The sequence below is a fragment of the Protopterus annectens genome, chromosome 2.part0 (assembly GCF_019279795.1).
Source record: "Protopterus annectens isolate FY-2018-M chromosome 2.part0, PAN1.0, whole genome shotgun sequence".
Classification (NCBI taxonomy): domain Eukaryota; kingdom Metazoa; phylum Chordata; order Ceratodontiformes; family Protopteridae; genus Protopterus; species Protopterus annectens.
In genome coordinates this window covers 1,864,379,286-1,864,523,464 of record NC_056728.1, presented here as the reverse complement: position 1 = coordinate 1,864,523,464, position 144,179 = coordinate 1,864,379,286, and the positions used below count along the sequence as shown (strand labels likewise).

The 144,179-nt window shown below is 37.5% G+C and overlaps 1 protein-coding gene across 1 annotated transcript; it reads left to right on the top strand.

Annotated features, from left to right (window-relative positions):
* Window positions 1-56,288: 56,288 nt before the first annotated feature.
* On the top strand, window positions 56,289-129,537 carry LOC122792898 (claudin-16-like). Its single transcript, XM_044060456.1, has 5 exons — window positions 56,289-56,357; window positions 80,200-80,312; window positions 123,670-123,725; window positions 125,043-125,186; window positions 129,461-129,537. Exons 1-5 carry the CDS (start codon window positions 56,289-56,291, stop codon window positions 129,535-129,537), a joined length of 459 nt encoding a protein of 152 aa, XP_043916391.1.
* The last annotated feature ends 14,642 nt before the right edge of the window (window positions 129,538-144,179 follow it).

Genomic DNA, 144,179 nt, shown 5'->3' with positions numbered 1-144,179 from the left:
AACAGGAACTGATTTTTTATCCAGTTTTCATTGGGCAAATTTTGTCTTTGAAACACTACTAGTAAACTGTTTTTGACACGTACATTTAATAAGTTGTATGAATGTTTTGCTGTGAGAGCTCATTTGTCAGGGCATGGGGTTCCTTGTTGTACCAAGATTAAATTATAGTACCAGTTTCACAAAAAGCAGACGTCTTTTTGCTGTCCAGGAACTTGTCTGATGGCTACTCTACCCAGTTCTACCTATACCCAATTGTCCCATTCATTTTAGGAAGAGGAAAGCCAGGGATTTCTGAGATAGGTAACAGCCATGTGGCCCATTCATTCTTGCTTCAGAAACCACATAAAGTTTCTGTTCCCCGGTGAAAGTTCGGTGTTTAATACTGGGCCAGCTTGCTGATCCTGGGGATGGCCTATCCTTTCCCTGTAGGAGAATCTTTTATTAACTTTCCAGAGTGCAACTGTACTGACAGTAGAGGTCAAGCAGGCACAAACTTCACTGAGTGGAACACCGCCAGCAGTGACTACTCTCTCCCATCCCATCCAGTTCTTACAGGCCCCTAGTCACTAATCAGACTTGGACCTTATCCCACTACAGCACAGGGACAGCTCACAAAGAACAGAAGTATCCCACTACAGCACAGGGCCAGCTCAGAAAGAGCAGAAGTCCTGAGAGAAATCTACAAGTGATATCAAGGGAGAACTAAGTGCAAAGGGAGAATGAAAGTATTTTTTTGGTGGCTGAATGTCAATGCTGACGTAAGCGAACTTGTGTCTAAGTGTTAATTCTGTATCAAGCCCACATTCAAAGGAGAATATTCCTGATTGCATCTCCATTCCCAAAATATCCTGGCAAAGAATTATGACAGACTTAAGTGAACACAATAGAAAAAAATCATTAGTAGTTGTGGACTATTATTTGAGAGACACTGAGCTAGTCAGTCTGACAACAGTAATTGGTCAGGTCATATCCTGAGTTTAGGCAATGTTTTTCAGATGAGAATATGCTTACTGAACTGGTTGTTGCCAGTGAAATTCACTTTCAGTCTTCAGAGTTTCAACAGTTTGCAAAGGAGTATGGGTTTCCTCATTCAGTGTCATGTCCACATTATCCACAAGCAAATGACATTGATGCCAGAGCTGTACAAAGGGCAAAATAAATTCTTAATCAGCCAGATCAGTACCTGCCACATAATCCAGCTGGAGTGAGTCCAGCGCAACTAATAATGGACAGACAAATTCAAACCACCATAATGCTGCTTAAGAATAAATGGTTGCCCAAGAACATCCCATATGAAACTGTGATACAAAATAATCATAAAGTGTAATCTGCATAAAAATTCTTTAATTCTAAAATGTATTTAGGTCATTTCTCACCTGACATGAATCCAGGTCAGATTATCTATCTCAAGTTAAGATGAGGAAAAGAAAGGGAGATAGCAGATGTGATTGTAGTCAAATCTGTGGGACTGTGATCACAGATAATCCAAACCAACAAGGAAGGTGTAGTAAGGAGAAATAAGAGGCACATCCAGGCCACTCCTCAGATGTCTGAATAGACAATCAATGGTCCCAATCTGATGAGCAGTTGTTATGACCAGGAGAATCCAAAGATGTAAGAGAATCTGACCCATTGTCCTCAGAGTCTAGTGAATGGACTAGTCATGCTGCACCCAGACATATTGTCTAAAAGTGACTTATTACCCAAAAGAGACATTTTGCCAAAAAAGACATATCAACAGAGACATATCAATCAGACATGATTTCTCAAGACCTTCACATTCACAGCTTGTGAGTGCTACTTCACAAGGACATAAGATAAGGTTTCCAGTGAGATGCTGAGATAGCTGACGGTTCCAGAATAGGTAAGTAATAAAACTGCTCACTGAGTGGATGACAACTATTAGGAAAGTATGCACAGAAACTGTAAAAGTCTAAATACTTTTAGTGTTACTGAAAAAGTTAATGGTTATAAAGTAATGTCAAATGATTTATACTGCAAAATGGAAATGTACAAATTTATACAGTTTTAAAAGAAAATGTCATATTCGGGTGGTGATATTAGATTACTGTGATAATCTGTGCAATCACTAATTGACTGCTCATGCCTGTATAAAACCTAAAGGGGTTTTACTCATAAAACATGGGGTAGTGCTGAGGCTAGTAGCTATGCCTAAGTTGACTGCAACCGATTTGGATGAAGTCTTCTATGTGAAAGATGAAAGCGCTTAATCTTGGTGTGTTTTTACTGCAATAAACAGGGTTCGTGTACAGGCTTGTTTGGTGCATTTTCCATTTGGTTAATGATTAATAATGTCCCATTTCAAAGACCTATCTAAAACATGTACTACTGAACCTGTACTAGCTAAGGTAAGTCTTAAGAATTAGTGCGTTTGCTTAATTCACCTCAGAATAAATCACAATCATTTAAACTATCTTTCATAATAAAAAACAAATCATCTACAAACCTTTTGAAAAACAAAATTTTCCTTAAGCAGGTGTTGCAAGGTAAAAAAATCACTCTCCCACCAGCCCAAAACCAAACCGGCAAAGGCTGGTGCTACCACTGAACCCGTTGCAACACTCTTAATTTGTTAACCAAATAAAAAGATGGCAAATAGAAAACTAAAACCAGTTAATGGATACAGCAACAAAACAATAACAGTGAGTGCTTTTGTCTTTAAATTCAGACTTCTTCAGACTGAATAATGCTCTTCATACACCAAATTTAAATAACACAACCTAGTCACATGGCCAAAAGTTAAAACACATGATACCTTAAAATTACAAATATAATAAAATCAATGCTTCAATCCTTTTCTCCTTAGATAAGGTACAAAATCTTCCCTATCATTAAGGTTGGGTGGGTAACAGGCATTTAATCTCACCTGCTACAAATGATCCCACCAATCAGCTCTTCTTCTGCATCAAAACATCTATCAAAATTAATTATTTCTTCAAGAACTAAAAATCTGGAACAAACCTTGCATGTACCTGACTTGTAATGTTTAGCTAAAGCATTTCTTTCATCTCCTCTTTCAACAGCATGCTTGTGTTTGTAAATACATTTATATAACTCCCTTACACTATGACCCACATAAAAAGAGGGACAGGACTTGCACATAACCAAATAAACTACACGCTTAGTTTTACCATTTACTCTAATCCTGTAATTATTTATGGTGATTTCATTTGAATCTACATTTAAATAATCACATAAATTACAATTAAAACATTTAAACATACCCATCTTTTTCCTAGATTCCTTAGGTTAACTAAGCTTGGCTTGAAAAAAAAATGCAAAGCTTTTCCCCTTTTGTGCACAAAAATTGGGTAATCTCCTACTCTTTCCTTAATGTCAGGGTAGCTTTGAATGATCTTCCAGTTATTTCTGATAATGCCTTTAATAACTGCAGTGTCTACGCTATTACTGATGTTCAGAATTTTTTCCTTTACTCTTATTCTGAACATCAGTGTTCTGTTTTCTCTTATCATAAATAGCATTAAAATAATTACTAATAACCTTTTCAGGATGCCCTCTACTAAGGAATTTGTTGCAAAGTCCTATACTTTTACTTTTTTTCGCTTTTGAGACTTTGTGTCCTTGAGCCTTTGTTTGTTTCCTGAGTTGCAGTTTGGATTTGTTTGTTTGGATTAAACCATTCTTCTATGATAGAATCAATAAGTGAGAAAGCTTTCCTAACTTCCAAAAAAAGATACCTTTTATAAAACTTAAAATCAGTTAACTCTTAATTTGTTGATAATATTTTTCATTTAATAAAAAGTAGTTTTAAAGTGCATTTTATAAGGTATTGGTTCATATTTAGTCTTCTTTTGGAGTATTTTAACAGATAGCTATTGTGATTTTAGCTTTAACTTATTTATACATTTTTTCATATCTTTTTTCATTACTGTGTTCTTAATTGTTTTATCAATCAAATTAATTGAATGAGCTTTTGTATTTAAATTATGAGCAATATGTCTAAGTGTTTTTTTTTCTGAAGTATTTTGTGAACGAGAAGCAGAAACTTTAAAGTTTAGTACACTTAAATACTTTTTGCAGTTTTATTTCTGATACTCCAGTGTGTTTTTATGTTTTGAGTCGGATTTTGCCACATATTTTTTCTCCTTTTGTTTAAGTATCTGTGGTTTAAAAGTAACCGTTAGCTTCCAGAGTTGGAGATGAACTGCTTGATCTTACCATGCATACTATTCCAGATACTCAGGAACATAATATTATAGGCCTGCAAACTGCTCTGAATAATTTACAGAAGTCTTTTAATCTGCTTGCAGGGCAAGTTGAATGTTTGAAATATTATTGTTGAAACATACTGTCAGCTTCTAACAAGCCAATATAGGGTGTAAACGAGTTTGTTGTAAATTCTTCTGACATTGAGCCAATGGACATTTGAGGTGGTGGCAGTTTGTTTAAAGATGTTTCTTTTTTGCTAACTACTAGGTATAATCCTTTTGGTGAGACTTCTTTCAAAGATACTTCTATCACTGAGAAGCAAGAACTAAGGAATACATTATGAAATTTGGAAAAACTTTTTAAAAAATTCAGATCTCTGTCCTTAGAAAATATGTACTTTGAGTAATGTATCCTGCTGAATGTCATTCCTAAGGGTCTTAGGTTTTATAAGTTCTCCAGTGGCATTACTAATGATACTTCCCTCTATTATGGGTTGGTTGACTTTTTTTTTAATAAATCAGGAACTGATTTATAAAAATTTTAGTTAAAAACAACAAGAGACTCATACGATCTGAAGGAGAACATTATAAAGAAAGGTGAGCAGGTGTTAAAAATGTTACAGTCGGGAGCCTAGATGGTCAACTGAGAGCAGTGAATTTTCAGAGCTCCATAAAGTAGTATAATAATATAGGACAATTTTATTATTTTCAAGTTTAAAATGTCAGAAATCTATAGATAAACTACTAAACTACATAAATATCAATTTTGGTGGAGACATACAACAATTTTCCTGTCAAGTAACTTGGAGATATATTTAATCACTGAAAATGAACAACTCAAAGAATTCTCACCCAGATGCTGCTTTGAAAAAAGAACTGCAACTGATAACAACTACCTTACAGGAACTATCTTTGAAGATGGATGTCTTTAAAAATGATTTAGAAAACTTCAAATTAAGTTCTCAAAAGCAGACTGACTCTCTCAAGGAACTATTACAGCAACACCAGACAAAAATAACAACTATAGAAACTTCTCTAAATGACATTGAAGGGAGACTCAGAGAAGAAGAATCCCAAAAAGAATCTCTTCTTAAACAGAATAATTGGCTGTTTAACAAAATAGATGACTTAGAAAGCAGGGAAAGGAGAAACAACATAAGGATCTTTGGTCTGCGTGAAAACACTGAAGGTGAAGACATTATTTAATTTTTAACAAACTGGATTCCTGAATTTTTATTTCCTCAAAAAAAAAATATTTTCAATTAAAATAACATTTACATAATATTTTAAATATCATTATAAACAACTATATACAATATTTACAATAGCCTGACTTTCAATAATATATACTTTATGTTATCAAATATAGAATTAACAGATTAGTTATCAGAGATACAATATTGATTATTGCAGTGTGTCCAACAAAGATATAACTTTCTTCCAAGGATTATTTACCAATGGCCTGGGATAGATTCGTAGTTCTTTGATTTTTATTTCCATTGATGCAGTTGTCTTCAGTAAAGTGTAGAATTCTTCCAAGGTCGGGGGTGTATTTGAATTCCACCTTTTGGTTACACATTTCCTAGATATAGCAAGTATTGTCCATAACAAATACATATTTGTCTTATTCAGGTAGGGACCTTCATTTACATTTAGTATAATTAATGCTTTAGTTAAGCTAAAGGATTCATTAAATGAAGCTTGAAAATGATTGATTCCATTCCAATATGATTTAATTTTATTACATTCATAAAAAATATGAATCCAGTCTGCTTTATTTGACTTTTCACACCTCCAGCAAAAAACATCTCTAGTAGTACTGATCTTTTTAACTCTATTTGGTGTTAAAAAATGCTCTATGTAAGTATTTCCAGTTAAATATTTTCCAGTACTGTGCTAGAGGTGTAATTAACTGATAGTAAGATGTTAGTTTTAATTTCTTTTGTTAACTGCAATGACTGACCTTTTGTTAAGAACTGCCAGTATGATGGTTTGGGAATTGCTTTATATGTTATTAACTCTTTATATAGATTTGAAATGGAATTTTTATTTTCACAACTATTATATAATTCCTGAATTTTTAGACTTGAAAGAGGGACTTTCATTTGGAATTGAAAGGGCACATAGAGCACTGAGGAAACCTGCCTCTAATTCAGCAAATACTCCACCCAGATCCGTAGTTATAAAATTTCTTTCTTTTCTGGACAAGGAACTAATATTAAAATTTGCTTGGAGAAAATCACTCTTAAAATACAATCAAAGCCTGATAATTATCCTTCTAGAATACTGCAACAAAGGAAAAAAGTCTGGCCAATAATAAAACCGTTGAAATAAAACAACATTAAAGCACAGCTTGCCTTTCCAGCCAAGATAAAAATATTTTTTGCCAATGAAATGAGAATCTTTAATGACTTAGAAGAAGCTACTATATTCATCAAAAACAACAACATAGTGCCTATTCCAGAAGAAATGGAATGGATGGTCCCTACTCTTAAAAGAATAAAAGAAACAAATGCTTGGACTGATGCTAGAAAGAAGAAACAAAAAACTGATTCCAAGATAGCTGTCTCAAAAAAATAATTCTTACAACTACATCTCTCAAAGTATCAACTGATATGGTACATCAATTGTCATCTGTTTTTATTTTAAAAAGTTTTTTTTAAACAACTGAGAAACAGTAATGATTTATTCAGAATATTCAAAAGTCCAATAATTCTTCAAAAACAAAGGCCAAGATGGGTTACTGTTTATATTATGTATTAGCCAAACAAAGCAACATATAATAGCAGTAACAGTAGAGTGTTTAAAAAAATGCTGTCATGGAGACTAATGCCTTCTTCAGTTAAAGGATGATATAGAAATGTCATGTATATCCTGGTTAATAATAGTAGCAAGCTCTTACTACAAATGTCATCATTATTCTGATTAACTATGGTTAGTGTTAATTATGGCGGGTATTATGGTTACAAGTGCGGTTTAATCAATCCTGAAATGGTGTGCATGGATACAGCTGTGTTTGGCAGCTAGTACAAATGCCATTATTATTCTGTATATATATGGTTGATGGCATTTGTGGCGGGTGTCATGGCTTTGTGTGCTGCTTGGACGATCCTGGTGTGGTGTGCATGGATGCAGCCGTGTCTGGTCGCTGGTGCAGATGTCATTGTGATTATCATTTTTTTTTTGTTTTTTGTTTTTGCTGTTCGTTGTTTTTGCTGATTTGTTTGCTTTCAGCTCTTTCCCATCTGTTGCTGGGCTGGGAGGGAGGGAATTCAGTCTTGGGGTTGCTAGTGAAGTGAAACTTTGCTTCAGGTGCATCGAGCGCCTTTGGTAAATAGTTCATAGACTCATTAACAGTATCAGATGCTCCTAGGTTGCTATGGTAACGGTAACAGAGTGACAATAAAGCTTAACAGCTTGTGATCATTACATTATGAGAAGTTATTTATTTGTATTAATTTGAATTGTAGTTTTTGTAGCCTGTCTTGACCATGGGTAGTACAGTTACCAAGATAACCAGTGTTTTTGTACATGACATCAAACTGACTGAGTTAGAGAGACAGTGGAAGCCTGAACTTGAAATTTCACAGAATGCAATAATTATATTCTGAACAACTAGTATTAAATTCACAATAGACATTCAGTTTAATGACACAGGCTTGAGTTTAATAACATTGCCATTTTGGCTTGTCATGAATGGCATACATTGTATTGAACGTCGAGGGGAAGCATGGTGGTTTTCCTGTATAGGTAAATGTGTGTGGTGGGTCATGTAATTGCTTATTACTGTTTTCGCTGACTTGTTTGCTTTCTGTTCTTTTCCTGGCTGTTGCCGGACTGGGAGGGAAGGAGTTTTGGCTTGGGTTGCTGGTAAGGTAAGGCTTTGCTTGGGGTGCATTGCACACCTCGGGTGAGTGGTTCGTAGACACTGGCGGTGCTCAGATGTTCCCAGGTTGCTATGGTAACAGGAACACAGTGATGATAATGTTTAACAGCTTGTGTCAAATAACTAAGCTACAGCAGGGAAGAAAAATAAAAAAAACTGTTACAGTCTGTTAAAGAAATGAAAGCCAAGTATAATATTTTTATCTCTTTAGAGAGATTTGAGAAAACTGTTGCTGTTCACAAGAGGAAGAAAATCTTAAGAGATAGGGAGGCTTATTAACTCAAAAAGGCTTTCCATTTGACTGATTCCTTTGTTAAAAATAAATATAATAATGCAGCAGCAGTCAGTTCTGGTGTTGTTACAGTGTGAGCGGTGCAGGCTCCTTTATGAGAAGAGTTTGATGCAATTAGGGATAAGCAGGAGAATCCAGAAATAGAAATAAATAGCCATCTAGTTGGGGTGGCTAACCTTTTTGAAAAATGAGAGTTTGTGGATACAGTTGAGGAGCTTTCCTTATATCCCACAGAAGATAAAGGAGATAATTGTTGTGCTTCCACTTCAAAAAAACTTGCTTCCAGCCAAGGAGCCACCACTTGCATCTCAGAATCAAGTGAGATGCAAGAACCAGCACAAAAGGGACTAAGTATTGGACATATAGTGAGTTTTAGTCATAAATTGTTTAACTTAATGGACACTCACTTCACTTCAGTTCAGAACAAGTTGTTAGGTCTTGGGTTGAATTTTGTACCTTCCTGAAAAGCCAACCTTACTGATATACTTTTGGAATTAAAGTATTATACTAGGAACCTTATTTTGCAGTATATATTTCAATATATAAGTACTAATAGCCATTATTTAACCTTCTACTTATACCTCTAAATTACACAATACTCTCAAAGTTTTTGAAAAGAGTTGTGAGTGTGATATTAGGAAGTTACTTAGCAGTAAAAACAACAGTTGCTTTTATTGTTGAAATGCTTTGGTTGAACTTAAAAATATGAAACATTTGCAAGCCATAAAGGCAGATAAGGGAGGGGGACTGATCATAATGTACCAGCAAGATTATATTAAAGCCACTGAAGGAATGTTATTGAATATTGAGGATTATAAAGGAGTTACGTAAGATTATATACATCATGATTACAATTAAGGCATTCCTGTATGATATATTAATGGATGGCCAGATAGATTGTAGGTTGTATAATTTTATGTCCACTGATAACCCCAAAATAGGACTTCTCTTCGGTATACCTAAAATACATGAGTGCAACAAATCCCTCCTTCAGACCTATTGTGTCTGCCCCCAACTGCATTACTGTGGGCATTTCCCTATATATGGACAACATTTTAAATCCACTTGTAGAAAGACTACCTACCTATTTGTGTTATTCTTGGGATTTCCTGGATTATATAAGGAAATTTAACACAGTTTATAAATATGAAGGAGAAGGGATGATCATGTTTACTGTGGATATAACCTACTTGTTTGCCAGGATACCATGGGATACAGGAATAGATTATGTTAGATCATATTTGTCACTAAAACGTCTTAATCTAATGACAAAATTAATTTCTCTTGTTCCCTTTTGGAGGTATTGTTTGACCATAATTACTTTTTGTTTAATGAAAAATATTATCAACAAATTAAGGGTATTGCAATGGGTTCAACGGTAGCACCAGCCTTTGACAATTTGGTTTTGGAGTGGTGGGAGAGGGAATTTTTACCTTGCAACACCTGCTTTGGGAAAACTGTTTTTCAAAAGGTTTGTAGATGATTTGTTTTTTTATTATGAAAAGAAGTTTAAATGATTATGAATTATTCATAGATGAATTAAACAAAAGTACTGATTTCTTAAGATTTACCTTAGCTAATGCAGGCTCAGTAGTACATTTTTAGATATTTTTTTGAAATGGGACATTATTAATCATTCTTTTGATAGTATTTATAGAAAAGACACTTTTCAAATTACTATTTGCATTACAGTAGTAATCACCCTGAATTTATAAAGAAAAGCATACTTAGAGGGCAATTTATTCAGGCATCTAGATTAATTACAGATGATACAGTTTTTGAAGAGGAGATTAATTTTATTTCCTTCCTGTTTTTAGATAGAGGTTATAAGGAATCATTATTATCATCTGTCGCTACTGAAGTAGTTAATAAGAGATCAACTTTTTTTTTTTTGCGGCCATGTTATGCCAGTCTTTAAACAAAGTTAAATCTGATAACAAATCAATAAACAACAGTTTAGTTTGCAGTTTAGATATGTCAGTAGACAACCATGTGATTTGGAATATCATACATAATAACTGGCGTATTTTAAAGGGGAATGCAGATTTATATAGGGTTGTAGGTGATAAACCTTTTTTTGTATATAAGAAAAACTTGTGTTTAAAAAGGTTATTCCAGCATAACACTTTGGCAAAATTAGCTACCTCTGATAAATCAAGGGCACCTATAAGTGCGGATTTTGTAGTGCTTGTAGGTTTATTAATGAAGGTACTTTTATTATATTACGCCCTGCAGAAAAGACCATTACTGTTTTGGGAAGGTTTATGTGTACCACTACAGGGGTTGTTTATGTCAGTGTGTGCACAGGGTGTGAGGCTGTCTATGCAGGAATGACTACTGGAGCTTTGCATAAAAGAACAAAAGGACATCTGTATGCTATTAAATGTAAGGACACTGACAATGCCCTATGTAAGCACAATACAGTCTGCAGAAATTTTAAAAAGTTTTTGTTCCTTGTATTAGAACAGGTACTCATTGACTTGACAAAAGGGATGGAGATTACAAGAACCATATAGAAAAGTGCATTTTCTATGGTAATGGTTCATATTTGGAGCATGTTAACCGATTGCTATTATGATTTTTAACTTAAAACATGTTTATACATTTTCTCACATCTTTTTTCATTACTATGTTCTTAATTGTTTTATTGATCAAGTTAATCGAAGGTATTTTTTGATTGGAGCTTTTGTTTGTAAATTATGAGCAATATGTCTACATATTTTTTTCTGTTGAACTGTTTTGTGAACAAAAAGCAGAGACACTAAGGTTTTAGTATGCTTAAATACTTCTTGCAGTTTTATTTCCAATACCCCATTGTGTTTATTTATGTTTTAAAGAATACACTGTGGCTGTCCTTTTATCATACTGACACTGTGTACTTCAGCGTACAACTTGAGATTGTGTATTTGACAGAATGCTGCTGAGGCAGATTCAGAAACAGAAGGATATATGTTTCTATAATAAATATACAGAGACTGGCATTTCTTGAAATCAGCTTGCCATATTTCAGAATATATATATACCTCTATATATTTGCAAGTGGACATAGCAACCAAAAAGCATGCTATGCTATCTGTAACCCTAGCGATAATGATGTAGAAGTAATTAAATGTTACTAGTAGACACTAGTTTTTGCAGTTCCAGCCATTCTAACTTTAACAATATTTCAAAAAACAATTGTTTAATTTTAATGTTAATGCAAAATCAGTCGACTAGCAAATTGCTCAGGAAAGCTATTTTAGGCATGTTTTTTTCTAATGTTATGCACACAAAGGCTGCTTTCTTGATGTAAATCCAAATACATTTTTTAAGTTTTGTACCATGACAAGTCATAACATATTGACCTTATGTTTTTTTTAGAATAATATTTATTATTGCATTATTCATACAGTTCAGAATGAATAACTCTTATTTAACTGCAGTATATGCCAATTCAGCTAGTGTGAGAGCATAAATCTGCTGTTTTACTTTTTGTTGTCCTGCAGCCAATGTGAGTCATTTCACGTTTTGTCCTTAAGTCATCTTCTCTTCCTTACACAACTAGTTAACTGCAAGTATTAACTGAGGACTAAGTTATTATGTCTTTAGCAAAATATGTCTCTCTCTCTTCTCTCTCTCTCTCTCTCTCTATATATATATATATATATATATATATATAATGCAAATACATAAAATGTAGCCTTTGGATTAGGGCATGCTCAGATAAGGACATTTATAAAACAGAGAGACATGGGTTAAATAAAAAGGAACATCAGATAAAATTAATTACATTTTCTTTTCTTGACTGTGGTAACACAGCTGGGTGTAGCCCATTTTGGAAGAAGCCTTGGAAAAAGTTCCATTACTCAAATGCTAATTACAGACAATAGACAATAATTATAGTTTCAATCAGAATATAAAGTGTAAGCTTCAGAGTGCAAAGATTAGGTTAGGGCACATACAGTAAAACATTACATTTGGGTGGTACAGTATTTACATACAAGTGGGTAGAACAGTACATGGATACATTCATGTCAGAAGAACATATAGCATCAGTTGCAAGATGACCTTCATGGCATATAATAATATATTGCAAATGTAGTTTTCAGCTGTACAAAAATAACACACTACAGTTGGGGCATAGTGGATGATGAATCTTCTCTTACATTTTATATACTGACTTTCCAAGAGGAGTATTTAGGTAGCAAGGTATGGAACACACACAGGATTCTTTACTGCATCGTTGGCTTAGAACACCTTGTTTAAAGGTGTTCCTATATGAAATGTTGTAGATGGGTAAATGAGGTTTGGAACAGGCCATTTTGTCCAGGGACATCTTCATGGTGGGGGGTTAGTTAGAGCAGTAGGATTTGGGAGGATAGGGTTAAATAGGAAGGGATGAGGTTTGGGAGGAAGTGAGGTAGGGGAGGTATGGACGCTGCTTACTGATTAGGATGAGTAGGTTTACGTAGTCCTGTCCTAAGATAATTTTACATGGATGTTATTTCACCTGTATCATGTTAGTTTGAAATTAATGAATATTGATTAACATTTATGTTTATGGAAATGTAATAAAGGTTGTCAAATGTCATTCGGTGTAATGTGTTTCTTGAAGGGGACCTGGACAAATGGAGGTTGTTTCAAACCATACCTCTTAACATTTTAGCACAAGAAATCTGGACAAAACCAAAAGTAATGAGGAGACAGAGGACCAAAACTAAGGACAGATTTTACATTTTACTGCTCTTATAAACTTAGAAGATTACTAGAATAACAAAATTTACATTGTCATGCATTTTCTGAATGACATGAAGTCTGAAACTCAAATGTATGTCATTATTTAGGTACTTTAGTCTACTTCTGTCCTCAGTGCTTGGCCAGAAAACTACAAACTTCATGAGAAACAGACCAAAAATATGTGTAAACATCTGGACATTCTGCAAAAAATCTGGACAGTTGAGAGGTGTGTTTCAAACAGAGACACTGAATGTACAGTTCCCATGCTGATTGTGAGAGTTTTGCTTCACTGTTAGTTTCTAGTTACTGGATTTCAGCTTTCAATCCAGGATATACCAGGTCATTACTGGTACCAGAGATGGACATTTGTTTAGAAAGTATAGCAGGCTATGTATTATGATTGTCTGTCTGTTAAGAGTTGAGTGACAAACTCTAGCCATTGATTTGTACTTGAGGAATGGCAGTGGTGTGTCTAAATGCTGCATCCAGCACAATGTCTTGCTGCTATGTAATAGGCCTACTGTAGTCTGGTAAGCAGGTTGAGTTTAGGTTGGTAAACAGGAAGAATATGTACACGAGGTTTGTATTCAGCAGAGATGCAGTAGTAGTTACATGAGTGCAGTAGTCATGAAAGGGCTATCACAGTAAAGCTGCTAAAGCGTTGGTTGGATTTTAGAACCACTATTGCTACTTTTACCAGATTTAGCTTCTTCTATGAGAAAGCTGCTAGTACAGTAAATTTTGATTCAGTGAATATCACTAGCTGTGGGATAAAAGCATGGCATTTGTTTTATTTATATTAGAGTGGAGGGTAGAGCTTTGCAGCCACTGTTTAAGTATGGAGAAGCTGATTTAGACTGTTGAGTGACTATGTTTTGTGATTTTTTGACCCCCCCCCCCACTGTCTGCCAGTCATCAGATCCTTCCCTACAAATTGGCCTATTCATTCCCCATCACTGGGGTAAAGGTAATTTAGAAGAGGCCATCATTTAAGCAGGCATCAGGGGTCATTCATCTTTTTTACTATTGCACCCTAACCTCCATGCATCCACCCAGCAAAGCTCTGGGGAGGGACATGCAGAGGGCTGACTGTAAAGGCCATCACCCCATTTCCACAAGGGGTGTTCCCTCCAAGTAGTGCTACCTCTCCACAGGAAACACAAGTGGTGGTATTCCCAGTCACAATCAAAGAAATTGCACTGACTCCATGTGCCGTCCCGGAGCATACATGACCCTTTCCACCTTCATAAGAGAAGAGCAGGCCACACCCCTTTACTCCACCCCTTCTCTGCCTGAGTCCTCCAGTGTCTAGGCCACTAAATGAACCCTGGTCATCTGGGTCTCAATCAGGGCTCCAGCTTCAGCCTTCTGCACCATAGAACCAGGCTTGAGTGACTTTTTTGATCTCTGTGTCTGAAAACAGAACAGAAGAATAGAATCATCGACTTATTTTTATTAGTGTGACAGGAAACCAAATACATGTCAATAACAAATATAGTAACTAGGACAGGGCCAAGGATGAATCTTGTATGATATAGCAATAAATAGAGCAGGATTTAACATAAATGGGATGTATGTCATGTGAATGCCATACTCAGATCACTTACAAATAAAGGTCTTGATGTGAATATACCTCATGCCTCTTGCCTATTTTACTCTTTTGTGAGCTAAAGTCCAGAATGGGAGTAAACAAAAATGGCTCTCTTGATAATAAATAAAAGACAAAACTTTTATTCAGGTACAAACTAGTGAGCGCTTTCGTGCCTCCTAGCACTTCTTCAGACAATACAAACACTGCAAAAATCTCAATAAAAAGGGTTGCCTCACCCACATTATTTCACAGCAACCAATCATATATTTTCTGCAATTAAAATTCACCTGCTGACAATTGTCAACAAATGTAATGTGAAGTCAAAGGCTTCACATATCAACTAGCTTAAAAATCCTTACATACAAAATAGAAAGTCTGAAACTACACATAAAAAATAAAATAAAATAAAATGAAAACATTAATTCTCACTTTCACTACTATCAACTATATAACCATAATTAGACGTGGCTGCAGCAAACACCAGTAATAAACTTTTTACTTTCTCACACATAAAACTACTCTGTATGGTTATATTGTAGCTATGCTGTTGTTACATCCCATGCATTTATCTATGGGGCATTGCTGGAAACAATGGAAATGCTGTGTCTTTTTGAAGTGATCTGGTAGCTTTTGCAGAGGATTAAGGCCAGCTCCTGTGGTACAGGGCTCAATTCTCAAACTCCTCATCTGCCTTCTAAGTGACCATGAGCAAGTCACTTTACCAGATAGATAGTGCTTGGAATGTCTGGGAATTCTGGGCTAGGCTCCTCAATGTTCTCTTGGGCTACAAGCTTAATAACTCCTATTATCAGCATGTAATTGATTGAAACATATAGACTTCCTGTATGTAAATATTAAATACATTTGTAAGAAACTTTTAACTTACTGTAAAGTATTTGAGAATTAGATTGTAATATAAGATTTTTATATTTTCTTTCTTTTTTAAGAGTTATTTCGCACATCTGAAGAATGGGAAAGCAGTCATTAGAAATCTTATTAGTTATTGTGGGCCTCTTCTCCATTGTATTTCTCATCCTGTCTAACATCACTGGCTGCTGGAGGGTAAGAGTTTTGCCATTTTGTGATTTTTCACAGCCACACTGCTACCCTAGGAGCTGTACAACTAATATTAATATTATTTATGATAAAAAAAACATTTTTTTAGTTATGGCAACCTTGCTTAAATGCCAAATACTGTGAAACTATGAAAGCAGAAGCTTGTGTTTGAGTCACTGGCAAATAATGTCATGCTAACTGTAAAACACAGTTTTCAAAATCAATTGATTTGATATCATCTTTTCATATATTTTTAATTTTTAGTGGATTAACCATTACAATAACAATATTTCTAATATAATATCAATATGAACTTATATAATGTGCTATGTGGAAAAAGCAAAATATGAGGAAAAGATTCAGTAATAAACAATTATCACTGTGCAGAATATCAATTCCTGAACATGTATGGCTTTATTCTGTGAATGTAATAATTTAATTCTTTCTGTTTATTGTAATGTGTTTAGTAACTGTCAGTGGCAGCTCAGGGGTACTTTACTTATCCAGGCAAAATATGGGTAAAGTAGTTAGCTGGAGGGGCACAAGGATAAACGAAATATGTGTGAAAGATACATAAGTATTATGCACTTCTATACTATTTAAGTCTGCCTTTATGCCTTTCTTCACTGGAATGTGACTTTCTCACCATCATGACCTTCAGCTGCTACAGAATGTACTTAGCTGGTGATTATAGTCTGTCTTACTAGACTGTTTAGAAAGACTTTCAGAATCTTATACTTGGAATTTATTGATCTAGATCTACACATGCAAATAACATTCATGGTTAGAATTTCTAAAACTGTCCCGATGCTTCACAATCAGATCACTGATAACCATAATAAAGCCTTCCCTTATCATCAGACAGAGGCAAACCAACAGGCATAGGTTTTGATTGCGTAAAAAGGATCTTTGTCCCTTTAAATTACTTACTTCTCACAGATCAGTTTCACTTATTTGACATCCTCATGACAGCCTATTACAAGGCATCAGATTATCTAAACAGAACCTTTAACATTATCATTTACAAGGTAATCTTTATAGAAGTACACAACCAGTAGGAGGTCCTGAAGGCTTACAGTTTACAATATCATAATTTCTGATCAAACAATAAATAACTTGTTATCACCAGTGTAAAACTATTTTACATTCAGATTACCTGGCCTTCTTAAGAAATGGGCCCTCACTTTTCAGCATATACAGCATAAGGTTTCACTGAGAATTCAATAAGACTTGTACATTTAGATCTTTTAATCTTCCACCAGCTACTTCAGGGTGTACAGAGGTGTTCCATGGTATTCCAAGATGATAAAAACATTTGCAGAAGATATAAATGTGGCTGGTACTCTTGGCTCTGATACCACTACTAAACTACTCCCATAAATTAGAGCTGCAGTGGATGGAAGGACTGGGTTAAGGGGTACAAGATTCTAATATGACAGGTGCACTCTGGCATTCATACCAGGCCGCGTTGGTGCAGCAGTTAGCGTTGTTACCTCACAGTAAGAGGTTCTCTCAATCAATTCTCAGCTGGACCACCTTCTGTGTGGAGTCTGCATGTCCTCTCCGCAGTCGAGTGACATTTAAAGACATGCAGGTGGGTGCGTGCGTGAATGGGTGTACCTTCTTGGAAGGTTGGATGTCGGGGTGGCAACTCAGCACCATAAAAATCCACTGCCGATCATTAGCGGACCAGAGTTCCACTGTGGTGACCCCTAACCGGGAAAAGCCAAAAGACTTTTTACTCTGGCATTCATACCAGCATCAGGAAACACATGCATACCATTTTCGTTGGAGTTCTGCCCTAATCTAGATTTATTTTATTTGTTTACTTAGTGTGTGTTAAACTTAGACAAGTCCAAACTGCCACTTTAAGGTATGACCTGAACTTACCCCAAACTTCAAATGACAATATCCCTGTACTGCTGGATATTCCTAAAAAAAAATTTTATTAAATTATCACTTAAGACATAGATGTACATTTATTAACAGAAACAACTTGTACTATGGGGAGGATCAACTTACTCCACTTAACATTCGCCCTCTTTCCCTCCCAAATAAATTCCTTCAAGTCTTTATTAATTATTATCCACAATTTCTCCTCTGGTTAATAGAAATATGCCTGACCTGTATATAAAACTAAATGGTCTGGAATATTTTCACTGTTTGTATCCTACTATGTTGTGTCTTTTGGCTTTTCCCAGTTAGTATCCATAAACCAGAGCTCCCAGTTTCTTACTTTTTGTGCTATGTTTTGGCTAGTCTCTTCCTACATATCCTTAGATGCCATAACAGAACCCTTTTTTAATCCATACATCTAAATACTTCATCATATCACGTCCCCATAAATATGGATATTGCTGAACCAATTCATGTATAGGTACATAATTTACCATTACAGCCTCAAGGTAGGAGGAGATGCTCCCACAGGTAGAGGGTAGGCCAGACCCAGGACCAGCAAGCTGGCCTACTGCTGAAAAAATGTGAAAAAATGATCCATAACACAAAAATTGGATTTATCACTTACAAAATAATATCATCCATAAACATTGCCAACTTTTCTTGATTGCTATAACAGTTATAGCCTTGAATTTCTGAGTCCCTTATTTTCTTTGCCAATAGCTCTAAATATAAAACAAATGACAAAGGGGAAATAGGACACCACTGCCTGCTTCCTCTGTTCCAACACAGCTTATCACAGAGTTGCCCTCATTGTACCAGGTAATGCAAATGCTTCCATTGCCCTATTCATAAAAATCCCAGCTTACTCTATTGAATGCTTTCTCTATATCAAGACCCACCACCCATGGCAGTATTTTCTTAAAATTTGCTTCCCTCTGGTTCATTATTGCTCTACTCATGTAGTCAAATATTTGAAACCCCTCCCTCCACAAAACTACACTGATCCATATCTGTCAGGTTTGGGAACACCTCTGCCATTCACTTAGCTAGTACAGAAATAAAACCGTTATTCTTTTTCTTGTTACAGACTCTTCAAGTTTGGCAAAACCCCTTACTACTTTCTTTTGCTTATGACATTGTGGTAAAAGTTTTTTTTTGTTCTGGAGTTGTTGTCAAATATAGTTGCTTAACAACAATCTTTCTAAATTATATTATTCAAATACTCTGTTATTTTCACTTTCACTCTCTGCAGTTGCTCCTATTCTTGTTCAGTCATATTCCCCTTATTCTGCTAAGTGGGAGTGGGGAGCCTTGAGCAGCCTGCCTGTCCCTGTAGGAAGTGACCTCAGCACAAGAGCTGTAGTAATTGGTTGTTTTGGACCATTACTAGCTCTTTTGAAGTTCCCTGTTTAAAATCTGCCTCTGGGCATTTTTTTCTGGCTATACTACTCAGACAAGCTCCTCGTGGTCCTGCAGAGTGGTCCTAGCTACAGAGAACTCAGAAAAGTGACTACTTTCTGGATTTAAGAATCTTTGCTGTTTTTTTACTTGAAATACCTTCTCTAGCTTACCCTAAACAAGCTTAAACTGCTTTTTTAGCTGTTTGCTGCATTATTTTATATCTGTACTTAAAGTTACATTTTAGTCGAAATTGATCGAACGTTTGTTTGTTTGTTTGTTTGTAACTGTTGAGGCTGCCCACTAAAGTGTGCTACCCTGTGAACTGATTTATTACTGTTTCTGCATTTTCTGTGCGTTTTCTATCTAAAAACAAAAAAAACAAAAAAATAATCCTTGTTTTCCCGTCTCTCCTCAACTAGTTTAGACCAGTTTACAGGCTTTGCTGTATTCTGGGCTGTGGTGTAGTTCCTGTGTTGTCCATTAACTTACTTGGATAGAAGGAAGTTTCTTTGCTCACCAGTGGGAGTGGGGAGCCTTGAGCAGCCTACCTGTCCCTGTAGGAGGTGACCTCAGCACAAGAGCTGTAGTAATTGGTTGTTTTGGACCATTTCTAGCTCTTTTGAAGTTCCCTGTTTAAAATCCACGTTTGCGCAGCTTTGCGTGATTGTGTGCATAGCGCAGCGCCGGTTAAACAAGGTTAGACTTCTTCTAGCTCCGCCAAGTCTGCTCTTCAATTTTTCCCTTAAGGAAGCTCTACTCTTAGTATAATCAGACTACTCGCTATATTATAAGCCTAGCACTTGTTCTCAAACTTCTCTACTAAGTAAGCACTCTCATACTAAGTAAGCACTACAGCCACCTACCACCCCTGTGAATATCCACTTCCCTTAAAGGCACAGCACTCCCTTATACTGTTCTAGCATGTCAAGTGGTAGATTACTGGCATCATCTCCAGTTTAGCTGGTTAATCTGGGTATCTTGAGACAATGCTACAATTGTCTCATGTACACAGACAACCCCCTCCTCCTCCCAACAAACACAAATACATGTGAGAGGTGCAACTATATAGCCAAACTGGAGGCTGAACTCTCTCAACTCAGGGCTGGCATGACCAGACAGGAGGAGATGGTAACCACACACACAACAAACCCAGTCCCACATAGATCTACCACAACTGCAAACCAAACACATAAAAACACAAAGACATACTCGGAGGCTGTAATAAAAAAACTTACCAAAGCAACAGAGGCTCCCAAAGCAGACATCCAAAAATCCACCACCTCAAAACAAAACACATGCAACACATACTTCAATAAATCAGTGTGTCAATCAATCACAGCCCTTAAGGCCAAACACCATGCCTGATACACTAGTAATAGGTGACTCTATAGTCAGACACACTGATGTCCCGATTACCAGGCTGAACAAGGAGAGGGTGACTGTGAGCTGCCTATTGGGAGATAGGATCCGCCACATAACACACGCACTCAGGTCACTCCAAAGCAAGTACAAATATGACTCCGTCATTGTCCATGCTGGCGTGAATGACCTGAGATATACCTCCCTGGACTACATGAAAAGAGACATAGAGGAACTCTCTGATTATGTAGCCCAGGCTGGTATGACCCTGACCCTGAGCAGCATCTTGCCCTCACCAAGAATGATGCCACAATACAAAGACAAGATGATCAGCTTTAATAATTGGCTCAAGTACTGGTGTCATTCTAAGGGGATCCAATGTCTGTCTGCTTGGGATGACATGTTGGACAAGCCACGCTGCTTCACAAGTGACGGCTTGCACCTGTCACCACTGGGCTTCCGGATATTGGCTAAGGCTCTTGCCACCCCCATAGTGCCTTTTTTAGGCAAGGCTCAAAAGACAAACCACCTCCTTAGAAAACAAAAATGGAAAAAAAAAATAAGGGTAATGCTGCTTAATGCCAGAAGTCTAAATCTCAAGATGCAGGCACTCAATGCACTCCTCAGTATGGAGAACATTGATGTCTGTGCAGTAACTGAAACCTGGTTCAAGGCTCCTGAGAGCACCCCAGCGCTACCAGGCTATACCTTGTATTATGCTTTTCGGCCCCAAAACCCGGGCCGAACCACAAAGGGAGGGGGAGTGTCCATATTCATCAAGGACACCCACACCTCCAGGTTAGTAGCAACACATGAAGAATCGGAGACCATACAGATGCAACTAACCATAGGCAAAACTGCTATACAACTGGTAGCATGTTACAGACCACCCTCCCATTCTCAGGAACCTCACTTAGCCTTCCTGAAGACATTGGAGGATATGAATGTATCACAAAATACCATCATACTAGGAGACTTCAACTACCCTAACATAGATTGGGAACATTATTCGAGCCCTAACACCCTAGCCCAAAGGTTCCTGGAATTCATAAATTCAAATGCACTGGACCAACTAGTCACCTCTCCCACTAGGGGAGATAATATTCTAGACCTGATCATCACAAACATGGGGACAAAATGCTCCACACCGGAGGTATACCCCTCACTGGTGAGATCTGACCACAAACTAATCACCCTGGATATACATATCCCACCTCCACCCCCAGCACAAAAGACCACAGTGAAAAACTTCTCAAAAGCAGACTTCACTCTTCTTATGACTGAGATGGTATCCTTTAAGCACACTGGGCCAGTGGATACCACATCCCACAATGCTGAATCCTTCACAAATGCTTTCTATGGACATCTCCAAGAATGCATGGATCATGCAATCCCAAATAAATCCATGTCCCTCTCCACCAAAGGCAAGTGTCCTGTCTGGTGGACCTCAGCCATTAACAAATTGTATAACAAAAGAAGGAAGCTACTGCACGACAAAGCAAAATCCCATAAAGGGAAGACATCTCTGATCAACACTAGCAGAAAACTACGTTCTCTCATAAAAACATCCAAGGCCAACTTTGAGAGAAAAATCACTAAGGACACTAAAGATAACCACAAAGCCTTCTTCAGCTATGTTAGAAACCTGGGTGGAAACCCTCAGATATGCTCAGAGTTAGTTCATAACAACAAAAAATACACTGAACCCACAGATATTGTCAACATTCTGTCTGACAGGTTCAGTGCAAGTTTCTCCCCTCCCTCACCCCCAAAAGAAGAAATACTTATCCCAGCTGAATGTAATCTCCCTGTCATCTCAGATGTCCAGGTGAGAGCCGCCCTCAGCAAAGCTAAAAACACAGCATCAATGGGACCTGACGGTATCCCGGGTTGCGTGCTATGTGAACTCCAAGAGAAGCTAAACCTGCACATAAAAATGCTATTTAACCTTAGCCTTACTACAGGATATGTACCTGAACACTGGCGTACAGCAACAGTGGTCCCACTCCACAAAGGGGGTACCTCTACAGACCCTGGGAACTACCGCCCCATAATCTTAACCAGCCTGGTCTGCAAAGCTTTGGAAAGAATCATTATGGAACTCATAAACAGAGACATTGGGGACCTACAGACACTTGATCCCACCCAGTTCAGCTTTGTAAAGGGCAGATCCTGCCTTTTGAACCTGGTTGACTTTTTTGAAACAGTCACTAGAGCCATTGATGAGGGCAAAGCAGTCCATACAGCCTACCTGGAATTGGCTAAGGCCTTCAACACAATACCCCACTCAGGCATCATAGGTAAGCTCAACAGCTTAAATGTAAACCCTTATGTCACTAGATGGGTTGCAAACTGGCTAGAGGACAGAACCCATAAAGTTAAAATCGCTGGATCAATGTCAGATGCAAAGCCAGTCACAAGTGGTGTCCCACAGGGATCTGTCCTGGGACCCCTCTTGTTCGGCATTTATTTCTGAGATATTAAAGCAAACATGGGAGGGTTGTGGCTGACAAAGTTCGCAGATGACTGCAAACTAGGCGCCATAGTCGATACACCAGCGGACACATACATCCTACAAAAAGGCCTCACAGAAACGGACAACTGGTGCCGGAGTCATGGCCTTAAACTAAATGCCAAAAAATGTATAGTCATCCCCTTTGGGAAAAACAAAGTACCCACAAATTATCACATAGACAGCAACCCACTGAGTACGGAAAAAGTAATCAGAGACCTAGGAACCCAAGTCGACAGCGACCTCTCATTTGACACCCACGTTGCCAAAGTGGTTAGAAAGACATTCTACCATGCACACCTTATCATGAAGGGATTCACATCCAGATCAAAGGATGTCATTGTACCCCTATTCTCCTCCCTCATCAGACCCATGATTGAGTACAATGCCCCATTTGGTATGTACCTCACCCAGCATTTGCAACAGCTGGAGGGACCACAAAAGTACCTCACCAAGAGGATCAAGGGTCTCCAACATATGTCTTATTCTGCCAGACTAAAGAAACTCCAGCTCTATTCAGTAGCATACCGCCTGCTCAGAGGTGATCTGTGCCTGATGTACAAGGCCATGTCCAATCAGGAACTGATGGACATGCTCCACCTCAAAAAATCCAAATCCATCAGAACCATGAGAGCTAAAGACTTAAACCTCGGCACAAGTATGAATAGGACATGCTGGAGGGATAGATTCATAACCCAGAGGCTTCCCATGCTCTGGAACAGAATCCCAGTTCATGTTAGGCAGAGCCCCTCACTGACTCTCTTCAAGAGAAATCTTGATGAGTGGATGGGAGATCGTAAGTTTACCCCAGGGGTCACATCTGTATCACTACTAAACAGGGGCACAGTAAACTAATTCTATTATATAAGGGGACCTTCACTGTGTCACTACTAGACAGAGGCACAGTATTTTTAAATCTATTCTGTGCATTTTTGTACCATTTCATGGGGTGGCGAAAGCCACATCACTATGGCTAGGCTTACAAATGCCCCAGGGCAGATAGCCTAGTACTAAACTATGAAACTATGAAACTATGAAACTATACTCTAACCTTTGTCAACCCCTCTAAGTAGTTCCTTTCACTTCTTAATCATATCACTTTCTGTTTTATTTCTAATCTATTTTTAAACTCCATTTTCATTTTATCCCACTCAGTAGCTATCCCTTCTGAAGAAATGGCTAGCTTTGCCAGTGACTCTCAAATAATTTCCTCTACCCATTCCTTAAATTCATCTTTTTTAATGAGTAGGTAGGAAAACACAAGTGTCTTATTTTATTTCACTAACCTGTATTTTTTCTTAGTTATTATTGAAGAATGATCTGAAATAGTTACTGCATGTGTGTCTAAGCTTTGAATCAAATGCACACACTCTTATGACATATAATTTCTGTCAAGTCTAGCACAGGTATTGTAACTTGGGGATTAATATGAAAATTCTGTCAGAGTTCCTAATACTAAATTCACATATTCCAAAACACATATTTTAATACAGTTCTTCTGAAACCTATCCTCTTTGTTATATTTTCCTTCTAGGTCTCACTATTGCAAATCATATTCCAGTCCCCTTTGTATATAATATTCTCTGCTGAAAGCTGATTATTTCTCTCCACATTTTCTTAAGGTCAATAATAACAATTTTTGGTAAAATATATAGAAAGCATACATATATGCATACATATAGGCAGAAGACTGGTATCACACAAATATAATTCACATTGTTACATAACTGTTACAATAATATAACATGTTGTTTAAATATAATACATTGCATATCTGTGAAATGATTATTTTACATTGTATTTTAAGTAACTTGCACCTTTAAGCATTTTGAACAATTGTTATGTGATTTTGCTTGGTATTTAAAGGTTAACCAGAAGAAGCTGTGTTAAACTCAGAGAAAATTATATTTTCTCTTTTTTGCTTCTGTACCTGCAATAAAGTTTCAATTTTCATGCTGTACAATACTAACATGTTATTTGGATTTATCTTAGTTGGGCTGTGCCTGCTGTTTCATCCATTGTTTTGAATTTGAAATATAAATACACCCAACTGTAATCCTCTTCCTTTGCCAACAGCTCCTTACCACAGACCTACCATTATTGTCTTTGCCCCTCTTCTATCATTATTGGACCCCAATTAGCAATTGGTATTATTACTTTCCTTTCCCTTTGTTCATGATATTCTGCTAAATCCAGGAAATCAGTTTTTTCTACTCACTTTCCTCACTTGTCTAAAGGAAAATAGTTTTTTATTCAGGCATGTCCAAGGGTCAGCTCCCAGTGTTTTCTCCTGTCTATCTGATGAATCTGGGCATCTTGGGGCAATGTAGCAATTGTCTCATGTACACAGACAACACTCTCCTCCTCCCATCCAACACTATGTGAGAGATGCACTTATCTAGCCAAACTGGAGGTAAAGCTCTCTCCAACCAAGACTGAACTTGACAGTCAAGAGAAGGTAAACACTTGTACCACACCACACTCATCACATAGTCTCACTAAACCTACACCACCAAAATCCACACATAGAAATACAAAAACATTTGCAGAGGCTCTCAATAATAATCTGCTCAAGCAATGGAGATCTCCAAAGCAGAAACGCAAGCAACCTCCACCCCCCCCAACACAACCCAAATGACACATAGCCCTCAGACTCAGTCGACCACAGTCCATAACGCAAAAGAATGTACCCAACACACATCATAGGTTACTCTATAGTCAGACACACTGATGTCCCACTCACCAGGCTAAACAAGGAGAAGGCTACTGTCAGCTGCCTCTTGGATGCCAGGATCCGCCACATAACCCATGCACTCAGTTCACTCCACAACATGTACAAATATGACTCTGTCATTGTCCATGTTGGTGTGAATGACCTGAGATGTACCTCCCTGGACTACATGAAAAGAGACATGGAAGAGCTCTTTGATCTTGTAGCCCAGGGGGGTATGACCCTAGCCTTGAGTAGCATCCTGCCATTGCCCAGAATGATACCGCAGTACAAGGGCAAAATGATTGACTTCAACAATTGGCTAAGCTTCTGGTGTCATTCTAAGGGGATCCAGTATCTGTCTGCCTGGAATGACATGGTCGACAGACCATGATGGTTTGCCAGAGATGGCCTGCACCTGTCACCCCTGGGATTCTGGATACTGGCTAAGGCTCTTACCACCCCTATAGTGCCTTTTTTAGGCAAGGTTCAAATGACAAATTCACCACCGTAACAGGAACAGGCAAGGAAAAACTGAGGGTAATACTACTCAATGCTCGAAGTCTAAATCTCAAAATGCACTCCCTCGAGTTCTCCTCACCAAATGCCTTCAGGTGCAGAATGTATGTCTCCTAATGAGAGTATTTGCTATGGGAAAAAAAAAAAACAAGCTAATAAATTTACAGATTCAAGAACCTCAGCATTTCTATGCCTTTCATTTGATCTTATCTTTCAAGCCAATTTGTTAAATCAAATGTCCGCAGCTCATGCTAAGGACATCAATCCAGATGATCACCCATGTAAAGAAAAAGAAAATTATTCCCCCAGATTTAATAAAATCCATGAAGGCATAGTGTAGAGCCTACACAAAATGTCACCATGTCCATATACCCAGTTCCCCCTCGGCAGTGTGCTATGCATATTAATCAAGGCACATTGCCGAGTGAGAGCTGGAACATGGTTATTTAATCAGTGTAGGGAGTGTGGTGCTAACTCTGTCTGTAGATGAGTAACACACTCCCTGCATTGTCCAATTGTATTATAGCAATGTAATTTAATTATTTTTTTATTTTTTTTAAAAAGCATGTTTGCATGGCATGGTGAGGAGAGCAGCAGTGCTAAGCAGTGCTGAGACATCTGCCAGACAACTAAAAATAGAAACCAGATGTATTTAATTATTTATTTAAAGGTCAAGTTTAAGCATAGCTGAGCAGGTCTGTGTGGTGTGGCATGGTGCTCAGCACTGCTTAAAGGTAGCTCAGAGGTATATGCAAAGGTATAGCACAATTCCACATATCCATGTAGCTAAATGGGTAGAGTTACAGCCTCATGTGCAGTAGGTGTAGGGTTTGAATACATGGAAGAACAAATAAGCATTTATTTTTCAAATACAAATTATGCAAATTATTTTTAAATTCTGGCCTGCTGCACTCAGATAATCTCTGCTAAGACCTGCTAAGATGTGCTAAGCACTACTTAAACAAAATAACAGCTGATAATGTTTATGCACTGCTTGGCATCACTTGGCTGGTTTGTGCACCATGAAGCACTGGTACTAAGCTACACACCGCAATTGTAAATGTTGCTCAATGGCATTTAAGGGTGAGAAAACAGGCTATATTAAGCTCACTTGGTGGGAATACAGCATAATCTGTTGGAGTTCTACCTGTGTAGTGACTATGGCTGGCATTGTAGGGAGTGCACGCTTCCAGGCACAGTGGTGGGGTATTCCAGAGTCCAGGATCATGGTTGGACTCCTGGTGAACAACCATGATGACCAGCTGCTGCGGGGAGGTTTCCAGGACTCAGAGTGCAAGGTGGAGGCCTAGAACTTGCTGGCACATGAACTCATCAGTGTGACAGGTATCTCCCACACAGGTGAGCAGGTTCATCACCACCATGACAACTTGAAGCATAGAAAGGGGGATCTCTTGAACACCTGGGTCCAAGAAGCTCAGGCAGGGAATCCCCCACAAGTTTGTAAGTAATTTTACCTTTGTTTCACGAATACCTAATCTGAATGTCTGATAAACTGGTATGCATAATGGTGTGCTTCTCTCCCAACAGCTGCACTGGAAAGGGCTCTTAATATTGAGGCACATGTTGGGCACTTGGCAAGGTTGCATTGTGAGTGTGGTGAGTACAGATGTATTTTTCTATCTATAGTCAAATAAGCAAGAAAGAGTAAAACATTAACTGCGATTATATACAGTAAAGATTGAATTGCAATGAATGTGGACTTACAGCTGTACTGCAATAAGTACATACTGCCAACTGTAGTGCAATAAGCAGGGAAGACTAAACCATTAACCATAATAAAGTATATGCAATAAAGTTTGTAGTGCAATAACTGTGAAATTACAGCTGTATTGCCACACCTGCATGATGGCAACTGTTGTGCAATAAAAACTTGAAACTATACCAGTACTTGCATGAAAGTATCTCTAATAAAGTCTGTTGTGCAATAAGTGTGGAATTGGGGCTGTTTTGCAAGAAATCAATTATGACAACTGTTCTGCAATAAAAACACAAAACAATACCAGTACCTGCATGAATGTATATCCAATAAAGTCTGTTGTGCAATGAGTGTGGATTCAAAGCTGTGTTGTAAGAAATGAATTATGACAACTGCTCTGCAATAACACATGAACCGATACCAATAACACCAAGGTAAATTGTGTGTATCAAGGTTGTCTTGTTTTCACCATTGCATTTCAGCTATATGCATTCAGGCTGTGATATAAGGTGCTGCTGTCAAGTATAACAGTGTAAGTAATAGCTGTAGACTGCAAATAATAACCCATAATCTGATATTGTTTGTTGACTTCACAGATATTTCAACCCACTAACAATATATTGTGTACATCTGTATTCTATGTATATATATATATATATATATATATATAGGTTACCTAGTATCTCTGTCATGCTTGAATTTCATGTATGTGTGTTCAACTGTCACCGCAGTCTAGTATAGAACTGTACTACGATTACCAGGTCATATTTTGGTTCCAGGTGAGATCTAGGCAAATATCAGTCAGTAATCAGCAGTGACTCAGTAGCTCAGTTTGTTAAATGCTCTGTATGAAGTACATTTTGCCAGACAGAGGCCAGGGTTTGAATTCAGTGCTATGTAGCACTAAATATTACAGTATCAATTACTCAGTGATTACAGATTTTATCTCCACAGGAATTACAGGTAAATGGGTGAGGTAGCCCATATTATGTGTAAATAATTGTATGTTTAGATGCCACAGACTGTTACAATCATTACCAGGAATATAAAAATACAGCATAAAATAAAGGAAATAATTATAGCAATAATAAAATAAAATAAATAAAATGTGCAATCTTTGGTATGGCTGTATGCCAGGAGTGTCTGTTAAAGGTTGCTGCAATCAATTAATACATTCGATGCAGATGTCCTCTCCAGTCATTGCTATTTGGTTCTATCCCCATGCCTACCAAGCAAGACATGATAGTTGTTTCCGTACTGTACACATACGTGTCTCAAGTGTCACTCTGTCACACAATGTAATTAGCAGTGCGTAATCCCTCTGTCACAGATTTATCATCGACATGATTATGTAAATAGCAAAGTATCAATACATCAGCCCACAGTACACCTTGGTAGTTATATAGGTCTGCCTGATGTGCAAGTGTTCTGTGTAGTTGTGTACCTGCAGTTGTCACTGCTTGGCTCATACTGTCCCATGTGGATAGCTTGCGAGGTATGTACTTGCTACAGCAGCTATAGACCACTTTTACATATAAAGAAAGAACAGACCTGTAGGGTAGATAGCAGTACTGTTGTCAACTATATAGCCTATAATGGTATTACTGGACTGTATCTCTCTCTCTTCCCACCCCTTATCCTCATTTATTTATTACTGTTATTCATTTGTTACGGTCTACTATTAACATATGTTGTTACCTTAAACTTTATTTTTGGGCATGTGTTTTATTATTATGTATTAAAATGGTTGCATATTAACATATCTTGTTGCATTACCTATTTTGGCCTTATGCCATAACTGTTACTGGTATGCTGTTAATATACTGATTGTTCTGTTATTTATTGTTGTGTTTCTCATACTATGCATTGAAATGTAATGAGGTTATTTCCAATGTTCTGGCATGCTGTTATTACTAACAGTGGTTTTGTTCATAACTAGTCTATAGCTATTGCTATACATCCATCACCACAGCACGACAGGATAGGCTGGTTCCTGGTGATCCTTCTACCCTACCTCATCTGGCCATGGCACTGGGTCCTAGCACATCTGGGGCCCAGGCCAATGGTGCCCGCCCTGCAGCCCCTGCACCACCTTCGGGTGGAACCACCTTAGTGGACAGGGCCCAGACTCCTCCTGGTAATGCTGGTGGAGGGGCTGTAGTCACCCAACAGCAACTACCAGCCATGGTGTGCAGGATCATTCTTCAGAGCTATGAACTTTGCGTTCACCAGATTGAGGGCATACTGGCCAACCTGATGGGACAGTCTGGCCCTGGAGCCCAGCCTCCAGCATGGCCACCTTTGGAGCAGTGAAGGAACAGTGTCAAATGCCCATGGGTGGGGATGTTAGTCACACTGCTGCTGTCAGAAGGCACATTAGTCTTGGATTCCACAACACCCTCCCCATCCAAGGTGTTTACCTCCTCATGTGTCACACACCACCCCTGTCTGCTGTCTTGTCTGTCTGCAATTGCATCCTCTCCTACCCAACTTACCTCCCCACATGTACCTATATCCCTTCCCCAACATTCCAATCTCTCCATAAAAAAGGGCACCTGTCCCATAAAAAAAAAAAAAAAAATCTCCCCCTACATGGCTCTCCATTTCACATACGTGTTCACTGGACACAACTAATTTGGTCCAATTGGCTTGACAACACATTTACATTGCCCTCACATTTCTCTCTGTGGTTTAGGATTCCAAATTCATTCACAAAATCTGTCAAAATGTACAGCTGTTGCTGTACAAGAAATGGAAAGCTATAGTTCTTTCCTACACCCTTCCTGCACAACCCTACCTGCCTTTCACTATGTTTCCCCCCACTTGTCCCCATTTCACCACTGTCCTATCACACCCTTTTTCTTTTCTTTTTAATTTTTTAGCACGGATTTGTGTGGAGCTAAGCAAAGCGTCGCAATGTGGTGTAATGTGCTGAACCACAGAAATCTGCATAAATGAGCTTTAATGAGCCTTAATGATCTTATGTGCTTCTCACATTATTAGGCACATGTACAAAAGAATCACCTTTGCCATGTTTTGAACTCAGGCTCCTGTTAACTACAGCCTACTAATTAACCGACTACACCACACATATCTTAATTAAAATAGCTGTTTCCAGCAAAACTTATCGATTACCACTGACAGACTGAAATTAAGCCTAATGGGAAAATGGGAGTGTACCTGGAACCCTGATGCAAAAATACACTAGTAGACAGCCAAATAAATAATACTGGTAGTAAGTGATGCCTGGGATAGCAGGCTAATGCTCCCTTTTATCAGCAACATCTTTAAACACACCTGCTAAGGCATCAATGGAGAAGTACATATGTTCAACTGGGACCCTGTTGCAGAAAAACTGCCTGTGAAAGCTATGGACATACTGATGGATGCAGACAATATGTGTCACAGCCTGTCTATCTGCACATATATCTTGCAAATACACCTGCTGCAGCCCTGACACAGTAGCTCAGTCTGTTAAATACCTTGCATGCAGTACATTTTGCCACACACAGTCCTTAGTTCGCATACAGTGTGCTGCACTTCAATTGCATTGTTGTGAAGACAGCAAATAATGACTGAGTCATGCAATTTTAATCCCCATAGGTTACTGCTACCCAGTTTTGCAAGTCAAAGGCCTGAAGGTAGGGACACAGTGCATATATTCATAAAGCCTAACTATATGTTGCCTACTACTTTGCTATTGGCACTGTTGCATAACAGATGTACCTTAAGCACATGCCTCAATTGGACTGTAAAGTGTACCCTTACACTGGGTCTGCAGTAATAACAGGGCTGAGACTGCTGCCACAGTTACATGTACAGCTTGCTGCCCTCCAAAGTGTTCACACTCTCCCCTATGTATCCTAGGCTGCAGCAGCACCTGCAGCCTGCAGCACATATAGCTGTATGTTAAGGTAGTTGCTGCAGACCAGCCATACCTCACAACCCCCTATAACAAGGGATCCAGACACAACTGTACATAAAAGGGGGGGTAAAGGCCTTCAGATATGGAAATGTTTAATAGTTTGCCCCTACAAAGATAGTAAATTGATAGAATAGCAGCTACTCCATTAGCATGAATATTCTGATGGGTATGAAGTGTGACACTCACATGTCTCGCTCCCCTTACTGATCTCAACCAACAATGATTGCCAGTTAACTGCCAGATGACTACAATGTCATGGGACACTGATCAAAATTATGAGGTAAAACTGTGGACATATTTTGTACATTTCTACAGTAGACAGTATTTGTACCTACCCTTTGCGATACTGTAGTCTTGACACCTCAGTAATGTCCATCTCAAAAACTAAGAGAGGCCAAGGCCTACATGAAGGTTTTATATATTGCACTGTAGTGCCATGTCATTGGCTAATGATGGTGCAATTCAGCTGTTTTGGATGCAATTAGCAATTCTGAGCCACAGATTTGAGCAGAGGCAATTACATATTAATGAGCATTACTTACAAAAGGCAAGCATCTGCTTAAGGGGAACAGGTCTTTATGTGGTTTTACTCACACAGACAGTGTATGTGCAAAGCATTTGCAGAGGAACACTTAAAAAAAAAAAAGAATACATCACTCTACCAGGTATGTACTAGATTTCCCCATAAAACGGGATGCAGATGGGAGGGTGGAGGTATGGGGAATAGGGATTACAACAGTAGGCTAGTATTAGATCTATGATATTGACATGTCAGTGATACTCTGCTGTCTAACACCTACAGGCCTGTCTCTCAACTGTCCCTGCTTTGAATCACATCTCTGCTCTGTCCCTGTCAATCCCTCCTACAATGGTCGGCTGTTGTAGTAAAGATAGTGGATTACATGTAAGACATAATGACACTAAGTAAGAGTGTACACTCCTGTAACATCAAACAATGTACTGTAATTCATCTCCTCTTAGTCTGTCAATGTCATACATAAGTAGTTCTAACATTGTAAAGGTGTCCCTGAATTTAACTGATGTACTCTGGCTAAGTCCCTGTTTCGTGGACATTCGTTCCTGTTTGGTTGAGAGCTATTGCCTAACATATCTCTCAACCTCCTACAGTACGAAATCATGACAAAGCCATAATTACTAGGGGTACAAAGGCCCAAAGTCAGTGACAGAGTATACATATTGGCCATACAAAGTAAGTATGTGGATAGACTAACAGATATTACTGTAGCATAATGGTTTTCTGAGGGGTCTGATGTGTGACAGCCAGATTCTGTTTTAATTTTCTGACAGCAACCATCAATGACTGGACAACCATTTTTCAGACAGCCACAAGTTTGCGCAAAAAGGACCACATCTATGAGGCAAACATGTTGATTTCTGTAAACGTCTGTATAGTTGAGAGGTATGCCTACAGGGAACAGATATTACAGCAGGTTTGCATTGCTTTCTGTCATTGTGGCACACTGGTGTTGCTGGACTGTCCCCATACAGCTGTAATAGCACACTGCTACTTGTCCATCAGTGTCCATATGACATATTAGTGGGTATTTGCCCATAGGGGACTCACCACAGTAGACTGCAGTGATGGGTGTAGTGACATACAGCAGAATCTGTCATTGTACACAGAGACATTACCCAGTATTGCTACTATCTTGGTGAGAGCCACACATATGGTGTGTTGCCAGACTGTGGGGTATGACGCGTGAGGGAGCAGTGGATAGTGCAGGTTATTATGGGTGTGTAGGGTCTGTATATAGTGGACATCCATGTATCTGGTCCTGTAATGTGTTCCCCTCTTGTTGTCTTGCAGGAACAATGTACCAGCGGAGACATCCACCATTTTCATCTGCGGAGAATGATGCTATACTGGATGCCCTCTGACTCCATCATCACATCCTGCTTTCCAGGGGTCACCACAATCATGAACAGTGGACAGTATTGTGGGACAACCTTGTGAGGGCTGTTAATCAGATTGGGCAAGAGGACAGAACCTATGAGGAGGTCCGACACCAGACCATGGATATGGTCAATGGTGCATGTCAAAGGGCAGCTATTGTTGCCAGGGATCCTGCTGCCACCGGTGGAGGACCTGCAACAGAACAACCACTCTCAGACACAGAGAAATTCCTGGAGATCCTAGGATCAACCAACATCTTCCAGGCATCCATCACATCATACATCCTGGAGGTAGGTGCCACAGCATCTACATCAGAGGAGCATCCAGGTAAGCTTACTGTATTCACCAGTACAATACTATATCAGTCATTGTGGGAGACTCTGCATACCAGTACATGGGTGTCAGGTCTATCTGCATTGGGGGTTGGCTTTTACGCATAGTTGTGGACACATACTCAGAATGTCAGCAGTATAGCCAGTATCACATTAGCTACTGTACATGTGGATATATGCACATATTACTTTGTAACACTGCAACATTTGGTGTTGCTGACAATACCTCTCCCTCACCTTTTCATAGGTCCAACAGGTGTAGCCAGAGTCCGTGGTCCTGAACCTGGTATGTGTGATACTATTATTTTGCAGATCATATATACCCTGTGAAAGTTAAGGGCTGCCATTTTGCCTTATGTACAACTGTTGTGCTTAGCCAGAGTAGAATAGTTGTATGTTCCATTTTGGAGCAGTTAGCTACAGTGCATAGCCAAGGGAATGGCAGGTGTGTATTTGTACAAACATTAACATGTTTGTAGTTATAGTTATGAGCAACTACACAGCCTGCTATATATGAGGCAGTTACTCCAAGATGCTCATTAAAACACAATACAGAGATGGTACATACCTGAGGCAGTGATACTACAACTGGCTTATCATTCTCAAGACAGGTGTACTGGATTTTATGTGTAGTTCTATGACATACACTGTCATATTGCATACCTCACAGGTGTATTGTATTGGCAACATTAACTGGATGTAGTTGACATGCATGTTATACAGAGCCTGACTTGTTTGTGTATGTTGTGCATTTGTGTGTTGTGCATGGGATCAGAGATGAGAACATGTGGAACACGTAATGCAGTTGTGGATCCTCATCTGTATGAGTCCATGTGGATTACCATACATAATAGTGCAGGTGAATAATAAGGAAGAACTGCAAGGAACCACCACAATGTAAAATCCACAATTTAATTGATATCACAAAAAGAAAGAACAAGCGCTTTCACGCACCATCCCGGTGCGCTTCATCAGGTTACAATCAGTAGCAAAACTTCACCCTTTAAAATACAAAAACTAACATCAATTATTCAATTATGTACATCAATTAATGTAAACTATTGAAAAATTTTTAAAAGGGGGGATGACATCCTGTATTCCTATATATTATTCAAAGACATATGCATTCAGTAAAAGTTCCTATCTAAATCAAAACTATTCATCTTCTAAGGAAAACATTTTAATTATAAATAGACCCATTTGACTTCTCCTAATCCCTAAAATAAGAAGTTATATTAAAATAGTGTTTATATTTGATCTAAAACATCCACATTATTGCCCCTTTTTTAAAATTCAAGTATCAAAACCATGATCAAAGTAAACATTGTTTAAATGATGATAATAAACAATATTTGACATGTATTATTATAATGTAATTTAGATACACTGTTTGAATCAATAAAACTAAGCTAAATAAGCTAAATAAATGTGCCCATAATAAATGGGCCCAATGCCTATTCTAAATACATAGAAAGGACTATAAAATGTATTATAGTCTAGACATAATTTAATTTATGTAAAATATGTGTATATAATAGCCATTTGATAATCTGAGGTATAAAATACAATGTGTAATCCGTCAAGTCAATATTAAAACAGTACATCCCAATAACAAATAACATCAATTAAAAACATATATAGATATGGGTAGATAAATATAATAAATAATAACTTGTACAAGTGGCATCACATAGATCCTAAAAGGGCCGGTCGAATACTGAGAGTAGAGTTTAGACCTGGTTCTATGTGGGCTCTTAGATTTAATATCCATCTAAGCTCATATAATTCAAGTGTACCTATATGGTCTCCTTCTCTTTTGTTCTGATTCACTACTTGAACCACCCTAAATCTAAATGCATGCTGAGGAAATAGTAGACAGTGCTTGGCCAAGACATTAGTGAGGTTCCCCTTCCTAATATCATACACGTGATTATATACACGATCTTTAAACCTACGTGAGGTCATACCTACGTAGTATGCTTCACATAAATCACATGTGGCTAAGTAAATAATGTTTCGGGTATCACAGGTGGCATAAAACGTCGGTTTAAAAGCCATATTTATGCCTGGAACTTCAAATGTCTGAGCTGTTGATATATAATTGCATACACAACATTTTTTTACAGGGATATGTACCCTTTTTATATCTTGCTCTAATGTCCAACTGCTGAGAATTCATTTTCTCTTTACATAATAATCTCTTAAGGTTTAGACTATTGCTAAACCTAAAGACAGGCTTGTCACCCACTATTCGTGACAACGCAGAATCAAGAAGCAAAACTTTCCAGTTATTCTTTATGATTTGCATAATATGATCCACGTCATTTGTGTATTTAAGTCCAAAAGCTAATTGTGTCCTATTCCTTCCAAAATAATGGTTGTGACTTCCTGTTCTCCTATGAACAGGAGTTTCCAATGCTGTCACTGGTAGATTATTCACTATATTTGAGGGATAGCCCCTATCCTTAAAACAATTCTTCTGAAAATCTATTAGTCTCAATGCATCACTCTCACTACTGCAAAGCCTGGATATTCTGACCATTTGGCCTTTTATGATGTTTCGAAAGATGTAGCGTGGGTGCATGCTGTCAAAATGTAAAATACTATTTCTCCAGCATGGCTTCCTGTACAATGAAGTAATGATTCTGTTATTAACATCTTTAGTGATGGTAATGTCTAAAAAGTTCGCACTAGAGACATAAAATTCATAGGTGAAGCTCAAAAAAGAAGTGGTGGATTCCATGTATGCTACAAATTCATGTAGTGAATCTTCATCACTATTCCAAAACAACAGGATGTCATCCACAAAATGCCTGTACAAAACGATGTTATTGAACCTTACATCATTAAAGATAAATTCCTTCTCCCAATGATGGATAGCCAAGTTTGCATATGCATTAGCACAGGGAGTGCCCATGGCCACTCCCCATGTTTGTGCATATATATGGTCATTAAATAGAAAGATGTTATTATTCAATACTAAATCCAGTAAACCACAGATCACCATTTGGTCATTATTATCCATGGTGCCATATTCAAGTAAACATGTTCTTATGGCATCAAGGCCAAAATCATTGGGAATGCTTGTAAATAGATTTTTAATGTCTAATGTTACCATCAAGGTTTCATTCCGCAAGTTTTTACTTACTGTATTGTGTTTTAGGTCTAGCAGTAGCCCATATGTATTTTTTAAGATGGTAGGGATTGAGTTTACCAGGGGGCCTAGTTTAGACTGTATGTAAATGGACGCATTTTCTGTCACCCAGTGTCTGCCAGACACTATAGGGCGTAGGGGGGGTGGATCTTCCCCTTTATGCATTTTTGGAAGCCCTTTAATCAAGGGAATCAAAGGGGAATCTATTATTAAAAAGTCATATAAAGATTTATCAATACATCTGGTCATTAACATATCATAAATAGTGTCATGTACATATCTTATTAAAGATTCCACTTTTGATTTGTCTATCAATTTATATGCTGAGTCATTGCTTAGCATTCTCTGCATTAACTCCACATACAAACAGGTGTCCATGGCAACCACCCCTCCACCTTTATCTGCTGGTTTAAACACATCATCCTCACAGAGGCTATCAAGACAACATTTCTGTGCATAATTCAAATTTACATAAATACCTCTATGTTTTTTCTCTTTATAATAAGAGTAAAAATCATGTTCACATGAGCGTATAAAACATTCAACCAAATTGGGCATTGGTGGCATAAAGCAACTTTTTCTTTTACAAGCCTGCGATTCATAAGCTAAATCATTATTAATAGAGTCAGTAAACAGTACCTTGAGTGATAGCTTCCTCGCAAAGAGTCGCAATGCTATCAAAGTGTCAGGAAGTTCACTTCCTCTGGAAGGGATAAAAGACAGCCCTTTATTTAGAATAAATTGTTCATCAATGGTAAATCCTCTGGACGTTAAGTTGAAAAACAGAATGTTCAATTCCTTGCCTATGACATACACTCTCATATTGCATACCTAACAGGTGTATTGTATTGGCAACATTAACTGGATGTAGTTGACATGCATGTTATACAGAGCCTGACTTGTTTGTGTATGTTGTGCATTTGTGTGTTGTGCATGGGATCAGAGATGAGAACATGTGGAACACGTAATGCAGTTGTGGATCCTCATCTGTATGAGTCTATGTGGATTACCATACATAATAGTGCAGGTGGTAATGTACTGCTTTTGTCTTGCTTCTCACAGGTGAACAGGGGCGCTGGAGTCTGTCACCCTCACAACCTGATGTCAGTGTCTCATCAGACTGTGATGATGATGGTGGCCATAGTGAGGTACAGGTGGGGTTGTTGAGGGCTGAATCTGTCCCAGAGGTTGTCGACACTCTTCTGCTCCCATTGTCCCCGCACACAGTCAGTATGCCCACACATACCCAATCACCAGAGGCTACAGATATTGGACAGTCACAGGGTGGCGACATAGTACAGGACAGTTTGAGAACTATGGCATCAGTAAGTGTAGACACTGGCCATAGCCAGACAGCTGGTGAGGTCCCACACAGGCAGATTGAAAGGAGTTCTCAAAGAAGGACTGCTGCCCATCCACCTCCTGTTGCAGGTGACACATCACGGATCACTCACTGCATGTTTTGGTCTGTCAGGGAGGCACAAGCACATTTTGAACGCAACACCAGCTGGATGCTTAGGGTTATGAATACAGCACATTGTGACATCTGTGACTGCCTCCATTGCATTGGTGACATTTTGGATTGTTTCACTGATAAAGTGGACAGATGGTGGGCTGTGACAGTGTCTGTCTTTGATTACACTTTGTGCTGGAACATCTGGTTAGAGATGGGCATTGGACACGTGGATGTAGGCCAGCAACACCATCTGCTGAGAGTCCACGTGGCTGTGCACATGCATGCTTCCATAGTGGCAGTACCCCCAGCACTACAGAGAGAAGTGTGCTGTCCACACCATGATGTGGCAGGCCATGGGCATGTATCCTGGGCAGTCTTGTGTGGGACACAGGCCCAGCAGGCAGCAGTCACCATTAGGTATTAGCACCGCATCTGACCTTGGGCAAGGTGGTGCCCATGCTACTTCTGGTGATGCTAGTTCCCATGTTTGTGGCCAGACACGGTGAACGGTCCACTCTCCCATGTGCAGTCCACAGCTGTCCACCATACATATGTGTAGGGCTAGCACTGGGGTTGACTGTGTACACACACACACTCCAACATCACTGCAACATGCAGGTCACCAACAGACACACATGGCAACTCTCCATGGCCCATCTAACCAGCACCCCTTTCTGACTCATACACATGCTGTCAACTGTTTGGCACAGCCTAGGCCTCTGACACCCCAACACCACACCCTGTGCATGTGATGATATCTGTGCCACATCCATGCCATCCATGCCATTGATGCAGGGACCTGTAAAAATGTGTCTGATGCACTGGGTGACTATATTACTTTACATGGGTTTGTGTAGTGCAGTAGTGTTATGCCATGGCACTTGTTGTGGGCCATGACAGGTACTGCATGCTAGCATGGGTAATGACTACACATCAAACTTTGTGTATCTTTGTGCACTGATGGTAGTGTTACAGAATGACAGGTGTGTCATGGACCTGTATATGTTTTTGTCCCAAGAATCTGAGTGGTTCAGCTATGGACACATAGCAGCAATACAGCAGAACAAGATGGAAAGGCAGCACAGCAGAAATATGATATCAGCAAGGTATGCCAGTATATGTGCATGGTTTCTTAGGTGCATATGTGCAGAACTGTGTGTCAGGGACAATGGGGACAGTCCGTGCCATCATGCTTTCATACCCTGTGACAAGGTCTTCTACCCTTGATATGTGTCACCTGGGTATTCACACAGACACACACACACACACACACACACACACACACACACACACACACACACACACATATACACACACGTTGTGAGATTAGCATCCCTACCTATCTATTAATATACACTATAGCTTACAGTATTTATTGCATGTGCCACAGGGTTTATCTGATACAAAAGTGTCAGCCAGCACTCTTAAGGTGCATGACATCAGCAGGCCTTGTAAAGGAGGCCAATGTTGAGGCCAGCAGCTAGTCACAGGGCCTTAGAATGCACAACCATTGCACAGAGATAAACCAGAGGGGTATGCCTGCAGTACCACAAGGGGATATATGTACATACACATACACACACACACACACACACACACACACACACACACACACACACACACACACACACACACACACACACACACACACACACACACACACACACACACACACACACACACACACACACACACACACACACACACACATACACAGACATTGGCTAATCTGATATTAGAACCTCTACCTATCTACTGTTACACACTACAGCTTGCAATACTTATTGCATGCACCACAGTGTTTATCTGATATTAGACTGTCAGCCAGTGCTCTTATGGTGGATGACATCAGCAGGCTTTGTATAGGATGGAACATAGATGCCAGCAGCCAGTCACAGGGGCATAAACTGCATGCCATTGCACAGAAATAGTCTGTGTGGGTATATCCATAGTGCTGTGAGGGGATATATTGCTATACAAACACACACACACACACACACACACACACACACACACACACACACACACACACACACACACACACACACACACACACACACACACACACACACAGAGTATGTGAGATTAGAACCCCTACCTATCTAGGAATACACACTGTAGCTTGCAGTACTTATTGCATGCACCACAAAATTTATCTATCATTAGATTCTCATCCAATGCTCTTAAGGTGGATGACATCAGCAGGCCTTGTAGAGGAGGGAATTTAGAGGCAGGCCTTGTAGAGAAGAGAATTTAGAGGTCAGTGACCAGTCACAAGGCCATAAAATACATACCATTGCACAGAGATAGCACATATGGGCATGCCCATAATGCTGTGAGAGGTTATATTGATACACACACACACACACACACACACACACACACACACACACACACACACACACACACACACACACAGTTGGATGATGTGAGATTAGAACTTCTACCTATCTAGGTGTTACACACTACAGGTCACAGTACTTATTGCACACAACACGGGTTATTTCTGTTGTATATGTTGATGCAGGCACAGTACTCATGGAGTAAGCAAAGTGGCCTTGTGTTACACAGCATGTGTGGCTTGCAAAGAGTGATACTGCTTGGCACTGTTACTGTATGTAGTGTAGCAAGGGTGGAATACCTGGTAATATCCCTGCTATGTGTGCACACTTACCAGTCTGGCCATATGTGGCTGTCTGTAGTTTGATAGGTGGACATGTGACTAGGGACAATACGGGCTATCCAAGGCATACATTGCACCCATTGTACATTACATCACCTGTGTACCTGTGTTTGTCTACAGGGTGACAGTCTGCAGGCACAGGGGTCTGTGAGTGAGTGGATTATGTACTGTTGTGGCCTTGGTCTGGTTCCATTGGACAACTGTTGTGATGTGTAAGTGCAGATAACCCCAGAATTCCATGGTATGTGGGGACATTCATACATCCTCACCCATATCTATATAAATATGTATAACAGGGATGTCTCCTTAAATGTTGTTGTGTGTGCACTTTATGTAAATGTGTTATGTAGATATATGTGGAGAGTCCATGTATCATTGTACTTTATATAGCTATATATACATCTTGTTATCATTTATATATATATATATATATATATATATATATATATATATATGCCACACACTGATAGATACACTAATCAAGCATGAGAGGAATAAGGAGAGACAGATATGTATACATAGCTGTATGTATGTACAGACATATTTCCACATAGCAGATCTTTGGTAGGTAAAGGCAACAGATTTAGGCTCAAGGTAACTAAGTGTAGGAGCATGCTCAGTGTGACTTCCAGTACTTACAAGGTGACTCCAGGCCAGATCTACATGTACTCCAGTCTGGAATTATGTGTGTTGCAGGCCATTGGCTGCTGCACCTGTTACCACTTCCTGATATTGTCCAAGGCATTCCTGGCTGTTTGCTGACATTAATATGTGACTCATACCTCACAACTGTATAGAGCTTCACAGACTGTCCAGAATTGTGGTTCATATCTTTGGTTCATTTTACATAAATTGTATTTTTCTGGCAAATCAATGGCAAATTATTGCAGACTGAAGTGAATAAATAATGGTAGGCATTAGAGTTTCATACTGCATACACATCAGGAGATTCATGCTAATGCAAGACCTGTTATTCTATTGACATTCTATGCTTGTAAGAGCTAATATTTAATACCTGTCCCAATTTGTGGGCATTGGTCCCACTTTTATTCATGTCTTTGGCCAGATTTCCTGCTGTAAGAAGTTGAAAGGTATGATGTGACTGGGGTACATGATGTAACACCACACACAGGGTGACAATCTGCATACCTCTCCCTGTGCATGTTTTTGCAAAATGCCCAGCATTTTGCCCCATATGTCTGCTCTGTTCCTTATACATTTGTGGTTTTCCTGTACTATTCTATAAACAGCAGTGACTGACTTGTTCTAACTACTGACACATTTCAGTGATGGCCTTTACATCCTGCAGCTAATTTGACCTGTTGCAGCCTGCTATTATACTAGCTACCTGCTAGGTTACTCAGAACATGTATAATGTCTGTCTGTAGGTATGGCCCTTTGTCCCCTATTCACTCTGTCTTTGTCTGGCTTTGTTGCAGTAACAGATTGAGAGGTTATGACAGTCTGTGGGAATACCATCATATGAGTACCTCACATGCAAAAGATGTTGGATGCTGCCAGATTCAAACCATCAACACCATCAGCCAGGCTACTGTCCCTGGCCCAGTGAGCTACACCAGCCACCAGAAAGAGAGGTTTTATTCCTCACACTATCAACAACAAACAGGAATTGTCTGGTCTGCTGGTATATCATTTCAGACTTACTGTTACAGCAGTTGTATGGGAGCACTGATGTATTTGAGGTGGGGGACGACCAGACAATGCTCTGCTGGCACAGCCAGTCATGCGGCTGTCCTGTGACCTCACTGTTTGACATCTCTCTTTAATAAGGTTGTGTAGTTTCCAGCCATGTGGCCTAGTGGATATTATGGTGGACATACTAGTGAAACGAGTACCTGTTGTCCCAAGTGGCTGTTAGATCTGTACAAGTAGCCCAGTAGCCCAATATTGATCTCTGCAAGTAACCCAGTATCACACTACATATAGCCTACTATATTCCCTTGCATACATGCTGCAGGTCAATACATATGGTACCATATTGTAGTACCCCTTACAAGTGGTGTATAGGAGACTGACTTACTTTTCGAATGCAGCATTTGACAGACTTGTATTTTGGGGCTAACTCTGTCTAATCCATGCAGTCCACAGCCAATACACAGTGGGGTACAGGTTGTGTGGTCTGGCTGGCATCATTTTTACTAATATGTATGTGAGTCAGAGTAAGGTGTCAGTCTCTAGGGCCCTAGGTTGTCAGTGCATGTGCTATGCTTTGTCTACCACAAAACGACAGACCAGCTCTCTAAGTTGGAACAGAAGTGTTTAATCCGCCAGTGACACCGGAAAGTGCCAAAAACAAAAAGTTCATACAAATTCTTAAAAGACATTTAAGCGCTTTTCGTCTGTCGTCAGACAAACTTCCTCAGAAAGTAAAAAGTAAACTCAGTAGCCAGACTTTTAAATAAAAAAATGTGGGAAAACCAAACAGGTTTTAAAGGTATACACACATACAAAATAAAACTAACAAACATTAAATGAAACATCTTTTTAAAAAACCTTATTTGAGTTGTAAACCGTGTAAATAGATCATAAGTAAATAGAGAAATCTATTCACCCTTAATAACCTATATAACAAGGAATATACTATATTGAGCAGAAAAATATGTATATATAAGAAATTAATTTATGTATATGTTAAAAATTATTAAATTATTATCTATGTAAACTGTTCAATTTAAGCATGCAAGAGATGGAACAAGCCTCGTTCAAACCCGGAAAATTGAAAGCGTTCAATTTGATCTGCCACAACAGTTCCAATTCCTCCATTTTGAATGAAGCAGGGCCACCTCTTACATCCTGGGTGTATTGATCTATGACCAAAAATTTAAATTTATGTCCAGGAAATGAGTGGAGATGTTTAGCCAAAGCGTTGTCAAGTTTATTGTGAGACATTGCATATTGATGCTCATAGACTCTGTCCCTGAGCCGACGCTCAGTTTTGCCTACATAGAATGCAAAACAATCAGAGCATTTGGCTAGGTAGACTAAATATTTACTGTTACAGTTGAATTTTGATTTCAACTTGTAACGGATACCATTAATAGTAAATTGATTAGTACAATCTATATGTCTACAATAATTACAGTTCTCACATTTAAGCATTCCCGTTGTTCTAGGGACAGGCTTATTACCACTCTCAATAAAGTTTTTAATATTTTTGCCCTTACTAAAAACGAAATGTGGTTTTGAACCCAAAAAAAACAAAAATTGATGGGTTACTCCTAAACAGTTCCCAGTTTTTTAATAAGATTCCAATAATAGATTTTGATGGAGAATTGAATGTTGTTATAAATGAACGCTGGAAGGTTTGTTCAGTATCCAAACTAGAAACCTCGTGAAGGGTAGTACCTTGTTCAACAAAAGGTACTTCATCCACCAACAACTGATTTGAGTTTAACAGTGGTTGAAATTGATTAGACAGTCTTTTAAGTTTAACTTCTTCAATAAGTGAATCGACTAACAGCTCCAGGTAGCCACGATGTAGAAACATGTGTTTCAAAAGATTGCATTCATTAATAAAGTCGTGTTGTAAACTACAAATACGTGAAGCCCTCACTAATTGACCCTTTACGACCAATCTTTTTTGGTGGAATGGGTGGCAACTCAAAAAATGTAAGAAAGAGTTGGAGTAAGTTGGTTTTCTATAAACCTGAGCAGTAAAACAACACAAACTCAAATTTTTAACTAACAAAATATCCAAATATGCAATAGAATTGACATTGAATGTAAAAGTAAAGTGTAAAAAGTTAGTGGAAGAATTTAAATAGTTAACAATTTCCGTGGCCAAACATTCATCGCCATTCAAAAGGATAAAGATGTCGTCAAGAAATCGGGTGTAATAAATGATAACATCCGATCTATAAGTCGATGAAAAAACAAACTGGGACTCCCATTGGGCCATAACCAAATTTGCCACACTGGCACCACATGGAGAGCCCATAGCTAAACCAATTTTCTGAAGAAAAAACTTGCTATCATACATAAAATAATTATTAGTTAAAATTAGGTCAAGCATTTCAGAAATTAAAGAAATATCAGATGATGGAGCTCCATGCTTTTTCATTAAGTCAGCCACCCAATCCATAGCAATGTCGTGAGGGATACAGGTATAGAGATCTTTGACATCGATTGTCAAAAAATTGAGATCACTGTTAAAAGTTAGCTCATTGATCTTGGATAAGAAAGACCAAGAGTCTTTACATATCTGAGACTCAAGGGCCACGTATTTTTGCAGGATAACATCCACTACTTTTGAAATGGCATAAGTGGGGGAACCACGCCCATCAATAAGAGGTCTCATAGGGGGATTTTTTTCATCTTTGTGGATTTTAGGTATCCCAAACAACGTTGGGTACCTAGGAAAAATGGCACACGTAGTTGTACATAGATTGATCAATACGACCATCTATGAAAAAGTCATAAATACATGATTTTATAAGATTATAGGCCCTATTCACTTCAGACCTAGAAATGACCTGATATGTCTCGTTGTCAAGGAGAGCTAACATATGAACTGTGTAGTCGAGATTGTCAAATACCACAAAGCCACCCCCTTTGTCGGGTTTACAGATTCTAATATCTTGAGATTGTATATAACTCAAGAAATCCCTTTCTAGACCTGAGAAATTCCCTTTGATACCCCTTTTACTAGTAGCTAGGTCCCTCAAGTCGAGTTCACATATTTGTTCAAAAATTTGAAGAAGTGGATGAAGAGGTGGATTGAAGGTGCTAGGTACATGAAACTAACTTTTCACTACAGGATCATTATTATTCATGAAAAATAAACCTAGATTGAGCTTCCTAGTAAAAACTTTTAGCACCAAAATGGTCCTACTAATGTCCATATTAGACCAAGGGACATAAGTATACCCCTTTTATAAAAAATCAACAAGTTCTGTGGTTAAAACACTGTCAGAAAAATTATAAACTTTAAAGTCGTTGTCCTTGTTGAGTATTATAACTTGACGCTCAATAACAGACTCATTAACAAGTGGTTCAACAATGTCAGTGGTGTAATCACTTCCAGTTTGTGAACCGTTAGCTTCCAGGACAATACTATCAGACATAAAACAAGTAGTCAATGACACAGGTGATGAAGCTAGTAACTCACAAGGAAGCAAAAAGCGTATCTCAGACGAAGAGGAGGAAAACCCCTCTTCTTCTATCGGAACCAACACTTCTTCACCAGGAAGAACATTGTTCACCTTGGTGGTTTCTGTCCCTTCTGTTGCTTCGGCCTGGCACCCATTGAGTTGTAATTGCGAAAATCCTGTTGGTACCTGTTATATTTATCAACAGGATCACGCTGCTGTTGGCCACCTTGGTTATACTGCCTGGAGTTGTAGTTATAATTAACTCTAGAAGAGTTCATGAGTCTTTCACTCCTTCGAGGAAGTTCTTGACAGGGTTCATCAGATGATGTTACTGGACTAGTAGGACATAAATCATTATCAGATTGGTGTCTAGGTTGCCTGATTTTTTGAGTTACAACTTGAGCAGAAGGTGTAACTTCTGCCCCAAAGTTTAAATGTAAATCATTAGGAGACATTTCAAACAGTGAATATCCCAGTTGCCAAATCTGTGCTGGTGGAGGAGGTGGATAAGCGAGACCTTTCTTATAGGCTAAACTGTCTCGCTCAAGTTTTTTAACCTTGCTGTTATTTAACTTTGAGAGATGTTGGTTAATACTTGAAAAGATTCTATTATAATCAAATTTATATCTCTCAAACTGCACATCTTTTAACACTTTAGCATCCACATCTTTAATGAAGGTTAAAATTTTATCCGCCATTAGAGAATAATGTTTGATCATTACTTCTAATAGCTCGAACCCTTGCCGATCAAACAGGTTGATCAGTTCCAAATGGAAGGAAGAATCTTTGATAAGACCCGTCGGATACTGCACTCTACGTAACCCTTTTGGGATGATTTTCTGCTGAAGGCACTCTTTACAATATGAAACTTCAAGTTGCGTTTTCTTATATTTAAGTAACAAATTATCTAACAGTTTTAAATTAGTGACAATGTCAGTCTCAGAAATGTTCTCTTCAGATGCATGGTTAAGTGAAACATGAGATCTTTGTTCAGATCCAAAATGAAAACTATTATTCAACCATGCCGTAAGTGAAAAAGCATTCTCGTCGTTAATCTGAAAACTGTTAGATGTTAACCCTTTTCTTTGAGAATGGGTAATGTCAAGAGTCGGGTTACTTACATGAGCTGACGTAGGTTGAAAAATAGCAGGTAAACCATCAAAGGAAGCTGTTGGTACAATAACGTTCGATGATGGGGCAGGATTCGTTGTCTGCTGAGCCTGGGCAGTGACATTTGAAGTTGAAACAATACTCCCTGGCCGCTGTGCTAGAGTAGGTGTACCCACATCAATGACGCATACGACTTGCTGCTCATCTTGTTGGTCAGGATGATGGTTAGTTGACAAAAGTTGCTGATTTTGATTAACAAGTATGCCATTAGTTCTTGGTATAGCATTAATTTCTGTAAGTTCGTTAACTTGATCAAAGCTTGAAATTGTAACATTGGTTCCCCGCATCTCCAAGTCTTTCTCCAGCCGGAGCGAAAAGTCGTTCACTAGAAAAGTGTGTTTCACATCTAGCTGGTCCAAACGTCTACTGATTAGTTAAATTTTATTTAACAATGCTGATAATAAATTATTAACAGAGTCACCATCAGATATCTTCAAGCTACCAGACAGGTCAGATTGAACGTTGGTCACAGAAGCAGTACGAAGCTCGTTGTTAATGCCCGACAAAGGCTGTGCTGGTTGAGCGTCCAAAACAGGGAGAGCCGGAGAGTCAGACGCCATAACAAACAACAAAAAAAGCCGGCACTAAAACTAATAAGTATACCACAAAATGACAGACCAGCTCTCTAAGTTGGAAAAGAAGTGTTTAATCTGCCAGTGACACCGGAAAGTGCCAAAAACAAAAATTTCATACAAATTCTTAAAAGACTTTTAAGCGCTTTTCGTCTGTCGTCAGACAAACTTCCACAGAAAGTAAAAAGTAAACTCAGTAGCCAGACTTTTAAATAAAAAATGCGGGAAAACAAAACAGGTTTTAAAGGTATACACACATACAAAATAAAACTAACAAACATTAAATTAAACATCGTTTTAAAAAACCTTATTTGAGTTGTAAACCGTGTAAATAGATCATAAGTAAATAGAGAAATCTATTCACCCTTAATAACCTATATAACAAGGAACATACTATATTGAGCAGAAAAATATGTATATATAAGAAATTAATTTATGTATATGTTAAAAATTATTAAATTATTATCTATGTAAACTGTTCAATTTAAGTATGCAAGAGATGGAACAAGCCTCGTTCAAACCCGGAAAATTGAAAGCGTTCAATTTGATCTGCCACAACAGTTCCAATTCCTCCAGTTTGAACGAAGCAGGGCCACCTCTTACATCCTGGGTGTATTGATCTATGACCAAAAATTTAAATTTATGTCCAGGAAATGAGTACAGCACACAGTGGGGTACAGGTTGTGTGGTCTGGCTGGCATCATTTTTACTAATATGTATGTGAGTCAGAGTAAGGTGTCAGTCTCTAGGGCCCTAGGTTGTCAGTGCATGTGCTATGCTTTGTCTGTTGGCCAAGGCCACATTTGCCTATAGGGATAGCCTCAGGGGGTTCCTCCTCTGAGTCCCCTGGAGGTGCAGCTGTGGTGACATTGTTACTGGTGGGAGCTGTGTATCCCTTCCCTTTGCTGATCCTACTGCAGCTGTTTCCACAGGATCATATTGTGTAGCTTGGCACATACTGTGAACATCTGTGCACATGTGGCTGGAGCGTTCTGCAGAGCTCCACCAGATATATTAAGGTACTGGAACTGTGACTTCAACAGCCCAAACACACACTCTCTGTGATGTTCCTAATGTGTGTGTGCCTCAATATGGCATTCTTCGGTGGGTGTGTGTGCATTTCTGATATGTCAACATCCACAGATCCAGTGCATAGCTAGCATCCCCCAGTAAATGGCCATGTGGGATGTCTCCCTTAGCAAACATCTAGTACAGCTGTGATGCGTGCCAGATATAGGAGTCATGATAACTGCCAGGGCTGCCAGCACACACATTCAGGATAATGCCCTGGGCATTGCACATGACCTGGCAGTTGATAGAGTGGTACCTCTTGCAGTTGACATAGATTCTACCCTCCTCATTGGGTGGTTCTTTGATGTGTACATGACTGCAATCTATGGCACCCAGTACCTCAGGGTACTGTGCTACATGGTAGAAGAGTTGCATACTGCTGGCCCTCTCCTCAGGAGTGTGGGGAAAATAAATGTGCTCACTGGCATATGGTAGCATGGCATCCAGGAACTGGTGGAGTACCCTGGAAGCAGATGCCTGTGAGACCCCCATCATATCCCCAGTTGGTCTTTGGAAAGTACCTGTAACTATTATCCTAAGGGCTACACATACCTTTGTTTTCACTGGGATGAGCTACCCTCTGTTAGCTCTGGGTCTGAGTTGAGGTCGGCAGAGCTCAGTGAGTTTTTGTAGTATGTCCCTGCCCACCCTGTAGCACTCTACAGTCTACAGCTCATGTAGCTCCTGGTAGGTTACCCTGGGCCTGAACAGTTTTCTCCTTCTCAGTCTAGGCCTATGATCAGCATCAGCAGGAGCTGCATTGACCTTAGCATCTAGCACATGCATGTGTGGCATACCTGCAGCAGCCCCTAGCATTCTCTCAGTTAAAATTCCCAAGTCTGTACTCCAATGATACAGGGTATGGGGGAAAAATCAGATTGTAGGGTATATGCATACTTTATAGTGCTCTGCTGTAGGTGTAGCCTGTGTGATTGGCTACCTATGATGCCTTCCACCTGCCAAATACATCATTAAGGGGGTTATAATGGCCCTGGTTTAAGTGAAACAGGACTCATCAGTAATTTATATATCACTGGCTGTCTCAGCCAATTTATTTTCTTTTCACAGCCTTCCTTGCTGAGCACTGCAGCATGCTGCTCAAGCCCACTCTGCAAAGATAAACAGAGCTTAGCAGTCCACAGACACACCCTGTAGAAGGTCACTCTGAGCATGGCAGCTCACTGTGCAAACATACACAAACACGATGAAACATGCGCCTCAGAGGTAAACACATCTTAGCGGTCAGTGTACACACCCTTGCTCAGCTCAGCAGTGTGCCATGCAAACAGGTGCCACTGAGCTCCAATGAGCTTACAAGCAGTCTGACATACCCCCCTTTGATGTCAGCTACCTCTTCTGTGGACACCAACATGGTTCTGTGCCTACACAGATGGGATCTGCGGACACAGATACCCATTTCTGCTATTCAGTAACCCCCAGCTCATTTGCATACAGATCCATGCACAGAATCTGGAAACTACACTGTTATAGGCCCTGCCTCCTTAGCAACCACAGCTGTGTAACATTGTACATACACCACACAGGGTCCTATAATGCATTACTGTTACATACTCACAAATTCTGTTTTTTACACTCTTTTTATATTTTCTTCCATAAAGGCATGTTTGCGCACTGTGGCATGCCATGCAAACATACCTAGGGTATTTAAAAAAATAAAATTATTTTAGATTATTTTCCATATGGTTTTGGACACAAGGTGGATAGTTTTTCACATATCTGTGTCCACTATTCTATTTCTGACACTCTAAGTACACCTTTACAGCCCCTGGTGTCATTTACGCATCCTGTGCACGTAATTCTTCTGTGTACATTATGGACACCAACATGGGGTCTGCAGGACTGCCTATCTGCTTGCTGGATCACTCTACCACCCTCATTTGCATGCATTTCACCTGCTTATGAGGTGATTTGCATGCCACGGACAATTCCATGTTTGCACACTCGTGCATGCCCCTCAGCTCCGTCTACTGGATTGCACATCTGCTTACTTCCATGTAAGCACCATGCCACTATGCCTACATGGAATATAAGTCCATGCAGGCTTTACTGAATTCCCCCCATTATCTTAACTCTACATATAATAAAATCGGTACACCTTTACACTTCACCCCCACTCCCAACCCAACAGCTCAAGATCACATTATATTGACTTAAACTTGCTTTTGTCAAGCTTTCCTTATCTTGATACAATGTAAAGCCTATACATCCTATAACTATGAAAACGTGCTTGCTTAGTTTAATATTTTTAATATATACAGCTCTCACTGAAAGGTCCCCCTTCCCTCAAACATATGCACATTTAAAATACTCTGGCTGCACACTATACAAAACTGCTTTACAATATAACATGCAATTTACATCATGACATGCTTTATACAGATATTTATGCAAACATTTTGTTTGCTTACAGTGTTCCCTTTAGTATCCTTCTAAAGATTAATGGCATATAGTGGGATATATGCTTTACATTTCAGTCAAAAGTGTAGCAAAGTCAACCAAATTCCAGACTTTCTCAGCAACTTTTTCTTGCAAAGCCATATTTCACAAATGTGGTTGCTGCTTCGTAGTCTTCCATGTATTCACTAATTTCAGTGTTGCTGCTCTTCTTCCTTATCATCACCGTCACCTAACTCTGGTTTAAATCCAAGGTACTCCTAATTTTTTAATTTCCCCTTCTGAGTTTTTTGTGTATTTCAAACATTTTCCTTTGAGACACTGGAAAAGTTTCACTGGCAATGTCTCTCTAAACTTTGTTGTCAGAAGAATGAGAAGCAGAGTACCCTTCTGCTTATTGTCTCACTCTTTGTTGAACAAACATTTGCATGTTCTAAATCAAAAGTGTCTTTGATCCTCCAGGAAAAAAAATATATCCCAAAGAATGCCAGATAGTATAGCTTGTATCTCACACCTGCCTCTTGACACTCTGTGATTGTTTGAATAAACTTGCTTCTCTTCAGTCTTATTTGATAATGAGTAATCATTTTCCACAAATGCACTGTTGTCACCAGTTTTTAACACTTTTCCTTTCTGTCATAGGTTTGTCAGGATCAACTGTTTCTGGTGTGACTGCATCTTTAGTAATATAGGTCTTGGCTGTTTTCTCATGGTCAGGTTTGAAGCATAAACATGATGTGCCCTTTCAATAAACAAATCTTGCTATGGAATATCAGTCTAGTTGCTTATTTGTACCGTCATAAAATTAGTATGCTCTGTTCCTTCCAGTTTATCTAGTACAACTGTCTCTACTTTAACTTTGCTATATTTTGAAACAGCTCTTTCTTCATTTCATCCTCATAGTTTTGCAGTTTTATCATTTCATCTGACTCCATGGCATATGGAGAAAGTGGTAGAGTCTGACTGTGACCCAGATGACTCATTAGTGCTCAAGTGCTGCAAAAGGCAGTGGGGAAGGGTGGGTGGGCATTAAGGAATGACTTATTTTGCTGTCTCACCCACTCCAGGATGGAGGGAGGGAAATCCTTCTGTCTGAGATGTTACAAATCTCCAGTGATGGCACCCATACTGTAATGTTACAACATATTTTTGTTAGGGATTCAGTACTGAAGGAGAGTCTAGAGCTAACTAACACACTGCATGCAGTCATGTGTGTGATACCAGCAGGTCTTCCCAGTTAAGGTATACAAAAAGTACCTTAGCATGCAGGACAGTATATGTGATGCTACTATCTGCTCTGCTCAAAATCATGTCCCATTTCCAATAATGTGATCTCAGGTCAGGTCAGGTGGGGCTAGTATCATGGACATAGAAATAAAAAGGATCTATGGGGACAACTTCAGGAAGTCAATGAAAAACTGGTGGGCATACAAAGAATTCCATAAAAAATACAAGTTAAAAATGTAACCTATTAAGACTGACTAGAGGATTCTTATATTTTTCTATGGCATGTAGTCTCCTGATGGCAGTTTCCGCAAAGCATTACATTATTCAGTCCTGTTTGAAGGTGTCTTGAAAATTTTATACGTAATACAAACATAAAAAGGAACATCAATATTATTAAAAGAAGGGACAAATATAAATGCACAAGGACTGGCCAGACTTTGGAATAAACTGTATACTAGCCTTAAAGAAAGCAGTTCATTAACCAATTAAAATAGCATTGATATAGGTGCTAACAAATTCACAGACACACTGGAAAAATGGCTGCCAAACTTCCTGTAGGGCAGCATACTGTATGCTAAGTAAAAAAATTAGTCCTTCTGTGATTCTATGAGAAGAATAAAAGGCAAATACAATATTTACGACTGCAAAACTGCCTGAGATCTTGCCAGAACTGTATGACAATAACATGTTATTGCTGTTGAAGAAGAGAAAATACTAATCTCGAGAGATGCAATACAAGAGTGTGGAATAAAGATGGAGATGCCATGTGGACACTGGCTGTAAATGGTGATGATGAATCACAGCTGATGATAAGTATAGGTAACACCATGGAACAGTGGCTAAATCAGATTCTAGTAATTTCAAAGGAACACAACTGTCAGGAAGGAAATAAATCAGGAGCCCCATCCAAGGAATGTCGGGGGTTAATGAAAGCTGAGGATAGTGGAGAAAGCTGATATAGTTAAAGGAAATGCTGGATCCCAGGGCAGTGTGGTAAAAGCTGAGACAGTATGGATGGAATAATCGATTTTGTCACTGGGAAAAGAGTGACAGGGTGATGGAGATGATAGCTATATTACTAACAGCAGGCAGAATGAAAGAGTAGGGCAAGCAAGAGATGGGGGAATGGGCAAGGGCAGTGAGAGGTAGGAAGAGATGTTAGAGGGAGTTAAAAGATAGTGTAATGACATTTAAGAGTGCGGCATAGGCTTGAAGAAGGAAAATGAATAGTGTGTCATTGATAATCTGCCATGACAGGGGTGGATAATCCAGGTAGGAAAGAGAAATTAAAGGAGCATGAGGAAGCAGTGCCAAGAGAATGGGGATCCTAGAGGGAGGAAGAAACCTAGCATACTAGCATAAATGTACCTTATATGACAAGTGATAGATGGAAGAGAGGAATTATTAGATTTGAGCAGAAATGTCACTGAGATGGACTTTGGAAGGAATAGGGCAGTCTCCATGAAGGTTGTCAGAGAAGGAAATAGAGCCTGCAATTATTTGTAAATGGAACAAATGACATGGCAGGACTGCCAGTGGAGGAACCAAAGCAAATAACAAAGGATTTTGGAAATTATGCAGAAAAGTGGAAAGTACAATGTTTCTCATAGGTATTGTTAGTATCTAATAAAACAAGTTTTAAGGGAAAAAAGATAATGCTGTTTAACCCTATGTCTGCAATGACTATAATATGATTTATGGAAGCATTCCAGAAACTGAAATTCATGCTGGGATGACAGTACACCAACGTATTAATAGGGGATCACATTTTGAAGATAAGGCAGCAACTTTATATTAAAACAAATGTCAGAGATTTATCATGTGGGTACTGCCAAGTTCCAGTCAGGTTACAGCCCTTCCAGCATATATAAGTAGATGGCAGCTCAGTGGATGCTTTTGAGCACTGAAGAAACATTTTTCCTTAACTATTGTCTTCTGCTTCCTGTGTTTGGTATGAATATACACACTTTGCTAAGGGGTATATTATACCATATCAATAATCCAAGATGAAAACAAAAAACAAAGTATGTTAGAATAGGTTAGACTGGAACCCTGAAAATTCATTTGCATGGAAGCAAATATAGCATTACCCCAAATCAAGAGTGTGTGGTGTGTTTGCTTGAAATAAAATCTGATGCAGACTGCATCAGTGCTATTTTCTCTATACTACTTTTAAGATGTCAACCATTTTAAACAATTCATTTAAATTCCTTTACTTTCTATGTGTATATCTTAGGGTAACAATACATGGTCTGACTTGGTTATCAGATCTATCCACAGTAAAAAAAAATATCTAAGTAAATAAATAAGATTAAAGTGATTTTACAGGAAAATATTGGTCCATCCACTAGAGTACTGAGGACCAAGAGCAAGACAAGATCCTCCTTGACTATGGAAGACCTGCTAGGTTTATAGGTAAGGACTTGGCAAGCTACCCTTGCGGGTAGTTTTGAGCCGTACCAATTTCTATTTTGACGATTGAATAACAGATCCTATTTAGTGTTAAAGTGGTCTTACCCATCCCATGGTTGGTTGCAGAAAATTTGAGGGGACCAATGCATGGAATAAAGCATATATGAGCTGCCTCTGTCCATTGTTAGTAAAGGGGCAGTCCTGGGGTAAATTTTCTGTTTCCCATCCACAAATCTAAGTTTGATTTGAATACAGAAAGGGATGGGCTTTCTTTTACATGGATGGAGAGTCTGTTCCAGAGCAGTGGCATCCTCTGCAAGATATGCCTATCCCTGCAAACTGTTCTATTGATGTTGTAGAAGAGGTTTAGATCCATAGACCAAGTACTTCTGAAGCAACTTGACTTGGTGATGTGCACTAAATACATCTGTATTGGGTCAGAGGATGCCTAGTTTGCCAGACAAAGTTCACTTCTTAGCAGTCTGTAGGACACTGAGTATAGTGACAGGGATATGAGTTGGTCCATGTTGGACATATTGTTTAGGTTTTGTATCCTTTTAGTAAGGTATCTCTGTGGTCATTCCAGTTGTTGCATATGTTTGGACAGATAAATGCCAAAGGTGTCATTGCAGTCAATGACCTTGCCTAATGAGGGCTGATATTATTTAATGAACTGCACATTAAAAACATATTAAGATAAAGAGACAAAGGAGTTGGCTGAATGTGTTTGCTTCAGGCTTAACATTTCAGCACACTGTGATTAGGTTTTTACATAAAGAAAAGGATTACTTAAACTGATTGGGTAGCTGCAATATAGAATTCTGAGAATAAATGCATACCTGGCATTCTTACTGTAATTAGACACTATACTAATAGCAAGGAATGCAAGGTATGATAAACATGCTAGGCTGCTACAGGGACATACTCCCATATGACCAAAGAGAACAAGTTATGTGCTGCCAGCTTAGGTACTTGCTTCAAATCATGTCAAGTAAGAATGACACAGCATAAAGAAAAATCCAGGCAGCTACCTGAAAATTCTGGTATTTGTTACAGAGTGCCAAAAGTGGGTTCATAACATTTTTTTTAAAACAGATTTATCCCAGTCAGTAAGTTTCACCTGGTTTATGTTATGAAGACACTGGACACTTACAGAGCCTTTGGAGGTGCAAGCAAGACAGTTGTCTAGGATGTAGTAATTGCTGGATGATTCAAAGGCTGTTGAGTAGTTTTGTCTGTGCTACATATCCTCTTGTCTGGTGTCCAAGCAGTGATCCTGGAAGGCAGGACAGTGACTTAATGAAAAGACTTCAAAAGGAGAAAAACAGTAGCAATTATCAACTTCACATCTTATGGCAGAGCTAGTGAAATGAAAGACATTCAGCTTCTGAAAATGTTCACAGTCACGGTGACTCGTATGAAAATCAGCTCAGAAAATATACCTAGAAATTCAAACTAGCTCTATAAAACAGTGCATGTAGGCTGAAATAATTATTTTTCCAGATATGACAAAACGAAGTATAGAGCTTTTCTGTTTAATTTGCCATGCTTGGAATCTATTCTTCTTCTCTACTTTGGCATTGTTTTATTTATTTATAAGTTAAGATCATACATTCATAGTAACACAAGAATATAATGGCATTGTTCTGGCTTTATGACCTTCACTTGCCTTGAACTTTTGAAAGTAATTCGCTATGTTGCCTTGCCAAAGATTAACTTTCAAGAGAAATCACAGTAGGCACTGGAACATTTGTTATGGTTATTTTGAGATTAAATTGAATCTTAGAGCTTTATAAATGTCACAGGACTGCATGGGGCTGTCATACAGCAGTGGTGAACTGAAAGCAAAGATGCCTAAGCCCTGGTGCCCTTTTTTATATTTCCAGATTCCAACAGAACAAGTTGACCAATAACATTATGTTTTTATGATGTGTACCTCTGGTGACAGCTGCTCAAGTCATGAAGATACCTTAGGTGATGTTGCAGTTTTTTTCTAAACAAATGGCAGGAGAGATGAACATTTCTGAAGAAATGTAGTCAACCAAACTGATTCTATAAATTTGGACATGGTAGTTTAGAAGGATGCCAAGTAATATATCCACACTAAAATCTATTATTTTATTTATTAATTTTTTGACTGCTAGAAAGGAGGAAAACAATGTTGGAAGACTGTTTGCTCACTTGTTATTTAAGCAAGTCACTGGTCCTGCTGTTCCCTTTACTGCCACAGGCCAAGCCTTTAGACAAAAAAAATGCTAAAGACAGAAAATAATCTCACATACAGAGATCCAGCAGAAATGTGAAAAATGCAGAAAAGTAGAACATGCACATATTACAAACGTAAGGGTACTTTAAAATCATACAGAACAAGAGAAACAGACCTATTAATGTATATGTAATACAAGACGAAAATATAATCTCACTAAATCAATTTATAATCCATTGCAGGAGCACTTCAAATGTACTAATAAAATAGTTTAAAATAATTATTAAATGTATTTATAAAAGTTATACAGAAGCCTTTTAAGGCTGGTTATTATTGAGCCATAGTATGGAAAACAAAGGAACAATGGTGTACCTCAAATCTATAACAAACACTTTCTAGTAAGTTCTAGCTAGGAAAGTGAGCGTATCTTCACCTGGAGCCAAATTAACATCAGGTCTGTTTGATACTGTAATCCAAATAACAGACACTACTGGTGGTGTAGAGGGATAAAGCACTGACTTGTCTCCAGGTGACCTGAGTTTAGCAGCTTGAGTACTTGATGACAGTGGCAGAGAGGATGGGTGGGCCCATCCTGGGGGCTAAGGGAAGGATGGAGACATCCGCACAAACACACATAGTGCCACACTATGCCTGGAAAGAAGGGTAGCAATGTAGAGGGTGGCCAGGAGGTGGGTATTAGGCTCACCAAGCCACCATTGCATGGTAGCCTAAAGAGGATGGCATTGTGGGTCATTGTAGTCACATGATTTGCTCACCAGGGGGGTGCTTAGGCCATTCAAAATGCCCTTATTGCTGTGATATCAGTGGAAGCACAAAGCACTCTTATAGCAGCTTGAAAGATGCCTTCACCCCCTACAGTTCTCGTTTCAGCTCTGGATGAAATCTTCAAGCAAAGGAATAGATGGGTAGTGTCTGACTGAGATGGTGGATTGATGATCAGCAGGCATGGGGTAAAAATGACCTAGAAAAAATATTGCAACCCAGATATTTTAAGATTTGACACAAGATGAGCTATAAAGTAAAAACTTGGCTGGCAAATGAAGGGCTAAAGACATTGAATAGATGTCTATTTACCACTATATATAATGTTTTCGTCCTTTCAGCAAGCAAAAGTTAAAACACCCTTTTAAGCATGGAGTAACAATCCTGTTCATGACAAATGAGTAGAATATTTCTACAAGTTTTGCTTGAAAGCATCTGAGGTAAGGTACAGTCCTAGACCAGGCAGCAGCAAACAGGAGAAGGTCATACTGCAATATATGGCACTATTTCTTATTTGAGCTGGTAAAAATGAAAGTTTTGTTATGCATATTATTGTCTTGTGCACTGAGAAGTAGGCTTCAGAGACAAGTTGCAGGATGATCATGTATCCTAGTACCTGATTTGCTGGAGCCTGCTAGACTCCGATCTGCTTTTGGCTTTTCTCGTGGGTGGGGCTGGTCTTCTGTCTTTCTCAGATGGTGTAAAAGGCCCCATCTGCAGTGCTATCTTCCAGCTATCTTTTCAATGAGTAGTTGAAACGCTTTTGTTTTTATTGGGCACAGGTTCTGTTATGCTGTATTTGTATGGTGTTGCTGCCTGTTATGCAAAAAAATATCTATAAAACGTAAATATATCTACTTATAGCATACATGTAATCCCTGAAAATATTTAAAATTAATGTGTTAGTAGTTGCTATGACTTCTAGTGCACATGCCACACTTTTATTCACTTATGAATAAGACTAATGAGGTGGCAAACATTGTACTTTCATGGGCTTATATCATATTTGTAGTCACTTAAGACAAATGTTAATAGTCACTGTGACTAACACCATACCTACCATCACTTACGCTGTTAGTGTAACATGTAGTGCTTATATCATATTTGTAGTCACTTAAGAATAATGAATTCAAAGTCATTGTAACTTTTAGAAGATGCCAGTTCTAAAATGTCCTGAAAGTGGAACAGTAACATTAAAAACTGACAAACTCTGTAGATAATCAATTTAAAAAAAAAACTGCTGCATTTGTTCACATCATACAACTAGTCAGAAATATTGCAATATCCAGTTTTGTTTAGAAAGCCCTTTTACCCCATTAAAACTTGAAACACATATCCATAATTTTCTGGTTCAACTGATATGTTTCTCCAGACTGCATGGTAGAAATGATGTGGCCCCAACACCCAGTCTTTGAAGCTATTCCACATGACTGCTTTACATGAATTCCAAAGCTTTAGTGTGAGCTTTAGTGAGGAATATTGATGATTTCAGTCACATATGAAGGTTGTGCTAATTAATTAAACTTCATCATTGCATTGCTTTCATGGAAATAGCATTAGCAGGCAATAATCAGAAAACAGAGAAGCTCAGTACAAAACACAGAACTGAAGAGACAGGGGTCAGACTAGAGTAACAGATCTAATATCTAGATATATGTGAATCCAGAGAAGAGGACCAAAACAGCAGTAAAGTACTGGTTGAACATTTGGTAGATTGCATCTCAGCTGAGTAGCATAGAACATATTCACAGAGCACCAACAGCCGAATCCTCCCTCGTACACCTGAGTTACAGTAAGTTATGGGCTACCTCAATAACTGTAAAAAGAAATCTATCATCATATACAAGATAGTTCCATGAAAATGGCACTGCATGATGAAACCATCAGATATTTATTTTTGATAATTACCACGCAATGCTTTTAATGTTGTATAGAAGATAACTGATCCCACTTAAGCAGCACTTGCAATAGGGAACACAAGCTACAATAATTTATCCTAAAATATGTAAGAATTGACACTCTACAGGCATGAAGATCTATTCCTTACTGGAAAAATATTACAATTTGTAATTCTATCATTGTAAATGTGCTCAGCAGATGATAAATTGAAAGAGAAACAAATAGTCAAAAATTATTCTGGCTAACCTCACACACCACTATCTAAAAACAGATTCATTAGAGCATTGAAACATTGGATTCACATTAAGAAGTGAGAAATCAACTAACAAAAACTTTACTTACCAATCTCCAGGATTTACATAAGCTATTATCGTATTCTGAACTTTAATTTTGAGTGTTTGCTGTTTCTTTTGCCCATTTGTCTGATCTTTCCAACTTCATGACAGTGACCTTTTGGACTACACTACCATGCTGTGGAGTGTGACTATGTCTATGCTACTATGTAGCAGTAATGTATATTACTGGTGTGACAAATCACAGGAATCACATCTCTAGGTGATAATCTACTTTCATGCCAATGAGGGTTCCAGCTAAAGTGATAGTGTGAATAAATACGCAACTATTAAACAATTTTTGTCTAATATTAATGTTTTTAAAAAAATGATACGTTTGTAAAAGTGAGTGTTGTTGTTTGTCTTTCAGCTTTTTCCCGGTAAGGGGTCGCCACAGCGGAACTCCGGTCCGCTAATGATTGGCAGTAGATTTTTTTACGAAACGCCGAGGTGCCAGCTGAACGCCCAACCTTCAACGAAGGCATGCCCATTTATGCACGCATGTTTTTCGAACGCTTCCCAACCGCGGGGAGGACATGCAGACTCCACACAGAAGGCACTCCCAAGCCAAGCTGAGAATCGAACGGGAGAACCTCTTGTTGTGAGGTAACAATGCTACCGCTGTACCACCGTGAGTGTACTGTACATAATGTAGTAGACTTCCATCATATACAGGACGAATTTCTTTGCCTTTTACTCAGTGAGTGCTGGGATAGGTGTTGGCTCCCCATGACCCTGAAATGGATTGCGTGGGCAATCTAAAAATCAATTAATTTCTAGCTGTAACTTGTTTATTTGTGCTCTTATGGCTGTAACTGTAAACCTACGTTTGAGCTGACCTCAATATTGTGAAGAGCAATTGCTTCAAGTATGACTGCATTCATGAATTTATCTAAGACTAACTGATTTATGTACCAGTGTGTTTTGTGTATTTCAGTCTAAATCATCTAGTCATAATGTGTTCTCTATTCCCTACACAAACTTGCTCAGTGTATATGTCTTGCACTGCACAGACATGGTTATGTGCTCAATTAGTTTGGCTCATTGTTTAAACATATATAAGCAGGGTGGGTTTATACTGATGCTTGTGCAGCCCAAGAGCTCAGTGTACTTAACTATTAACAGGACCATTTTCACCAGTGCTGCCACTTATTACCTACAGCAGGCCTCTGTGCAAGTTACTGAGGATTCATTTGCAGCACTCATCTGTGAATCATCCCCTCAGCTGTTTGTCTAATTTGCATGTGTGTGTGTTTGTGTGTTCGTGTGCATGAGTAATCTAGCACATGTGATCTAATTTGTGAGAGGGCAGTACACTATTGAAACAACTGAAATTATGAACTGGCAAATGAAATCTGTAATAAGGAATCTATTGATTTTTAATTAGTAAACTATCTTTTCTGCTCACTTTAGCTGATTGGACATTAGTATGTCTGCTATTGATTAGGCATAAAGTGGACCAAGTGAAAACTGCTGTCACACGATTATGTATGTGAAAGTTATCTTTGCTTAGGATGTCACAGGTTGTTTTTGACTTGATTATTTATAAATCATACTCTCTTAATTGGACTGTCCATGTCAGGTGGCCTTAATCATTGCATTTTAATGCTGGTAAGCCAGAATCACTGTGATTCCCCTGGCTACATGTTTATGTCTGCTTCTGTAACAGTTTTATGCTTTTCATGCTATTAAATTGGACATGAGTGAGAGTATTAGATGTAGGCATTTGTTGTGATTTTTTACTGCTAATGGAACTAAACAACAACATTTTTTTCTCTACTGGAGCCACTAGGATATGTGTGTGTGTGTGTGTGTGTGTGTGTGTGTGTGTGTGTGTGTGTGTGTGTGTGTGTGTGTGTGTGTGTGTGTGTGTGTGTGTGTGTGTGTGTGTGTGTGTGTGTGTGCGCGTGCGTGTACGTATGGGGGTCTTTTAGTTGGTAAAGTCATTTTAATAAATAACTGCATGTTATGTAGAGGATAAAAGACAACTTGCTTACACTAAATAAATGACCAGATACTATTATAATGAAAAAAAAGATAATTCATAATCAGACTAAGATCTTAAAATCTAGGTATTATTTGTCAATGAGTAGTTTGTTAGATAAGTAAATTAATATATCAGAGAAACTATATCACTAAGTTTAGTAGTCATTTGCTCTAGAAAGAAAAATGTCACCAATACTGTGGATCAGAGCTCTGTCCTGTGTCCTTACTCTGCTATTTACTTCCATAGTATAAAAGCTGATATCTAGGTTTATGGTTAGTGAAGTTTGCTGATGATTGTAAACTGGGGCAGTTAACAAATCTCATTCTGATACCCAAGTTGCCCAGCAAGGGCTGGGCCTAATACATATTTGATGTATTTATTATGGTTTTTGACGCTTAACACTAAGAAATGCAACATAGATTCCTTGGTAAATTAGCACCACTACTAGTTATCATACAGATATAATTCCACTTACATCTGAGACAGTCTTCAGGGACTTGGAATCTATCTTGATAATAAATTCTTCTTTGAAATCACATGTCTGTTGTGGTTAGAAATTTTTTTCCCATGCACAACTTATCCCTCATGGTAGCTTCTTCTGGTCCAAAGAAGTTATAGTTCCACTTTATTCACCTGTTATCAATGAATTTATGACACATGATTCAGCATGTACTTCACTAATCACCTATAACAACCACAGACATCTCAAAGTTTTCTCACCAAAATGATGTCAAGTCTTAGTACCCTTAGCTATTCTGATAGGCTAAAAGTTTTATCCCCCCATGCTTTATCCATCCACAGGCTGCTGATGGGGAGCACTGCTTAAAATTACAGATATAAGAATGACCCAAGATGTTTTGAACTTGTTCACCTAAACAGAAACAGTGGTAAAGCAAACACTCACTCTGGAGCTTGAAGCTATACTGCCACAACATCAACAGTCAGCGTGACATATAACTAACCCAAGATATATATATATATATATATATATATATATATATATATATATATATATATATATATATATATATATCCCTCATTTCTATAATAGGCTACCCTTCCATATCATGAAGTGTTCTTCCCCAGCAACATTTACAACCAGTTTGGATGACTGGATGGGCGGTTGAAAATTTTCACCCAGGATATGTGGGAAAAAATCTACATAATGGGGGGCGCTGTAAGTCTTCTGCAAGGACTGGGTGATGTAACTGAGCTTTTTCAAATGTCTCTTTAGCTGTAGGCTTAGTAAGAAGCTATGAAGCTATCACAGTAGAAATGTCATTTTAAATTACAAGATGGCTGAATTTACAAATATTTAGACCCCCCTTTTCAACATTTGACAGTTGATTAGGCATAATAATCTTAATAAAAATGTTAGTGTTCTGACAAAAATCATAGATGGTCTCTGCTTACCACATCTGTTGATTAGCCTTATTTTATAAATAGCTGTATGCAGGTAAGCCTCCCTGTTAAAACAGAGGATACTAATCTGACTTGATGTACAGATATGAATGCCGCAACCTTCTAATAAAACTTAGTACTCCCAAATATAAAGATACTGTGCTCTTTTATTAAAATATGATGGCTATAGTTTGGGCAGTGTACTTCTGTGCTTAGGAATTTACTAGCTATGCTTAGATTAAACCACACTGAAACCAGATTGCATTCTCCTAAATCCTAATCTCATTGAGCAGGATAATATGTTGACATGTGCTTTTATTCTACTGGGCCACAGGTTGCGTGTTTTTAAATATGCATCAGGGATACCTAGTTTTCTTCTTTTCTGAGATTATATAATACTTTCCTACATTCCTAAGTGCTTGCTGAGCCTTTAGAAGTGCAATCTAATATTATATCAAATACGCAATCATCAACTCCAAGCATTCATTCTTTCAGACAAATTAAAGACATTTCCGGTGTAGCAGAGGCTTTAACAGAGTAGGTCGCCATGAAAACAAACAAACAAAAAAAAAGTTGGAAAAAACTGGACTATCTTGAGACATTTCCAGCTCAAATGAAACCTTTGCTTAGAAAGGCATTACTTGTAATTTTGCAGTACTACACACACACACACCTTTCTGCTTGATACCATTCATAAAGTCATTGATATTAATGAAACAGCACTTTTTGGTAGCAATCATACGGGACATTGGTTCATTTGCCTACTGACTTACTTTGATGTTTATTCATTTCCATAATGTCCTAGTAGCCAGTATGAAAGCGATTAAGCGAATAAACATCAAAGCAAGTCCAATACTGGCCTAGTAGCCTCCTCTTTGAATGAAAGATTGAGTTATAATTTCACGTCAACAGAAAACATGATTGATTTGTACTTAATGTGCAATTATATTTAATCCCATTCCAAGCATAGAGATGTATTTAATGAATTAATTTGTTTATTAACAAGTTTAGTCCTCTGGGGGAAAAGCTTGTTCATAGGGAAGACCCAGGGATTTAAGCAATACAATATAAAGATTTATGTAAGCAAAAAAAGAAACATCATCATTCTCCACCTCAATATCTTTTTGTCACAAGAGCAGACTCTTCTTGTAGACCTGAATGGAAAACTAAGTCCTATTTTTGCCATCTCTGTAAATATAGACATCACTTATACAACATTAGGGTTAACTGGAACTGATTACTGAGTATGATTAAAAATACCAGTTAATCAAAAATATGGAGAGCAAAAGTGTTTCTGATTATTATAAAATCTATAATGTTCATACACAATTGCAACTTCCCTCCTTTTTGCTGTGTTTGTTGATGCAGCATGGTGTTATTTATGGAAGGAATTTAAGAGCAGAAACTTAAGTTCTTTTAGTCTTTTGGCATTATGTGCACAACTGGTGATATTGTAAGTGTTGCTCAAAGAAAAAGAGGGAAAAGATGGAACAGTTATACATTTGGGTAAGTCAAGGAACAGGCCACTATAGTTGAAAGAAGGCAGAAGTCTAACAGGAAATGGCACCCTATAGAAGATATACAGGTGCAGGAATACAGACGTAAAAATGCACATCATAAAGTGAAAAGAGAGAAGCAAGGTGGATAGAGACAGGGAGTGAGATGCAGAATGATATGTTCAGAAAGACAGATAAAGGAAGTAGGAACTGTAAATGGTACTTGAGTAAAATAAGGAAGATAACTGACATAATGAGAAACAGAATGGTTTGTGGCCTCCACAGGGGAAAAAAAGCAATTGTGAAAATTAACCATATATATTTAATTTAGTTATGTTGTTACTACATGGCAGAGATTGTGAGGTAGAGAGTGCATGCAAGAAACAGTAATAAGGAGCAATGCAGCTATATATTGGACATTAGTCCATTTGCAGTGAGAGTATTTGGAAGAGACTGAAAGTTCTAAAAGATAATTAGAGAGAAGTCTGTCTGTCTGTCTGTCTGGCTGAATGGATGGCTGAATGTATTTGGCCTGGTATCCACTTACTTATTGGTGGTAATGGCTTAGTGGCTCATTTGTAAGGATATATATTTCAGCACCACACTCCATGGTACAATCTCCACTGCTTCTTATTGTCTTTGTAGGGCCCTGCATGTTATCTCTGTGTTTGCACAAAATCTGCTCAGCATATATTACTGACTTCTATTTTCTAAAAAGCATGCTTATTGGTTGGCTGCTGTTCATTTTCTACATATATTGCATGCATCATTTCTCCTGTGGTCTGTGTCATTGCTGAAAAGAATCTGACAAAGAACAGTTCCTTTACCCTATTAACAACTAAATTCAGTTGAAAGGATGCAGCTGATATTTTCAGAGGGCTGAAATAGTGCAGATACAGTTCCTTTGAACAGATAAATGAAGACTGCGTATAACTGCATCAATGAATGGTACATAGGAACCAAGTCACATTCTTATTCAAAGTCAGACGGTGCAGTGGTGCAGCGATGGCATTGTTGCCTCACTGCAAGAGATTCTCCAGTTCAATTCTCACCTGGAGTGCATTCTGTGTGGAGTCTGCATGCCCACCCTGTGTTAATGTGGGTTTCCTCCTGGTGCTCCAGTTTCCTCCCACATTACAAAGACATGTGTTTGGAACATTTCTCCCTGGTCCTCCACTGAAAATTTTCTTATTTCCAAGTCAGACTTTCCCAGTAAACACATTTTAAATTGAATAAAAACAGTCAAAAACAAGGGATTTAGCAGTAGAATGGTTCTGTATGATACTAATCAGAGAAAAATGTTTACTTATCCAACTGGACAACTCAAATAAGAGATCAAGGGAAAGTAGAGGGTGTGATGTCTAGAGATAAAGTGAATTTAAGCTATCTAGATATAAAGTGGATTTAAGCTATATAGATGCCATTGAAACTGAGAAAAGTAGTATGCAGAAACTGATAGATGTAAACAAACTTTGCATGAGACTGGATAAGTGCAGGACACAAGGGATTTTAGTACACAGTAGTTATCCAGGTGATAGCACATTGACTAGTAGAGTACCACAGATATTTAGTTCAACAAGTTTATTTTTTTTGTTCCCCTCCTGCTTCATTCTTTCTGGCTTAGCCCAGTACTTCATCCATTGTTGGGTCTGCCAACTTTTCATACAGCCCCCAAACTATCACTCTGTTCTAAGGATGGGGCTTGCATGATGATTGTGCCATTGACTGCTTCCACTGGGGGATTTTCTCATTTATAATTAACACTTTGTCCCCCCCCCTCTCCTGCATTCACCCGTTTCATATCTGATGGCTATGCTCCTCTGTGAACCATGCCTCCCTACAGGGAATGCCTACACAAAATATCCTCCTCCCCTGGGATGGGCACACCTGTCACTCCCTGCCAGCGCATTAGATGCCTGAGCCACTATTTGAACCTGGCTCACCTGAGCCATAATTTGGCCTTTATCCCTCTACCCGATGATGCTCGCCCACAATCAGTCCATTTTAATGCTTTATGTGTTAAACTATGGAGTGATTTGAGGGTATGGTGTTTATTATCCTTACACATACTAAAAAAGTCAGTGCATCTAGCTGGCAAAAGATGGAAGTAATATAAGCTGTTATGGCAAAATAATAGCAGTGGCCTGATAGCAAGTTGAATTTTACAGGCAAAATCTGGAATATTACATGTGCATACCTGTCTGACAGATAGTTCTGGGGATTAAAGTTTTGAGCTCTTAATGCATTACTTCCTGTCATCAGGAGTGCAGGGTATGATTCTTTCCACATCTTTGCCTCCTTTGTGTCATTCTGAGCAAGTGTCTTGACCTGACAGTGCTCCCAGGTTGTCCATGAAAACAGACACTTATGCCCAATGGACTTATCTGGTTAACAAATGTATAAAATAAAAATAAAATATGTGTGCATTTATCTATCTATCTATCTATCTATCTATCTATCTATCTATCTATCTATCTATCTATCTATCTATCCACACACAAGCACACACACACACACACACATATATATATATATATATATATATATATATATATATATATATATATACACATTGGATATATAGACATATATAGATAGATACACACACACACGCGCGCGCACACACACACACACACACACACACACACACACACACACACACACACACACACACACACACACACACACACACACACACAAACATATCTGCAGGCCCAGTAGACTGCATGTTAAGTTGGATTGGGAGATCAACCAACTAGATAAAAAAATTACATCAGATATTAATGCCAGGGAATCTGCAAAGGACAGCAAATTTATAAAGATGATTAAAATGCTAAATAGTATTAGGATAGTGATTTACTGAAGAATAAAGACAGTATGGGAAAAACTGTAAGGTAATTGTTATCCAGGGTGAAGAAAGATATCCTAACTGAGGTGCAATACGTGTGTGCTCAGAGTCACTGCACATACAATGGATATAAAAAGTGTACACACCCCTGTCAAAATGCCATGTTTTTGTGATATGAAAAAATGAGACCACAATAAATAATTTCAAAACTTTTCCCACCTTTAATGTGACCTATGATCTGTATAATTCAATAGAAAAACAAGCAAATCTCTTTGGGGAAAAAATATAAAAAAATAAAAAACGTACAATATGCTGGTTGCATAAGTGTGCAAACCCTTCAACTAATACTTTGTTGTGTGTGCACACCCTTAAACTAATACTTTGTTGAAGCACAACTTGATTTAATTACAACATTCAGTCTTCTTGGGTACATACCTACCATCAATTAAAGAGACTCTGATTAACCCCAAATAAAGTTCAGCTGCTTAGTAGGATTTTCCTGACATGTACTCAGTTGCCTGCTACAGCAAAAGCCATGGTTCGCCGAGAGCTTAAAAAGCATCAAAGGGATCTAATTTTTGAAAGGTATCAGTCAGGAGAAGGGTACAAAAAAATTTCCACAGCATTGGCTACACCATGGAACAACAGTGAAGACAATCATCAAAACGTGGAGAAAATATGGGACAACATTGACGTTGCAAAGAACTGGATGTCCCGCCAAAAACTGAAAAAAATACAAGATAAAAATTGGTCAGAGAGGCAGTCAAGAGACCTGCAGCAACACTGAAGGAGCTGCAGGAATTTCTAGCAAGTACTGGTTGTGTACTACATGTGACAACAATCTCTCGTATTGTCCATATGTCTGGATTATGGGGTAGGGTTGCAAGATGGAAGCCTTTTCTTACACAAAAAAAGAAAACCATCCAGGCCCAGTTAAAATTTGCAAAACAATACATCAAGTTTCCCAAAAGCATGCGGGAAAATGTGTTATGGTGTGATGAGACCAAGGTTGAACTTTTTGGCCATAATTCCAAAAGGTACGTTTGGCGCAAAAACAACACTTAGCATCGCCAAAAGAACACTATCCCCATGGTGAAGCATGGTGGTGGCCATATCATGCTTTGGGGTTGCTTTTTCAGCCGGAACTGAGGCTTTAGTCAAGGTGGAGGGAATTATGAACAGTTCCAAATACCAGTCAATTTTGGCCCAAAACCTTCAGGCATCTGCTAGAAAGCTGAAGATGAAGATGAATTTCCCCTTTCAACATGACAATGACCCCAAGCATATATCCAAATCAACAACAGAATGACATCACCAGAAGAAAATTAAAGTTTTAGAATGGCCCAGCTAGAGCCCAGACCTAAATCCAATAGAAAATCTGTGGGGTGACCTGAAGAGGGCTGTACACAAGAGATGCTTTCGCAATCTGAAAAATTTGGAGTGCTTTTGCAAGGAAGAGCAGGCAAATATTGCCAAGTCAAGATGTGCCATGCTGATAGACTCTTACCCAAGAAGACTGAATGCTGTAATTAAATCAAAAGGTGCTTCAACAAAGTATTAGTTTAAGGGTGTGCACACACAACAAAGTATTAGTTTAAGGGAGTACACACTTATGCAACCAGCATATTGTACATTTTTTTATTTTTTATATTTTTTCCCCTAACAGATTTGTTTTTCAATTGAATTGTACAGGTTATAGGTCACATTAAAGGTAGGAAAAGTTTTGAAATGATTTATCGTGATGTCATTTTTTATATCACAAAAACCTGGCATTTTAACAAGGGTGTGTAAACTTTTTATATCCACTGTATATATGCACAAACATATTCTATATGCACAGACAGCCTCCATGTGTTAAGACCTTATTAACATGTACACAGGCACAGATATAAGATAGATGTACATAGACCTATCATGCATGTAGACATATATCTGTCTATACAGAGAGTCACGTGGTTTGCGTACAAATTCATATGTTCCTTCATGTACACAAACATACCTCTCTGGCTAAATTAAGTTCAACTAATTTGAGATACAGATTCACTATTCTGCATTATCCATTCATATGCAGCTGTGTTTTATATATTTCAGTGTTTAGTCATTTTATTATTGAAGTCTTCTTTATTAACAAGATGTACAATGTGTTCTTGTTTGCTTCATTTTTGAGTTTTATGTGCATGGTCTTTAGAAATCAGTTTACTCATTTAGATGCCAAATAAATAAATATATATATATATATATATATATATATATATATATATATATACATGTGAGACTTTTCACTAAATAGTGCTAGATTCACTACCATATAACTACACTTCAGAATATCACCCTAAATACATCATCCATGAATCTTCAGGCTCTTCTGTAACAGTATCACTCTAGGCCTGTAGTATTGTGATGAGTCTTAGTTCTTTCCTCTACCCTTTCGCAACACGGCTCAGCAGTTTGTGCTCACTCTGCCTGTGGCCTGTCTGGTCATGTTAGTTGTTGTAAGAAGGTGTAGCCACTGCTATATACTTGATGACTGTTCAGTATTCCTACTAGATGAATGTATAACCTGTAAGAAATGTAAATATTTGAGAAAAATGGAGGCAGACCCCTTGCATGAACCCTCTGTCAGTAAGCATCATATCTCTACAGCACAGCATTAATCACAATGCGCTACTACGCCTATATAGTGATGTTGTAAAGAAAAGTTTTCCAAAATCTCTTAGGTGATGTTTTAAAAGATCCCAACCTTCAGCACACTAAGCAACATGTACTCCCACTCAGTCACACATACCACAAATTTACACAGCTCATCCACAAGTCACCCAAAAAGCAGACTTAAGCCCATAACATCCAATAGGTCTGATTCTGCACATAGAAATGTTATGGCCATAGGTGACTCTATAGTTAGGCATGCAGACTCCACACTCACCACACTGGACAAGAACAGGGTGATTGTAAGCTCTTTGTTCCCTGCCTGGATCTGTAGTGTTACAAGGGCCTTAAAGATCCTTAAATCACAAAAATATGATGATGACCCTTTGGTGGCCAGTGTGGTATTGAATGACTTGGTGTGCAGCACCCAGAGGGACATGATGGAACTTACTATGCATGTGCTAATGACAGGAAAGAATGCTTGCCTTGGGCAGTATCTTGTCCTTACCAAGAATGATGCCTGCTTATCAATATAATTGACTTTAACAAATGGCAGAGCAGATGGTGTCATTCTAAGAGGATACAGTATGTGTTGGCCTATGAAGAGGTGGCAGAAAAGACTTCCTGTTTTGCCAGGGATGGCTCAAATATTTAATTCCATGGCTTCTGCATACTGGTTACAGAACCATCTCTAGGATGGGAAAAAGGGACAATCACTCCGGGTGTAAGATGTTAGGGAGCATGACTGACAGCTCCATTTTTGGTATTTTTTTTTATATTTTCACTCCTCATATAAGTGTGAAAGTGGGACATAGTGTGAAGACCTTAGGTCTCCGCACTCCTAATCCTTAGAGAAGGGTGGAGCACTAGATTAGAAAAAAAGCTCTTTTTCTCTTCTTCCTATTGTTGAGGAGTATAAGATTATGGAGTAGTACCCAACATTAAATGAGCCAGCTTGGGCTTTGACTGGCTAAAGTCTTTACAACCCCCATGGTGTTTTTTTTTTAGTCAGAGTCCTTCTAATGGACATTCATACATAACAAACTCAAACACAGACTTGGGCGATATCATGGTGTCACTACTCAGTGGTACAAGTCTAAATAGAAAGATGCCTGAGCTTGAGACCCTTAAGCAACTTCAGGAGATTATATACTTGTGTGGTTACTGAGACATGGTGTCACTGAAGTGACAGCACTCACTCTATACCAGGGTTTAGTGCTTACCGTGGCTTCAGGCCTTTGAGTAACTGTTTGGGAGCATCTGTGTTTGTCGGTAGTTCTATCAGCTCATGTCAGGTTATCTATGACCTTAGTTTAGAGCTCCAACAGACTGAAACCACAATTACCAAATCAAACTATTACATCATTGCTAGCTACAGATCCCTATCAATGTCCCCCAAAGATCATGGAAATTCCCTTAACACCACTGAGGGATTAAATATCAAACCGGATGCCTTCTTTCTAGGAAATTTCAATTACACACACAGTAATTGGCATACATGCACCCTGAAAAATGGATATGCTCAGCATTTCCTATACTTTATGAATGCCAGTTTGCTAGAGCAAATTCTAAAATACCCGCTAGAGTGTATTATGTCCTTGACTTAGTCCTTAACAATCCTAGCCCCCACCTGCACCCCAACCTGCATCTTTTTATAACCTGGCCAAATCTGGTCAAAAGTCATTTATCTTCTCTGTGAGGCCTAATAGTACTACCATAAAACTAAATGGAACTGTCTTTACAGACATCACCATTACAAACCTATTTCAGGTTATAGAACACCTATGCATAATTCCCACGAATCCTTACCAGCAGATCAAACTGAGAGGGCTGCTGCTTTCACGTCCAGTTTTTGCCAGCAACTAAACAGCTGCATAAAAAGTCTGCGCTTGTCTTTCCTTAATATAATGGTAATTTCAGGAATAAAATCTATCTGGTTTAACTACTGCATTAATAAACTATATTACAAAATAAGATAAAGAAAGAACATTTGTAATAAATTCCACATCCCCTTATCAGAGGGCCACAATGAAACATGCCAGCAAGGAACTTAACAGTACTATTAGAAAATAGAAAGCAGAGTACCAGTTTAAGGTTGTAACAGATACCAAAGGAAGCTACAAATCTTTCTTGAGTTATGTCAGAAAGTTAAGGAATAATATCTAACAGAGCACTGAGTGCGTCTAAAATTCTATCACACATTTCGGTCCCAATGATATAGTCAATATATTAGTGGAAAATCTAGCGCTAACCTGCATCAGTGACACCAGTATCCCTAAAAATTGTGTTTCCCCTGAAATTACATTCAAGCAAGTCTTAAAATCCTTATTGAAGACTAAAAATAATACTTGTGACTTGCTTTTTGAGGCAAGAATGTTCCAACTCACTTTGATCTATCTGTTTTATTTGCAAAATTAGTGGCAAAATCTAACTTTAAACTGCAAACACATGCACACACAATTCTACCTTTAGTCAAACTCTCTTACCTCTTTTGGCAATGCAGACATTCATTTGTAAAGAATGTTTGACAAAACATCCTGACAACATTTCACATTATGAACAAATGGTACTCTCCAATACACACACCCACACACACAGACACACACACACACACACACACACACACACACACACACACACACACACACACACACACACACACACACACACACATATCTTATCTATATATATATTTAAACAGTCCATGCAAATGCACAGGAGGAGCAAACACATTTACAGAATACCCCACAAATATTCACCAAACAATTTCCAGCACTCAGATAATGAAAATTGAATTCTTTAATAGCACAAAAATCACAGTGTCTCCACAACAGACCCAGGGTTTCACCAAAAGGCTTTTTCAATGTTGTGGGAAAACCCACCTATAGCACTTAAACACAGACAGTGCTACCATTACCAAATCAAAATGTGAATGCTTTAAATATATATACCTCTGTTTAAAACTGTTAAACACCATTTGATGACTTAAATAAATTATTACACCTACAAAATGTTTTTGTTAATCTTGTGTATATTTAAATAAATATCTAAAAATATATATTAATAAACATGAATATACCTCAGTGAAATATATTATATTATACAATCAAAAATGCAGACTCATTTTTGTAACTGATAAGTTGATATTTAACCCTGGTTTTAACAAAACACCAAGACTGGCAATCCATTTTCTTTCTAAATGATTCAACATAGCATGTTTAGAAGTTTTCATAATATCACTCAACTCAGCTTAGCAGCAGCATGTGCTAATTGATGTTTATACAATGGACTAAATTCTCTTTTGAATTTTATGTCAGTTAAATGTACAGCTAACTGAAGTTTCCATGGCATAGACGTTTTACCTACATAAAAGATGCTGCAATGGCATGCTACCATATATATAACCCATGATGTAGTACAAGTAATCATATCTCTTATCTCAACAGTCCAAGAAATATTTACGGTAGTAAACTGTTTAGTCTTGACAATACTTAGGCAATACACATAGTTACCACATGGTATGCAACCCATAATCTACATTCAAACTGACATTGTTTATTCGCATGCTTAAAATGAGAATGTTGTTGTCCCAATGGCCACAACTATTTTCCACTCTTCCCTCAAAAAATGTGTCACTTCTCACAATGTCCTAATATTTTTGCATGATTTCTTTAATTTTGTATGTATTAGAAACATAGGTTAATATAAATTTGGATTCTGTGTCCTTCTACTTGACAGTTTGATCCTTATATTAAAGTATTTCTTCCCTAGATAATTTACCAGCCTCTGTCTTGATTTGTTGAACTGTATTCTGATTATAACCTCTTTGAATAAAGGAGTTAATTAAAATGTCATCTTCTCTATCATAAGTCTTATAATCACTACAAATTCTTCTCAGCCTTAAACACTGTGACTTTGGAATGTTATTCATCTCATGTTCTGGGTGACAATTATCCACCTGTAATAATGAGTTCCTCTAATATGTATTTTTTTATAAACAGGAGTGTTAAGGGCGCTATCTTTCAATTGTTTTACTAGAACATCCAAAAAAATCCAAAACCTGTGCTGTGTTATGATAAAACTGAACATCAAATTTTACTTCAAACCTGTTGGAATTTAAAAATAAACAAAACCCTTTAATAGATCTATATCCCCATCATATTAACCAACAATCATCAAAGCAATGGAACCAAGAATCAATATAACGCAAAAACTGATTGTTTTTCTGATTCCATATGATCTCATCTTGTAAAAAAAAACTCATAAAAATGTCCACGTATATTGGGGCAAAATTGGCCCCCATTGCTGTACCACTCATTTGTAAATAACAAAGTTCCTGAAAGAAAAATGCATTATTTGTTAATGTGTGCTTGTGCTACAATAGATGCATGCAAAATGCATTCATTCCATTTTATATTGACCATAATTAATTAAAAAATGTATAACTGCTTCTATCCCAACTGAATGTGGGATACTAGTATATAAAACATTAACATCTAAAGTTACTAGACTGGTTGTATCATTAACATCTGAAGTCACTAGCTAGGTTGTATTTTTAAACACTTTCCCTTTCAAAACATTCAAAGATGAGTGATATCCTTGAGTCTTGCTGGAATCTGAGCCAAAATGAGTTTTAAATAATGTTCCAAAAAGACCAATGCCAGTTCTGTTAAAGAACCCGTCCCTAAAACAATAGGACATCCAGGAGGTAGAAAAATATTTTTATGTATAGTAGGTAAGAAAAAATATATACTATTGTTTTTGATCATCCACCTTAAGTCCAATCATCTTTTTATGGGAAATTATCCGATGTTCCACTGCATATAACAAAAAAGTATCAAGTTGTTGCTTAAATAGGTGGTGTGGGATCAGTGAACATAGGAATATATATATTCTGATCTAATAGTTGACTTTTTACTTCTTTAAAATAACCCCTTATGACACAAATTACTAGTGCCCCTCCTTTATCAGTTCCTGCAATCAAAACATTTTTGTTACTTTTCAGAGACTGTAATACATCCCTTTCTTGTTTGGATAGATTATAAAATTGTTTTTTAAACAAAACAGCTTCTTATTGTATAAGATCCCTCATAGCCATATTCTCAAAAGCCCACACTAAAGGATGATATGGTGGATTAAAGTCAGGCCTTCCTTAATTTAAAAAAAAAATCATCACCTTAAAACTACAGAATTATGAGCATCAAACCAATGCATTAGGCTCAGATTCCTATATTTTGTTAAGTAATACATGACATCCAGAGATGTTATTGGGAATGCAGGTATAAATGTTAAACCTTTATTTAATAAAGAAAGACATTTAGGAGAAAAAGTGTAATCTGTTAAATTAATTACTAGATCGGTGTCATTTGTTTCATCAGATTCTGTACCATCTCTAGCACTTTTTTCTTTTACTTCAATGTTTTCTATCACCTTGTTTTTAAACTTGGTGTGTCTCTTTAAAGTAGATCTTTTCTGAAGAAGGGAACCCTCCCTCAAATCAGCTTCAGTATCTAAATTAGATGAAATGTCTGTTGCTGTTTCATAACCTCTATCAGAGTCAGATGTAGAAAGATTCTTTTCATGTTTAAACTTCCCCTTTACTTGAGTAGCAGTAGTATCGTCATTTTTAGGAAAGCAAATCCCCTTCTTTTGTTCTTTTCAATGAAAAAGAACTACCAGAATGATAATCAGAAACAAATCTCTTTTAAATATTTTTTTATTTTATGGACTCGTATTTCAGTATCTAAATTTTTAATCTGCATACTGAACTTATCAAAATGCTCCACACACGTTATTGTTTTCAAATAACATAGCCTGGTTAACGCACACTGCTACATCATTAAGCAAGTCTCATAAATGTTCTTAATGCCCAATAAGCAAATCTACAAACATCAGAAAAGCTGTATTCTGAATTGCTCACCACACACACACACACACACACACACACACACACACACACACACACACACACACACATTTTATATAAAATATTGTCATTAATACACAAAAAATCAAAACCAAATTAAATATGTTTATTTTATCCTGGTGGAAACATAGCCCATACAGTAATAATCCATTACTACTCTTTTTTAATTTAATGTTAGTTGTATCTGTTTGGCCAAGTGATACAACCTTTTCAATGCCAATAAAACAGAAATTAGCAGTTCGATGTCTGCATAAATGGTGGTACAGGACACTTCTATATCTTTTATAATTGATATTGCTGATATGCAACAAAATTCTTTGCTTAAATGGATGAGACATCTGTCCCACTTAAAAGCCTCTCAACTATAAATTGCAATATAAACAACTCAGTCATTACTGCGAATTATAAAGGACCTGATTTCAAAAGTTTTAGCCACATAGAAAACATCCCACAGGGAGATTCCTGTCAACATTTTCCAGTATTAACACTGCAATAAAGTTTTTAATCTCAAGTAAGTTATGCCTGGGAAGAAAAGATACATGAAACAGAAATGGTAGCAATGGCCCCACAAACGAGAAAAATGAGCATCACAAGCATATACTTCTTATAATATTAACTGCAGGAATAAAGACTGAAATTTAACAGCTACACCGTACCTTTAAATACCTATTTAGGAAATAAACAACAGGACTAAGATCAGCAGAGTTTGGAGATCACAAAAGCTTGGTGAGAAAAACTGAAATCTCCATGACAACTATAAAATCATATTTTTATGTGCTACACAATAGCCTCTCAGTTTGCGCTGTCTTAGGTCAATTCCCAAAGAAAAAGAGATACAAATGTTACTTATACTGGGGGAGGGTGAGGTAACTGCCTGATGTTTGATGGCAAGAAACATCTGGGGGCTCTCTTGCAGGCTTTCATGACAGCATTTTCTGTCCTCCCTGGCATTCTGCTTATGAAGATATATATAATGGTCCTAACTCAATACTCTAGGTAGAGGGACAAGCTACCTGCTCTACTGTAGAGGCCCACAGTACCTTCACTTTGCAGCTGCATGCTCCTGTATACTCACTATCAAGGCTACCACACCTTGGTGTCTTGGTGAGCTGACATCCACCCCCCAGGATGTGCATGTGTGTTGCCATCCCTTCTCTAAGTGATTGGAGCAAAGCACATCTTATGCTAACTCTCTGTTCCTCCCAGGATTGGCACACCTATTCTCCTTTGCTAGCTTTATCGAGCTCCCAAACCTCTAACTGATATTTGGTTTCCTAGCACATAGTCAGGGCTTTACCTATCAATGCCAACAGAGAATGCAAAAGCTGAAGGCATGCTATATAAACCTATTCTGTATGTGCTGTGCTATGGACAATACAAGTAATAGATTGTACAGATGCCATTCTGTGACTAGTGCAACTGATGTAGATGGGCACTAGGAAACAGATTTCAACAAGCAGAACTGTGACGTTTTTGTTTTGCAGTTTATGATAATGGTGAAATAATATGCACCCTTTCAAATAGTTATGGTTAGATGTCATTTAGCATTGTAGTAATGAATATAGAAAAGACAGCACAGAAATTTTTAGTGAGGAAGAAGATGGTGGTGATACTGATTTCAGGTCCATGTTGCAAGATGCCCTTCCTTGACATAATTAATTATAAAAATGTTCTTATTGGGTGGAAAAGGAGCATAATTTTGAAAATACATTAATTTGCTTGTTATTTTGCTTTGATTTTTGTTGATTTGCATAAGGGTGTGCTTTGATGAGATTGATTCTGTAGAAGCAACTTTGTGACTGAAGCAATGTCTTATGCCTGAACACGTGCAACACAAAAAAAACAGAAAAAAGTCTCAAACTTTGCTATTCCCCTTACCACACCTATTTTGAGGACCAAATGTGCAGTGATCTTTTTCATAGCTACTTACATGCTAGTGGAACTAAATGAGCAGCAAATATTGTCCTTATAGCATTAGTCAAGTAAATATATAAACATACTACACAGATTCAAAATTATTTTATTGGATTCTTATTGTTCTGATTCATCAGTATATTTGCTGAAACTTGTTTCAAGATAAATGAGAAAGATATAAATAATCACATCAGAGTGGTGAGGCCTGTTAGTAAACAATTCCTGTAACATTTAACTTGTATTTTCCTAAAGCCTGTACTTCTTCATACTCTCAGTATTATTCTGGATTCAAAAATGTACATTTAGGTATTTTCTCTACAGGAGACAGCAAATGCGAGTGGAAGACAACTGCATTGTTTTACTGGTAGAAAAGGAAGGTGTTTTTACAGCATTATGTATTTATAATGAGGTTAAAAGCATGAAGAGAAGTGTGTTGACTATCAGGTAATTATCATATTTCACATTGCTATTACATCTATTACAACAAATAAAATACTATTCAGACAACAGAACTTTACCAAAACCGAGAAATTCAGGTGAAACAACAAAAAATATGAGAAAATATACTTCAGAATTATATGAAAATTCAGAATAAATCAAAATTTGAGCGGAAGTACTTACCAGAACTGTACTTCCTGAGAGGGACCTTTAATTCCTAAGTGCTATAAAAATTGCCTGATGGGTGGCAGCCCTAAACTTGTCTTTGTACTTTTATCATTTGTTACCACCACTGCTTATAACTCCATCCCTCTTAGGCAAGGACTTTTCACAAATCATGCATGTCAAATTCATTGACAGACATTTCTTTGCATCTTTTAGTAATTGTTTTTATTAGATAAGCACAGATTCTCTGTTACCTGCAAAGAGCTGACAGTGATATCTTTTGTTTAATGCTCATATTCCTGAGCAGTTTATGATGAAGCCATTGTTGGCTGTTCTAATGAATTTTGTTAATTTTTCTGATATTCCATAGTTAGGGTTTTCATTATGGCATACTGTTGACAATGAATGTCAAAGTTTTCTTCACATCACCTGCAATGTGTCCTCAAGTTAGCTATGTAAAAAATAATGTGAGTACAGAAAGGCTTTATAGGCTGTTTGGTCTTAAACTAAGAGTCAGACATGTTACAATAACAGGAGCCAATGAATCAATAATATTGGAAAACTAATAATAAATTATAACATACCAAAGTTAAGCCAGGTTTAAGAACAACTGAAGATGTGAAAAGCACTTTTTAATGTAAGGGTAATAAATGGGGTATATTGCAACATTACATCTACACAGAAATATTTTTTTTACTTTTTTTTAAAGTAATTTTGTACTGAACCAGCGAATGCATGTTATTTTGTTTTATTAGTATCTTATGAAATAGTTAATAATGCTGTTTAAAGTAGGAAGTTGCTTTTTAAAAACATCTACATAATTCATCGACAGTAACTTTATCCCTCTCTTTTTTGCCACCTTGCTAGTGTGATGCCAAGGATCCGCATTCCTCTGTTGGACTTAGTGCTCGTTGTCGTGGTCTGTGGAGTGAGTGCATCTTTGATAACATGGCGAATCTGTGGACTTGTGATATTCCAATGTGATATTCCAATCTCCTACCTCAATAATCATCCAGGTACGCTAAAGGATTACATCAGATGAACAGAATAAACAGCAGCCATAATGAGGGCAGAAAAGGGCCACTAAGGCATCAGCAATACTATGAAGGATCAAAGATTACACATTAATGAGCTTTCAAAATGTAGAGAAACACAGAATATACAGATGTGTAGGCAATTTATGACCTGTGATTTATTCACTATGCTCGATATTTTAACACTAGACATTCTCCCTTCTCTGATTATGAGCCACTGCTTTAATTGTTTTCCCTCATTCTTAAGTGGCAGGACTCCCAAGTAATCAAAACTTCAATTGACAATTGCTAGCCATTGCAGATAAAATACCTGACAAGTGGTAAAACTGGGTACTTTTGTAGTTCTGAATCATTGTTTAAATATACTGTATCTCTGTTTAAGGATTCTTTGAAACTTATATTATGTACTGATGTGTCTGTGCTTAAAAAAGGTCACTGTATTGTAATGTATAGTGCCACAGTGCTTTAACAAGACATAGTACATTAAAACTCACATGTATTGTCTCTCTTGTGTTACCCTGAGAACATCAAGTGATTTCTTCAATAGTCAAGGTATAAAATATGGCTTTTGAATAGATCCATGGCACATTTCTGGTTTCACCCTTTCATTCTGATCATTATGAGATTTAGGTAACTATGAGTCTGATACAAGAGAATTTCTGATATTTACATATTGGGGTAAATTGTTATGACATTTGATTGTTAACATTCCCTTTGGCCAGATGCTCAGAGTAAAAGATTGTTAATACAGTGAGTTATTTTTTTTAACTTGTTATGGTTTATGTTCTCTGAAACAGTCACCCTCCCTGAATTTGCAAGGCCCACTGGTGCTTGGACTTTGGTCAAGACCTACAAAATTGCTCTCTGTTCTGAACACCCCATTTCATTATGCTCCTCTATTTGAACCTCTCAAATTCAGACAGTGCTCTGTCTCTTGTCTGGGTTGATGACTTCTCTCTGCTAGGAAGAATGGGCCTTATCAGTTTTTTTTTTGCAGTGCATGATAATGACTGAGAGAGCTTGCTACAGGGAGAGAAGGAATGTTACTAAGGAAGAAGGTCAATAATAGAGCAAGATACAGGAACTTCCAGGTCAGATATCCTGCCACCATTTTCTAAAGTTTCACAAGTGCTGATAATGTAGCATTGAATGGTGTAGGAGTTAATTACTGGAAATGTAATTCTATATGTATTAATTTGTCTTGTACTCAATGCTTCTTATTGCAATATTAAGTAATGTAAAAAACAAAAGATAAATAGGGAAACACAGCCTATAGACACAGGTGCATGACTGAATATAATATGTGACACTAAAAACAGAACATAAGAAAGACACATTTACTTTAGTAGATAAAATGGCTGCTTTTGTATACTCTTCTGTTATTTATTCATTTTGTTTGCACATGCATGTGTTAGTGTATGTATGTGTGTGTCTGTTTCAGGATAATGCAAAAAACATATGGCATACTAACTAACTGATATGTCAGAAATGTTTATTTTAATGTGCTGGACATGTACCATCTGCTTGCCCTCCCTGTATTCTCGTGGTTTTCCTTCACATGCTCCTATTTCCTCCCACATTCCAAAGACATGCAGTTGGTGAATTAGACACTCTAAATTGGCCAGAGGTGTAAGTGTATGTGCGAGTGTGTGTTGTGGAAGAACTACCATGGCAAGCCTAGCCAATAACCAAACTTAGATGGTACCTCCTCTCTCAAGGAAGTTTTAATCCAGACAAGCCCTTGGTGAATTTGTGAGTTCCCATCTAATCAACCAAGAACTATTTGACTACTATTCTATTTGTAGGAGCAGTCTGTTCCAGAAGTAGGGGGGAGCTGTGTGATAAACCTTTCTCGCCATCATGTTTTATCTATCTACTGATGATTATAAGGACTTGGTGGTGGCAGTGTATAAAAAACAGCATAGTATAATAAAAACACATAGAATAGTATATTCTAATGCAAATCGCTAGCGAAAGGCTGTTAAAGAAGACATTTGCTTTCCACAGATAGTGATTTTAGGACCAAGAAGCGACACACTTTCTGGACCCCGAACAGAAGAAACTGTAGAAAATACCACTGGTAGTCCTGTGGGTCTACTAAAGTAGCACTAGGGGCCTAGTTCTGGATGTATTTGGAGATTCTAGGCTGCATGACCTGATTTGCTATACTAATCCTGTGAACTTTGGCATATTATATATTGTCTTTGACCAAGAGATTTTAAAAGAAGAATAACAAGCATAGAACTTAATTTTAAGTTACCAGAAGTATATTAAGCAAAAGTGTGCTTGTTTCCTTTTAAGCTGAAAATGAACATTGCTTTGACATTTTCACAGTAAATAAACTGAACATAACTTAAAGAAAGTGTTTCCTGTATTGTATCACCTCCAAATGTTAAAGAAAGGTATACTGGGGCAAATAAAGAGTGTTGTAGAAAGTTAAAATAAATGGACACGTTTTTTGAGACAGAATCATTTTTCAGAGTCACCCCAAGCTGATTATCTGAATAAACAATCACTGATTCTTTTTTTAACTTGGAGGGCAAACCCCTATAATCCCATGCAGGTGGGCTTCTTTCCTTGTACTTCAAAAACAAATATAACTAACTTCAAGGTTGCACAACTTTGGAACAAGTTACAAAAAAAAAATTTAAATTGTCCATTGATGAATTGGGCAAGATTGTTTGCTTATGTTCCAGTAAAGCACTGAATAAAGTGAATATGGATTTCTGTATGGGCTCCTTCACATTGGTCAAGTATGTGTTTGGTCAACAGTTGTTTAGTCAACCATTTATGATTGACTGAACAGCTGGTCAACAGGTGCCTGAGATCAACAATTCCCTGGGTTGAAGAATATGCCCTTTCTCTGCATCTGTGTGATTGCAAAGTTAGTATATGTAATTAGCAGGAGGTGTGCCTTCCCCATGCAAAAAGCAATGTCTTATTTGTTTGTTTGTTCTGCATGCACAGCAGCTGTTTCTTGGTGCATGCATAATTGTTTTCCAATGTATGTGTGTATGCATTTTCATATACTTGTGCCTATGTTTGTGTGTGTGTGTGTATATATATATATATATATATATATATAGAGAGAGAGAGAGAGAGAGAGAGAGATAAATGTATATATAATATTTATATATATAATCTCTCTCTCTCTATATATATATATATATATATATATATATATATATATAATGTATACATATAGTTTATATATATATATATATATATATATATGTGTGTGTGTGTGTGTGTGTTTATTATTTACATATTTATTTGTACTGCTAACCAAGCTAGAACACCAATTCACATGGACCTTTTTTGACAGCTTTGCTCACAGTCACACAATAGGCAAATGCAGTTTGAGGGACATAAATCGTGAACTATAGGATGAAGTTTGATAACAGCTCAAAAAATAATTCTCTACACTAACTAGCAGACAATGTGGAAGTTAACTACTCCTTTTTTAAGACTGGTGATGATGATTTCTTCCCCAGGTGCAGGACTCTTGTTTAAATTAAAGTTTTTCAGTGGCAAAGTTAAGGATTTTGAAACACCAAAAACTGTTGTACTTCACCATAAACACACAATGCAGACTACAGAAGTCAAATAAAGCAGGCTGAAGCCATTCAAAGGCTTACCAGTGCTATTTTCCTTTACTCTTAACAAGGAATTTTAATTATATCTTAAAGTGATTTGATCATCAAAAATTCTTACCTTTGTACTATACAAGGTAATGCATGAAGTGCTGAACAACATTTCCACAGCATTATGAGAGGCGTCTGGCTGCTAGCAGAAAAGCTTTTTATATCACTGCTTTCCCTATGATCGTGCCATTGAACTGAAAGGTAAACTTTAACCCCAGTGGTATCATGGTAGTGAAAGCATGAAGTGTACCCACAGACTTTAATGGGTGCACTGCAGCACATGCACAGAGGTGCATTGGACCACAGTAGATTATTTCAGCTGTTCATAGGTTCATAGGTAGGTACTAGGTTATTGACCCAAGGGCCTAAGTAAACCTGCCAACAAGGTTCCTTAGCTTACACCATCCAAGGAAGTTAATTTCCTGTGCCCCTGTCAAGCAGAGCCACATAAGTGATCCCAATGGCATATTTCCTATTTCCCATCCACTCATCAAGATTTTTCTTGAAGCGTGCTAATGAGGAACTTTGCTTGACATAGATGGGTAGCTTGTTCTAGAGTATAGAAAGTCTCTGGGACAGGAATCTATCCCTCCAGTATGTCCTGTTTATTGTGGTGACAAGGTTTAGGTCCCTAGAGTGTGTAGCTCAGAGGGATTGGGATTTCTTTAGGTGTAGTATGTCCAACAGCTCTGGGTTTAACATAGCTTTATATGTTAGGCAGAGATCTCCTCGGAGTAGACGATATGCTACAGAGTAAAGCTGGAGTTTTTTTGTGACGGTAAGTGTAGGGCATCTGTTTGAGGCCAGTAATCCTCTTTGTGAGGTACTTCTGTGGCCTTTCCAGCTGCTGCAGATGTCTTGTGAGGTACATTACAAAAGGGGCATTGTACTCTATAATGGGTCTAATGAGTGCCGAGCAGAGGGTAACAATGACCTCTTTTTTCCTGAATGAGAACCCTTTTGTGATGAGGTGTGACCGTGTGCCACATAGAAGGATTTCCTGAATACTGCGGCGATGTGATTATCAGAGGAGAGACTATTGTTCACCTGGGTCCCAAGGTCTCTTATCATACATTCGGCATTAAGTAGACTGCTGTTTATGTGGTAGTTCATGGGTGCAGAGTTTTTACCAAAGGGGATGACAGTGCACTTTTTGGCATTGAGCTTGAGGCCATGCCTCTGACACCAGGCATCTGTCTCAGTGAGGCCCTTCTGTAGGATGTCCACATCATTTGGGGACTGGACTATGGCTCCTAGTTTGCAGTCATCTGTGAACTTCATTAGCCAGAGGCCTTCTGTGTTAGCCTGTACTTCAGATAAGTAGATACCAAACAGGAGAGGTCCCAGGACTGAACCCTGTGGTACTCCACTTGTCACTGGTTTGAAGTCAGATTTAGAGTCTGCAATTTTTTCAGTGTGGGTTCTGTCAGTGAGCCAGTTGGCAACCCATCTTGTGATGTAGGGATTTATACCTAGTTTAGTAAGTTTAGCTATAAATCCAGAATGGGGGATTGTGTTGAAAGCCTTGGTGAGGTCAAGATAGGCTGTGTGAACCACCTTACCCTCGTCTACGGCTTTGGTGACTGCCTCAAAGAAGTCAATCAGGTTCAGGAGGCATAATCTGCCTTTCACAAACCCGAACTGGGTGGGGTCCAGAGTTTGGAGGCTACCAATGTCTTTGTTTATGAGTTCCATAATGATACGTTCCATGGCCTCGCTGACCAGGCTCGTCATTTTAATAGGGCGATAGTTCCCAGGATCAGTGGTGGTTCCCCCTTTGTGGAGTGGGATAACTGTTGCTGTGCACCATTCAGTAGGCACAAAGCCTGATGTGAGACTATGATTGAACATGGTGCTTAGGTGGAGAGCCAGTTCATTCTGGAGTTTGTGTAAAATGCAGCCTGGTGTGTTGTCCGGTCCCATGGATGCTGTGTTTTTGGTTTTAGAGAGTGCAGCATTTACCTGCATAGATGTGATTATAGGGACTCTGCATTCTTCCTGTATAGATATGGGCCCTTTAGGAGGTGAGAGGGGGGTAAAGTTAGCACTGAATCTATCTGTCAGGATGTTGGCAATATCAGCTGGTTCTGTAATTTTCATGCCGTTGTGCTGTAACTCAGAGTAGATCTGGGTGTTGCCATTGAGATTCCTGACATAGCTATGGAATGCTTTGTGGTTGCCCTTAGAATCAGTGGTGATTTTGTTTTTGCAGCTAGCTTTGGAGGATCTTATAAGGGATTTCAGCTTCTTACTGAGGCTGACCAAGGAGCTCCTCCACTCATGGGATTTTACTCTCTTTTGCAACAGTTTCTTCCTTCTGAATGAAAAAAACAGAACAGAGGTAAGGCTCCAGGCTTCTCCAAATAGTTTTATTACAAGAACACAAGCGCTTTCACCATCAGGCTTCTTCAGGTATATAAAACATCACACACACACCTGTCTTCATACTGGCAACCATTTGATCACATGATTGAAAAGATGTGTCTCTTAAAGGCGTAAGATAACAATTATTGCTAGTTTCTTCCTTTTGTTGTAGAGTTTGTTTATGGCAGGGGACCACCAGATTGGCTTCCTTCTTTTGGAGGATAGTGTCTTGGTTCTGTTTGGGATAGCACGATCCATGCACTCGTGTAAGTGCTTATAGAGTGCATTTGTGTAGGATTCAGCCATCGTAACTGTATTGTCCTTCTGCATGGGTGTCATGAAGATGGCTTAATAAAAAGTTTATGAAGCTTTTTATTTAAAAAATGGACCAAATAAATACTAAATTACAACAACATAAGAGCATTGCAGCACTTAACTTACTCGATGCTCTAGATGCTGCAAAGCACCTACAATCATAACCAAATCACTTTAAATATATGCATAGTAGCACAAGTGTCAATTTAAATCAACACTTCTAAAAGCCAAATCAAAACTCTGAAACCATATTAAAGAATGCCAACATCAGCACAGTCTGTACATGCTATCTGCAAATGATTGTCTTAAACAATATGTAGTGACAAAAATGCCTCCAGAGAAGCTAAATGCATATCCTACATCCTTCTATTTATTGTAAAAAAACTTCAGAGCTGCTGCAACCTGTGGGAAGTAAAATTTCTCCCATAGCAGTACCTTTCTTTAAGAAAGCACATTTACTGCAGGATCAAAAGGGGCAATGTGATCCCACATGAATGGTGGACTGCAACGATCATGCTTCTGCACAAGGGTGGACCATCAATGGATCCCAGGACCTACAGACCTATTAGTCTGACTAGTCTCATATGCAAAGCTATGGAAAGAACTATCATGGAAATGATTAACAATGACACAGGAAATTTTCTGACACTGGACCCATCCCAGTTTGGTTTCTACAAAGGCAGATCTTGCCTAATGAACTTGGTGGACTTTTTTGAAAAGTTCACCAAGGCAACGGATGAGGGCAAAATGGTGTATACTGCCTATCTTGACCTACTTAAGGCTTTTATACAATACCCTGCTTGGGCATTGCAAATAGACTCACACAATTAGGCATAAACCCCCATGTAACTTGGTGGCTCACCAGCTAGCTTAAGACAGGACACAGGAAGGTAGAATTGGAAAGACCACCTCCAGAAAGAGGCTGGCCACTGTTGGAGTACTCCAGGGCTCTGTGTTGTGTCTGCTGCTCTTTGGCATCTATTGTTCTGGAAGTCAAGGCTAATGTCAAGGGCCCCTGGCTTACCAAGATTGCAGATGATTTCAAGTTAAGAGCAATCTTAGAAACCACCAAAAATGCTAACATCTTACAGGAAGGTCTAACACATTCAAATGACTGCTGTCAAAGCCATGGCTTAAAACGCAATACTTAGAAATGCATAATAGTAAATTCTGGGAAGTCAGCCCCCCAGGGAAACTACCTCCTTGATAAAATACCCCTAAAATATACACAGTAGTCCGAGATTTGGGGACTCATATAGATAGTAACATGCCTTTCAACTAACATGGCTATGGTAGTAAAAAAATCATTCTATGTCACTCAACTTATAAGTAAGGGCATGATATCTAGGTCCAGGGCAGTCATTGCGCCACTGTACTCAGCCCTCATCAGACTCATCATTGAGCATAATGCTCCCTTCAGTATGTAAGTGACCAGGCACATGAAACAAATGAATATCCACAGAGGTTCCTTACAAAGTAAAAGAGCGTAAAAGCAATGTCCTTTGAAGATCGCCTTAAAGCCCTATCTTTATACTCTGTTTCCTACAACCTGCTGACATGCAATTTATGTCTGGCATACAGGACATCTTTGGATTCCACTCTGATGGATCTTATGCATATCAACAAAATGAACAGCACCAGAACTACTAGAGCTACGGATTTAAACTTTGCTTACAACTTAAATAACACATGTTGGAGGTACAAGTATGTATTGCAGAGAATCCCCCATTCTTTGGAATAGGCTTCCATACCATGTGAAGCAGAGCCCTTCGCTAACTCATTCAAGTGGAATCTGGACCAGTGGATAAGAAATTGGAAATGTACCCCTGATCTGACACCTTTGTCTCTCATGGCCAGAGACAGCTGTTAAATCATGCCCTAACTAACATAAACCTCTTAAAATAACTTATAGCGCACAGTAACTTGTGGGATATATTTGGGTTGTGTGACTAGACTTATAAAGTCCCTAGTGTTCATTAGCCTAGTATATAGATCTATATCATATCGTCAAATACTTACTTAATCGAATTGCTATTTATCAAAACTACTTTGTCGAAACCTCTCTTCATCAAATAGCCGTTTCATTGAAGTTTTTCATAGGGGAAATCAATGGTTGGCCATCATTGGGGATTTGCCCTTTTCCCCACTGTAGTGCAATCTCGGAGTTTGGTATATTTAGTTGGAGGGTGTGGGTGGCTGAGTGCCCCACATTGAGGGATGGGAGGGGCAAAGCCCCCCACTTGGGTGGGTATTATATTTGTAGAATTTAGTGATGGGTGCTAGGTTGGCCAGCTGTTGCTTTTCCCTATGAAAAAGTTTGATGAAATGGCCGTTCAGTGAAGAGAGGTTTCAGCTAACTGGATTTGATAAATAGTGATCCGATGAAGTAAGTATTCGGCAATATGATATAGACTCTAGCATACACCTATGAACCTATGAAGTTATGCAGTGTATCAAGTTCTTATAGACCTGCTTTGGTGTACGCTGAAACTTCCACTGTTCTAGAAACCTGCCTTAATTGGGGCATTTGTACTGGAACTGCAATATTTATCTATGTTACTCCTTTGTCCATATTATTCTTGTTTTGTATTCTGTATTTGTATTGCGTTTGTGTTTACCAAGCCAGTTTGCCTATGGCACCCTTATCTGTATTGTTGAGTCACTTTGATATACATTACTGAGTATTTTAAATTTATTTTATTTGTGGCATTCATGTCACCACTTTGTTTTATCTTCATTATTATACTATATTGTTTTATTTTTTAAACCTGCTTGCTTGTGGTACCCATGCCAGCATTGTTGAGCTACTCTGGTATATGGTACTGGCTGAGTTTTTAGGCCTTCCAAACTTGTGGTATTTTTGCCAGCATTGAGTTCTAATCCAAATTTATGTAGTGTACTATGTTGAATAACCTGTACTATTTGTGGCTTCCATGACTGCATTCTATCCTGCTGTTTTGTGGGACCCCTTCCTTTCCTTGCATCCTGTCTTTTCTAGTACAATATTCATCTTGTATTGCAGTGGTAGAGTAGTATTATAAATGTTGTGGCTTGTACAACATAGTAGTATAATATATATTGCCCCTGCCATTTAACTCTAGCTGCTACTTCTCACATTTCTGCCACCACAGGAAATGCAGTCATCCCTTATGTCATCTGTTTCCAGTTAGCTAGCAAGCACAAGGAACTGTGGTAGTGTGACAATTGCTTTATGTTCACTGACAATCCCTTACTACTACTAACAAAAATGGAATGCACCTGTGAGAGGTGTCAGTACCTATTCAAAGTGGAGGCCAACCTCTCACAAACCACTATTGTCAAGAAAGCATACTTCCACTCTGCTGCAATCTATTGTTAACACTAAGTCCATATATGCTGAGGTTGTTGTTGCTGTTGTTGTTTGTCTTTAGGTACTGAAGAAATTTCTTCCCGAGCCTCCTAAGGCAGTGCACTAGTAGACCTAGAGCTTAGCCACACGCCCACACCTTGCCAGTTATACATACACCTGCATCTACTATCTCTTCAACAAACACAAGTCACTGAAGGTGCACACCTAAACCCTTAGGGTTACAAAAGCTTGTTGCTGCCCAAGACAGTGACTTACTTATTAGTGACTAGGTTGTCAGAAATATTAGCATATCACTCACCACACTGAAAAATGACAGATTGACCGATAGCTGTCTCTCAGATACTAAGATTCATTATATCACTAGAGTCCTTAGGTCCCTTGAAGACAAGCATATAGATGAACCTGTTATTGTCTATGTGGAAATGAATAAACTTTGATGTTCGACCCTGAGGAAGATGAAGAAAGATGCGGTTGGGCTCTTAGCATAAATGACTGATAATGGGAAGCTCAGCATTATCTTGCTTTCACTGAGAGTGATCTCACAATTCAAACAAAAGTTATTTAATTTTAGCAATTGGCTGGCTCAGTAGTTAGTGTCATTCTAGGCCAATCCATTATGTGCCATGGATGGTCTGTACCTCTCTTTTAATGGCTTTCATACCTTGCCAAAGATACTTTCTATCTCCACAGTTTCTTTTTAGGCACATCCAGTCTTCTAGACCTTTAATCTTCACAAATTCTAATCAGGCCTGTATCAGCTTAGCACTACTCAATGCTAGAAGTCTAAACAAGAAATTGGTGAACCTTGAGGCCTTCCTTTCTCTTCAGCTTGCACATCTGAATAATTACTAAAATATGAGTCCATTGTAATGAGAATACTGCCTCTCTACATGGGTTTAGTGCCTGTCACACATTCAGACTTTCTTTTAGGTATGGAAGCATACCTGTATTGATCTACAATCCCATTACCTCATGAAAAATTCAACATGATAATTACAACTGGTGACAATAAAACAAGCAAGTACAGTTATAATACTATCAACTAAAGATATGTTTACGTCTTCTACTGTCTATTATACCTACCTCAACCTGATTGAGTTCTTAACTATTAAGCCTAATTCAGACTTAAGTCTGGGTTAACAGGATTAGTGTGCATTTGTATGAACTGATTTAGAATATTTATTCTCTGTCAACCATTTGTATCAAATAAACTTGAAACTGTTAACTAGTTATCCACTAACTGCCAGTTTATATCTAACCAACAACATATATGGCAATGTTTTTTTTATTTATTAATGCCAACTCCCTTTACCAAATCATGCCTTCTCTTTAATGGTTCCAGTCTCACAGGCCTAGTTCTTATTAGTATAGAACCTGCCTGCTTCACTTACAAGGTCTCTTCCAGTGGCAGATTATAATAAGGGCAATTCAGGCAGCCGTTTAAGACCTGTGACTTCAATGGGGCCCAATACATCATAGAACAAATGTAACATCATGTGACAATCACGACTCACTAACTTTATTTACAAAAGAAAAATAAAACAATGGACTTCTAAAGCATTTAAATGCTACTGCAAGTATTTGTTTAAATTCAGGTGGTTGACTGTGTTTGCAGACTTGCAGTAATATGCCCATTGTGACCCAGTCTACTGTAACTTAGCATGGCATCAAATGTTAATAAGAAAAAAATTAATTTTGTTTTGAAAAAAATGTAAAACCAGACACTTAGGTTATATGGGTTAAAGAGGAAAGGTGAAAGTGTAAAGCATAGGTGTTGAGTGCTTGGGAGCAGATGAATGATTGATGTCAGTGTTGTGAGGCTAACATGGCTGCAGGAAAAAGTCCAGAAGTATAGTGGTATTTATGTATTATTTATTGCTTTTACTGACTGAGAAAGTCTAACTTGGGAGAAAATCTTTGCAAAATATGTTTAAAAATGAATATGTGCTTTTAAAATAAAACTTGTTTACAAAATACAGTTACCAGTACAGCAACAAAGAGAATTACAGATGAGAGATGTTTATATGGCAAGCTGTAACAGGGAAAACTGAAGGAATATGGCAGATGATCCCAGAGAATAGACCTCATATGGTGTGATAAGAAGAAAAACAAGTACTAAAGGGCTATTTGTTGTAGAAAAAACTTGACTAAGGTAACAGTACAGCAGTTAGAGTAGGAAAAGAAGGGGAAAGAGACATAAAAAGGTAATAGGGAGGGGGCAGGAGATATAGGTGGTAATGAGGCGAAAAGAGACAGAAGAAAGATGAGAAGGGAGAGGCAGACAAATAGGAGGTTAGCTGAGGTTCATGGATTGAGATGAAAAAGTGAGGACGTGAATAAGTGTTATGCTAGAAATTAACTGAAGAAAGTTAAACTATATTAAAAGTTAAACACTTTCATGTAATGCATTAGTAGGTTTTCTTTTTTATGTTTTGGTTTATTAAAGATGCCTCCTAATGTGTTTTATGCAAAAATGATTAACTTGTGCATACATCTCAATTTCTTTGATCAAGAATCAAAGCCTAGCTATGGGGATTTGTGAGCAATGATCCAAAAAACCAAGGACAGTTTTTATTTTAATTTAATTTATTCACTTGCACTTTACATCCCCATGAATAAGTATGAGCATCCAGTGTCTGTCACTGTTAATTTACTGTAATTCTTAATGATTACTACAAAATCTTTTATGAGGGACAGAAAATATATGAGGTTAAAAAATCGGTTGTTTTTCAAAATCAGGAGCAAATGAGAGCATAGCTCTTAACCTTTCACCTAAAAAAATGTGAAGCACTTTTTCATTCAACTTCCATCTCCAAAATGTAGAACATTACCTTGCCCAACCTTCCATCTCCAAAATGTAGAACATTATGTTATACAACCTTCCATCTCCAACATGTAGAACTTGCCTTGGACAACCTTCCATCTCCAAAATGTAGAACATTACCTTGCACAATGCAGAACAAATGGGCAAAATATGAAACAGTTAGTAATGACTTCAACTAGCAAGCTCACAACATGGTTAGTAACTCTTTCTCATGCTTAAAGATCTTTTGATGAAGTAATATGCTTCTGTTCTACTTAATATAATTTACCTTAGATATTAATTAAAAATGTTCTAAATAAAGAATGTGTTCCAATCCCTTTCAGTGTGGAATGTAAACTTTTTATGACTCAAAATGAGGACCGGTCCTCATAATATGGTACAGATGGCAGGTATGTTTTTGTGTTTGCTGGTTTCATAGCATTTTTTAAACATACAGAAATAACACAATTACACAGATGCACAAGTTATTGGCAAGTAGCATAGCTGACAAATGTATAAAGACCAGTGGTGATTATTTAGAGCTTTGAACCTTGCATAACTGCTGTTCCAGAATACCAAGTGACATCATTATATAAGGTCTAGTGCTCTCTGTAATTGACAGTTATGTACTGTACTACCATTGTAATTATAATGAAATTACACCCTCTTGTTTTTTTTACTAATTTTAAAGTCTGGCTTAACAGGATTAGTGTGCATTTGTATGAACTAATTTAGAATATTTATTCTTTGTCAACCATTTGTATGAAACAAACTTGAAACTGTCCCTGACTTTGCCTTGAATTTAAGATTGCAATCACTAAATGGGGGGGGGGGTGGCTGTGAATGAAAGCAGCTTACCTTCTTATTGCTTCCTCAATTTAAAGTTTGGCTTTATACGACCAGTGTGCATCTGTGTGATATACATTGTAATATTAATTCTCTGATGGCTGTGCAAAGCAAAATTGAAGTGGTCCTTGATTTTAGAAAATACCCCTGACTTTGCACCATATTTTTGGTCTATGCCTCATAAAATGTATTTTTCTGACTTATCTCTAAGGGTCACAGCAGTTACTAAATGATTATCAATATTTGAATTTTAGACTTCACATCCTTCAAAAAATGCATGCCAAACCAACAACTGCTATTCTCACAAGTTTCTAATTATATAAATGCATAAAAAGTGACGTGTAAAGAACGCCACACGTCCGAGATCCCAGCAATAGTGATATTCACCACAATGGTGAGAAAACAAGCTTCCACGAGTAAAATCTGATATTTTATTACACAAAATAGTATCGTTGAGCGCTTTCACCCACTAGTCGTAGGTTTCATCAGAACAAAGAATGATTGATGTTGTACACTTTAAATACTCCTTTTGGCGCCAATTTTCAACAGACATTTAAAGGAGTATAACATATTACAATAAAAATGTTAAAGCTTCATAATAAAAACTTCTATAACAATAACATTACTCAAATTCATCCAATACCTAAGAATATGTGTTTCTGTAAGTATAAAAACATAAATGGTCATTTGATATATATGTTAGTGTTTTGTGTACTGTATTCTAATGAGCATGAACAACCCTAACGGAAAGAAAAGTACATAACCTAATACGTATTAAATTCTACCCTTGTGTGTCAATAATTCTCAAGAATTGGTTTAACTGATATGAAGTCATTCAGTCCCCGGGGGTGTAGTGACATCAGTTAGTAATTGCCAATAACTCTCTCTAAACGCAAGTTTACTTTTAATATTACCCCCCCTGGGATTTGTCCTCACAACTTCTAATATACCAAATCTAAACTGATGGTCTGCACCTTTTTTCATAATGTGTCTGGCTAGTGCATTTTTTTCATCATTAGTCTTTATGCTATATAAGTGTGAATAAATCCTTTTCCTAAAATGCTGCTCAGTTTTTCCAATATAATAACTAGGACACATCGAACATGCTGCCAGATATACTATAAATTTGGTATTACAGTTTCCTTTCTTAAAGAATATTTTCGTTCTATTGTAATTTCTTAAAACTATTTTTTTGTCCTCCATAATATAACTGCACTGTGAACACGCACCATATTTGGAAGTGTAGGTATTCTTCTTGTTGTCCTGTACTTTGGGGCCCTTCTCTAATATACTTTTCAAGTTCTGTCCCATCTTGAATACAAAACTTGGTTTGGTTCCTAACAATTCTGTCATCTCTTCATTTACTAATAATGTGTCCCAATGTTTACTCATAATTTCCTTAATTTCACCACTACTGTGTCCGTATTCAATAATACAAGATCTTTTATAAGCATCATTGGTTTTACACAATATACCAGAACCTAACTCAGGTGTGGTACTAAATTTTGTTCCTAATAAAGGAGCAAATTTTGATCCCCATTGTTCCATCACTTGTTTGTTAATCTTTTTCATCATTTGCATATTGTAACCTCTGTCCAAAAATAATGAAGTGATGAACTGAATCTCTTGAACCATATCTGTGTAAGAAGAAGTCATTCTCATCGCCCTTATACACTGACCTTTGTATATATTTCTCTTGGTTCTTATTGGGTGACAACTTCCAAAATCTATGTATGAGTTAGTAAATGTTTTTTTCCTATAAATTCTAGAATAGTATTTATTGTCCTTTCTAATAATCATAGTATCCAAATATGGAACTCCTGTACTACTACTGGTGGATGTGAACTTCAAATATGAACTACTATTATTCAAATATGTAATAAAATTATCTAATGAATCCTGATTTCCTTCCCAGATTATATAAATGTCATCTAAAAAACGTGAATAATATTTGATTCTTACTTGATATTCACTTTTAAATATAATCTCTTCTTCCCAATTAAGCATGACCATATTGGCGTATATGGGAGCACAAGCTGCCCCCATAGCTACGCCTTTGGTCTGCCTAAAAATTTCTCCTTCATAAAAAATGAAATTATATTTCAATACAATAGACATTAATTCATTTATAAATTTTATTCTGTCCCATTCCAGATTACTATGTCTAAATAAGCTTTCACTAAAAGCTTCTGAACCTTCCTGCTTAGGGATACACATGAATAAGTCTATAACGTCTATAGAAGTAAATATTAAATCATGCTTATCCAAATGAATAGGAAATTTACTTAAAAATTCCCATGAGTCTTTTACCATGTGCTCTACATTGTGATAAACATGTTTAAGTAGGGAATCAATGACCACCCCTAAAGGAAATGTTTTAGACTTACTGCCTGATATTATAGGCCTAAAAGGGGGGGTCATTGACATTTTTGTGGACTTTGGGTATGCCCACCATTGTTGCCATAATAGGAAATTCCACTTTAAGAAATTGATACATGTCCTCAGTTATTCGATTGTCTAGATAGAATTCCTCTATAAAGAGATCTATCCTTCTGTAGGCTATGTTTAATTCGTTATGAGATATTATTTCATAATTACCTGAGTCGTGTAGAATCTCATGTATTTTAGTGTTGTATTCCATACTGTCATAGACTACAATGCCCCCTCCTTTATCGGGTTTCATAACCCTAATGTTATTAGCCGATGTTAATTCTTTCAAAATTTTGATTTCATCACTAGAGAGGTTGGTCATAGGTTATTTCTCCATCAATTTCCTATTTTTTCTATAGATCTCTTGGGTTACTCATTTCTCATATCTCTGTACCTCTTTGTTCATAAGTGGCATAAATGTACTTTTTTTCTTCAGTACTATATCATTAGAATCAAGCATAGTGTCAGTTCTTTTATTATTGTCCTTGAACATCAGAGATAGATTGAGTTTTCGTATGTATTTTTTAAAATCACACAAACAGTCAACAATTTTGAAACTAGTCTCAGGTATAAACTTCATACCTTTGGAAAAAAGGCTGAAGTGTGCTTTACTTAACTTTAAACTAGTATAATTAAAAATCTGAAAGTTATTATAACAGTTTATATGACCAATTTGTGCAATGTCAATATCTTGATCATAGCCTATCTTTCTCTTCCTCATTATTAACAAGTTCTGGATATACCACTTCATTCGTTATTATCCTAGGGATAGGGGATTTTACTACCTCCATGTCTTTGCTTTCATCCATCTTTTTTGTCCCCCCCTGTGGTACCCCTGTTGAAAATTTTCCTGTCTATCATTGTAATAAGTAGAATTTTCCCCTTCATATGTACCCTTATCTCTGATGTCTTGATATACCTTCTTATACTGTGGTTTTTGAATGAATGTTCTCCAATTATATACTCTCCCTGTCTTGTACTGTTCAATGTCCCTTGTCATTTTTTTACTTTTCTTTTCATATATTTTCAGGGTTTTACTCTGTGCATATTCAAACTGTTTAATATATAACTTCTCCCAACTAGGGAACATTAAATCTTTTAAAATTTTATCATTCATCTGCTCTATTTCATTCAAGATTTTGCATAATTTAACATCATTATACTTGATCAACATTTTCATATAGTCTATGCCAAACCTGTCAAATAATTGATTAAAATCAGCACATACTTCATCCGTTGTGTCTATTCCCATAGGCATTTTAAAAAAACGAAGTCCCATAGGGACCAATTTAGAATTAATACAATGCAATAAATATGAATTATCTAATTTAATAGCATTAATCAAATTTAATTTTTTGCCAAAATCAAAAATCAGTTCTTTCAATGTCCCTTTATACTGGTGCTGTTGTTGTAAATTGTTTTCTTTATATTGCTCAAACACACAATCTTTGTCTAAAAAATCTTTAAGACAACTCTGCTTAGTTAAATACTGTGCGTTAGTGCTACGCTTTTCATTGTTGTCAAAAATAACAGTACCTTTACTTTCGTGTTCTTTAGTAGCAGCATTGGCATAGGTTCTCATGTTGTTGCCGCACTTTGGTCTGGCCCCCGTTCTTCTCACTTCCTCCGTAAAATTGCTAAAAGAAAAATCAAACGTGAAGTCCGTGGGTGCCAGTCTGCTGGCTACTACTTCATTAGAATCTCCTGCACATCGCAGGTCAATATCTTGCCCAGATCTGTCTCTACATATTTGACCATTAGGTATTCCTGGCGATGATGTGAATACTAGTTCCTTCTGCATCTCCGCTAGTTCAACAGTGCCTTTTACTTGCTTCCGGTTGTCCATGCTCGTAAAATGTTTTCTAATATCCCTGTTAGGGTAACTCTCTTCGCCAACTGGTGGATGATTGACTTCACTGTTAGGTGTCTCTCCTTTACGTTCTACCATTAGATTCACCAGGTGAAATAGTTTGCTCACCTCACCCCTCAACGATTGTAGCTCCAAACGCAAGTCCTTGAGGTCGTCTTCTTTCGTAGGGGGAGCAAACTCACAAATTTCTGGGGTCTCATCCATAACAACAGAAAAATAAGCTTACGACTAGTGGGTGAAAGCGCTCAACGATACTATTTTGTGTAATAAAATATCAGATTTTACTCGTGGAAGCTTGTTTTCTCACCATTGTGGTGAATATCACTATTGCTGGGATCTCGGACATGTGGCGTTCTTTACACGTCACTTTTTATTCATTTTGGTTGCAAGAATGTTCTTTATTTTTCTGTAATTATATAAATGCAGTATTTACAATCTGAATAAAATTCTGGACCTTTATCCCTTATTATTTTTTGTTTTGTTTTTTATAATATATATATATATATATATATATATATATATATATATATATATATATTTGTTTGCCTTCGTCAAGGATTCTTGAGATATATTTTTTTTATTACAGTTTGATGACGTGTACATGGCAAGGTGACTATAACTGCTTGTTGAGCTGTTCAATTTGTTTATGAAAGTAACTTGCCATCTGCTTGCTTGGCAAGTTAACCATCTGACTTTGCAGGACAAATGTGTATTTGTGTGAAGTAAGTTGGAATACTTGTGGCTACTATTTAAGTGAAACAAAGTTAACATTATATAGCTTTCAACTGTCCCTGATTTCATGGAATGCCCTGAATTTTTCATAATATTTTGCTCTATTACTTCTAAACTGAGTAATTTCTAGTAGATCATTGAACACTACAGTCACTAAATAATGGCATTTGAGTTTCAAAATTCATATCCCTCAAAAATGTATACTAAGGCAGAAACTGTTATCCTAGAAACTTTCTAAGTATACAAGAGAAAGATGTTTCTGATACTCAGTCCTTACCCCTTGTTATTTCTGCCTTTGTCTCAGATTCCTTTGCTAAGAGGTTGATAGGTATTATTTTTTATCACAGTTAAATGATGAGGAACAGTAAAGTGGCTATAACTGCTAGGTGGGAGGTGGGGTTATCTGTTTATAAAATAAACTTACCTGTTGTTTGCTCAGTTTAAACAGTCTTGATTTTCAGGATTAGTGAACATTTGTGTTAAATAAGCTAGAATAAGTGGGCTACTAATTGTGTAAAGCAAAACTGAAATACATTATTGTATCCATAATTATTTACAATCAGTCATCCAAGTTGTATACAGTCAATAATGAGGCTATAATTTGTGCATATGTGATCTGTCTGGGATGACAATGGATGATTCTGGCTGCAGTGATCAAATTAAGCACTCATTATTCTGACTTTGTAGGACTAGTGTGCATTTATGTAAAACAAACTGGAATATTTTATGTGGGCATTTTATATCCCAGTCAGACATTTGAGGTGTATGTAGTCAAGTGGCTGAAGGGTAGAAAAATTGATTGATTATAAAGACAACAATTTGATTGCGCTTACGTCAGGATGGTGAATTCAAAAGAACATATACATTTATACATGATCCAAAAACAAAAAAGGGTATAAATGTGTGTGTGTTGGGGGGTTCTCATCCAAGGCCCAATGTACACTTAATCTGCCACTGGTGTCCATGTTCATGATTACATCAGACCATCAGGTAGTATTTTTCTCCCTATCAACCTGGATGTGACTCCATCCAGCCCTAAACTATTCAGGGATTTCTCTAAGGACAACCTCCTTTGCTTTCAGATGACATTAGAAAGATTAAAAGCTTGCTACCCAGGATGCTTCAACAAAAGCAGCTGCTTATAATACTGACATTTAATGTCACATTAATTCTTGCAATGAAGCATTCTTCCCTGTAAAAGACTTCTCAAACTAGAGAATAAATGCAATTTCCCAGCCAGAAACAGCCTCAAAATGGTCCATAAAGAACTCAGGTGTAAGATCAAAAGGCACAAAGAAAGCTAAGTATAAGCTGAGTATTACCACCTCATCTAAAGATAATCGCAAGGCTTTGTTTAACTGTGTTAGGAATCTCAGAGGAATACCTAATATTGCACAGAACTAATCTCAAATGGCACAACCTACTTTGAATGAGAGGATGTTGCTAGTATACTAATAGAAACATTGTGTTTCAGCTTCTCCTCCCCTTCCTCATTTGCTCTGCACTTACTCTTCTTTCCTCCCCTCCCCTCATAATTATCTCTGAACCGGTCTAAAAGGCTAATCCTCAAAGAAATCAGTTAGCACTAAGCACAAACTCATTGGTTCCCTCCTAAACATGCTCATTCTCAGCCTCTCCGCTGGATACATACCTGAAGTGTGGAGTGCAACTATAGTCGTACCCATACACAAGGGAGGCTCTACCACTGACCTTGGTAACTACAGACCAATTAGTGTCATCAGTATCATTAGTAAAGCTATGGCGTGTATTAGAATGGAACTTATAAGCAATATCAGCAGCCTACAATCTCTCAGTCCTAGCCATTTTGTCCTTATAAAGAGTATGTTTTAATCACTGAATCTGGTGGACTTTACTGGGAGGATGGCTTAACACACTGGATAGTGTACCTAGATCTCGCTAAAACCTTTGCAATTATTCCATACACTGATATAATTGAAAGATCACCCTCTTAAATATAACCCTTTATGCAATGCATGGATAGCCATCTGGCTGTCAGACAAAACTTATGTAGAAGGGTTGATGACATCCTTTCCTTCAAGAGTGTCAGCACCAGTATTGCGCCACAGGGCTCCATATTTGGAAATCTCCTCCTTAGCATGTATTTTCCCGATGTACTAGTTAATGCCAAAGGTTTATGGCAGACAAAACTTGTTGCTGACTACAAACTCGGTTCTGTCTTTAACTCTTAAATCAATCTTTTAAATCAACTAATCCATAGTCCCACCAGGGGCTCCAATATCCTAGACCTGGTCATCACCAACATGGGAAATCAATGCTCCATACCTATGGTCACCCCCTCGTTAGTCAGGTCTGACCATAAGCTAATCACCCTTAACATCCACATCCCACCCCCACCCCCCAGTAAAGAAACCACCATAAAAAACTTCTCCAAAGCCAACTTCATGCTACTCAAGTCAGAAGTGACAAACTTCATGACACCCATGCAGACGGGAACTAAAAGTTCAACTGCTGAATCCTACACTAAGGCACTGTACGAGCACATCCACTCATGCATGAATTGTGCCATCCCAAATAGAACCAAAATGCTCTCATCCAAAAAAAGGAAGCCAATCTGGTGGTCCCCTGCCATAAACAAACTTTACAACAAAAGGAAGAAACTTTTGCAAAAAAGAGGAAAATCCCAGGATGCAAAAAAACTCCCTTACTAGCCTCAGTAAGAAACTGAGATACCTCATAAAATCCTCCAAAGCTAGTTACGAAAATAAAATTGCCAAAGATTCCAAAGACAACCACAAAGCATTCTATAACTATGCCAAGAATCTAAATGGCAATGCTCAGATATGCTCTGAGCTAAAACAGAATGGCATTAAATATACTGATCCGAAGGATATTGCCAATATCCTGGCAGATTGATTCAGTGCCAACTTCACCCCTCACCCCTAAATGGCCCATCTCAATACCGGAAGATTGCCAAATTCCAGTAATAATGGCCACACAGGTACAAAACGCACTCTCTAAAGCCAAGAATACAGCATCCATGGGACCAGATGACATCCCGGGCTGTGTACTACATGAACTACAATATGAACTGCCACCTCACCTAAGTGTCATGTTTAATCATAGCCTCACCTCAGGTTTCGTGCCCACTGAGTGGCACAGAGCTACAGTTATCCCAATCCACAAGGGGGGATCCACCTTGGATCCCGGAAACTACCGTCCCATCAGTCTGACAAGCCTTATCTGCAAGGCCATGGAGCGTATTATCATGGAACTTATAAATAAAGACATTGGCAACCTTCAAACACTGGACCCCACCCAGTTTGGGTTTGTGAAGGGCCGATCATGTCTCCTGAACCTGATTGACTTCTTTGAATCAGTCTCCAGAGCCATGGACAAGGGTAAGGTGGTCCACACAGCCTATCTAGACCTTGCCAAGGCCTTTGCCACCATCCCTCACTCTGGAATCATAGATAAACTTACTAAGTTGGGCATTAATCCCTATGTCACCCAATGGGTTGCTAAATGGCTTACTGATAGAACACACACTGTAAAAGTAGCCGACTCCAAATCCATCTCCAGACAAGTGACAAGTGGAGTACCTCAGGGTTCAGTCCTGGGGCCGCTCTTGTTTGGCATCTTCTTCTCTGAAGTACAGGTCAACACTAAGGGACTCTGGCTAACAAAGTTTGCAGATGACTGCAAACTGGGAGCCATTATTGAATCCCCAAATTATGTGGATACTCTACAAAAGGGCCTTACAGAAACAGATGCTTGGTACCAGAGCCATGGGCTCAAGCTCAATGCCAAGAAATGTATTGTTATCCCCTTTGGGAAAAAACATGTATCTATGAATTACCATATAGGTGGTAGTACACTAAACACAGAAAGTGTGATAAGAGACTTAGAGACACAGGTGGACAGCGGTCTCACTTTCGATAACCACATCACCACAACAGTCAGGAAATCCTTCTATGTGGCACACCTCATCACGAAGGGCTTTTCATCCAGAAAAAAGGAGGTCATTGTGCCACTGTACTCATCCCTCATGAGACCCATTATAGAATACAACGCCCCATTTGGTATGTACCTCTCAAGACATCTGCAACAACTGGAAAGGCCTCAGAAATACCTCACTAAAAGAATCACAGGCCTAAAGCAGATGCCCTACGCTGACCACCTTAAAAAACTCCAGCTATACTCTGTCACATATCGTCTACTCAGAGGCGATCTCTGCTTAACATACAAGGCCATGTCAAACCCAGAGCTGTTGGACATGCTACACTTAAAGAAATCCCAATCCCTCAGAGCTACACGCCCAGGGATCTAAACCTTGTCATCACAATAAACAAAACATGCTGGAGGGATAGGTTCCTGACCCAGAGACTCCCCAGACTCTGGAATAGATTGCCCATACATGTCAAGCAGAGTGCCTCTTTGGACCTCTTCAAGAGGAACCTTGACGATTTGATGGGAGAAAGGAAATTCACCCCAGGGATCACGTCAGTCACCCTGCTAGACAGGGGTCCAGGAAAGTAAATAATGTGGGAAGAAATAGCCAGGGAATTGTTATGGCTAGGCTTGTATAGGCCCTAGGGCTGATAGCCTAGTACCAACCTATGAACCTATGAACCTATGAACAGTGTAAGTCAGTGTGAAAATGCTAAAATGTTTGCAAAATGCAGTGCAGTGTAAACATTTGCCATTTGGTGGGCAGATAAACCAAGACTATCCTGCACTGGAATAATTCAGAGTTCTAATAAGCTTAAGGTCTTCCCCATAATGCTTGAGTTTCAGCAATGTTATTGTAGATTCCATGTGGCTATTTGAAGTATTTTAAATTTCTGGCATACTCAGAATTAGAGTGGTGTAGTTCCATCCCTATTCATTTTTTAAAATGTTCCAAGCAGCAAATGAAAGATTAAATAATTGCAAAGAGTGTATGTGTGTGTGTGTGTGTGTGTGTGTGTGTGTGTGTGTGTGTGTGTGTGTGTGTGTGTGTGTGTGTGTGTGTGTGTGTGTGTGTGTGTGAGTGTGTGTGTGTGTGTGTGTGTGTGTGTTTGAGTTTTGGGGATAGTTATTGATTCTCAGAGATAATTTATAAAGTGTGTATAAGAACCACTACTGTAATATTAGAAAATTAATTAGAGAGATAATAAACTTAGAGACTTGATGAGAACATTGAGAAGCATTGTCACTTCACAGCAAGAGAACCTCCAGTTTAATTCTTGGTTGAGATGCCTTCTGAGTGGAGTTACCTGGGCTTGCATAGATTTCCTCCAGTTAAATTCCTCCCACTTCACAAACACATTTGGTAGGCAGACTGATAAATCTAAATTTTCCATGAGTGTGCGTGTGTGATATGTATGTGTGAGATATGGAAGAAAGGTCTAGTAATCTGCTTTTATTCCCTATTTGTCTTGTAAATTTACATTAATCTAGATGGCAACAGCTGTTTATAAGATCTCTAATGGAGTCAGATTCAACTTCTAAGTATGGATGACTGGAAAACATAAAAGGTTTATTTATTATATCACGTGAAAGTGAACTGATAAAGCCTATGCAGGCATCATATGTATACCTTTAGGCATACACATTGGTCTGTGTAGTTATAACAGGGTTATTACTGGTAAATTGTGACAACTGCTAAGTTGATGTCAACCCAAATAAGATGTGCAGTACAGAGATTTAGATAGGACACTGTTGAAAAAAAACTTCAGAATTGTCCACTACAAATATCCACAGCATATTAAATAAGATCACACATACAAAATGTCATCTGCACATAGCTAAGGCATACTGAATACATATTGTTTTTCTGTAGCAGTTCCCTGCTATCGTCACTGTTTTTGTTTTCTAATTCTTTTAACAGCCAGCATTCTCACAAAAGTTCCTGACAGTCTGCATACATTGAACAGTTTTAGTTTCAGGCACTAGCACTACTGTTTCTAGTTACATTTCTAGTAGGACCATACTTTTATATAATAAGTCATATCTGAAGTGCTTGGTAACTACAGCAGTTAAAAAGGGGTCTCTTGAAACTAATAAAACATGGAGTGGCATCTCTTAATGTAAGTTGTTGTTGTTGTGTCTTTTGGCTTTTCCTGGTTAGGGGTCGACACAGCAGAACTCCGGTTTGCTAATGATTGGTAGTAGATTTTTACGTGCCGAGTTGCCAGCCCTGACACACAACCTTCAGTGAAGGTACGCCCATTCACGCATGTCTCCAGGCAGAAGACGCTCTATCTGAGAATCGAACTGGACAGCGTCTTAATGTGAGGGGACAATGCTACTGTAGCAGCACCACCATCGCAGTAAGTAAGGCGTCTCTTAATGTAACTATTAATATTTACAGTCTTTGCACTCCCTTGTTCAGCTCTTTACTGTTCTTCGAATAAGGTTTGACTGAACTAAGAATTAATATATATATGAAAAAACTATACTGCTGTATTGCACTGTATTACCTGTATTTGTGTAAAGATTAAACTGCCAAATTACCACTGCTCAAAAGTAGGACTGATAAAACCATGGAATGTTTAATAAACATTTGAAAGCATTTTTGTGCACGGCATAATAAACAGCAGAAGTAAATCCATAAAACATGAATGCTGGTATAGAGCAAGAGAGCTGTTACAATGTTTGGCTTATACTACTATGTGGTCCAGAATCCAGGAATGAACCCTAAAACATTATTTCTTATTGATATATGTTTGCATCTGGTAGAAATTAAATGTAACAGCAATGCTAAGAATATGTGGATGATAAAATGAGAAAGTATGAGAAGGTTGGTAGGTAGAAATTAAGACTGTAATCTTTCACTATTCTGAAACTGTTATGTTACACTAGGTTTATGAGTAGTATACAATATAGTTTTCCTATCCTGAGTCAGCTTTTCACATTCCTGCATACATGTGGCGATATCTGTGCTATTTGGTAAAGCTTAACACTGAACAATGAATAATTTTGTTAATCAAACACATTTAACCTCTATTCCTGCATTTCTACTCCAGTACAAGCCATCATTTGGTATAGGCAAATACTTCTTTTGCTATGTTCAATCTGCATTTCTAGCAACATTCTCAGTTTCCTGTACCTGCATGTTACTATGTCCTATCATCCACCAGGGTTGTGTAAAGTAGTGAAAGAAAACTGACTCCCTCCGAGAAAGTTGAACTGAGTTGTACTCATTAGGTTCTTCCTGACAATTTCCCCCTTCTCCAGGGCATTATCAATCATAAAATGTCAATTATAAAATGTAGGTCACTCATATTGTGAAGAAAAGCCTCCCTTGTGTGCATTCATGTCAGTTATTAGCTGTACTAGTTGCTAATTTTAATTTTGCTTTGTCGAGAGCCATTACCATTCTGCAGAATTATCACTCATTGAGAAGTAATAAATGGACTAGGCAAACATTCAGATAATGGAACAGATTTAGTTTCAGAGATAAGCCAAGACTCAGAGTTTGACTGGTAGTTCACTAATTCAGCTGTAAAGCTGGACAATTGTTGATAAACTCAGAACAGATCCAAGGAGAATAAAATGATGCCAATGTCATGTACATAATTTCATATACTGATCACTGTTAAACATGTTTCTTACATGCTACATGAGTACAGGCTAGTCACTTCCCAAACAACATCAGCATCATTTTTTTTTTTTGGTGGAGAAATCTTTTAGCAGATACTGAACAGACTGGATAACTGTATGATCGCTGTCATATGTTTATCCAGTGTTTAGAAATGTACTAGTTCTGATATGAGCTACAGAAATAAGTGTGCTGCGTTTGCTCACTGGGCCATTTGGCACTGGCTGTGACTGAAAGGAGTACATGAAGAAGTCCAGCTACATGGTTATCAAATAAAATAATAAATAATATTGCTTTGTTCACATTTGCCTTTAGGGAAGTTTCCAGTTTTGCTCTGAGAAATCTTTATTATTTCAGCTTTTACTTAATTCCTTTACTTATTTATTGGTGTGTTTGTCTGTTTGTGAATTAGCTAACTAATTACTTAACTGATTGATATACTGGGAAAGTTAATCAAAGACTCAAGGAGAAAAGTTCCATATTATATACATTTGAGGAAATAGTCAACATGAGTAACAGTACATCCTTACATTTTAAATGGATAGGCAGATACATTTCAACATGAAAACACTATAAGTGACTGGAGAATAATCATCTAGTGTCAGTGTTTAACAAAGGGGACATTCACAACTGTGGACAGTACAGAGGGATCAGACTCATGTCACACTGTAGGAAAGGTCTGGAGAGAGCGATAAACAAATACACAGAGTAGTAGAATTAAAATGTAATATGAGCAGTTTGGATTCAGATCAAGATGCAGAACAATTGACCCAACATTTGCAGTGAGACAGATACTTGAGAAGAAGCTAGAAATGAGGAAAGAGTCCAACTAGGCATTCCAACACATGGAGAAAGCACATGACAAGGTCTCAAGAAAGATGATTTGAGCACTCTCTTGTGGTGCTTAGAAGTCCTAGAAACATTGGTATAATTAGTGCAAGCTATGTATAAGAATCCAATGACTCAAGTATAAACAGTGTTTGGTCTCGGTGGGAGTGGGTGTGCATCACGATTCATCTCTGAGCCCACTGCTGTTCATACTGGTGATGGACTACATTAACAAACAGTTAGGAGAGATCAACAAAGCTGCTGTTTGCAGATGATGTGGCATTACAGGAAGACTTTAAGCAAGAACTTCAGGAAAGGATAGAGGACTGGAATGCAAAACTGAAGTCATATGGGATGAAACTGAGTACAGATAAGATGGTTGTAATTGCAGCAAATGAGGGAAATCAGAAGACACTGAGAATTGAGATTGAAGGGAAAATAGTGGAACAGGTTAGCAGCTTCAAGTATTTGAGAGGGGTGGTTAAGGAGAAGGGAAGTCTGAATGACAAGGTCAAAGCTGGAATCAGAGCAGCCAATTGGCACAGATTGTCAGAGGTAGTGTATGACAGAAGAATGCCAAATAAGTTGAAAAGTAAGGTGTATAAAACAGTGATACAACCAGTACTACTGTATGGTACAGAAACACGGGCAATAAAGCCAGAGCAGTTGAGGAAACTAAAGGTAGTGGAGATGAAGTATCTGAGATGGGTGTTATGAAACACACTGCAGGGCAGATGAAGGAATGAGGGCATAAGAGCAGAAGCCAAAGTAGCTCCAATTGCAGAAAAGTTCAAAGAGAATAGATTATGGTGGTTCAGGCATATATGAAGAATAACAGAAGATAATCTGGTGAAGAAGATTTGGGACAGATGAAAAGGGTGGATGTGGATGGATTATACGAGAGAAGACCAGCGACAGTCAGACATGATTGTTGAAGAGGATTATACGAGAGAAGACCAGTGACAGTCAGACATGATTGTTGAAGAGGATTATACGAGAGAAGACCAGCGACAGTCTGACATGATTGTTGAAGAAGGTAGGAGAGTGGCATTGAATAGAGAGAGGTGGTGACAGTTGGCATCTCACCACAAACCCATCTAGAAAATGGGAGAAAGGGGGTTGAGGATGATGGTGATGATGATGACTGTAAGTGACTAATGCATCCAAAAATATAATTTACAGTTCTGGATAATTTGACATTATTGTCACAATATAATGTCTGAAAAAAAAAACACTTTTTCTTCCATCTTAATCCAGTTTCTGTTGACATAATACAATTGTTAATTATATTTTGTGCCTTTAAGTCTGGATCATCACTGAAAAATATCATTGGACAAGCCTACTTATCTAGTGAAAACAGAAAGAATGAATTAATAGATAAACAAAGAGACAAGCAAGTATATAAATAAATCAAAAATTAACTAACTAATTAACTAACTCACTAACTAACTAACTAAATAAATAAAATGCAACAGTACTTGTATAATCAGTGAACACATTAATTGTGATCCTCCAGCACTGTAAGACATTTGACACAAACTAAATTAGAAAATTTCTGGCATGGAATTCTGTGGCATGTTTGATTTTTGAGACAGCTCGCCATTAACTATTGCCCTGTGCATCTGGCCATTCAGCCAGTTTCCTATTACCTGTGTCACTATTTGTAACTACACATACATCCTGTAATTCCCCTACCTGTCTTTAGTAAGGCATACTTTTAAAGGCCTTATTGAACTCATGATGCAGCACATCTACTCTAGTGATGATCCAGAACATCTGGTTGAGACAGTAACATCTCTACGTCATTTTGCCATGTTGTACCCATATGAAATAAAGTCACTCCATTAACATTTGCTGCAGTATCTGTTCTACAACAGTTTTCTAGTATAGAAATAATGCTAAGAGGTTGATAATTGTTCTGCTTCATTTCAAAGCCACTGTTCTACAAAGGAAGTATTGCTGCCATCCTCCATATATGTTGTAGTGCTGTGATCTCTGAGGAGAGACCATACAGATTAGTCAGTGGTTCTGCAACATACTGCTGGTTGTTTTAACAACCAGTATGTATTTTGTTAACGAATGTCAACCCAAAGTCATAGCTTTAAAGGTTTATGGACAATTACTTGGCATGCTATTCAGAAGACCATTGAGGAGTTCATCACAATCTCCCAATCACCCCTGAGTACAATCTGATTAAGTGATTTATTTAGACTCATACAGTTTGCAAGTGGATGTTGAGGGAATCAAATCTAGGACCTAGAATTAAGATTATTCACATCTTATAGACTTAGCCATCTGAGATAAACTGTCAAGCATGTCAGGATGAGTTGCTATTGAAGGAATCAAACCCAGAACTATGGGTGAAGCCCATTAATATCTCACAGTTGTAGTTTATTTGAGTTAAACTGTCAGACAAGTCAGACTGAGTCTCTTGAGTTTTGTCTCTGCTTTGTCCGTAGCCACTTCCACTGTTTCCATCTGCCCTCAACCACATCAACTCTATACTCTCATTCTAGTACATGCCTTCTCACCTGTCTGCATACGCCAGGATCAATAAGTATTTCTGACTGATCCCTATCATTCTTACACTTTTCTCTTACTCTTCATTAACACAGTGTCTTAAAGCATGTGAAAAAATGTTCTCTACCCTCATCCTCTTTCTTAAACCTGTGGTCAATACCAGAATATATAAAAGGCATGGCAGACTTGGCAGCTACTAAAATAAACAATATTCAATAATAAATCCTTGAAAAAGCATCTTTGCTATAGATCACAATGCAGTAGTAAACCATCTCTATCCAGTAGAATAGGCACGTTTGCCTGTAGGTCTTATTCAGCCTGTAAGTACATTTTGACATGTCCCACTTACTTACACCCATATGCAAAGTTTAAAAATGAGCTCAATTTTTATGTGAACTGCAAGAACTCTAATATTGTTTATTTTAGTAGCTGCCAAGTCTGCCATGCCTTTTATATTGGCTAAAAAAATAGGTCCGTGAAAGATAGAATCCTTGAACACTACAGAGGCATTATACACAAGAAATGTACACATGCATTGGCACAACATTGCATGCAACATGGCGTTGACCACAGGTTTAAGTTTTTGGTCCTTCAGACTTTAGAAGAGGGCTTAAGGGGAGGTGACCTAATTAAATGGACTGAGGCAGCAGAACAGCAATGGATTTTATTCTTTAATGCAGACAGACCTCCAGGTCTCAATGGTACATCTACTCTAAAACCCTTTCTTAAGGCACGTCCACTCAAACACTGAGATATATAATTTGTCTCTTTTTGACATTTTTACTGTTTTATTACACTGTTATTTAGATGCACTTAGTTTGCTTATATTTTTGTATATATATTTTAATGTAAATTGTTTTATTCTGCTTTTTATCACTGATTGGTTGAATGTTATTTAAATTGAAATGTGTTTTAACTATCCAACAGTCTGAAGAAGTGATGTGATAATAGCAAAAGTGCTTACTTTTAATATTTTTTGTGTCATTAAACTTTTTTTAGCCTAGTTATGTTGGTTTGGTACTTATTTTTATTCTGCTTATCCTTTGCTTTTTGTCTGCACCTTTTTCCAGTCATGTTTATTTTTACCGTGCATTAACAATGACTGTTATCTAGTTGTATACTTAGATTTATTAAAATATAGAAATATTCCTTTACAGTATGTATGTCAGTCACCAGCTCAGCTGTTGATGGGTTATATCATAGACCAAAAGGGTAACTCATATTACTAGGCTGCTGGGCTATAACTCCTCCATTTGTAGTTATTACAAGGCTTTTATAGTTTTATTTTAAATTTAAAATACATTTGCTTTTCCACATTTCATATCCTTGGAACTCATAGAGGTCACAGGTCCTACTTTACATGCATGGGGGTTGACTATTTGTTAAAACAAAAAGAAATCTGTGCTGGGCTGATTTTTAAAACAGTTCAGCATTTATGATTAATCCCTTGTAGATAATCAGGCAATGAAGTCTTATGATACCTTCTGATGTTATATTAGGGAAGTATAAACAACACTTCTGAGGAAGCTGGGTAGGTTACTAAATGAAACAGAAAGCAGCCATCCCATCAGATGAGAGCACAGGAATAAAAGTTGTGCTTTTAAAAATGAATTAATATTTTAAAATCTGTTTGTTTAATGCTGACAAGCCAGCCTGTGAATATGCCCACCTATGAGAAATGGCCTGCAGTATCATTTTGTGTGTGTTTATTTGCTTGTCTTAGAAGTCTCATCCTTTCTAAACAGCAGTGACACAATTTACCCCTTATATAAATATTCATTTTGATAGCATTTAATGGCTCCTGCAGTTTTTTAAACTGAAAATAAATTATGGTGTCTTGGAAAGACAGATTAAAAAAAATGGTTGCAAAATAACAAATTCTAATGCAAAGTCACTTTAAAAGCATATATTTGTGCAGAAGAAGTTTTGTGTATATATACACATACAAGTTGTTCACTTGGCTGCATTTTAGATGTACCCTGCAATCAGTAAGTACAGTATTACAAAGTGTAAGCAAGAAATGTCAGGATGTCATTAATTTAGTAGTAAAAAAACTCATATCTAAATGGTTAAAAGTTATTAATTTATCTGGGAAAGTACAGCTAATTGTAACAAAATATATTGAAGTATACATAAAACAAGGACCCTTTTCTTTTAAGAAACAAAAAAAATTTAAACAACAACTATGCTATAAGGAAATTAATGGTATTAAAAAAACTAATATGTACTTGTAAATATGGTTCATTTCCTTGCTTAAACTGTGTGAATTGTAAGTACAGAGAGAGAAAGATGTAATATTTAAACATCCAGTTACTTCACAACTTTTTGAACTAAAGTACTTTGCTACATGCACTACAAAAATGTAGTTTAGTTAGCTACCTGCTCTGCATGTACAGTGTTTTATATAGAAAAGTGCAGCAAGAGACTAAAAGAATAACAGAACATATGTCTGATATTAAAAGGAATATGCAAACTAATGCTTTGGCAGACTGTTGTTTGGATAATGGTAATAAACATAAATTTGGCTTCAGGGTAGTTCAGATAATCTATCCAAATAAAAGAGGATGTGGCAACAGTAATAAATTAGATATAGCTGAGTACAAGGAGATACTTAGACTGAATGCAGACAAAGCCTCAGGATTAAATGCAGCAATTAGTATAAAACCAATATTAAAAGAGAAACAAATGAGACTTTAATAAAATGTTATTTATAATGTTTGCATATAGCTTATGAATTTTATGTATGTCTTAGGAACATAAAATTGAGAGTTAAATTTAATTAGATTTAGACGCTTGTTAATGTATGTGTATCTTCTATTGGCTGTGTTTTTGAACTAGATTATAAATTGTATTAATTTATTTAGAGTTTTATATCACACAGAGGAAGGGTGTTTACTGCACCCAAAGCTTTGTGGATTTTATTGTGCTTACATGGATTAAACTTTCATTTTTCCCAATATCATTGGTCTGTTTTTTCCATTTTATACTTTGTCTTGCTGTTGATCAGTATTTACTTGATAAATCATTATTTTTTCTGACTTACTAAGACTAACAAGCTTAGCTGCAAAAATGCTGTTGCTAAACTAAACAAAAAACTTTGTACCCTGATCAAATCAACCAAAGCCAGATATGAGGTAAAATAGCCACACAGGTGAAGGATAATAACAAAACCTTTTTTTAATTATGTTAAAATTTCAGGAACAATTCTCAGCCATGTGCATTGTTAATAGCAAATGATATTGGACATCCAGATCAAAATGACATAGCCAATCTTCTAGTGGACAAATTCCATTCACATTTTACCCCCTTCTCATCTCCAGTATTCACAGATCACATATCCACACCAACACCCCTCTCAAAACTCTCAGAACAAGTTCTCAAGGCACTATATAAGATCAAGAACATTCCATCTATAAGGCCAAATGCCACACCAGGCTGCATATTGATCAGCCTGAAACATGATTTGTCTGATCCTTTACAGAAGCTATTTAAACCTCACAAAGGCCTTTAAAGCATATATCATAGAGAAGCTCTCCCATGTAAATGTCAGTCCCTATGTAACTCATTGGATAGAAAATTGGTTCACAAATGAAACCCAGAAAATTATGTTGGGCAGCTGTACCTCCTCCAAAAGTCTTGATACTAGCAGTGTGCTCCAGGGTTCAGTCCTTAGACCATTCCTCTTTGGTATTTACTTCTCAGAGGTTAAAGCTAATGTTAAGGGTTTGTGGTTTATTACTCCTGTCCTTTGTGGATAGGAGAACATGTAAATGTACCAATATATCCTTATTCAGTCCATCTCCTGGGTATTTGTAAGGAAAATAGAAGGGCTAAAAACTACCATGAAAATATGAGGCTAGGCTTTTTAAGAACATCACAGCTGAATAGCCTAATAAGATCGTTATCATATAAAAGTTTTTTTTTTGTTATTTTGTGTTTGACTGACTGTGACTGGGCAGTGAAACTTTTAGTTTTTGCCTGTCTCTTTGTCTCATTAATTTGTGTCATATTGTTGCAGTCTATTATGAATGTAGGTAAGTACTGCAAGTGGACTTTTTATTTTACTTATACAATGCGTAAACCCACTTGATTGGCTTAAAACTCAATGCTGTTTTATTATTAACTGGCTTATTTGATTTGGTGTTGCATTACTGTGATTTGCTATATAAACTTTGTCAAATCTCTCTCTGAGTTAAGTTGTATTACAGCTGGTATGTGCTTCAGAGATAAGGTCTTTACTGATGTCGACCAACCTCTGACTTGGTCTTTTGCATTCAGTTTATCATGCTGAAAATGAAACAGAAAACAGAAATAATGAGAAAGCATTTAAAACTGTATATTAAGGTTATGAGCTACTAATGAACTTTGTGCTAGATCTGTGTGTGTGTGTGAGCTCAAACTGTAATAATTCATAGTAAATTATATTGACTCAGAGAGCTCAGTGTTTCACAGAGATGTAGTGAACTTAAACTGAGATAATAAAGGAAGAGGTGTGGGTGTGTGGTGGGGAGTTGTTAGTTTAGCTTTCATGTGCTGTTATGAGGTCGAAATGGATGAGCATTTCATTTAAACTCACCACTATTGCAGCCCTCTGTTGCTGTTCTCCACAGAAAATCACTGATGGTATGATTTTTATTTCTGTCTGTGAGGTCTTTTCCCCTTCTCTTATGTTGGTGTGACCATGGAGTTTATATATATATATATATATATATATATATATATATATATATATATATATATATATATATATATATATATATATATACATATATTCAGGGGTGTCTGTGGCACTTCTCATATCTGTGGGAGCAGGGGGGCTTGCTCCTTGAAAATAAATACTTTTTTAAGTGAGTTTCATTGAGTTGAAGTTTTGATCAGTTGTTTTCATTCAATTGAAACTTCATTGACTTTTAACTCAACACGATGTAGGGGAAAATATACAATACATGTGTTTAAATAATGTGTTCTCATCTAAGTAGCTTTTTGCAACCAGGCCATCCACATTTGTGTTAAAAAGTGTAGGGTTTTATCATGGTATTATAGTGGAAACTATTCTACCATGTCACAAGTCTGAAACAAAATCTCCTTCTCCAACTAGCTTGTGTATGTATTCTGAAAAAAGCCTACTGCTAGAAGACTAGTCAATGTGTGCAGTAGTGTATGACCAATTATTTATTTAAAACTGCAATCCCCTTTCTCTAAAATAACACCATTCCAATCTGGATAGTCCCATCCATTAATTTGCTTCAAACAGCCCTCACACACACTTTCTATTTACCAACCACTACTCATGACAACCTCTACTTCCTTACTTCAGCCTGACAAAAATAACTTCTATTAAAGAAAGACTGAAACAAAAGCAATTGTGATGATCAAAGAACAATATAACAATCCTCTTTGCAAAGCAGAAGTTGGGTAGAGCAAAATTCTACAGAAAAGAAACCAGTAAGCATGGTTGTAAAGAAATGTGACAAATCCAGCACTTTTGTTATTCATATTAAAGATAGAATATGGCTGAGAAGAAATTAGACACATCTGGTCAAATGAAATATGAACATAAACACTGAGTGGAAGCTGTATCCAGCCAAGAGGTAGAAAGAGTAGTGTCCCAACAGACATTCGCAGAGGCAGCAGTGGATCAGGAACAAATTGTTCATCTAAGACCAGAAAATCCTGACTGTCTGTATAAAGAGAAATATCTATTGCAGTTCCTAGCGTAACAGCATTAGAAGTGTAGCCCACGGTATATCCCAAATACTCCAGGTAAGGAAGATTGTTACATTGTTTCATGGTTTCATAGTTTAGTTGTTAACTGTCTTTAGGTGTTATTGGCCAAATCAGCACACTGATTCCAGAAATGATATACTGAATGTAAGAGTGACAACCCAAGAGCCTAGGGCATCTGAACAGCTTTAGTGAATTATTACTTCATAAATCATTTGGGGGCTTATTCCAATAATGTGCAAGGGCCACTGAAATACATTTGTGTCCCTTAAATGTGTAAAACTTTAAGATTTTATTAATGAAATCAGTAGCACAAAGCTGTCAACTTTCTGAATCCCAGTTAAAACTTAAATTCATCATTTCTTAGGGCTTTATGTGTTAAAAGTATCTTAGCCCTTACATGTTGATATGAGATAGAAAACATGAAAAAGTATATCGATCTGTAATGATCAGACATACTGTTAGAATTTGATTATTAAACTGTATTTTATTTTATTTATTTTATTTTTATTTTATTTTACATTTGTTGACCGGGCTAGTCTGGCTGGATACATGTCCATTTTCAGCAGAGGCACTATATACTAAGTACATTACATAAAAAATTTACTACTCTAAGATATAGCTAAATCAGAAATTACAAAAACAAAAAGAATGAAAGATAATTTAAAAGAGAAACAAGTTTACAATATGCAGTTCATTAAATATCCACAATTGTACAAAAATGTACATACTTAAATCTCAACAGTAAAAGGAACAGAACTGAATAGGGTAGAGATGAAAAGAGTGGAGGAGAAACAGAGTAAGAGAAGATGGTTAGTCAGGTGTCTTGCAGGAACAAAGCCAATGATTTTGGAAGTACTGTTTAATTTTCTGTTTGAAAAGTGGCAGGGATGTAGTCAGAGTTATGTCACTAGGTAAGAGATTCCAACTTCTACCTATTGTGTTAGTGAATAGAGAATCACCTGCTGTGTTGTTTGCCTTTATAGATTTTGTCATGAGGAGTTGAGATTGTTGTAAGGGATTAGAAGTTGAGAGAGTATTGGGGTGTTGTCAGGTAGGTGTAATATGTTGTGGGCAATAGTGAGTTGAGGAATTATAAGGTAGTTTTGAAATTCAAGCCAGCCTAGTTGTTTTAGGTTTATACAATGGTGGGTCCTAAAGGGGTTACTAGTGGGCTATGTTGTTATAGCAAGTTGCAAGTTTGTTAAGATTAATTTTCTTAAGGTTTGTATAAATAGAGAGTTGATAAAAGATGAGATTGTGCAATTTTGGTTCTTGTTGCTGGGGTTAGAAAAGGTTTGATGCAATATAGGGATCCTATTTTTCTGTTAACTAACTTGATGTTGTTGTTAATGTGCTGATCGAAGGAGAGATTATTGTCAATGGTTATTCCTAAAAGTTTTGTAGTAGGATCAGGTGAGATGATAGTACCATTATTTGAGGAAATGGTAAAGTTTAAAGGGGGGGACCGAGTGGTGGGGAGAAGAGGAGGAGTTTTGTTTTTTTTGGCATTTAGAAGGAGAAACCGTCTAGAAAACCATGTTTCTACAGTATTAAAGGTATTTTGGGTCAGTGAGATCAGTTCTGTAGAGGATGGTGCCGAGCAGATAAGGATTGAATCATCTATGCAGGTTGCTTGTGGGATTGCAGTCTGAAGATCGTTAATAAAGAGGGAGAACAGAAGTGGACCAAGAATGGAGCCCTGGGGAACTCCGATGGAAATGGGAAAGAGTGATGAGATATGGTTTTCCCATATTACTGCTTGTTGTCTGTTGTTAAGATAAGATTTAAACCAATTAATGGCGAATTTATCACAAGAGAGAGATTCAAGAATGTTGATTAAGAGAGAGTGGTTGACCATGTCGAAAGCTTTAGAGAGATCAATGAAAAGAGCAGAAGAGAGAGTATTGTTGTTTCAATTTTTGTTGATAGTATCTACAAAGGAAATATTTTGATTAATATGTGGCTATCGTATCAATAAAGCATTTCAACTCTGTACATGAAACAAAGGAATTGAAAAGTGCTGAAACACTGAAACAACTTTCCATTTAAAAATATCAGTTTAAATAATGTCTTTTGTAAAGTTACAACTGGCAAAATTGCAGTATTGAAAGGTATAGTAGCATTTGCTGTCAGATATCTATGTACTGCTATACCACCTCAAGGTAAAAAGGGGACTCTACATTTTTAAAGAGGAAAATGTAACATATGTACATATCTGTATGATACTTTATGGTTCTTGTCTCCATCAGAGTTAGGAATGTATTTTGCATCACTGCACAGTCACAAATTCATGATGATGGAACTGGCTGCATGTACTTGGCCTTTGCCTTGTTACATGGGTCATCATGCATATTCAAATGCTTCAATAAGGGAGCAGTGCTGCTATAAAAAGCATTGATTAATACATTACAGAATTAAAGAACATAGTCAAACATTCTGAGTTTGGTGAATTACATGATTTGTTAACATCAGGTGGAGTTGTGTGTGTTATCTGAAATTATCAAGTAAGAGGCAGATTGCTGCAATGTTAATTATTTACAGTACATAATAAATATGTGCAGAGTGACATTATACATTATACGGTCACAAAATAATTAGCAGAAGAGAGTTATAAATATACAATGATGAATGTAAAAAAAGTAAACAAAGTTTACAAAAACAGTAAAATAATCAGAAAAAAATAGTACAAGATGCATTGATAAGCTATGCATGCAATGTTATGTAAACATGAGAAAATGAAATATTTTGCACTGTTAGCTACATATTATTAAAATTTATGTAATTATAATTATGAGCCTTTTTTGTTTTGTAACTATCAGACTTTGTGAAAAAGAACTCCCTTGAACTCGTCTTTTTTGCATGTTAGTAAGGTTGGAGCTTTGCCTTCATACCCTCTATCACTATATACACCTACTCTGAGGTTACATCATGTTACTGAAAAGGGCAAACAAAGGATTTTACAAAAGGAACAAAAAAAAAACTTTCAGAACTGTTGGCATTCACAAAATGAATGCTTACAATTGTATGTGGTAGCCATGATAGTTAAGTAAAAGTTGTGCAAATGAGATCATTTCTCAGAACTGTGCAAATGTATGAAACAGCTACTTTGTACAAAAATAACGTGCATGATAGAATCATGGAAATGATTTATTTGTGATATCTATTTAAATATTTAAACATTAAGATTAAACAGAAGTGAGATGCATTCCATTTGCAAGTTGTTTTCTTATTCAAGCCATCAGGTGCTCTTATTCAATCAGAAATTGCTTACTTGTGAATTTGCATAAAAATACAAGAATCAGTTCCACTTCACACAGCTGGAATAGAAAATTATTTTATATGGAGTCATTTGAGCTGGCAGAAGATTGGAATGTTGAAAAATTTTGACATACATGTAAATGGTAATTAGCTTCATAATTATGATGATTTATCCACTAGTCTGGAATTTTTACTCGGTGTTCATCACATTCAGCTTGACCCTGCCATTTTTCTAGTTCTGCATGCTTCAAAGAAAGTTTCAGAAGCACTGAAAAGTTAATCTAGAAGGGATTTGAAGAGAATGGAGGGCATGGGTGTGATTGAAAAGTAGATTGCTTTTACTGACTGGGTGAATGATATACTCAATGTCATTAAACCTGACAGGATTCACATAAGCATGGAAATGCAAGATCTGAGTAATGTTATAAAGAAGCTACACTATTTATATTATACGATAGAAGTTGTTACTGTCATGCCATGTATTTTATGCACTAAAAGCTGATGAGATTTTGGTAATTCAGTCTAGATGTGGAAAGTTCCAAGGTGCATTTGTTGAATTTACTTATAGGGCTTCCGGATATTGGCAAAGGCTCTTGCCACCCCCATAGTGCCTTTTTTAGACAAGGCTCAAATTCTAAACCTACCACCCTAGAACACAAAAAGGAAAAACTAAGGTAATGCTGCTCAATGCCAGAAGTCTCAATCTCAAGTTCCTTCTCAGTATGGAGAACATCGATGTCTGTGCTGTGACAGAAACCTGGTTCAAGGCTCCTGAGAGCACCCCAGCACTATCAGGTTTCACCTCATATCATGCGTTCCAGCCCCAAAATCTGGACAACACGGGGGTGTCCATATTCATAAAGGACACCCACACCTCAAGGTTGGTGGCAACGCACGATGCATCGGAGACCATCCAGGTGCAATTAACCATAGGCAAGACTGCTCTGCAATTTGTAGCATGTTACAGGCCACCCTCTCAAACTCAGGAACCTCACACGGCCTTCCTGAAAACACTGGAGGGGATAAATGTATCTCCAAACACCATCATACTAGGTGACTTCAACTACCCTAATATAGACTGGGAACACTACTCAAGCCCAAACTCTCTAGCCCAAAGGTTCCTGGAATTAATAAACTCAAATGCCATGGAACAACTAGTCACCATCCCCACAAGAGGAGAAAACATACTTGATCTCATCATCACAAACATGGGTTCACAATGTTCAACACTGGAAGTATACCCCTCACTGGTGAGATCAGATCATAAACTAATCTCGCTGGAGGTCCTCATCCCGCCCCAACCTGAAATAAAAAGACCACAGTGAAAAACTTCTCAAAAGCCGACTTCACACTTCTAAAAACTAGTGTGGTCTCCTTTAAGGCCCCTGAGCCAGTGGTAAACATTACTCAAACCGCTGAATCACTTACAAACGCCTTCTACCAGCACCTACAGGACTGCATGGATCAGGCAATCCCAAACAAAACTAAGACTCTTTGTACCAAAGGCAAGCGTCCAGTCTGGTGGACCCCAGCCATAAACAAGCTCTACAACAAAAGGAGGAAGTTACTACAAGATAGAGCAAAATCCTTGAAAGGTAAGACACCTTTGATCATTATAAGTAAAACTAAGAGCTCTCATAAAATCATCCAAGGCTAATTTTGAGAGAAAAATCGCCAAGGACACAAAAGACAATCATAAAGCCTTTTTTAGCTATGTTAGAAACCTAGGAGGAAACTCCCAGATATGCTCAGAATTAGTCCAAAATGATGTGAAGATTACTGAACCTACACACATTGCCAACATACTGGCTGACAGGTTCAGTGCAAACTTCTCCCCATCCCCCCAAAGGAGAGATATCTATACCAGAGGATTGTATCCCCAAACATCTCCAACGCCCAGGTGAGAACTGCTCTCTCCAAGGCAAAAACACAGCATCCATGGGACCGGATGGTGTCCCCGGCTGTGTGCTCCACGAACTCAATGAGGAATTAAACCCAGAGTTAGGACAGCTGTTTAATCTTAGCATCACCTCAGGATACGCACTCCAAGGAGTGGCGACGCCGCTGTGGTCCCACTTCACAAGGGCAGTGCCTCCCATTAGCTTAACAAGCCTTATCTACAAAGCCATGGAGAGGATCATAATGGAACTCATAAATAAAGACATAGGGAACTTGCAGACTTTGGATCCAACCCAGTTTGGCTTTGTCAAAGGCAGATCATGCCTTTTAAACTTGGTTGACTTTTTAAACAGTCACCAAGGCCATTGATGAGGGAAAGGCAGTCCATACAGCCTACCTCGACCTGGCAAAGGCCTTGACACAATACCCACTCAGGTATCATCGAAAACTCATCAGCTTGAATGTAAACCCATACATCACAAGATGGGTTGCAAACTGGCTAAGTGACAGAACCCACAGGGTCAGAGTTGCTGGAGCCATGTCAGACTCAAAGCCTGTCACAAGTGGTGTACCACAGGGCTCAGTCCTGGGTCCACTCTTGTTCGGCATCTACTTTTCTGAAGTACAAGCAAACACAGGAGGGTTATGGCTGACAAAGTTTGCAGATGACTGCAAACTGGGCACCATAGTAACACTTCTGACACAGATATCCTTCAGAAGGGCCTCACAGAAACGGATAACTGGTGCCAGAGCCATGGCCTAAAGTTAAACGCCAAGAAATGCATAGTCATACCCTTTGGTAAAAACAAGGTTAAGCTACCATATAGGTGGCAATCCACTGAGCACAGAAGAAGTCATCAGGGACCTGGGGACCCAGGTTGACACTAGCCTTCGTTTGACACTCATGTTGCTAAAGTAGTCAGGAAAACCTTCTACATTGCCCACCTGATCATGAAGGGATTCACATCTAGATCAAGGGAGGTCATCGTCCCTGTACTCATCACTCATTAGACCTATGATTGAGTACAATGCCCCATTCGGAATGTATCTGACCCGACACCTGCAGCAGCTGGAAAGGCCCCAAAAGTTCCTCACCAAGAGGATAAAGGGTCTCAAAAATATGTCTTATGCTGCCCGACTGAAAGAACTCCAGCTCTATTCAGTCTCATACCGCTTGCTCAGAGGTGACCTGTGCCTGACATATAAGGCCATGTCAAACCCAGATTTGATGAATATGCTTCACCTCAAAAATCTAGATCCCTCAGAACCACAAGGGCGGAGACTTAAACCTTGACACGGTTATTAATAGGACGTGCTGGAGGGACAGATTCATCACCCAGAGACTCCCTATGCTGTGGAACAAAATCCTGGTACATGTGAGGCAGAGCACCTCGCTGGCCTTGTTCAAGAGGAATCTTGACCAATGGATGGGTGATCGCAGATATACCCCAGGGATTACTTCAGTGTCACTGCTTGACAGAGGCACAGCAAAATAATAGGCATAGTTTTATTCAAACTAAAGGGGTGGCGAAAGCCACATATCTATGGGCTAGGCTTATAAATGCCCTAGGGCAGATAGCCTAGTATGAACCTATGAACCTATTTCTATCTGGTATTCATTATGTAACTGAAGTGTTTTGAAGTACTGTTGCATGGCTAATTTAAAGGCTTTAAGGTATTTTCACATCATTGATGATATACTTGCTTGTGGTGTGACCAGAAAAGAACAGGCCAGAAGGCTGATTTATTAACTTAATAGACTGACACTAGTATTCATAAACATAGCGCACATATTCATACCATCATCATGCACTCTGTGTTTACTGCACTGCCCGGGACAGCCATGATTCTAGACATCAATCACTATAGTCACTTATTATTAGTTTACTGAATGGTGCATAGGAGCACATAGTACCCCTGGAGGGCAGCAGTGTGTAGCATGATATTGTTACTTAGTGTAGTGATATAAAGCACTTTAGATAAAGTAGCTTTTGCTTTAGCAAGTAGATATGTGTAGCTCGTTGATAAAGTATACTGTGCCATTAGTAACTGGTTTACATTGCTGTGCTGTGGTCTGCTGTTGTGCCTGTCACTGATTCATAAAAATCTCACAGTTTTTAGGCATGAATGGTGACCATGGGTGACTGTCATATTATGGTTATTAGGAGATCTGGTGTTGTGAGAGCTCCCATTGGTAATAGCTCAGTAGCATCACTCTGTAGTTGTGGGACAAGGTATCATGTGGTCACAGACCTGCAGCATAGGCAACTCTGTTGTCTGTAAAGATTTTCCTACTGTGCAACAAGGATGTTATTTTATTATTTATCTATTTTATTTTGTAATGGACCAGCCCAATAAGTGCCACTCTCATTCACAAATGATGTAACCCTTAAGAGTCCTGCAATCTTTGTAAAAAGAGCCTCCAAGAGTTCTCCTTGAAGAACTGCAGAGTAGGTTGTGCTCCCCAGGCATTTTCACTCAGCACTTTCCTTAAGAGAGGTGAGCAGGTATTGCCTTATCCCTCTTATTTCTTCCAATACCTACAGTTTATGGACCTCTAACTTAAGTGAGGTAATCTGAGTTGTAGTCAAAGCTTTATTCATCTATGCCACTGAGTTGGTGATATTTACAATATTTCTGCATATGTTGCAATATTGACTGTGGCCTACTCTGAATCTGTCTGAAATTAATGTCCCTTTAGGGAAATTAATGGAGCAAAATGTGATACGGCACTTCAGTGAAGAACAAGAAAAATGTTTTGAATTGCTGACTTGGTTAGTTTCAAGACCACCTACAGATGATGTGAATAAAATAGTAACATCACAAGCAGATAGCAAAGAGATACTGGAGTAGTGAAACTAGTTGCCTTTGTCTCAGGAGCTTTTATTGATTGGCAGAAAATATATGCTGAGATTGAAAAGGAACTACTTATAATAAAGTATGGGTTTGATATGTTTCATCTGTATATTCATAGATAAGATACTCACATAGAGAATGACCATAAGTTATTTTAGAGCATATTTAAAAAAAAAATGTTGAACTAGGCACCACTCAGTTTGCCATGAATAAATTTATGTTTGCAGACATATGATGTGACAGTGAGTTATTAGCCGGATGTATATGGTATAGATATTGAACCATTCATATTTAACAGGAAAAGAAAAAAAGACCTTCTTGGAGATGACCTGGGAATTAACTGGGTCATTGAAGGTTAAAGAATTTGAGAGATGCACAGAAGAATGTGCAGAAGTAAAACTGCTAAAGAAAATTGCCATGAAAGATTGGCTAAAGAAGAACATTTCTATTCAGAAAGAAGTTCAGCCTTATTTCTTATTTAAATGAGAAGCTAGCTGCATAAAAAGCAGATAAGCAGGAGTTGCAAATCACATGAGAAAAGAGTTATTGGAAAGTATACACAACAGTCAAGTGCAAAGAAAGAGCGTGGGATGTATTATTTTTCCAAAGATGCCCATGTAAACAAGTAGTTTAGAACTGCTATGTGCTATGCTTATCATGAAAATAAACCAAGGAATAAATGTGGTCTTATTCATTTCCAGTAAGGTCATAAAATAAAGCAGGTACAAATCTATTGAAGTATCAATAACTTATCTATATGACATAAAATGATAAGTATTTAAAGTTTTCTGAAGTCAAGGAGGTAACTGATACTACGAGTCAATGTGTGATCAATGGATTGAAAACTGTATTCTTCAGACATATTTCTGAGGTCATGTTAGACAGGGGGCTCATCTAGGAATAATCAGCACCTCTCTTCAGACAAAGGCTAGGCCTTCCTATGCCTCAAGACTGACATCTTTGAAAATTTGAAAAATATGCAAATAATCCTCTCATTGTCACGTGGACTTTCAAACTGAGTTTTCACATTGTACTATAATAGAAAGGTATATATTTTTGTGTGGAATCATTTGCATTTTGTGAAAATGTCCCCCTGAAAATTAATGGGAATGTTGTGTTCCTCTTCTTTGTATTTTGTTTTTCTCATTTTTTTTTGCTTGTGTCTGAATTTATACCATGGCATTATTTTTGCATAGGAATTAATGAAGTTTAATAGTTGGTATCTTGGGCTATGCTTTGGAGGCTGCTATGAATTTTTGACACAATTTTCCAAAGGCACAACCCCAAGATTTAAGATTTCAGCACAGGTAGATTTCACTACTGCATAGTGGTACTACAAATAATTTCCCATATTTGTTTCTCTGTTTTTTTTTTTTTGTGTGTCAGGGTCTCTTTGAAATTATATAATTTAGGCTCAGGTAATCTGTTTACACTAAAATTTAATATGCTTCTTGTTTAAAGATGAGACTCTAGAAGTCTAGAAATATTTGTGATTAAGCTACTTTGGTTATTACTAAGGTCCTACAGCTGATCTATTCCATTTCTTTACTAGCCTGGTATTAAACTACAGATGTGTCTTATATATCAGTTAGTCTAATATTGATCAGTGCATTATTTATATTTCATCTATAATATCCTTATTTTTTGCAGCTTCTCTGGTCATTATGTGAGCCTTGGTGATTTTGTCTACCTTGCTGTGTATTCTTGCCTTCTTGGCTCTGGTTGCAGGACTGGACTGTACCAAGGTGATCAGTGACAGGGGAAAGAAGAAGCAAAGGCTCATTCACAGTTCTGTAGTCCTGTTTTTATGCGGAGGTAACAAACTGTTAACATTTGCACAGTTCATTTATTGGTATATGCTCACTAGTATACAATGCGCATATATTTACATGTGTGGTACATAATGCTTTTAATTTTAATAGGACATGTAAAAAATTAACAGCAGAAAATATGTACAAATATATGCAGTTTTCTTTACAGATTTATATCTAGTAAACATATTTAAAATCACACAATCTTAAATTCTGTAACAGCTTCCATCTTTTGTAATGGTGTTATGCCAATTTTAGGGCTAAACTAATTCACATATTCATTTATAATATATTAGCCTGTCATCTATCTTTTCTGTAATTTATTAATAACCTTGACTTAACATGTTCTGTTTTTGATAAAGCAAAAATCGGGTTCCTATAGATTCACATTTAATGAAAACTAATATAGCAATTCAATGTAAAGCATTTGAATTGCTTGGTAAATTAAGCTGATCCTTAAAGCCCCCCTAATTCATCACTCTTGTACATCTCTCCTAATTGAAAAAAATATTTCTTACTCACATCTCTTATTTGTTATCCACTACACTGCAGTCCTCCATTCCAAAATACCACCAATCAGCAAATAGGTTTTTACCCATAATTGTTTCTTAGGATAATATAGGCACTGACCCCACTACAATGCTTTCCCTGGGCTATCCCACCTTTGTTCTTTTCTCCTTATTCTTATATCATTCTATAATTGTCTTCATTTGCTACTAATCTTTCACTTTATTCATATCATAGTTTGAAAGCGTGTACTTATCATCAACAATTATTCATTTACTCTATTTTCTTGTTCAAGAGCATCAGCTATACAAACTTTTAATTATTTCAGTTGACATTCCACACTGTTTATCCAAATGTTCTCTTCCAGTTTATTTGTGCTGATTCTCAACTACTTATATATCTTCCTCACCCTCATATCCTATCAAAAGTAGAAGGGCGAGTGCTTTACACAAAAAATTCAGTTTTGTTTACTGATGCCACCTTATGGTCAATTATATAGTCTAAGCACACATTGTACCTCCCAATGTTATATTTCATGTTTTCCATTTTCATTCATTTTTTTTCTTTCTTTTTAATACTCAACTCACTTTTACATAATGTGCAAAAGAGTCAAACCATTTATTCTTCACATTATTTTCTTCCCATTCTAGATGCTGTATAATTATTTATTCCTTCATTAATAAATGCTCCTTGTCATAGGTTCATAGGTAGATACTAGGCAGTCAGTAATCAGACCATTTATACCTAGTCCAGAAAACCAACCATCAAGAGTTGCCCCCTGTTTCAAGTAGGGTCACACAAGGTAGGCATGGTGAGAATCTATGAGGACCTATCTAATTGTCTATGTCAGTCTTGAGTGTGGCTAGGGTATTACTTTGCTTAATATGCAGTATTTCTTTATTCCAAGTGTGGGGAATGTGCTGGAAAAAGAACCTGCCAATATGCTCAACTAATTTGTTGATTGCCTTTGTGAATACATTTGAGGAACAATTAGTTCTATGAAGACATAACAGGTCTTGGAGGGTAGGGCTCTGTCATGGACTGAAAGGCCAAACATAGGTCACCACAGAGGAGTCTATAGGAAACAAACTACAGCGAGAGAGGGTATTCAATAAATCTGAATGGCTAAGGCAACCAATGCTGACAGTTTGTTTTAGTTAGGAATTATGGAGGTTTCTCCAGCTGAATGGTATCTTTTGATAATTACATACCAATCAGGATGTTATGTTCAACCATGGTAGTGGATAAGAAATGAGCACAGTGGAGCTAAAGAATCATTGGTTCTAGATGAGATACCCTTGAATATTACTTGGGCCAGATAGAAGGATTTTCTAATTATAATGGAGGACATAATGATCAAAATACATGGAGTCACCCACAAGAGTGCTTAAATATTTAATGAAATGCCATTCTTAAGGGGTGTATCACCTCTGCAGTTTAATAACAAATGATTTTTCCCAACATGGACTATACTACAGGTATTGGCATTTAGTATGTGGCTACTGTACTCACAGATAAAGAGATGGTCTTGAAACTTTGGTGTTTTATGTGGCTTTATCTTATAGTAAAGCACATTAATTTTGTAATTGGTGGATTAGAGTTCATTCTTTTTTCTTTCACTCTAGTAATTGTACCAGTTTTTTTTTTTTTGCACAGTTCAGCCTATTCTGGTGTGCCTTCACATTGGTTGGTGTTCTAATAAAAGCCACATAGTTTATTGCTGTCAACAATTTTTTATAGCCGGGAAACTGGGATAGTGGCTTGTTGAAATGTCAGTAGAAGACAACCTTAAGAAACCTCACTTGTGACATTTTTACTTACCTTGGTGGCAACTGCAACTTTAACCATATGCGCTCTGTCAACCAATTTACTATTCACCTTACTACATAAGGATTGATGTTTAGGGTAACCAGTCTGACAGTGTTGCCTGCATGGGAAATAGTGCTGAATGCCCTTGCTACACCTAAGTATGTAATATGGAACACATAACATCCATCAGCTGCTTGAGTTTCCCTTTCAAAGTAGTTCAAAATGTTAACAAGGACTTACCTACCTTTGATAGTGCCAAATTAATATGGATTCATTGCTAAGACATTATCAACACCTAGAATTATTGTGGTCAGAACTTGACTGTTTGATGGCTTTACAAAACAAGGCTGATAAGACTAAGGGGACCATATATACTAATGACCTACTTGTGTAAAGGCATCATGATGGCTGTCCTCCAGGCTTCTGGTATATAGATCACTGCAATGCAGAAGTTCTGACAGCTTGCCTCTAAACTTCTTTGCTCAAGAATTTGGGACAAAACCAAAATAATAGTGAGACAAAGCCCCAAAATAAGGAACAAGTTTTAAAATATTACTCTAATTCACTTAAAAAGTTAATAGAATAACCAGTTTTACATCAGAATACATTTTCTGAACAGTAAGAAGTATGACAGTCTAACGTTTGGCAATATTGACTGACTGCAATCCTCAATGATTTACTAGAAAACCAAAAATTTTATGAGGGACAGGGCAAAATAGAAGATAAAATCATTGAAGTTCTGCAAAATTAGGAACAGTTGAGCAGTGTGTCTGGTAGGCCATATGTGGAACTAACTACTAAGTTTCTGGCATATCATTAGGGCCATTGGATATGATATTCTTTGCTTTAAAAATGCTAATAGGAATTGTACCACAGTGATCTTAGTTGCTGAGGAATCATGGTGCAGTTATGATACTGGATTAGGTAAAGTTTGCACTAAATTTGTTATCTAGGATATCTTTTTTGTTTGGGATCAGAATGGGTAGTATTATCACGAATCTGAGAAATGATGGATGTCCTTTCTTAACTTTAGAACATAGTTAAAGATTCATAATTACTTTTTGAGTTCATATTCTGTGACTGATGTCTTAAATTCTTTGCTAGCACATTTGAATGCCCTTTTAAGATGGGATTTACAGGGTTCCCTTTAAGAACATATTAATTTCTATCTTTTTTGGTATACTTTATTTAGAAGAACCCCTGCCATATGGGTTTATTTTAAAAATTTCCTGAGTATTCGGTACAGGTAGTTATTGTTTTCTCCATACAATTACTTAGATGAGATCACAAATTATTTTGGTTCTCCTTTTACATCATTCTAATTAGAGGTGTAGTGGAAGTACTAAGGTCACTAAGCAACTGCAGTACATATACTTTTGAGACTTAGACTTTGGTTTTCTACAAGGCAGCGGCATTCAGCACAGATATCCGCACATTTGCATTTAATTTTTTCACTCAGTACTAGTCTATTTGTTTAAGGAAATTTGATGTGACAGTAGGACATGATATCTATGGACCTGTACAAGATAGGGTAATACTATTAAGGGCAAGATCTAGAATATTATGTCCCGTAGTAGAGCCGTTAATCTCCTGCTATAGGTAGCTCATATTTACATTGTCAAGGAAGCATTAGGCATGTTTTAAATTTGAAGTGTAAGTGAGCTAGTCTATTTAATTGAAGACACCTAGAATAAATGTATTAAGGCTTGTAGGTATATTGGTTATGGCATTAGGGTACCTATTATGTATTTATTTATTTATTATTATTATTATTATTATTATTATTATTATTATTATTATTATTATTATTATTTATCCTTTATTGACCAGGTTAGTCCCACTTGGCTGGTAGCCCCTTTTCAAGGGAAATTCAATGTGGTATTTATACTGACTAGAACAAATTTGGCCGGGTCCTCAGGGAAATTTCTGTACTCTTTTTGAACTTCACTATCCTGTGTGCAGGATATATGGTGGCACCAGAAGTAATGAGAAGCACAGAGAAGGAGGTCAGTGAAGCACCTGAAATGATGTGGTGGTAACGACAGTCCAGGAAGGAGGTTTACGGGATAATTGAGGCATCACATATGGCAGCTGCATCATGGAGTGAAATTATGGAATCATGCAAAAATGAATTTGTACAACTTGAAGATGATGAAAAACTAGTTCCCTTCTTGAAAGCATCATAGGTTGCAAGTAAAAGGGTGTGCATCACATGCTAACAAATTGACTGCTAAAATGAAGGAAGAGGGTAACATGGTAGCAGCACATACACATGTTTTGAGTGCGGGCCATAAGCATTATATGACAAGTTACAAAAAACTAGTAAATTATTGGTTATTAGGGTTAATCAGAAGGACAGGCAACAAATGAAGAGGTATTCTGTATGGGAATATATTGTTGTCCCCTTAGGTTTTTCAACAACCAATATTTGAACATTCATATCTATCAAGAAAGAGGACTACTGTAAATAATCTTGCAGAATATTTTTGTTTAAATGGGACAAAATCACTTTGTGTTTAAACAAACAAAAAAGTCTAACTGTACAGTTTAATACTTCAGATATGGACAGTGGAATTATTAATTTTTTTCTAATTTGTGTCAAGAGGCCCTAGAAATTAATAAATTGTATGCTCAAAGATAGATATGGAACTGTTATTGGGAGTGATATTTTAAATTAAAAATGCATAATAGAAAAATTAATACAGATATCTAATTGCATAAACATGGATGGTAAAGAAGGTTATGTGCTGCACCATGGTCAACTGAAAAAGTTATTACTGTGGTTTCTTAACTCATTTAATACAGCGTGACAAAAGGAAATTCCCACACTGTGGAGAAAGACAGCCATTCTAGCAAAGATTGTAAAGTATATTGTAGGAAGGACATTGAGAAGGACAATGTCAGAAGGAAGGATATTGCTGGTTCACTTGTCCATGGTGTTAGAACAAGAGGAAAGAGAACAAAATATTGATAACATCCAAGAGGAATTCCAAAAGGCTTAAGAAGTAGAAGAACAGAAAATATTGATAAAAGTTTTAAGAGGGATGATGGTGAAGAGGAAGGAAATATATTAACAAGTAATGTAGGGTCATCAGATGAAGATGATAAGTAGGTTTATAATAGCTGAAAATAACATGGGAGATGAAGTTGATAATAACATCAGTGTAGATAATAAAGGAAATCATAATATAGGTAAAAAAGTATGAAAAGGAAATTAAGGCAAGGAGTTAAGAAAACTGCAAAAATGGGAATGGAGAGTGTTACTACTTGCTATATGTTCACTGCATGTGAATATTCTTATTAATAAAGTACATTTAACAGTGGTGGCATTTTTTTAAAACAATAAATATTGACCTTCACTGTTTATTGGATATTAGAACTCTTACTGAAGTTCAAAAAGAATACAACCATTATGGGAGGGTCAGTATTATATCTCTTTGGGAAGGATGGTTGTTGCAGGATTGCCATTTTGTGTAAATGTTATATTAAAGTATTAGTTGTTACAGTAGCTATTATACAAAGAATATTCATTATGGTTCCAAAATAGATATCTTCTATCTGATTATAGTATATAAAAAAAACTTGAATAAAACAAATGGAGAAGTTATTTGAGAGAATAAAATCTTACATTATCATAAACGTGGATGCTATACTTGTAGGTGGTATGGATTGTAACTTGAGAAAAGTTAAAGTATTAATGGTGTTAATATTTTTATGGAAGTAAAGAAGTATAGTAAGTTGTTTGTCTTTCGGCTTTTTCCTGGTAAGGGGTCACCACAGCGGAACTCCGGTCCGCTGATGATTGGCAGTAGATTTTTTTACGAAACGCAGAGGTGCCAGCTCGACGCCCAACCTTCAACGAAGGCATGCCCATTTACGCACGCATGTCTTTCAAACGCTACCCAACCGCGGGGAGGAAATGCAGGCTCCACACAGAAGGCACTTCCAAGCCAAGCTGAGAATCGAACGGGAGAACCTCTTGCTGTGAGGTAACAATGCTACCGCCGTACCGCCGTGGCTACAAAAGAAGTATAGTAAGTCATGTTATGCTTACAGAGGAGCCACAATTAAAACAGAGACAGATTATTTCAAAGTTTCATATACATTAATAGTTACAGTATGGAGCTTTTGTAAAGATCTTAATTGAATAGTTAAGTGATGGTATGCAATAAAATTACATCTGTGAAGGTGTGATTAAGCTTTTGCATATAAATAAAGGCTAGAGGGAAGATAATTTCACAAGTATGCTAAAATCCTTCTAGGAGGAGACATCTACCCTAATCCTGGCCCAACTTATCACAATGAACATCAAGACAATTCCCTTCCACACACTGCCCTAACCCCACAACTGTCAATGTCTAATTCTGGTAATTTAACTTTTGTTGCCATAAATATAAGAAGCATAATAAATAAAACTGCTGAACTACATGCCTGGATTATTCAACATAATCCTGATATTCTTTCTGTAACCAAAACTTGGCTTAAACACAGCATAAACAACTCCAAAGTTACACCTCCCAGCTATAATGTCATTTTTAAAGACGGTATAAAGAGGAAAGGTTGGTGGTATTGATTTAATATTTCCTAAGAACTACCACATTTCCACTTAGAATAAACCTGTATCAAAATTCAGTTCAGCAGAGCTTCTTATTGCTTTTCTGAAATAAACAATTATAACCCAATATGTATTGCTGTCCCTTACATCCTTCCTGGCAACAAAACAGCTATAATGGAGGATATTCTACATTGGATATCTATAACACTTCCACAAGAAAAAACACTACTAGGTGATGAGAATGTCAATTGGTTGTACATAAACTCTGACTCCTTTACATCTAGCATGAACTTATATGATTTCACACAACTAATAGCCGCACACATTATAGCAATACATCAGATTCACTATCAGACTGGATCCTCGCAAATACACCACCACAGGTACAATGTCAGACTCTCTCAGTGATCATCTCCCACTCTATACAACCAGGCATGTCACAATCCAATTAAACAACATGTTTATAAAACAGCACACAACCTTTCCAAGTTTAACACAGTAATGCTCATTGCTACCTATTGTCTATTAAATGGGACTATCTAAAAATCCTCCCCTTAAATGATGCTGCAAATTAATTCAATACTACTTTCCTGAGTATCCTTGCATTTCTGAGAAAGGAAGAGACTAAAAAACAAATAATACAATTTGGCTATCCAAAAAGAGTAGAATGCTAGTGCAGGATACAGAAAAAGTGTGATAAGAAAAGTAAAAATATAAAATACCACAATATCTTGAAAACTTCAGAATGCTTCATTATTGTGGTAAAAAGCAAATAAATGAAGACAAAAAAAACTACATTATAATGACTTTCAGAATAACAGTAAACATAACCCTAAATAATTCTGGACAGCCATTAAAGAAATCTTGCATTCTGGACAAAAATTCAACTCCAGCACCTCTCCTAATAACTCACCACTTGAAACTGCAATATGTTTCAACTTTTATTTTGTAGATAGTATAGCATCTGTAATCAAGGATTCCCCAGCATCTAATCCTAACCTTGCTAAATGGCCACATATAACTACATCCACTTTTACCTTCAAACCTGTGCCCACATTCTATATAAACTACTCTTAAACAAACTCAAACCATGCTCTGTTTAGCTGATGACCATCCAATTGAATACCTCAAAATAGCAGCTCATAAGCTGATGACATTACCTATCCTGTCTCAATCCTTTAAATAGGTCAGTCTAGGAATCCCATGTTCCCATTCTCTGAAAAAAAATCATGCATTATCCCTTTGCACAAAAGAGAAAACTTGACAGACATAACTACCTTTAGACCTATACCATTCTTATCCCCTCTCCAACATTCTTAAAAAAATGTATTCAAAGGCAATTGCCAAGCTATGTCCTCAAGAAGAACTCCTATTCCCCACACAATGTGGTTTCTACCTTTCCCATATAACTAACATTACATTTCTTATCTGTATGGCTACTGTCAATAAAGCTAGAGATAACAGCAAATTCAAAGGTTACCGAACAGGTATCAGTCGTTAAGATGGTATTCCACCCTCTCTCCATACCTCCCAGTTACCACCAGTGTACTGTAAGGCTCTCTCCTTGGTCCCCTCCTCTTTATCATTCTGACCAACACTCTCCATGCACCTACATAACAGGCCTCCTTAATACAGTATGCAGATGACTCCACACTCATTTGCACATCTCACATGGCACACCTCCAAAAATTACTCAATAACCTTTAACAGCCACTGAAACATGGCTTTGTATCTCACAGCTCATGCTCAACCCTAAAAAATCTAAACTATTACCTTTTTTCCTCAAATTCTTCTCTCATGAAAAATACAAAATTAAGTCCCCTTTCTTGATAATGCAACCACTGAAATCACATCTCATAGCAAATTATTAGTGGTGATAGTGGATGATAATCTTAAATTCAACCTGCATATACAAAATTGTATAAGAAAAAATCATGAAAAACTAGGAATGCTTTACAAAGCCAAAGACTTTCTCAATGATGCAACTAAAACTATACTTACAACTACTTATCTCCTCCCCACACTTCTTTATGGTGTTTCCATCCTTACTAGCCCCCAAATATTACAAAAATCAAAACTTGAGCAATGCTACAGCAAAGATACTAAATTTGCAGCAAATACCCCTTTCAGAACCCACCACTGTACAGCACTAAAAACCCTACTACCCCATCAACCAGCACATACACAGCTTTTTACCACCTATAAAATTGTCCAGCATCCAGCATATCTGCTTGACCAGCACTAAATAGCATTCAACACAACTATGTCCTCAGTTGGTCATTACAATCCAATGGCCAAAAACTCTGTCCACAAACCTACAAATCTGCTAGCCATTGTTTATACTTGTACCATGTTGCTAAGACCTGAAACTCCTTACCTATATCTATCAGATCAATACTTTCCCTCCCAAATGTCAAAACCATTCTGAAACACATCCTAGCCAAAAGCTGGCTATGTTCTTGCTCAACACCAGGATAAACTACATGTCTAAATGTGAACAAGTACCAATTCATACCTTATACCACCTTACTCTTCCTTATTTACTCACTTCCTTATTTCTATCAAATTCTCTACCTAGTTTCACACTAAATATACCATAAGCCTGATTTTCTCTCACTTCATATTGCAATTACTGTTTGTATTATACTAACGTATCTATACTTTCTCTATTAACTGGCTAAAATTTCTCTAAATATTAAATCAGTGTCATACAACTTGTATCTATTCTTAATCAATGTTTTCATATTATATCTAATTTGGAATAATTATATAAACTGGAAATGTTTTTTTTTTTTTATTAGTTTTGAAGATTATAAAATTATTGTTCTTAAAATGTTTTGTAATACTTTGGAGCTTTTCTCCCTAGGTCTCTGCTGAAGATGGGGTCTTACCCATTTGGACTTTCCCAGTAATCAAATGTCAATAAATAAACATGAACTGAAGACTGGTTACACTTAGTAAGGACTACAAGATATTAACAGTAAGGCTAAGTAGTGTGTTACAAAACATTTACCATGAATAAATTTTTGGAATTAAAATGAAAATATTAAGGAAATGATTTGGCTACTATTAAGGATATGTTTTGGCTAGTCAGAGAAATAGTAGCTCCTGTTATCATGAATAAAATCAGAACAAATGTATTAATTTGTCATGTAAAAAAATATTCTGTGGATCATGAAAAATTATAGAAAATAGTGAAATATAATTCAAAAGGTAATAAAAGATGCACTTCAGAACACAAAGCAAACATGGTATTAGTGAATGGATGGTTAAGTAGGAGAAAAGCTATTGGCAGAGGAGTGATACAAGGATGTCTATTAACTAGAATATAATTGAATTATTACTGCAGAGAGAGGAGACTGCAACTATAAATTTAAACAAGCAAAAGAGAAGATATTAGATGGTATTTACTTACCAAACGTGTTTATCATATGCATATAATTGAATCATTATTACTGAAAATACAGGTTGGTGATGAGAACACCGTAAATGTTAGAAAGAGAATTAAGAAATGTTGGATTAACATTGAACAAGACAAAATGCCAAGGGTAGGGTGCAGGACACATTTGTAAGACGAATTGATGTTACATTAGAATAAATTTTAATCTGGGTTTATAGTTTGGATTAATGACAACGAAACTGATGCAGTAGCATTCTAGAAAAAATAAAAAAAGACTATGGGAAGATTTTGAGCTTTTTTTTTTTTCAAAGAATATGTATCTGTTACATTCAGTGATAGGTAAATTGGGGCACATAGGAGGTATATATTCCATTTCTACTTGTAAAAAAAAACACTTTTTAGATTTTTATTTTATTTTATTTGTTTTCCCGTGTAGAACATTGATTGTCATGGACCTTTTTCAAACCCAGCCTGGCAGTAGTGTCTTGTTAAGTGACTTGCTCATCATCACACAGTTATCCAATTTATTTTGAATGTATATGGGGTACAACATTAAACCCTATTAGTAAGGGAGTCTTGTATTGTAAAAGACAAGATGGAAGATTTGGGCTTATTGACTTAATCATTCATTCAGCATCTCTGAATCTATTTTAGATTTTGCAAAGGTTTCAGAACTAGATAATGCTCTAATAAGATGTTTTATGGAAAAATATATTTGTAATTTGATACAGGGGGAAAGAAAAAGAACATTGTGAATTCTATAATAATGGTGAGTATAGATAAAATAAAGCTCTGGCATGTGAATATAAAAGATAATCTATCACAAAGGAAATTGTTGTATATAGTGATTATGGATTCATTTTATTATGATAGGCCATGTGATTACTTAGATAATGGCACAAGAAAATTGATAAAGGATTAGATGACTTTATGTGGAAAGTAATGTTTGGGAAACTACAATTGAAAGTGGCAGTGAGGCACCTGAAGAAGAAAATGTGATACGTAAAGTAGTAGAAACTATGGGCCATGTTTTGGTAACTTGATGTAGGATTAAATGTTATTTGGAGAAGGTAGCACAGAAATTTAAGAGAAAATTACTACTGATTTAAATGCAGGAAAATATATATGGAGGATTTATTTTGTAGTAAAGTAATGAGGAAGACAAAACTGACAAAATGTTATTAAGTGAAGTAGTTCTATGGATAAATAGATGTGAGGAGCTATATAAAAAAAATTAGGATGGTGATTTAATTTTGAAAAAAACTTTGATTATGGTGTTATGGTGAAATGGTTCAGAAATATAATTTGAAAGTATCAAGATTATTTTTCTTTGCATGGTTTCCTTATGTTTTTCTGTATATTTATATTTATTGTTAGTTATATATAATTGTTAGGATGGGTGGGTGGCCTAATGGTTAAGGTGTTTGCCTTACAAACACAAGGTACAGGGTTTGAGTCTCACAAGGGATAATTGGCTAGCTTTAAAATGGATCGCAAGGGCAGTTAGCCTAGTACTAATCCATGAACCTACTCTATGAACCTATAATAATAATAATGGCTGCTGTACTTTCAACATGACAGTGTATAAGTATTGTGAGATTGTTTGCATCCACCTGAAATACCAACAAGTCTATCAGTTGGTGCCTCAGCTTAACATCTCATCCAAAGGACAGCAATTGATGGACAGCACACTCCTGAGTGTGCTGTCCATCAGTTGATGCCTCAGCTTAACATCTCATCCAAAGGACAGCACATTCAGGATTTCAGCACCCCCTAAATCTATACTGCTGTACCAGTAGTAGAACATGAACCTAATTACCTGGGATGGGATTAGAACCCATAACCTTCTTATCTTCCACATACTTATTTTTAAACAAGAAACATCTATATTAAATTATCACTTATGACATAGGCAATCATGCATATATATATATATATATATATATATATATATATATATATATAAATGAAAACAAACCATACAGACATATTTTTGGTTGCAAACGTTATACGTTACTTATAATCTATCAAGTCATAGTCAGTCAAATATTACAAAGCTTATTCAATTCCCACTTTCCCTTAAACCTCATTTCTCCTCTAAAATATTATTCTGCATGTATTGCCCCCACAATTCCTATTTTTTGTATGTAATTTGCTGATATCTTTTTATAAAGATCAAAGTTCCAGTTGTTTTATCTCTGTTACTATATTCACTACTTCTAGTACAGATGGTTTAGAATCTGGTTTCCATTTTATAGTAATTGCTTTTTTGGCAGCCAATGCCTTACTATGTCTAAGCAATTCCAATTCTGTATTACATCTCAAAAAATCATTTCCTTAGTTACACCAATTTGCTTACCCAGTATTTCTGATAGAGTAGTCTGCAGGCAATTGTTAAAGTCTGTCAGTACATTACACTCCCAAAAAATATATTCCTAATTACCTCTTTCTTCCCCATCACACATCCGTTTGCAATCTAACTGAGGAAAAATTATTTGGAGTCTGCTTGGGGTATAAAAATACCCATGCCAATACTGCTAAGCAAAGATCATTAATCTTCTAGACTGTGTTGCATATTTGGGAGCTTGGGAGCCATACGTATGTCCTCACATTGTTTCTTTATGAATTGCTTATCTAGTCTCTCTTGACAATCCTTTTTAACCTTCTCTGAATGATTCCTATAGTTATGCAACATTTCATATGCTCTACTAATTATCCTTTTTTAACAACAGCTTCTATTCTAGATTGTACTAACAATTCTATCAGTGCTTAGGATTCCTCTATTTCATTCTCTTTGCCTATACTCTGATAACAGTCCTTCATAGGGAATGCAATCTCTAGCCTGCAGTCCAAAAGAATTCTTGGCCTCTGCCCACTTTATAACCTTTCTCTCTCTAATTATTTTCCCAATACATTGGTTCCTTTGCAACTTTTCTCCAGGAAATTCCTGCCCCCTTTTGCATATTGTCTGTACCCCTAATTGCAGTCATCCCTATTGGCAAAATCTCCTTTCTCAAGCCCCATGATTTCCCACATACTTAGCATGAGCAATCATATTTTTCTTCTTTATTTTTCCTTGAGTGGACTACCTAAAGTCATTTGTGTCTAACTATCATGATCTTTGAGGGATATGGAGGGTGATCTATAACTGGCTATAAACTGGTAGTTGAGATTTATTTATGGTTTGTTGGATTTCCAAAATTTCAAAATTTGTATCTTGAGATTCTCAATCTGACTTGATATGAGGGAATATCTTGCAAAAGCTGACATTTGTGATTTGAATGCATGGTAGGTACTAAACCTAGGAATGGGGAGGTGCTTCCATTTGACTGAAACCAAGTGTCTGTTAGTGTGTGTGTGTGTGTGTGTGTGTGTGTGTGTGTGTGTGTGTGTGTGTGTGTGAGTGTGTGTGTGTGTGTGTGTGTGTGTGTGTGTATATATATATGGGTTCATGTCAGTACAACGACAAGTCGGAAGATCGACATTCACTCCACCGACACATGAAATAATCCCGAACACGGACATTTAACAGGTAAGAGTTTTAATTTCGCTAATCATGCCTACCATGTTTTAGTAAGTGTGGCAGTGTTATGCATGTGTGGTAGGCATGATTAGCGAAATGTAAACCTCTTACCTGTTAAATGTCCGTGTTTGCGGTTTCGATTATTTCATGTGTCGGTGGAGTGAATGTCGATCTTCCGACTTGTCGATGTACTGACATGAACCCATATATATATATATATATATATATATATATATATATATATATATATATATATATATATATATATACACATATTTGTATACATACACACACACGCACACACACATATATATATATATATATATATATATATTAAAAAAAAAATATATATATATATATATATATATATATATATATATATATATATATATATATATATATTTATCAATTATTTGTATGTGTATGTGTGTTCAAGTTGTAGGGGTCTAAACGCTGTGAAGAGCACACCAACAGTGCAGGGTTATAATGCCTTCCACACATTTAGATCAGCTACTTCACAGGCAGGGACTAAAGGTGAAGGTGTCTCTATTTACATCAAAAATAAATATACTTCAAGGCTGGTCAAACAGGACAATGCACTTCAGCTGCTAAATGTTCAAATCCCCATAGGCAAAATCCAATACCACTTCCTTGCAAGCTATAGGTCTCCTTCTATGACCCAGAAAACAAATACCATGTATTTAAACTTATTAGAAGCACTATCAAATCCAATACCATATTCATGGGTGACTTTAATTGCCCCACTATTAACTGGGAATCCTATATGACACCAAATGTACATGCACAAAGATTCCTGGATTTTGTAAATGCAAACTCCCTGGACCAGATAGTGAGTGCACCAACCAGGGGTGCAACCATACTGGATCTGGTCCTGACTAATATGGGAGAGTGCTGCACACCCCCTACTGTAATGTCTTTCCTGGTAAGGTCAGACCACAAAATGGTCTCCTTTGAAGTAAAAATAAAACCTGGACCCCCAGCTAAACCTGAAATATTCAGGAGCTACTCTAAGGCTAACCTACTGCCATTAAGTGATAACTGGCAACATTTCAAGCCCCCATAAACCCTGAGAACACTGCTGTCTATGCAGAACTGTTCACAGAAATCCTGTACAAGCATGTTAATAGCTGCATAGAGGCAGCTGTACCCACCGGGAAGAAGTCCAGAACTAACAAAAACCAAGCCACCCTGATGGGATCACAAATTCAGTAGGGTGTATAACAGAAGGAAGAAAACTGTGGCAAAAATTAGGAGGTGCAGCACCCAGCAGGATAAAATCACTCTCATCAAACTAAAACACCTCAGAGGAAAAATAAAGTCTATCAAAGCCAAATTTCAGGTAAGTTTGGCTTCCCAGGCCAAAGAAAACCACAAAGCATTTTTTAGCTATGTCAGCAAGCTCAAAGGCAATACCCAATTGTGTGCAGAGCTCATTGTAAATGGAGTCACCTATACTAAGCCAGAAGATATAGCAAACCAACTGGCTGATAAATTCAGCTCCAACTTTACCCCTCCGTCCCCCTCAACCTTCCCTCAGGAAATACCATCAAATCTAACTCCCCCTGCTATCACTAGGAAACAGGTCCTTAATGCTCTCTCTAAGACCAAAAACACTGCATCAATGGGCACAGACAGTATCCCAGGATGTCTTCTAAATAGCACGAAACATGACCTATCAGGGCCTCTGGAATTACTATTTAACTTTAGCCTTCAAAGAGGCTTTGTGCCTCATGAATGGAGAATGGCAGCAGTCATCCCTCTGCACAAAGGTGGACCAGCTACAGACCCTGGAAACTACAGACCCATAAGTCTCGCTAGTCTTAGATGTAAAACCATGGAAAGAATTATCATTGGAGATGATCAACAGTGATATAGTAAACCTCCAGACACTGGACTCAACCCAGCTTAGTTATGTCAAGGGCAGATCATCCCTACTCAGTCTGGTGGACTTCTTTGAGAAGTAACCAAAGCAATGGATGAAGGCAGAATGGTTCACACTGCCTATCTTGACCTGGCCAAGGCATTTGATACAATATCCCACTCAGGCATTGTTGACAAACTGAAGAGATTAGGTACAAACTCTTATGTCACCCAACTGGCTCACAGACAGGACTCAGAAAGTTAGAATTGGGGAGTCCACCTCTACAAAGAGGTCGGTCACAACCAGAGCCCCTCAGGGAGTAGTCCTTGGACCGGTCCTTTTTGGCATTTACTTCTCTGAAGTCAAGGACAATGTTAGTGGTCTCTGGCTGATTACATTTACAGATGATTGCAAATTAGAAGCTATCACTGAATCCTACATTGACACAAATATTCTCCAGGAGGATCTGACACAGACATACAACTCATGTTAGAGCCATGTACTAAAACTAAATGCCAAGAAATGCATAACAGTATCCTTTGGGAAGTCATCCATCCCTGGTAACTATCATAGTGACACCACACTCCTTAGAGTTGGCCCAGTTGTTAGGGACTTAGGGACACACATAGTAATCTAGACTTTGACCATCACATGTCTACAGTAGTGAGGAAATCGTTCTATGTTGCTTAACTTATAAACAAACGTATGGCAACTAAGTCCAAGGAAGTCACTGTTCCACTGTATTCAGCATTCATCATACCTATCATTGAGTACAATGCCCCATTTATTATGTACCTAACCAGGCATATCCAACAACTGGAATGTCCACAGAGGTTCCTCACTAAAAGAAAAGAGGGTGTAAGTAAAATGTCCTATGCAGACCTCCTTAAGGCCCTATCCCTGTATTCTGTCTCCTACAGGCTTTTGAGGAGAGATCTATGCCTGGCATACAGGGCATTGTCAGACCCCACTCTGATGGACCTCCTGCATATCCACAAAACAAACAGCACCAGAATTACCCATTCTAAAGACTTAAACATTGCCTGTTACATAAATAGGATCTGCTGCAGAGACAAGTATTTATCCAAGAGACTGCCCAGTCTATGGAACAAGATCCCCATCCATGTGAAGCAGAGTTCCTCCCTAATCGAGTTTAAGTGCAACTTGGACAATTAGATGCAAAACCGGAAATCCATTCCTGGTTTGGTACCTATGTATCTAATGGACACAGTCAACCTGTAAATGGTTCATCTCCCAGACCCCTGCTTACACTTATCAGTCATGGTTAGGCTTAAAAAGGCCCCTGTAGTCATTAGCCTAGTAAACACCTATGAACCTATGAACCTATGTAGGAGGGCTTCAAGCTCAGGCATTTTTTGTTAAGATTCCTGGTATTGAGCAGAGCCAGCAGAACATGTCCCAAATTGGAATTGTTTAAATAGGAATGTTCGATAGTGGACTATACTTAAAAAAGTACTATGCAGACAGCAATTACTTAAGCCAGAATGAGAAATTCAACTAAGACAGAAGTACAGGTCCTCTTTTGCAAAGCAGAAGGGTCTGTCAGCCATATCTTCACAAGCAGACACATACTGAATCCCCCTTGAATGAAACTAGCTTCTTTCCCAGTTACCGTCATAATTCTGGATGATGGTACGATATCAGTCAAACCACAAATATTCTCTAGGAGGGGCTGACCCAGACAAACAACTGGTCTCAGAGCCATAGACTAAAACTAAATGCCGAGAAATGCATAATAGTATCCTTTGGGAAGTCATCCATCCCTGGTAACTATCATGTTTACAACACAGCCCTTAGAGTTGACTTAGTAGTCAGGGACTTAGGGACACACATAGATAGTAATCTAGCCTTTGACCATCATGTGTCTACAGCACTGAGGAAATCATTCTATGTTGCTCAACTTATAAACAACTGTATGGTATGTAAGTCCAAGAAAGTCACTGTTCTACTGTATTCAGCATTCATCAGACCTATCACTGAGTACAATGCACCCTTTGGTATGTACCTAACCGGCATATCCAACAATTGGAACATCCACAGAGGTTTCTCACTAAAAGAATACAGGGCATAAGCAAAATCTCCTATGCAGACCTCCTTAAGGCCCTATCCCTGTATTCTGTCTCATGCAGGCTTTTGAGGGAAGATCTATGCCTGGCATACAGGGCATTGTCAGATCCCACTCTGATGAACTTTGTGCATATCCACAAAACAAAAAGCACCGGAATTACCCATTCTAAAGACTTAAACCGTATCTGTGATATAAATAGGACCTGCTGGAGAGACAGGTGTGTATCACAGAGACTACCCCATCTATGGAACAGGCTCCCCATCCATGTGAAGCAGAGTTCCTCCTTAACCCAAGTTAAGTGCAACTTGGACAATTGGATGCGAAACCAGAAATACATCCATGGTTTGGCACCTATGCCTCTAATGCAAACAGGTAACCTGTAAATGGTTCATCTCCCAGGCCCATGCTTACACTTATCAAGGGTATCATAATTTGTCAGAGATTTGGGATGCATGGCCAGACTTAAGAAGGCCCTTGTGGTCATTAGCCTTGTTAACACCTATAAGCCTATGAACCTATGTAGGAGGGCTTCATGCTCAGGCATTTTCTGTTAAGACTCCTGGTATTGAGTAGAGCCACCAGGACATGTCCCAAGGTGGAATTGTTTAGATAGGAATGTTGGGATGTGGACCGTACTTAAAAAAGTACTATGCAGGCAGCATGTACTTTAGCCAGAATGGGAAATTCAAGTAAGACAGAAGTGCAGGTCCTCTTTTGCAGAGCAGAAGGGTCTGTCAGCCATATCTTAACAAGCAGACACATAACATACTGGATCCCCCTTGAATGAAACTATCTTCTTTGCCCGTTATTGTCATAATTCTGAGTGATGGTACGATATCAATCAAAACAGTGCTCTTCTTGCTTCTGTCACATACATAGCAAAGTTAGCTCTATCTTTCTACATTTCCCCTTAAGTGAAGAACCTCAAGTCATTCACTCCTAGGATGAAACTGTTATTATAAATTGTTCACTTTAATTTATTTTCTCTGTACTTATCTGACCCAAACATCAGTCAAAATACACCAAACCCTAGTACATTCTATTATACAGGTGCACAGACCACACCATTCACAAAACATAGAAAAGGCATATGTACAGGAATGTTGTCAAAAGGTGAATTGCTAGACTGAGAAACTGTGCATTAATGGCAAAAGTGTTGACTTTAAACTTGACACTGGTGCAGAGAATGTATTTTCACAGAAAGTACAATCAGGGATTTGGGATTGCAAGAC

Excerpts from the sequence above, each read along its gene's own strand:
- LOC122792898 (XM_044060456.1), top strand. The coding sequence starts at position 56,289 with ATGACACAGCATAAAGAAAAATCCAGGCAGCTACCTGAAAATTCTGGT. Across the intron at positions 80,313-123,669 it reads TGGACTTGTGATATTCCAAT|GAAAAGAAAAAAAGACCTTC; the intron begins GTGATATTCCAA and ends CATATTTAACAG. Across the intron at positions 125,187-129,460 it reads AGTCCTGTTTTTATGCGGAG|GATATATGGTGGCACCAGAA; the intron begins GTAACAAACTGT and ends TCCTGTGTGCAG.